At 38.2% G+C, this 144,179-nt stretch overlaps 9 protein-coding genes across 15 annotated transcripts; 5 read left to right on the top strand and 4 right to left on the bottom strand.

The window, feature by feature from the left end:
• Positions 1–4,411: 4,411 nt before the first annotated feature.
• LOC122640482 (histidine kinase 2) lies at positions 4,412–26,763 on the top strand. Its single transcript, XM_043833697.1, has 15 exons — positions 4,412–4,560; positions 4,666–4,803; positions 8,688–8,981; positions 13,039–13,518; positions 14,133–14,408; positions 18,067–18,236; positions 18,370–18,582; positions 18,667–18,853; positions 19,174–19,225; positions 19,315–19,544; positions 19,642–19,740; positions 21,592–22,256; positions 23,518–24,021; positions 24,314–24,817; positions 26,378–26,763. Exons 1-14 carry the CDS (start codon positions 4,495–4,497, stop codon positions 24,561–24,563), a joined length of 3,624 nt encoding a protein of 1,207 aa, XP_043689632.1. The 5' UTR covers positions 4,412–4,494; the 3' UTR covers positions 24,564–24,817; positions 26,378–26,763.
• Positions 26,764–29,559: 2,796 nt separating this feature from the next.
• LOC122640488 (glucan endo-1,3-beta-glucosidase 4-like) lies at positions 29,560–31,747 on the top strand. The gene is made up of 3 exons (XM_043833703.1): positions 29,560–29,723; positions 30,016–30,267; positions 31,630–31,747. Exons 1-3 carry the CDS (start codon positions 29,657–29,659, stop codon positions 31,662–31,664), a joined length of 354 nt encoding a protein of 117 aa, XP_043689638.1. The 5' UTR covers positions 29,560–29,656; the 3' UTR covers positions 31,665–31,747.
• A 666-nt stretch (positions 31,748–32,413) lies between these two features.
• Positions 32,414–34,891, bottom strand: LOC122640489 (transmembrane protein 256 homolog). Its single transcript, XM_043833704.1, has 5 exons — positions 34,772–34,891; positions 34,617–34,687; positions 34,347–34,427; positions 34,142–34,185; positions 32,414–32,701 (listed from the first exon to the last, which is right to left on the bottom strand). Exons 1-5 carry the CDS (start codon positions 34,809–34,811, stop codon positions 32,602–32,604), a joined length of 336 nt encoding a protein of 111 aa, XP_043689639.1. The 5' UTR covers positions 34,812–34,891; the 3' UTR covers positions 32,414–32,601.
• Positions 34,892–38,659: 3,768 nt separating this feature from the next.
• Positions 38,660–41,498, top strand: LOC122640486 (CASP-like protein 2B1). Its single transcript, XM_043833702.1, has 3 exons — positions 38,660–39,045; positions 40,355–40,487; positions 41,063–41,498. The coding sequence occupies exons 1-3, from the start codon at positions 38,801–38,803 to the stop codon at positions 41,300–41,302; spliced, it is 618 nt and encodes a 205-aa protein (XP_043689637.1). The 5' UTR covers positions 38,660–38,800; the 3' UTR covers positions 41,303–41,498.
• Positions 41,499–44,323: 2,825 nt separating this feature from the next.
• On the top strand, positions 44,324–53,464 carry LOC122640485 (protein NAR1-like). Its single transcript, XM_043833701.1, has 11 exons — positions 44,324–44,513; positions 45,093–45,172; positions 46,569–46,722; positions 46,861–47,047; positions 48,265–48,391; positions 50,537–50,720; positions 50,810–50,859; positions 50,952–51,123; positions 51,586–51,712; positions 51,820–51,911; positions 52,912–53,464. The coding sequence occupies exons 1-11, from the start codon at positions 44,385–44,387 to the stop codon at positions 53,062–53,064; spliced, it is 1,455 nt and encodes a 484-aa protein (XP_043689636.1). The 5' UTR covers positions 44,324–44,384; the 3' UTR covers positions 53,065–53,464.
• A 1,013-nt stretch (positions 53,465–54,477) lies between these two features.
• On the bottom strand, positions 54,478–57,078 carry LOC122640713. The gene has a single exon (XM_043833955.1). The coding sequence runs from the start codon at positions 56,821–56,823 to the stop codon at positions 54,625–54,627; it is 2,199 nt and encodes a 732-aa protein (XP_043689890.1). The 5' UTR covers positions 56,824–57,078; the 3' UTR covers positions 54,478–54,624.
• Positions 57,079–60,100: 3,022 nt separating this feature from the next.
• LOC122639558 (stress-associated endoplasmic reticulum protein 2-like) lies at positions 60,101–63,447 on the top strand. Its single transcript, XM_043832426.1, has 3 exons — positions 60,101–60,188; positions 62,451–62,607; positions 63,344–63,447. The coding sequence occupies exons 1-3, from the start codon at positions 60,186–60,188 to the stop codon at positions 63,388–63,390; spliced, it is 207 nt and encodes a 68-aa protein (XP_043688361.1). The 5' UTR covers positions 60,101–60,185; the 3' UTR covers positions 63,391–63,447.
• A 10,093-nt stretch (positions 63,448–73,540) lies between these two features.
• Positions 73,541–120,829, bottom strand: LOC122640531 (ABC transporter C family member 3-like). 7 transcript variants are annotated; one of them, XM_043833749.1, is made up of 11 exons: positions 119,850–120,829; positions 104,748–106,258; positions 104,340–104,426; positions 103,605–104,258; positions 103,360–103,524; positions 92,025–92,319; positions 75,409–75,623; positions 74,908–75,213; positions 74,529–74,592; positions 74,118–74,357; positions 73,543–74,032 (listed from the first exon to the last, which is right to left on the bottom strand). In XM_043833749.1, the coding sequence occupies exons 1-11, from the start codon at positions 120,757–120,759 to the stop codon at positions 73,941–73,943; spliced, it is 4,539 nt and encodes a 1,512-aa protein (XP_043689684.1). In that variant the 5' UTR covers positions 120,760–120,829; the 3' UTR covers positions 73,543–73,940. The 7 variants fall into 7 exon arrangements, with proteins under 7 accessions (XP_043689688.1, XP_043689684.1, XP_043689689.1 ...); XM_043833748.1 differs by lacking the exons at positions 73,543–74,032; positions 74,118–74,357; positions 74,529–74,592; positions 74,908–75,213; positions 75,409–75,623 and adding exons at positions 90,214–90,341; positions 90,427–90,666; positions 90,839–90,902; positions 91,218–91,523; positions 91,713–91,927; XM_043833753.1 differs by lacking the exons at positions 92,025–92,319; positions 103,360–103,524; positions 103,605–104,258; ... (1 more) ...; positions 104,748–106,258; positions 119,850–120,829 and adding exons at positions 75,729–76,023; positions 79,068–79,232; positions 79,312–79,965; positions 80,053–80,139; positions 80,456–82,880 and having other exon boundaries at positions 73,541–74,032.
• Positions 120,830–131,314: 10,485 nt separating this feature from the next.
• On the bottom strand, positions 131,315–141,007 carry LOC122640224 (the record flags this gene model as incomplete). The annotated part of the gene is made up of 5 exons (XM_043833375.1): positions 131,315–131,723; positions 131,850–131,954; positions 136,555–136,650; positions 137,450–137,668; positions 140,459–141,007. Coding segments are annotated over 5 exons (1,086 nt in total), but the record flags the coding sequence as incomplete, so codon positions are not given.
• Between the last annotated feature and the right edge of the window lie 3,172 nt (positions 141,008–144,179).

Below are 144,179 nucleotides of genomic sequence, written 5' to 3'. Positions count from 1 at the left end.
CGAATCATCACAAAATCGATGACTCTAGTAATTTGTAAGAAATCCATTACATTGTTTTACTTGAGTTGAGTAAAATGTTAAATATCATGGAGTCCTCTTATTCAATAGTTTGTTGAGAGGAAAAGAAATCGTAGGTCCCTCTACAACTTCTTGACGACTCATAAAGGTTTGGCTATCTCTCTCTTATGGTAATTCACTCTCTCTCTCTCTCTCTCTCCCCCCCTGAATAACTTTCATATCACTCTTCTTCTTTCCCTTCCACACTAGATTATTCGAGTTTCAAGAAAAAGAAGAAAAGTAATTTTGAATGATTTACGCTTTAAGGTTGAGGTAGTTAATGTAATAATCAATTGTTAAGTATTGTCATACATGGGTTCAATGATACTCATGCAAATAGCTCTTTGGTTATTTGGCAAACTAGTTTTATTCAGTTCTGATAGTATAATGCTTTTTAAGTGGAGCCCACCCATTCATTTTTTAAATATAATTTTTTATTATTTTGAATATTTTAGATAATTAAAAATAGATTACAACACTTTTGTAACTTACATAAGTGTCATACAACTTTTCTATTTTGTTAGCCTTAAATTTTTTTTTTTTCAATCACTACCAATCCCTATACATGTTTAGGTTGAATTGAAGTTGAACTTTAATGAGTTAAGTGAGTTTGAGGTATAAATTTTAAGCAATCCTTGGTCAACTCTCCATTTCCACATCATCGTAAAAAGAGGATTCTTATCTCCTTGTTATAATTTATTTTATAGGATTTTCACTAACCATCTTTGCAATGCTACTCTATGAGGATCTTTATCCCCTCAATTTGTCTGTCCTTCAATTTTTTCAATTCCATCTAATATGAGGGGCAGAAATGATCACCCTACCCTCCTTGCCTGAACAGATTGCCCAGGTGAGATCCATCTCCCTCTATTAGAGGAAATTGAAGAAATTGACGGACAAGCAAATTGAGGTGATAATTTTTCAGATATGTTGAATATTGGATTTGGGTTTGGGTGGGGAATGAGAATTTAGAGAACCAACATAGTTTCACTTTGAGGACCAAATTAAAGAGAAAGAAAAGATAGTTCTTTTTCTTTCTTCTCTTTTGATATCTAGGTGATGAGGTCACATGGCCAACGATATATGGTGGGTCAAACACAGTACCACTTATGCAACTATGTATGGTATCCATGTAAGAATATAAATATATGCCTTCATTTTCATTACTTTAATGTTGACTGTTCCTTCATTATCCATTCTTTTGTTTTTCTCCTCTAATATTTTTCTAAGGCAAGTTGAGAAGGAATAATAACAATGTTATAGAAGTATCATATGGAGCTTCTTTTCTCTCAAGCTAATTACTTTTTTGCTTTTCTCCTCTTGTAGGAAGGAGGGTAGGAGTATTACCCATTAACTAATGGAAGGTAAAGATGGATGGGTGGCCTAGGCCTTTTTAATGTATGGTCTTGGTTGCAGGACATGGTGGTTGGTGTTGGGCTCTTGGCAGTTGGTACATATCCAATTTGGGGATGAGATTGGCTCAGTTTTTCATACGAGAATCATTATCGTACGTTATTAAGTACATAGATGAAATCCATTCACTCTCTTGGATTCCATTTCTACACTTGATGTCGTACGAAAACCTAATCTGCACTCCAATTTGGGTTGGTGAGTGGCTCAACCAACATGACCATCGACCCCTATCATAAAAAAATGACATGATTCTTCAAATTAAATTTTTGTTAATATTTTTTGGGTAGGTTTGTTATTTTGTTTACTAAAATATTTTATGATATGGGTAAAGGTTTTTCATGATGCCAACCAACGGGAGGGGCTGACGAATTTGTTCACTAGAAGTCTATATTTTGTTTGAGGAGAGAGAATATCAGTGTGAACCCGCAATAGAGGGTGTGGAAAGTAATCCCTACTTTGATGTCATGGGGATTTTTTTTCCCTTATAATATAATCAAACATGAAAGATTCTCATTTACTGAAGCTTTAAAACTTCCAAAAAAAGATGATGTAAATTAGATATATGTAACCTATATTAGTTGCTATATAGAATCTTCCTTACAAAATGTGCTATACTTTTTTTTGTTTTTGGTAAAGAAAATGTGTCATACAAAGGACCACCAATTAATACATCTTTAGGAGTAGGATTAAAATTTAATGAGATCAATTTTAAATTAAAATCTTCCATATCAAGAGTATATACACAAACCTAACCCTAATGATAATTGCAATTTGGCATTAATTGATCACTAGATTCTACTAGTGACAATTTCCAATATGATTTGTTCAGCTAATATTGAAAAAAAATTATTATCATTATTAAGAATCATTGTCATTATTATGATGGTGACGATGACATCAACAACGACAATGACGATGGTGATAATGAATGACAGTGCAAACGTACATTACAAAAAACATTCAATTATTAGTAATGTTTAGGCAAAAGGTTTTGTACACGGCTACCAACAATTGGATGCGGATGAGAAGCTGTGTATTTTACACGATCAAGCTCATCTAATGGTTGAAAGGATGATCGTATACCATACACGGTCGTGTACAAAAACCTGTCCCGTATGTTTATATAACTTTTTTAATGTAAAATATGATGCATTAATATTTGGAAGCTAATACAAAATCCATGCAAAGTTATGTAAATCAGCATTCAAGTTCCTCACATAGTCTACACTATATGCATCATTAACAATAAAAATGAAAATTTACAAAGTGAATTATAGGATTAAGGATCAAATATTTAATTTTGAGGTATTCTTATCCCAATCAAGGTTATGGGTCAATGATGCAATTAAGGAGATTCGTGGTTTAGAGTAATAAATCATGTAAATGGAATAAAATTAACTCTCGCCCCCTTCTATATAAATCATTCGAACTACCATTCAACTCATCATTTCTATTATAGAAAACCCCCCTCATCGTGGTCGTGTAGATCAGCGATCAACATGGCTGAGAATTTTGATTTCATAGGTAAGGTGTGGGGGTGATATTTTCACTTGCTCACATGTTTTGGCACACGAGCCACGCGACCAGGTAGCTTAGTTTTTTCCTTAATAAAAATTTAAGGTAGTTAGATAATCGTAATTAGAGTTAGTAAAGAGTAGGATCAAAAGTGGGAAAAGGATGATGGGGTCAAACCGCCAACCTGGCTATCACTAAAAGGCAGAGAAAGCCCTTCCTTCAACAAGACCCAGCGGTCCACCACTTCTTCAAATATATGTTGTATGGTTGAAAGCAGCTGTTAGTGTTAGAAGTGTGACGTGACAATGGAGTGGAGAAGGGATTCTCTATCACCAAATAATACCCCACCACCCTAATTACTAATTTTCTCTCTCTAATCTTTTCATTAATGACGTTATTGGCAACTCATAAAGAGAGAATTCTGTTGGCTAACTAACGAGAAGGAATGGAAGGAGATCGATCGGGTCATCGGATGCAGCGATTAAAACGGCGATTTTTTGATGGATTGAGATACCGAGAGACCCGACCTTTTATCTCTCTTTAATGGCTTCTGGATTTCTTCTGAATACTGAACTAGAAGAAGTGAAGAGAAGAGTCAAGACTCAAGAGTGAAAACCGTGCCCGCTCCCACGACACTGGACAACCCTTTAATTACTTTACCTTTCTCTTTCTCTGTTTCTTTTCTTCTTCTCCGTATAAGCTATGAGCTCTGCCATCTTTAAACGGGGTTGAACAGAGAAGTCTCTTTCAAAGTACCGGAAAGCAAAAGAAAGTAGTAGAAGAAGACGAAAGAGGAGAAGAAACACTCAATTTTTTTTTTTAAAGAATCGAGATATTTTTTTCTTTTCCCTTGCTTTTAATTCCCATTTTTGTTTGCTTTTCCTTAACCTTCCCCCACCACATGATGAGGTAATAATGTAGCCAACCTCCGTGACAAACACTCCTCCCCAAACCCATAACTGTGAGTGAAAGAGAGAGAGGGAGGGTCGGTAAAACCTCTCCTTTATATTAACCTGATCATTGATTCCAGTTGGGTTTGAGGGAAAACCAATTGGGTTTCAACAAATTTCCGCTTTTCTATAAAAAAGAACCAAGAAGGCAAGAACGGACAAATGCAGTAGGGAATCCATTTTTCTCTTCCTCTATTGGTTTACTGACTCTACACCAAGCTGCTCAAACTACCAACTGTGATCCATCCATCGCCATTTTTTCTTTTTGTCAGGATTCCTCTAGAGTGTGCTTTATCAATGCTAGAAGCAGGTGTCGTTTTTTGTGAATTTTCTTTTTAATGCGAGATAGAGAGTGAGGAGTTCACAAGAAACCTCAAGGAAAGCCTGAAACTTTGTACTCTCAAATCTGATGAAATATTTTCTTCTGGGCTGCTGAATGATTCAGTTGTTTTATGCAATCTTTTACTTCTTGGGTTTCGATGAGCTTTTTGGCAATTACTGGGGTTTCACTCAAACTTCCGAAGATTTTCGTGAAAATATGTCGGTGGGTTTTCACTAGATGGCTTTGAATTGCAAGCTCTCTGGATTTAACGGCAGATTGCCACCCAATGCAAAACCGAAGAAGGTGAGAGGCTCTACTGGTGGTTGGAAGTGGTGGATGAAGCCACTGCTTCTGTTTTTCTGGGTTTTTGGTATTATTATTGTGTCTATATGGGTTTTGTCTGAAAAGAGAGATGATGCCGGCTCAAGTAGGAAAGAGAAAATTTCAGGCTTGTGGGAAGAACAAGCTCGAATATTGAGAGAGCAATTCAATGTCAGCAAGAATCAGCTTCAAGCTTCGGCCTCTCTATTCTCCAAGTCTGATCAGGTACTGACTTTTTATGTTCTTTTCCTTGTTTTTGTTCTTTCTTGCTCTGTAATGGTCTGGGTTTGCTTCGTAGCTCGAGGACCTGCAGCTGTCGATTAATGACTATTTTATGCTTCTTCTTATTATTTATAAGAGTAAAAGAATACAACAAATGATAGATAATGGCGGTTTTCCCGCATTCATTTTCTTTGTATATTCCCTTTTACTGAACTTCGTCTAAATCTGAAAATCCGTACATATGAACTGAATTAAGCTGCAAAATGCTCCAAAACTCTGTGTTTCGAGACTATTGCAAGATGGGTGGTGGGAGAGAATTTGAAGGAATGGATTAACTGATGATAATCATGACAAAACTAACTCATTATTTCTGTATTTATGTTGAGTCGTTTTCCCTTTTTGGAAGGGAAAACCTTACAAGTTACATTTTGCGTTGCCATATTGTTGGGTTTTCACTTCTGGTTTTGCCTTTCCCATTGTAATTCTTCCTGGGCGATACGAAACTCTGGATCGAGTCTCTTCACTACTAGTTTGTTCACAAGATTTATTTTCTTTTTTCTTTTTATTTTTTTGACAATCCCATTTCATGAAATTGCAGTGGAAATCCAGTGTCTTACTCCCCCATGCTCCGATCCCATTTTGTTTTGTTTTTTTTTCTTTAGAAAGTGCTCTGATGCCGGGGTTCTGGAAGAGAAAAATTATTATATTTTGTCAAACTATATAATATGACATGAGGGCATTAAATTGAGAAAAAAAATATCGGTTATTATAACATTTTAACATAAATGCCATTAAAAAATTATGGTTATGAATGAATAGTAAGTCAGGGAAGATCACATAAGAAACATACTCTAGGCTAAGAGATATAAGCAACTTTAAGTTCTTCAATCCTCTATTTATTCTTGTTTTTTCTAGGTGCGGGGGTGGGTACATTGGGGAGGGGGTGAGTACATTGGAGGACCCAAGGGCAAAATATGTCTTAAATATATGATATAATTAAGATCTTCCATCCTCTTTTTATTATTTTTTCTAGGCACGGGTGGGGAGTGGGTACATTGGAGGACCCAAGGGAAATGTGAGTGGTTTGTGGTTGACAAACCACAAGCAAAATTGCTCGGTGTGGGCCTAGTTCTGCCATGTGGCTGCTCAGATGGAGCTGAAATCTTATGGACAATTAAACTCTAAGTTCCCTGCTCACATGTCAAGTTTCAGCCTGATATGAGTTGGCTAAGCTGCAAAATAAAGCATTGAAAAATCTAGGACCATCAAGAGGGTGCATGAACATACATGGTAGGGTAAGTGATTGAATTTGAGACTGAAGTTTGACATGCGGCTAATCTAGACCATTTCCTAGATATACAACAGTCATAATTGCCACATCACTCATAAATATATAATATGTGATATATGTATATAGGGGCTGTCACTTGGTGTGATGGTAAAATCTGGGGTTTCTTGTGTGAAATGTTGGTTTGAATCTGAGGGCGGCTGCCTCGTGTAAAGATGTTGATTGTTAGGACCAACACAATCCACCCCTCTCAGGACCCAACAAAAGTGGGACGTGCCGCGAGTAATTGTCCCTTAACCCAGGTTTCCAATGGAGACCGTAAGGCCTGACCGAAAGCCATTACTTTGGAACCATAGTTGCAGAAGATTATGGGATAGATTATACCCCTTCAAGGATAGCATACCTTTATTGAAGATTATTGGATCAAAATTTTTACTTCAATTTCACACCATCTATGATCATAGTGTGAGTTCTCACTCTATTTATCGACTTCCCTTTAAAAAAATATTCGCACAAATGATTTTTGCTTGAGGGCTATGGCCGTGATATGTGCCTTGGGTCTATTAATCATGATCCTAAACATGGGGCTTTGACTTCTTATATTCGTGTCAAAGTTTTGGCCTAAATAGAGTTCGCCACATGGCAAATCAAGAAGATCATGGAAAAAAGTTGATGTTTTTGAAAAAAATTTAGAAGACTGAAAATGCAACAGAAAAGTCAAACATATGGTGGCCATTTACCCAGTGGCAAATCCAAAAGGTAAGCTATCCATTGAATTATTGAATTGGCCTTTTGAATCCTCCATATGGTTAAAATCAGGCTAGCTGCCTCATTAAAAGTCCAAACATCTCTTGTTTTATGCATGATTGTTACTCAAGAAATTCTTTGATTTAGCATTAGTAATGGGAAAAGAAAGCTATGATGAAGTATGAAGTATGGTGGAGAGTAGGAAAAGCTCCTCCTCCCCCCCCCCCCCCCCAAATGAAAACCATTTGCTCCACTTCTGATTGGGGAGATGGTTGACTAGCTAGCTGTCAGGTTAGTGGGTGAAAGATGGGTTTCAAACCCAGGAGCGTATTGTCCTTGCTCACTGATGCCATGAACTAAGCAAGCAGGCCAAGTTCCTTCTTTTATATGACTCCTGGATGGAGAGCCTGGAAATTTGAACAGCATTTTCATTTTCCTAGTATTGCAATAGTCATGTACTAGGATTCTACTACAACCAAGAAGGATTTGTATTTGGTAAAAGAGAGCTTTTTCCTCATGGTATTATTTCCCCTGAGTTTTTCCTCGTGGTTATTTCCCATGTGGATAGGAAGGGAATTTGGTCGGGATTTGTGTGAATTGGGATCACTGTGGAGTGTGGAGATGATCCAATTGAGTCTCAACCTGACCATCCTGGTTCACGGGGTGTTAATAAAGAAGATAAAAGGAATAGAAGTTGTTACACAACTTAACCTCGAAATTAATTTTGATTCCTTCCCATGGAAGCAGTTGTATGTAGCTAGCCTGGGGCTTTTTGTCTCTGAGAATAGGAGAACATAGCAGAGCAGACCCCGGTTAACTTGTACTTAACTCTTTACTCAAATCAACAGGGGGTAAAAAAGTGGAGGTTGACCCCATTTCACATGTCCATTGCAAAGCCTAATCATAGCTGATTTGTGAGAATTGTAGATCATTAAGTCTGAGTTATTTTAAATTTCTGACATGAAAGTTATGTAGGTCTTGAAGCTGTCATCAATTGGCTAGGTACTTCTCCCTCCCCGTCTGTGTTTGTGTACGGAAAAAGGAGAGTAAATGAAATACTGATACACTAAAACCATCTAAATCATCTAAAGGTCTCCACCAAATGTGGATCCTTTGTACTATAGAATTATTGACTCTCTTGTCATCTACTCATCTTAGTTTGTGTCCACAAAAGGAATCTTCATGATTCGTGGGAATAACAAACCAATCCACTCGTATTATGATTGTTACTCTTCTTCTTGAAACTGATATGAAGGATGCTGAGTATATGGCATTTCTTTGCATGTTCCATACTTGCATAGTCATTTGTCTAGGGCCTCTAGGCCAAGTCTGGTTTGGGAGTTATTTATTTATTTATTATGTTTATAAAACTGTTTTCCCTTTCAGAATAGGGCAGTGGACTTTAGATAAGCCAAATTTAAAAAAATGAGGAAATATCTAGTACATAAAATGACCCCCTACTGTGCCATTAACAGAAAGAGAAAGTATGTGAGGGGTGTTTTGCTAAATACACCTACAGATGCTTTTTCCCTCATATGATTGACTGCTTAAGGTTAATCGTATGCCAATGCACTGATCTGGATGCATATGTAACTGTAAGGTTAATCCTATACGGCTATACCTGCAGCCAGTAGTATGAAGCGTTTTGTGACAACCTCTTGAAGTCAAGTGTTAACAGTTAAACTCAACCTGAAAAGAACTTAACCTAAAAAAGGAAAAATGATAGGGAAGTATTTAAGGTTTCCATTTCTGAATCTGTGTATAGTAATAAGTATGAGTAAGGTCAAAATGAATGCTTTGGGTAGGTTAAACCTCACATGTTTGTCCCTTTGTCACCTATGTTGACTCCCAGCAGTGCTCTTCCTCACTGAAACCACCCTTCAAATGTATGGGAGAACAGAGTTATGATTTGCCACTAAGCAATAGTATTGCGTATACTCTGAAAGTATGTTCAGAGAATGAGAGGGTTGAACAGCTGTGTGGATGCGTGATCGATAATGTAGAAGCAAAGGACCTATGTGCAGTTAGAGATGAGTGCATTCCCAAGAAGCTTGAACCACCATCTTTGGGGAATGAACCTGGACTGGTTATTTCATATGAGCAAGCCAAATCTTCTATTTCGCCTATTGGTTGGGCTTGTGGAAAGGTAACCTAAACTCTTGTAGATGCATCTTATTTATTTTAGTTGGGTTTTCCCATTTCTATGTTGGAATTTTTCCTTCTCATTGTGCATTAAGTTTTCTAATGATTCTGTGCACCAACACAGTACATATTGGGTGGATTCTTCTTTTCTGGATGAGAGGTTCAAAAAGGAGACCATCTGTGCTCATATTTTGTCTGTAGTCATTAGCATAATTATGTGCTATAATGCTTCTTTATGCGAACTTCTTCAAGTTTTCTTTCCTTGGTGGTGTTTTTGGAAAATCTAATTGAATCTCAACATTAAACCAAAGTCTTACAGTAATGCTGTCCATGATTGCTTCATATTTGCTTTCCTATAGCCAAACCCTCTGTTGCATGTGTTCTTCTGCTGATGTTATTTTTTTAAAGGCTCAGTGGATGGACTCTACCACTTCTGCATACAGACAAAAAATTCTTGATGTTACAGGTGTATGTGGTCAGATTATACATCTAACTATCTAAGATCAAAATGACTTATGTAGGTTATGGTCTATTATATGTATTTTTAGCCATGGAGGGATCAAATAACAGTCTCTTTTTGTCAATGAGAAAAATTAAGTCCCTGTGTGCTTGTGCAAGAGACAGAGAAGGTGGTGGTGATGGAGAGGGGGGGGGGAGTATGTGAAGAATGGCTCGTGTAGCAGCTGACTTCAATTATTAAATCCACAAGTGAAAGTGCAACATTTTGACTAACAACATACTGCTTATTCCTTTCAAATCTGTAAATAATCTCTTCGAGATAAAAGAAAAATGTAGAAAACCTAGGACCTGTAACCAGTAACTCTAGGGAGAAGAAAAGAGAGAAGAGAAGATGGAAGTTGTAAAATACTTGAATAATTGCTTATTTTAATTGATAGGTAAGCCCCTCTATTTATAATAGAGGGGAAAGTTACAAGAGACTAAAATAGGCGATGTGGGACTAAAACCCACATAGCCGACTTACATTTAATAATATAAAAACTACTCCAAAATGACCAGAATACCCCCACGGTATTATGGAGTACATATTCCAACACTCCCCCTCAAGCTGGATTAACAAATAATTAAAGAAAGAAAATCCAGCTTGAATTAAAGAAAAAAGAACTCCATAATAATGCTAACACTCCCCCTCAAGTTGGCGCATACAAAGTACTAATGCCCAACTTGAACAAAATGGGAAAAAAAACTAAGTTGCAGCAGAATCTAGTGTGACATATGAATACAACTCCCAAATAAACCTTCAAGAATTTAAAAAATAGATCTTCAAAACTTGGACAGACATGATCAACAAACCGGGACTGGAATGTCTTCCAAAAAAGGCAACTTTCAACGATCTTCAATAGCTATCCAGTGATGAATCTCAGATTGTCACAATGACATAGAATCTTGAAATGAAATAACTAGAGCAGCAAATAGCGAAAACAAACTGAATCAGGCAGCAGAAAAAAAACTGTATCAACCCAATCGAAAGTCCTCAAATAGGCAACAACCAAATATCTTTAATATTTCAATACTTCAATCTCCCCCTTACGGCAAAATCAACCCAATAACAAAGGATACCCAATAGCAATGGTGGAGAAAACTGATTTTCTATGTTTTGCACCAATATTCTTGCAAGTTCTGCGTTCTGCAATGTCTGCAGGTGTATTGTACATAATCCCCCCTTCACGTGTAGTACACTTGGACATAATAGAGATGATGTAAGAAATAGGGCAAAAACATAATATTCCAGAATTTTCCAAAGGTGCTATGGGTAAGTAAAAAAGAAGGAATGGCAAAATTATAAGTTACCAGAAGTTTCCAAAGGTGTTATGGGTAAATACCAAAGGTATGGGATATGAAGGGAATTAGAATTATTGAAAGAGAAAGGTGTTGGAAAAAAAGATGGCATGGCTGTAATTTGGTGGAAGTCCACTTTTAAATACAATCCAAACCAAAGGGCAAACTGGTAATAAACCAGAATTTTCAAGGGTCAATTGGGTAGTCAAATAGGGGAATGTATGAAAAAGAAATGGCAGTTCCATAAATAACCAAAATTTTCAATTGGGTAGTCAAATAAGGGAATGGTAGAATTGCAAATAACATAAAGTTGAATAAGGGATGCAATAAGTAAAATAATGGCTATGGAGAGTGGCAATCTTGTAAATAATGTAGATTTAAAAACCCATTAAGAAAATTGTAACAAAACAAGGATATAATGGGCATTAAATTCAAGAGGGAAGAACAGAGTAGGAATTTCAGAGAATATAGGGGCAAATCAGAAATAACTTCAGGAAAGAACAACTTTTGTACATTTTTAAAGGGTTGGCCTTGAGTGTAAATACCAAAAAAATTGTGTCTTTCTTCCTTACGGTTTCTGAAACCAAGAGTAAAACTTGTTGACAGAGGAGCAACACTAGGCAATAAAGTAGGACTTACCAAAGATTCCAAGATTCTTCTTTTTCTGGTTTTGGTTTTCCTTTTGATATTCGAACTTTACCTCGTAAACTCTTTTAGTTGACTTCGAAAAGCTGCTCTTGATCCCGAGAACCCTAGAGAAGCGTGGTCGGTAGTCGTCTAGGTTCCATGGACGTCGCTGTCAAAGCTAACAACAAGAAGTTCCTCTGTAGTTACGGCGGCAAGATTCTCCCCCGTTATCCCGACGGCAAGCTTCTTTACGTCGGAGGAGAGATCAAAGTCCTTGCTGTTGATCGTTCCATCTCATTTGCAGAACTATTGGTGAAGCTTGGAGAGTTGTGTGGATACTCTGTAAGTCTAAGATGTCAGTTGCCGACGGAAGATCTAGACGCCTTGGTGTCAATTACCTTAGATGAGGATCTTGCTAGTATCATAGAGGAATATGATTGAGCGAGTATGTGCCGAGACAAGGCGGCACTAGTAGCGGCTTCTTTTCCGTTGAAGATTAGAGCTTTTTCTCTTTCCCAAATCTGTGAAAAAAGTCTCTCCTCCCCTGTCGGCTACGTCCAGTGTCATCGACGCTACTCCGGCATGGAAATCGCCCTACGCAGCCGCTAGATCCCGTTCGTCTCTTCCTGACTTGGTTGCTCACCGATGTGTCCATCACGCTTTCACGCAGATCGGATTTCCCTACCGCTTTGAGAAATCTATCGGGAAACTCCGTTACAATGCCTATCATGCTGATGGGATTCCTAGGCATTCCTCCTACCTTGTGCACAACGGAAATCACTGGCAATGACCCAAAACAGAGGGGAGAAAAGGAAGAGAACACATATTTTCATATTCAGCGATTTCAGAACCCCAAAATCGATAGCAGAAACCAGATAATCCATGCGGCAGAATAAACACCACGACTAGCAAACCGTTGAATCAAATATGCATGATTCATCATACGAAACCCTAGTTCTTCTTTTATGAACTAGGGTTTCCTTCTTCAAACCAAACGCTTAAAACGATTCTCAAAACGGCTATTATGGAGAGAATTAGTATTGGTTACAATAGCTCTGATACCATGTAGAAAACCAAGGACCTGTAACCAGTAACACTCTAGAGAGAAGAAAAGAGAGAAGAGAAGATGGAAGTTGTAAAATACTTGAATAATTGCTTATTTTAATTGATAGGTAAGCCCCTATTTATCATAGAGGGGAAAGTTACAAGAGACTAAAATAGGCGATGTGGGACTAAAACCCACATAGCTGACTTACGCTTAATAACATAAAAACTACCCCAAAATGGCCAGAATACCCCCACGATATTCTGGAGTACATATTCCAACAAAAAATCATTCATCAAAGGTCAAACATACTTTGCATGTGAATAGACACATGTAACTGTGAAGTTGGATCTGAAGATTTCTTAATGTCCTGGGGTTTTAGTGAATCGCATATTCTCCTGTATGTCTAGTAATCAGCACTTTTATTTATTTATTTTTTTCGGGGGGGGGGGGGGGCGATTCCCTTTCTCCTTATCTTAATGGAGAATATGAAGAAGAGCAAGTTTTAACTTTTTTTGGTAACAATCTATGGTCTCCAGTTGATTATAAAGATTGAAAGGAGAGTTAAATTGACTGTTTTGATTTTAATCAGGACATCTTGCAAATGAAAGTGCATTGGAAGTGTGAAGAAAATTGCAGTAAACTGATTATCTGTTTGATGAAGATATGTTGGTGGGTTATGGTTGGAATAATTGCGGGTTGTAGGATCTCTGGTTTTTGTGGAAGATTCTGGAGTCCAATGCTGAAAGAGGTTCAGCTGCAGCCACAGGTTCAACTGTGTCAGTGGCAGAAGCAGCAACCACACCCCCAGGGTTCTTCTAAAGTTAGTGCAATGTGGATGAGAAAGCTCCTATATATGTTGTTCTTGGGTGGGATTGCCTTATCGATCTGGTTATATTGGTCCATGAGCAAGAATGTTGTTTTAAGGAGGAAAGAGACGCTTGCCAACATGTGTGATGAGCGAGCTCGTATGTTGCAAGATCAGTTCAATGTGAGCATGAACCATGTTCATGCCTTGGCCATTCTTGTTTCGACTTTTCATCATGGGAAGCAACCTTCTGCTATTGCCCAGGTAAGTTGTCTATTTTGTCCTTGATTCAGCTTTGTAACAGGCACTCAGAAGTCGCTTTTTTTATGATGAAATGGCTGGATCTTGTTTTCTCTCTCTCTCTCTCTCTCTCTCTTGCAAGCATTCATGCATCCACATGTCTACATGACACAGTCCTACAGTTTTGATACCCCCCCCTCCAAAAAAAAAGTTTCCGCTGCCTAGATGTATCTATCTCTATATATTAGTTGAGCTGGAACAGTGATTTGTTATCATACTGCCTAATTGGTCGCTCAGAGGTCGAAACATCTAGTTGGCATGACCATCCTATGAGGTCCCATTTAGGAAATTCTTGAGGTCAAAATCAACCTGATCTGAATTTTATTGATTACATTCTTTTCTGGTATCACCAAAAAGCAAAATGTTTAAACTCTTTACTGAAGCAGAGGACAGAAATTTAGGTTCAATCATTTGATTCAAAGTGCTGGAAATCTTGTTTGTCCGACATGGAAGAATTGTCTGACCTATGATGCAACTGTGTATGTAACGTTCAATAGGTTGGATAATTGGAGGTCAGTCAAAATCGGATATCCCAGCAATGCCAATAATGAGTTGATGACAATTTCTTGTTTCCACAGAAAACATTTGCCGAATATGCAGAGAGAACAGCTTTTGAAAGGCCACTCACTAGTGGTGTTGCCTATGCTTCGAAAGTACTGCATTCAGAAAGGGAGCAGTTTGAGAAGCAACATGGATGGACGATAAAGAAAATGGAGATAGTGGATCAATCTCCAGTCGAAGATTACATTCCTGAGAAGCTGGACCCATCTCCCATTCAAGATGAATATGCACCAGTTATTTTCTCCCAAGAAACAGTCTCCCATATCATTTCTATAGATATGATGTCTGGGAAGGTTTGTTTGCTTTTCTGTATGGTGATTCTTCTATTTGTATAGTGTTTTTTTTAAATTTTTTTTATATTGAGTTACATTGATTTTTCTTGTAAATTTAATGTAATTTCAAAGCTAGAGCATGTAGATGTGGGTAGGTGTGGCAATTGGCTGGTTTGGGCGACTCTGGCCCATTAAAAGAATGCACCCAACCCATCCATCTGACCCATTTACAGAACAGTATACACATTTTAATAAAATTATAATATTTCCACATACCACAGTCTAGTCTAATCTCATGTTATCACTTTTTACCACTCAACCCATAGTTGGATCATGTTGGGAGGTCAAACTGACCCAACCCTATTGGACCATGTCTGACCTGATCAAATTAACCCAAAGTGAATCAGAGTGGATTGGTTTGGACCCACTTCAACTTCATCCAATTCAAAAATATTTCATTACCTGAAAAGGTCTACACATGCAGGTTGCCTTTTCATCATGGAGAATCTAAAGAAGAGATTTATATTTATTTGGGATATTTCAAGATGAAACTGCTGATCACAGGATATCTCTTAGCAGATGACTGCAGTCAACATCTGATTCTCCAGTCCAAATGTCCAACACTGCTCTGCAATCTCTTGCATATAACAAATGCACTCTCACCCCAAAAAAGGATAAAGAACAAAGGAGAGAATCACAACCAGAAGAAGTAATTAGAGAGAGAAAAATCAGAACCATAGAATGGTGATGAAATTGCGTATAGTATACTACAAGTTACAAAACACAATGATTTGTTGACGTGGTTTGTTCAATTGCATCATCTTTTATCTAGATTCAACAGTAGCTTATATATTTATTTTTTCAGTGCGCAAAAGGGGGGAGGGAGTGAAAATGAACCAGAAAGGAGAAATGATCTCATCTAGCAATGAAAAGTGTTCCATCTAATATGGTTCTTCTGCAAGTAGACATAGATATAAACCCAAGCGAAAAAACAAAGGAATTGACAGAAGTGTAATAAAAAATCGAGCCAAAGTATTAGACCCTAACCTTTTCTCTTAAACTCACTGTTCTGATCTCTATTAACTTCTCTGACATGGATAAGTGATTCTCCTCCAAAACAGGGATTTGGATTTGCCCTTTGAAATGGATTTCTTCTGCTCTTCAGGATCAGTTTCAGCTTTCTCCTTCTCAAAGTCAAGGTTTCGGTTTCGAGCCTGGTTTTGAACAGGCTAGAAACCAAAATATTTCACGAAACCGCAAAATTTTGGTCAAAACCTTCCTTCGGTTGCTAGTTTTGATTGATGGTTTCGAGGCCCATATGGTCAAATTAGTTCCTGAAACTTAAAGGAAACCCTATTTTAGGCCCTTTAGACATATTGGGACCCTTAGATTGTAAAAAAACCCATCCAAAATGGTAGTTGTCTTTGGACCCTAGGTTGGTAGTGTATGCTGTATGATGTTGTATACACAAAATGTAGTACTAGAACACACATATTTCATTTAAAACAACTAAAGTATGCCTTAGGAATGAATAAACATAAAACTAGAAATCATTTCATAATTATCAAATGTTGTATAGTGTTCATTATACAGAATATGGGAGTGATTTGACACAAAATAAGAAAAACTGAGGTTTTCTAGGAAGTTTCCCTTGGAGTTGAAACAAGTGAATGATATTGAAACTTGAAAAATGGTCAAAATTTCATTGAATCTGCGAAATTTCTATCAATACTATGCATTTTAGACCAAAGGTATGACCGAAACGACACCGAAATTCGAAACATTGTCAAATTTTCACTAGAACTGTGAAATTTCGTCCGAAACATGGTAAGACCCAGGTATCACACCTCGTTTCGTTTCAACCTTTGTCGAAACCGTAGTATTTTGCAAAATTTCGAACACTGCTCAAGCTCTTTGGCATTTTGCCTCTTATTCTGTTTGTTATGTTCATGCTCTTTGAATGTGTCTTACAACTTCCACAGCTCCTCTGCTGCTTCACTGTTCACCATTATCGATGACATGAATTGTGCTGGAGGCAAGAGAATTTATCTCCAGCTTAAGCATCCAAGCTGAGATAACTTCCACAGTTCCTCTTCTTTATTTCTAATCTAGTTTTCTAATTTGAGAATGAAGAAAAAGCAGAGAAGACAAACTTTTAGGGTTTGCAGGTCGTGAGAAGAGAGATCAAACAACGTTCCATTGGGAACTCTAATGGGTCCTGAAACCTATCCATGACTCACCCATTAATTTGGTGGGTTGGTTGAGTTGATTTTTGCCATCCCTAGATGTAGAAAAAGGATCTTGAAAGCATATTTAGTTATTATTTATGTGCAGGAGATTGCAATCATCGTTTTCCGGGTCAGACTTGACACATTTTCCAGACAAAAAATGTCAAAACTGTCTTTCTCAGCAGTCTTTCTATCAATCTATATGGTTGTTTGAAAGACCTGTGTCTACATCATTAAAAGAAATGGAGGAAATCTCATAATTGGTTGGAAGGTCTAGTATCTTCTGTTTGAGTCATTCTTGGCTTCAGACATCTAATGGTGATCGACCTTAATTATGCTAGCATCCTGGGATGTGGAGTATTCTCTGCATTTGCAGGTAGTAAAGGTCATAATCAGATGGTACATCATATGAAATCCATATCCAGTACCTGCAAGCACCCAGGGTTGGGGGCACAAGTATATGATGGCTCACGCCTAGGAATATCTACTACTGCATAAACTGGCCGAATCATACTGATAGCCACTTACCTTATGTCATTGTTTTGTGTTGGTTCTAACCTATTGCCAACAGCCCATAAAAGAAGTTGGATTAGACAGTGACATTAATATGATTGAAGGGAGGTAGGATTTTGGTTGGGAGGAAACAAATCTATCCTGTATGTGAGTATGACTTTTCCTTTCCTTCGTGTGATAAGTGTCCGTGTACCATGCCATAGTTAATTATATTACCCCGAGATGTAAAACCATAATTTAATACCCTTTTGACCTGCCACTGGTGATGTGGTATCCAATCTTTGACAAAAAATTACCTTCAAAATATGAAGTTTTCATTGACCCTTCTTGGTTGGAAGGATGAACCATAAGATCTCTTTCTTTTATTATTTATGTGAAAATCTGTGTAGAAAAGAATGTCACGGTTCAACAGTTCAACATTACAGGGGGTTTCAATACATTCCTAAAACATGGTATGCAACTATGATTCATTTATGCTACATGCGCTTACACCCTTTAGGAAATATAGCAAGGCAATCCTACTGGGATGTGATGATATAATGACATCCAGTATGATTGCCTTGCTATACTTTCTTTCTAGCATTAAGAAGGAAATATTAGAAGTTTCTTTTCAAAGGCATAGTTTCATATATTAGAATTGGCACATAAACAACTGATAGTGCTATCCCTTTCATATTCACATGGGCATTCATATGATTCTTATTTTTTGGTATAGTCAAATTATGTGGTCAATTTTACACACCATCTTCTGAACGACATGTGAACACTAATTGTCTATGCTTCAATCATATGCAAATTCTTTTATATTAGAACTATTTCTCAAGATGCTGAGACTTGAGGAGCGAGAAACTAAAGCATGGTTCTGCAAGAAACTTTAACCATTTATCACTAGCCATTTATGATCTAGGTCTCTGATAGCAGCCCTGACTGATGTGTAGGAAGACCGTGATAACATCCTGCGAGCAAGGGCCTCTGGAAAAGGAGTTTTGACTTCTCCCTTCAAACTATTGAAATCCAATCACCTTGGTGTTGTTCTCACATTTGCTGTGTATAACACTGACCTCCCCCCAACTGCTACACCTGAGCAACACATTGAAGCAACTGAGGGGTAAGTTGTTTCAGCATTATACATTGTCATCAATAGCTTAAGAGTGAAGTCTTCATGCTTGTAGAGGAACTTCAAATTTTGGTAAAGGTGATGAAATATAGGAGTTTTATACTGGGATTTACTTCTCAAACAGGTATTTGGGTGCGTCTTATGATGTTCCATCATTAGTGGAAAAGCTGCTCCACCAGCTTGCCAGCAAACAAACAATTGTTGTCAATGTATATGATACAACTAATGTTACTGCTCCCATAAAAATGTATGGTCCTAATGTGATCAATGTAGGGATGATGCATGTTAGCAATGTTGATTTCGGAGATCCATTACGGAGACATGAGATGCATTGCAGGTGAGCTTTAAGGAACATATGAGTCCTATGTTGGGAGGACAGGTGCATTGCCTAAATTGATCTTGTTTATTTTTTTTATTACAGATTCAAGGAGAAACCTCCACTGCCCTGGATGGCAATAACATCATCGGTAGGAGCGCTAGTTATAACATTGCTAGTGGGCTATATCTTTTATGCAGCAATAAACCGAATTGAAAAAGTGGAGGATGATTATAATGAGATGATGAAGCTCAAAGTTCAAGCTGAAGCTGCTGATGTTGCAAAATCCCAGGTTCCTTATTCTTCTTCTCAATAGGATGAGTTTCCTCTTCTGTCTTGTTGTTTTAAGTTGACTTTGCTGTCACTTAAGTCTCTGTTATAGTCTGCACTTCCTAATTAGGGAGGAAAATGATGTTTTTGCTTCAACATCTTTCTCTTTTCTTTTTGGTAAACTAGCTTTCAGAGATTCAGATTTACTCAACCACAGACTAATACTTTCTCCAAATCTTTATGTTCAATGCTACTTGTTTTCACTTTAATTTCTTTCTTGCTATACATTATGTTTGCTTTTGTCATGATCCTCAGAGACTGAGGCCGTCTTCTCTTTTGTAGTTCCTAGCAACTGTTTCCCATGAGATCAGGACTCCAATGAATGGTGTATTGGGTGCGTTAGAATTTTGAGTTATTTTATTTATTTTTGTATTTTGTACAAGCCATGATTTCTTATTAACAGAAAATGAATACATATCTCAGGTATGCTGCAGATGTTGATGGACACAGAACTTGATGAAACTCAACAGGATTATGCACTGACTGCTCATTCCAGTGGGAAAGATCTAATATCCCTAATTAACGAGGTCCTTGACCAGGCTAAGATAGAATCAGGCAGGCTTGAGCTTGAGGCTGTCTCATTTGATCTACATGCTATACTTGATAATGTGTTGTCACTTTTCTGTGGCAAAGCACATAAAAAAGGCATTGAGGTAGAAACTAATTTATCTTCTCCCCTTCTTTTTTCTCAGATACTTCTAATTGTCTCTCACAGAAACTTGGTTGTTTGTATTTTTTTGATGAGTGAAGTTTGCTGTTTATATCTCTGGTCGGGTGCCTGAAATAGTCATGGGGGATCCTGGACGGTTCCGACAGATAATTACAAATCTAGTTGGAAACTCAATTAAGGTTGGTTGCATTTAATTTGCAGTTAGAACACCCCCTTCCCCAATAAAAAAAACTCCGACAATTAGATGTGTATGCCTTATATTTTGGTAGGTAAACTGCAGTTTTTCTTGTTTTCTTTAATAATACACATGTACTCCTTGTTGTCAGTTAACCATCAGGTAAAGGTAGTTATGTACAGTTTACCCTCGACTGGTTTCAGACTTTCAATATTAAGAGTTCATTATGTGAAGTAAACACATAAGTTTGTGTGGCATGGCAGTGTTATTGTAACTTTCAGGCTTTCTAAATTACAGTGCTCTGTGTTCAAACAATGTTTGTCTCCTTTTTTGATGCATTTGAGTCATTTTAGACATCAGATATTAAGTTATGTCAAAGTTCAAAACAGGAAAGTAACTGGCACAGTGGTAAACAACTCATTTGAGTTGTAGAATGTCAGGGTTCGACTCTCATGCACTTCAACCCTTTATTGAAGTGTTGAAATAAATGAATAATTGTTGGCTGTCCAACTTTCAAATGCGGGTGGTCCATAGGAATGAACCATATGATTGTCAAGAGTGGATGCTATGTTGACCATTCTATCATTCTTGAGGACCCTCAAGTTAGATGGTTGACACGGATTGTCCTCCAAATAGGTCAATAATCCCAACGCACTCGTGTGGTCCTTAAAACATTGTCTATATGAATTTTTTTTTTTTTTCTGGTTTAGCTAATAGTTAAACCGATATGTGCCGACACTGTTCTGGGGTAAAATTGCTGTTTAAGAAGGTTTTGTAAGTCAATTATCTTTAAAGTGGTGATCAACTGACTGAGGTCCTCATTTTTTGTGGGGCAGGGGAAAGCCGACCGAGCTGGGTTATATGTGTATATTTTGCTGAAAACTATAAGAGTCAGGTGTAATTAGAAAAATGCGGGGTCACATGTCTAATTATCAGAAAGAATAGCACTATGAAATGTAATCATCTTTTAATTATTGTAAAAGCTGATCTCAAGATGGTACTGGTTGTGGTTTACCTTGTAACAGTTACAAAATTTATTATTAGGGAAAAAGAATGCTGCCCGATAGCGCTCCCTGTGCCCCCTCACATGGGGCAGTGAAATGACCACCCTGGCCCTCCCCTTGGATGCCCGTGCATGCAGTCCCAGCATGGGGGCCACACAGGATGGCAGCAAACCCCTTCCTTTATTATTATTATTATTATTAATATATATTTTCTGGTTGAATGTAGTTTCTGGAAGATTCTCTATATCTTATGCTTCATGTTGTTTCTTAACCTAGTAAGGATCACATCATGGTGCATGTCTTTACTGTCTACTGTAGTATTATGTATTATTCTATTATATAATTATACATCTATGAGGAGTTTGAAAACACCAATCTGAATCCCAGTGCACTCAAAGACCCATAAATGAGGCTGGTCCAGGTTACTGGTTCTACTGGCTATGTCAGGTGGTTGATGGTGCAAATAAGTTTGGATCTAAAGTGAGGTTATGGTTTATCCAGTGCTCAGATATTTGTTTTATATATACATGATATAAACGTACCTGAGTGCAATGGTTCAACTGTATGTGATTGATGGTCTGTTCCCACTTGACCAAAATCAGGGTTTATCCGCCCATTTTGAAGGCCAGGTAGTAGGTCTACTAGTATGAAAGGGTCTCAGGACATTGGAAGACACTATATGATTAGTCCCCACATGTTTGACCACTACACGAGAGGTCAATCCAGTTAGATGGCTATCATTATTTAAAGTTTGATAACCATGTATCTTTTCCTATTTCACGATTTGCGTTAGTCGCTTGCTTGTTTTTTTACCCTTGTCACTTAAATTCTTAAAAATGTTTAAAATGCAGTTCACAGAGCAAGGGCATATACTTGTCTCAGTCCATCTAGCTGATGAAGTGAGGGACCGGCCAGAAGACATGGATGAAGTGCTGAAACAACACATGGAGTTGGTTCAGAATGGAAAAGACACATCTTATAATACATTGAGTGGGTATCCAGTGGTGGACAGGTGGAAAAGCTGGGAGAATTTCAGGTCACTAAGCTGTGTAAACTGGACAGAAGCTAGTGATATCATGAGGTTACTAGTCACAGTTGAGGATACAGGTGTGGGAATACCTTATGATGCACAGAGTCGCATCTTCCAGCCTTTTATGCAGGCTGATAGTTCCACTTCTCGTACATATGGTGGGACTGGTATTGGCTTGAGCATTAGCAAGTGTTTGGTAGAGCTGATGCATGGTGAGATTGGAGTAGTGAGTAAGCCTGGGATTGGCAGTACCTTCACATTTACGGCGGCTTTAGCAAAAAGACAATTGAGTACTCTTGATATGAAGTGGTATCAGAGCAAATCTATAATCACAGAGTTCCAGGGATTGCAAGCTTTGGTGGTTGATGGGAGGAATATCAGTGCCAAAGTCACAAGTTACCATCTCCGGAGACTTGGAATATTGGTGGAGATTACCACCAGTCTGAAAACGGCGTGTACTTACATATCAAACAATTGCAACGCAGGGTAAACATTTTCTCTTTCTAATAACTGATTAATTGATAATTAAGATGATTTACTGATAAAATATAAAGAATTATACATGGCTAGCAAGTACTCAACACAGGAGCTACAAAGTACAAAACAAACATAAGTTAGGTGTAGTCACTCCTTCATGCAACTGATTTTCTTGAATAGCCTGCTTTTACCAGATGTTCTGGTATCCCATCGGTTGACCTCAAATCTTTTGGAATGAGATAGTCTCCCAGGATCACAAGGGAGGACCCAAATGGCCAAACTCCCAACTAGTAATGACAAGGAACCTGTCATGCCCATGCAACCTTGAAAATCTAAGGCTTGGCACATTTCATTTTTATTAGAAAAAAGAAGGTCAGAGTTATTCTAAATGTGCACGTCTAGAGAGGTATCTCTTAACAAGTGCTCTCGCCCTATGTGGCAGCTTAGTTGTGCTGAAATTTTGTGGACAAGATGTCACGTCATCCTTTATATGGTAATAAGTTTCAGCCCACAAAGTACTACACCATGTGGCAGTCAATAGGTCAATTTTCATTAAGATTTGGATGACTTATGATACAGTAAGGTTCAATCCAAGTGGATCATATCATTGAGTTTGGCTTTTAGATTTCACAGATGGACAATTCACATGGTCCTGTATCTATTCTACACCCTCAACTGATTTGACAGCTGAGAATACATGGGGACACAAATCCACTAAATGGTGGGTCATATATTTGGAACTGGCTACGAAATTTAAAATGTAAACCTTCCAAGGGATGCTCTATCTATCCATTGATTGAACTGGCCACATCTGCTCTCCTCATGGTGGAGCCACTGTACTCACCAAGAGATAGCCCTTTAGACATGCTCATTTAGAGAAACTTTTGCCATACGAAAAAGGTGAAGTGGTATGAATTTTTTACGAAGCTATTTGAGATCGAGACTTGGTCCAACTGATGACCTGAAACTGACTTTAAAAAAATGTAGTAGGTTATCAAGTCTTTTAGTTTTGCACAATAGAATGAAATTCTTGGAAAAGTTTAAGCAGCTTGCTACTTTACCAGGGGAGGGGAGGGGAGGGGAGGGGGGTGGGGAGAGGAAGCCAAGATATGGAATTGCTTGTCAAAGTCTAGTTCTGTTACTAGTGTTGATGGAAACATTGAGTATCCAGTCTCAGAATAAAAATAATAAAAAATAACTTTTGCTTTGGATTTATTAAAAGCTTTGGAACCTAATTGGGTGATTATTTCCTTAATTTTCTTCTTCTCAGTTTGATGACACATTTCGACATGGTTCTTGTTGACGAAGATGCTTGGAGTAAGCAAACAAGTCTTACGCTTCCTTGTCTGATTAATGAACTCAGACAAAATGGGAGAGAGAGGTACCCTGGAGATTGTGTAAAGATTTTCCTCCTTGCTTCTTCAGGCTCCACTGAGATTGACCAGTTCAAATCAACTATTGATGGTGTAATTAAGAAACCCCTTTGCTTAACTATGATGACCACATATTTTCAGCAAGCCCTTGGCATAGGGGACCGGAGGCAACGGGATAGAGGGAGAGGGAATATATCAAGCCTTCGAAGTTTACTGAGTGGAAAGCAAATTTTGGTTGTGGATGACAATGTTGTTAACCGCAGGGTGGCCACAGGTGCACTAAAGAAGTACGGAGCCACTGTCACATGTGTTGAGAGCGGGAAGGATGCCGTAGGGATGCTCCAGCCACCTCACAAGTTTGATGCTTGCTTTATGGATCTCCAGATGCCAGAGATGGATGGGTAATTAACTGCCTTTTTGTTTTTGATTTCTTTGAATTTCAAATATTGAGGAAACCCAGGATAGCTATGTTGCGATCCTAATGATGCGCCTGTTGGCCTGATTGGATGACCCTAACCATCCAACCTAGTTCGCTTTCCAAGACGATCAGAAAATAAGGATAGTCCATGGAAATGCAGTTAGATTGGATGACATCGGTTGCTGAACATAGGTTATCATTAGGGTCGTTGCAATTAAACCCCTCCTTTTATACTTAAGTTTCTTTCTTACTATTCCTCCCCATAATTTGTGCAGGTTTGAGGCCACAAGACAAGTTCGCTCTATAGAGAACAAGGTCAATGAACAGATTAGATCACAGGTTGCATCAATTGAGATGTTAGAGAATGTGGTGCACTGGCACACTCCAATACTTGCTATGACAGCTGATGTGATTCAAGCAACACAGGAAGAATATGTGAAATGTGGGATGGATGGTTATGTGTCGAAGCCATTTGAAGAAGAACAGCTATACTCTGCAGTGGCAAGCTTCTTTGGTTCTGGTTAGAGTGCATGAAATGTGGGATGGATGGTGATGCGTCAAAGCCATTTGAAAAAGAACAGCTCTACTCTGCAACAGCAACCTTCTTTGGTAATGGTTGATTTAGTGGGATTAACGTGGTAGCAGCTGTTCTATTGATGGTCAGCCCTGAGATGTCACTATGTCAGAAGAACCTTGAAAGCGATCTGGGTATTTGGTGAGGAGTCTTCTTGCAACCAGTGGCATCTGGCCTCACCAATCTTCTGGGCTTCTCTGCATTGGTAATTTCTTAATATGTAACTCTATTTAATAATAGTGCAGGCATGCACATGTTTTGAGGGATCCCTCTTTGGCTACTTTTGAGTCTTTGAAGTATGGTTGAAGAGAGAGAAACTTGAAACCCTAAGTGGTGGGTGTTTGAATCTGATTGAGACTCATGAGTCAAGAGCAGCCTCCAACCTTCCTTCTTCGTGGTTCCTCAATCAGGTAAGCCTCTAGTGCTTGCTTTTGTTTTATCTTGTCTCTTCCTCCTTTTGTGTTCATTCACCTTACTTTGCTATTGCATACAAATGGGTTGTGATCCTACCTCTTTAGGTAGTGGTCATACACCCATGTTTTGCTATTTCAAAGACTAGTTTTGCATGTTGTGTTAGTGTTCCTTAATTGTGCATGTCATTCTTCTCACCTCTTCTTTGCATTCCTAGGATATTACTTTGCACGGTATTTAGTCTTCTCTTGCATGTTAGGCTGTTTTGAAGAAGGCAAAGTAACAATTTGTGCTTGACCTGTGCATGCCTACATTATTATTAAATAGAGTTTCGTATTAAGGAATTACCAAAGCAGAGAAGCCCAGTAGATTTGTGAGGTCAGATGCCAATGGTTGCAAGAAGACTTATCACTAAATACCTAGATCGCTTTCAAGGTTCTTTTGATATCTCGGGGCTTACCATCAATAGAACAGCTGATACCGCTTTACTCCCACTAAATCAACCATTACCAAAGAAGGTTGCTGCGTACATATGACCCTCCCCAGACCCCTGTTGGGAGCCTGTGCACTGGGTACACCCCTTTTGTTTTCGCAGATGACTGTCTTCTCTTTAATTATTTTGAGTGTGTAACCACAGTAGTGGGTGAGCCTTGGTGCAACGGTTAAGTTGTGCGCTGGAGCCTCATGCACTGGGACTCTTTTTTATTTTTTGGTGTGTGTGTGTGTGTAACCAGTGTATTAGGCTCAGCACTAATGTTTGATGTAAATGAGTAATGCACTTCATTCTTCTCATTATTGTGGTGTTTGTTATTCAAAAGTATTATGTATTGTTGTTATACTAGTGTCATAGCATATTTTATTTTATTAATATTTTTGTTTACCCCTTGTTCCTTGTTTTTTTTTTTATAGGGAAATCAGATCCCCACGCCATCAGTGCGGGGATGCTTTCCCACACCCTCTTGCATCCCTGACTATGTGGACCACCCTATTGACGAAAACGATTACGCCCCCCCTTTGGCGGCTTCGGAAACCCTCTCCCTTTTTTATTTTTTTATATTTTGAATATTTCATGTAGTCTTTTTTATTGGTAAATTATATAATAGTTCCACCAAAGAAAGGAAAAAAGGAACACACATGCACTAAAATTTTACCTATATTTCCTCAAAAAATTCTTCATTGTGTGGTAGGAAGTTGGTACAAAAGTTGGTCTTTGGATAAGTTGGATTTCCTTACTTATCAATGATATGTTTCTGTAAATGCGTTTGATTAACCCATGATAAGTGACAAGTAAGTTTGCATCAGTAGGAACGTTGAAATAATACATGCTGACTTTATTGAACAATTATTTCTCTAGGGATGCTGGGAGAGCAGCGGCTGCCAGGTTTGATTATTTTGAAGAGGCACCTGGCTGCTCGGAACAATGTTCAATGGGTAGCTGGCAGTTTTTATGATGCCTTCCTAATTATTTTATGATCACTTCAGAGAAGAATTATAGAGAAAAAGTGAGTTTGTCAGGTATCGCTTGAAGATTTCTTGTTGCAAGTTGATCCTGATTGTTATCTGCTCTAATGCGGCATTTGGATGTTAAGGGGAAGCTAAAAGCTATGCTGCTAATCTCTTTGTAATATATTCTGAATAAGGGGTTGAGTTGTTGTAGTTTTTGTAAAAGGTTTACAGGAACTGTATTGTACATATAATTCTTTTTAGAATGAATAAGAAGAGCCTTCTCTATTCAAATAAGAACAAGTCTCTGGTTCTTCTGTATGATTTTATGCCGTTGCTATTAGACTTAATTTTGATTTGATTCTATGTCCACAAAAAATTGTATGGATAGAATGAATTATTTGAAGCCATTCCCCTTTATTCATTGTTAAAGTGCTTTCATATATCTATTACTTCTCCTTCCCCCCCCCCCCTTCTTGCAATCAGTAATCCCCCCAACTATGTGGTCTCGTATGCAGTTTTCATGATTGGATTGTCTCAATCATCAGATTTCATATTTGGATGATTGTTCATAGAGGAAAATAAGAAATATTCTAGCAACTAATCTCCTTGGTGTATTTTATTGTCCAATTGTGCATTTGAACAGTAGAATCTCCAATATGGGATCCAATTGGTAGGTTTAGATTTCATTATCATGTTTGCATGGTTAAACTCTGAGATGTGAGCCTTATGAATGAGCCTTACAGTATTTTCCTTCCCTTTATTTTGCTGGGCTCCTGATGCCACGGATCATTTGAGTTGTGTTTGTTAATATAGGGCAGTGAGCAACCCTCAGTTATTTCTATGAGGAAACCCAACAATCCCATGGATCCAAAGTGATAAGTCTATACTTTTCACGAACTACTTCTTCTTCTTCCCCTGCAGACCTTTCCCCAAAAACCCGAGGGAATTTCCACTTGAGCGGTTGCTGCACCAGGGCAGCAACTTCTGAGTCTCCTCGATTCTCTACTGATCATTCCCCGATTCACCCTTCTTGTGATGAAAGTTGTAAAATGTATTGAGGTACCCTGATAGAACCATTGAGTGGTGGAGTTGGTTTTTTCTCATATGATGATAATACCGTTTATGTGATGAAAGATAATCGTTATCGTTGCTCTGATAATTTTTTTTATCTGCATCCCCATTTGGATCTTGTAAAACGACGATTTGCAGAGGTAAGTGTTAGGTTGTGATTTTGTCATTTTTTTCTACTAGCATTTCCATTTTGTTCTTCAAATAATGAACTGCATGCTAACTTCTAAGTGGTAAAAATGGCTAGCATATATGGTTGGAGGAGTTGGACTTGAAAGCTTTGTGTTGCTAAATGGCCATTGGGTTTTCTTCATTTTGGGTTGTGGGAGTCACTCCTTTCTCTGGGTTTGCAACAAAAAGGAAGAAAAATGTAAGGATTTTAGAAATTTTAAGTGTATATGAAATAAGGTTCCGTCTGGTAACACTCTAAAAACTTTATTTAGTGACAAAATTAAGAGAGAGGGATTGGTATGCCATCATTGTGGGAGGAATCTCCCAAGCCACACCAATCATGGCATGGGAACAATTTCGTGATGAGGTCTATATAGGGATTCAAGAATCAGTATTGGATCAGCTGAATCAGCCGAGGTCAAACCTGTCTCTGGCTGTTCTTGATCAGCCGATCCATTCCAAGATTCTAGTGTTAGGGCAAAATCTGGCCGATTTTGGTCGATCCAGATTTGATTGGCTGGAATCAATCCAGATCCTTATTTCATGTTTTGAATCTCTAGGCCCACATAGTTTAAGTCTCAAATGGTTAGGATGAGAAAGAGTGGCAAAAAATTCCCACATTGTGAGTGTGAGAATCTTTTTCTCTAAAATTATATTTTGGGACAAAGGAGTCTGTCTGGCAGCGTATGTCCTGTGCCCAGACACATGGAGGCAAAATGACTGCCCCGTGCCCTCCCATAAAATGTGCAAATAAAACCCCACTTGATGTCGGGCATGCATAAGAGCCACACACCTAGACAAAAAATACTTCCCCTTATATTTTATAAAAGGAGTATTGGAAGCACTTTCTCTGCAAAAGCAGGGGTAAAGTTACGTACATTATGACTCTCCTTAGACCCCACAGTGGTGGAAGCCTTGTGCACCATGGTTCTAAGTATCGGTATCGTATATCGGGCGATACGTACTGGTTTTGCTAATCATCGATACTAATATCGTGCCGATTCAATATTGGTAGTACGGTACGGACAAGGGGTAAAATGGTTAGAAAATTTATTTTTTAAAAGAAATTCAGGGATAATTTTGTCCGATACAATCGATCCAAGTCACTACCGTATCGATATCGTATCAATTTTACTTGTTACCGATACCGTACACTAAAACCATGTTGTGCACTGGATACGTCCTTTTTTTTAATTCTCTTTGTCTTATTGGGTCACAATGACAGATCTGTTAAGAGAAGGAGAATATTTACCTTTTTCCTTTTGTGACCATTATAGTGCTTGAGGTTTCTTCGTCTAGGGGATTATATTGATGCTCTCAAGATTGATGATAAGAAAAAGATCAAATTGGCTTCGACACATAACCATCCATCCCACTTTTCAAATGCTCGAGATTGGTGATCAAAGAGTACATGAAATGGATTTAAATCACGATATCAGGGTCAGAATTGGTCCGAGTTGATACCGATACTGATCTGCTGATACAAGCTGCAATGGACGGTTTTGCCTTTATTTTTTTAAACATTTTGCCCTTGGATTGATACACAACTACCGTATCAGTCAAGTATCAAATTGGATATGAGTGATATAAAATTTATCGGCCGATATGATACCAATACCTTGAACCTTGCTTAGATCTCCCCGTATAATAGAGAGTGGGATTTTTCGATCTAGTTTAGGAAAATTATATATTTAACTATTTATTATAAAATAAATATGAAAAGAAAGGGTAGTTTTGGAAATTCAGTGTAAATCTCTCCAAAGAATGAATGTCGACCGTTACGTAAAACCAAAGAAACGTATTATTGCCTTTTTTTTGGTTAGTTACTGGATAGCAGCAGGAGTAACGCTGCGAATTTATTCAATATTCTCTCATTGCTTCTCTTTATAAGGATGAACTATTTGGACTATTTGGATAGTTCTTCCTCAGATAGAGCTCAGTAAGAACAATGTCGTCTGTGATGCCAAGTATTCTTCTTGCTCTGCTCTTCCTTGTGGTAATTCTGCATCAATCAGGTACCATAGCCAATACCCATTTGATTTTATCTCTCAGTCTGATCTGTGTTCTTCGTGTTTAAGCTTAGAAGTTCTGTATTTAAGAGGAAAGTAGATAACCCCATTCATGAAAAACTGAATCTTAATAGTAGAAGAGCAGAAAACTTTGGATCTTAAGTGATGAATGATTGATGAATTTTTTTTTTTTAATTTGCTTTTCTAATTTTGGGTTTTGGCTCACTCTCTCTCAATGCCACATTGATCTGTGTTATCTTTCTCTTGTTCTGATTTCTGTCATTTTGGCAAACATTAGATGCGCAACTTGAGGAGTGGTGCATAGCTGATGAACAGACACCAGATAATGAGCTGCAGAAGGCAATTGATTGGGCTTGTGGGAAAGGTGGTGCTGATTGCAGTAAGATACAACCGAAGCAGCCATGTTACCTCCCAAATAATTTGAAGGACCATGCCTCTTATGCCTTCAACAGCTACTATCAGAAATTCAAGAATAAAGGGGGAAGTTGTTACTTCAATGGTGCTGCCATGATCACACAGCTTGACCCCAGTAAGTCCTAAAGAAATCCTTCTATTCCTCTTTTCAATCACATTGATTGCATTGGTTTTATTCTTTTAACCCTTATTTCAAAGAAGAGATCTGTTCTACTTGGGTTCAGATGCAAGCATCAGTGACCCATTGTTATACAGCTCCCACCACTGTTCAAGGAATCCGGATGGGTTGGCAGAATCAGTCCAGTGATAATAGAGTTTCTTTGCCGATTAATTCCTCAATTCTGATTACTTAAACTGTTGGTCTCACTAAGCAATTCTCTACCTGCCGAAATCGACCATACCAGATGATCATGAGCATCATTTCCAGATCGGAACGATTCTGGCCGATCTAGCTCGGTCAATCCCAATTCTTGTCAATCCGGCTCGGCCGATCCTCATACAAAAACTAGGGATATGGCATGTTTTGATCGATTCCGGCCAAGAATTCTAACCGATCTCAGGGCTGATCCAGATCCCGATTCCAAGTTTTTAAATCCTAATCACGAGTCATGATTTATGACTTAAAATTTTTTTTTTTGATTTGGTACAAGAGAGCTAAACTTCCATTACCCATAGCGAACATAGTTCAAAGACTTGAACAGTTAAGTAAATATTTTGTACACCCAGGATTTAGTCCGTAGAAAAGGGTACTTAGTCAATAAGGTAGTTTGCATGTCTACCAAGTAACGACAACATGAATCACATGGTGGTATGAATTAGCAATAGCAAGTGCATGTGCCTGGAATGTGTAGCCCCATTTGGTTATAGGCGTAGGGCTCCTTTATAGCGCACATTCAACGGCCTATGTGTTCGGACATACAGCCCAACATCCTGCCTGTGTGTTGGGTTGCTTGTTCGAACACACATTGCCGTTGAATGGTGTGCTACATACTGTGTCGTGCTACAGAGGACCCGAATCCTGTGTGATAGACCATGTTTCATGTTTTTCTTTACAACAAATAAAAGCCTGCGTTAAAGTGGATCCAGCACTGTTAAGTAATGGGAGTGTTATCTCTGATGGGATTTAAATTACAAAAATATAACAATAAAGTATACCAACAATATAAAAGTTTAGAGACTTACCATTGGTAACCCATGTGAGGGCTACTAAGACTAAAAGCATGTGAAATCCTGAATTTCCATGTAGGGGATCCTCTGCAGTGACTTAGAAGTAGATAGATGGCCCTAACATGACATTTGAAACATGAAACATCATAAAGAGGGGGCTGTTCTTCATCTGTTCCGTGAAGTCACCTGATAGATTATAGCCAACCCAGTCTTGTTTGTTAATCATGCTTAAGTGGTTAATATGCATCATTTACAGATTGTGAAGTAGAGATCATAACCTTCCTTTTTTTTATTTTTTTTTTGGTTGCAGGTCATAATTCATGTCATTATGAGTTTCTTCCATGACATAGAAGTGGGAGGATTTTCAGCAGTGTTTTCTGCATGTAGAATTTGAGATTGGAAGCAGTTTCTTCCTTGTTGAGGGATTCGATCATATATATCAATTGTGTCATGGATATTCTTCATTCTTGTATGACAAGTGTATTGAATGAATGTTGGTGAAGAATGAACAAGGATCCCCTTTCTTTCAAAGGCTAAATTTCCATCAATTATGTAACTGAAATATCTTCAATATATGCATCAATGCAGTCAGAAATCCGAAGGTTAAGAGGTACTTAATGATCAAGTCAACTTGAATCATCATGCAACTAGACGCGTAATTAAGGCTGTGTTTGGTATGCATTCTTGGAATAGATTCTGAGTCTAGAGCACATTCTGAAGTGAGAAAATAGAGAAAAACCGGGTTTCAGAGTACATTCTAGACCCAGAATCTATCAAAAGATGCATAACAAACACAGCCTAAATCTTCTCCCCCACCCCTAAAAGAAATCCAGAAATGGTGAAAATACGTTCCGACACATATACCAACTACCAGCAGTTCATCCTTCAAATTGCTCAAGAGCTGGGCAAAATATTGGAAAAACCCAAGACCCACTCTTATTAACTTAGTCAGAACTGCTGTCATAATAGTATTTATAACAGTAAAATACCAGTCAACATCCATCACTGATATCACAATTATTTTCATTTACTTTAAATTTATGGTTAAGGACAACCTGTCCAGTTGTGGATTAAAGTAACATTCACAAGCCTTCTATCCACGAGATAACAACCGTATATGCATCTACCAGATTAAGCATCCATTGGCAACTGTCCAACCCCAAACCAAATACAAAAAGCTTACATTAATTGTTTCTCTTCAATCTCTTAACCAAAGCATTTTGCTGATTCTAGGTATTCAGCTAAGGTGAGCCTTGATGCTGTTTCGAGGAAGCTCAATGATCTAGAAAAGCAGGCTTGCCCAGGCACCAATAAATGCGAAGCCTCCAAAGGGAGCCAAAGTAGAATATTTTCGGTCTTCAAGATATGCAACAGCATAACACCTGCAAAACCTCAATAGGAATTTCCTTTTATCTAATTGAAAAATTAAGCTGGAAACATTATAAATTCAATATAAACAAATTATTAGAAGGTTCTTTGCTCTAATATTGCAAATCTTCAATCTTCAGGATAGCCAAATCAAATTTCAGCCAAGGGATGGATGGTAGCAATGGTTCTTATACAGTCTGACTTGTTCCCCCTGCCAAGACTAGTGCCTTCACCAAACAAATATTACATTCACATGCCAATGAGTAGCAAAACAATAAATCCTATTCCTAATTGGGCATTTCAATAACTTTCTAGGACTACGGAATTTTGTTTTGAATTACAACATGGGTTCCATCCATTTGGCAGAAAAGTGAAAGCAAAAACAGAAATCACTAACAATCACTATGACCATCCACCAGGTTCCTTACTATGCTGGAAGATACCTATGTTAGGTTACAAACTAGTTGCCCCACATCCAGCTGCAAGGACAGTCATGTATGCGTAAACACCATAGCCAGTAAAAGTTATCATAGTATCCTATCATTTAACCCATAATTCACAGAATCATCTTAGATTGTCAAATTATGATTGAAGAACAATGATGACTTTGATTCCACTCATCACATATAAAAAGAAAAGTTACCTACATTTTAGGAAACGACATAGTCAGAAGCACTTGACCGAAGTTGTCCAAGGCCACACAATACAGTTTAATATGAAGAGGCTTAATTAGTGCATGGTCTGGTGAAGTTTTAGAGCAATAAGTTAATGTTTGAGACAATGGGAGCAGTCCAAGGACAAAACAGCATTATTAAACCCACCATACCCATTCAATTTGCCCCCAGATTTTTGTAACTACCAGCAATAGTTGTAAAAATCTGAGTATGTTCTGAATTGGGCCTCAGGTAAGTCATGGCCCTAGCAAATCCTGAAAGGAAGAATCATTCAGGATCAGAAGAAGGGCAACAAGACTTTTGAGACATAGGTGCATGCTAAGTAAAATAGAGATCTATCATATGCCGCTGTAACCTATTGTTAAACCTAAAAGGAGGAGCTAGAAGAGAGTAGATTCAATTCTACTGTTCAGGATTCGAACGAAGCGTGTATTTCTCCTGATCCATCTCATCCCATGCTTAAGAAATAGACAGATATTTCTTATCGTTGTTGTCAAGGCGTCGACTAGGTGTTCAGGCACCCTTCGCTGGAAATCTAGGCAACCCCCCTTGACGCCTCGTCGGTGTCACCTTGATTTTCTTCCCTCCAACAAATAGGATCGCATAGACGCTGTGAAAGCTATGCTTTTCACACATCGGCATAATTCAAAGTAATACCATCAATCCCCACAAATCTGAATGAATCACTTCAGAATCTAGCATGGTTGCAAAGAACCCACTAAAGATTATGACTTGCGTATCAAGTAACAAAAAAAAAAAAAAATGGGACTTCGCACTTACGTTCCCGAGAAAGCCAGAATTCCAGCGGTCAGAAGGCCTCCAAACTACACCAAACAACAAGAAGATAACAAAATTTGTTTCAAAATGATACAAAATTTAAGAAGGAACAAATTTCCTGTTTCTGTGCATCGACAATCAACGCTCATGACCTAATTCTGGCAAAGAACATATGAAATCAGACAGTTAATGGAAGCGGGTATTTTACAATGTTGGGGTGTTTGGTGACGGGAGCTGCAACCAAAGCTGCCGTGTGAACCAAGTGGTAGAGGGATGCAGTGTGCCAAACCTAAATTTTCACAGAATGAAAACAAATTTGTAATCAAAGATGTGCTCCAAATGAAATACAAGCAATCAAGAAAATTTCTCGAATGGATTACTTCCCGTTTTCTCTTTCTTTATTTTCGTTTATTATTCTCTGTATTAAAAAGGACGAAATAACCAATATCGGAAAATTAAGATCAAAGTATAAGTATACCTCTTTGTAAACTGGGTTTTCAGGTTTGAAAACATGGGATCCATAGGTGCCAAGACCAAGAGCTGCAACTCCTGTTTCGAAATTGGAGCTCTGTAAGAGAGTAATTCAGGGAGTCACAAAAAGAATAAAAGCAGTGAGAGGGAAATGGAGAGTACCAGAGATGGCAGCAACTTTGTGCCATAGACGAGGATCCATTGTCGCTCGAGCAGATGTGCGAACAGAAGATTAGCGCACGACTTCCTCTCTTGGACTTCGAAGTTTGAACGTCGAAGACTCGATGTTGGAAACTCGGATTTCTGCTTACTACGAGTCGACGAATCACGATACTCGTTCGTTCCACAAAAGAAGACGGCAGAGGGTTTCCCACGCCGTCAGTGTGGGAGGAATCTCCCACGCCACATCCCAATAATAGTACCCTTGAGAACCACATGGCCACATTGTCAGAGAGGACTGAGTTTCATTCACGGCAGGGTGGGAGAGGGCAGGAAAGGGTATCAGGAGTTTATTTTGAAACAAACAAAAACCCTAGGAGAGTTTGTGAACCCTAGGATGGTGGGTGAATCATCCTCTATGGGTGGAGGAAAACTCAATCCAATTTTATTTGAGATGAAACTTTATTAGAGAACATAATAACACTTTGGGATCTGCCTCTTTTACCACATTCCAGCCTTTGAAAAATTGTCACCAATATTTTCTAAGGGAAAAGATTCACATGCCGCTGTCATTGTGAAGATGTTTATCCATGCCCTCTCTTTGTCGCCCCTCATACTCTTCTTCTTAGGAGTGTCAATTTAGAATCGTTATTGAAACCAGCCATTTAAAATTGAGTCGAATCGAACAGAAAAAAAAAAAATCGGTTTGATTTTGGTTTTGAAAAGTGAAATTGCATTTGGTTTGATTTTGGTTTTAGATTAAAAAAATTAGTTTGAATCGAATCAAATAATATCTAAATTATATAAATCAAACCTGAACCAAACTTAAACCATACTAAACTCTACGATCATGTGTTTTTTTGTTGAATTATGTGAAATTACCTTTGTATGGATTTATTTCTTGAGTTGTATTCAAAGGGTTGAAAAGTTTTCATACATTGTGGGACTTATTTTCACGAGGTTGTAATTGATCAAGAAGTCTTATGTCCTCCAAGGTGCATGCCATCTTAACCGAAAGAACTTGCGCAATTCATGCCTTTATGGTTTACCTAAGAACAAAAAATCATGCCTTTCTTTTTTTGGGTAAAAAAATGCATACATATTGTATGAAGTGAATGAGATCAAATATATTAACCAAATAAAAATCGAATAAATTAGATTCCATTTCATTTTTAGCTAATGAAAAATTTTGGTTTTGATTTGTACATATTGACACCCTTAATTGGGAAGTAGTTCTTTGTTCGGGAGTGTGGCCTACGACAGCACTCTCATGTGTCTATCTCTCTCTTCCTCAAAACAAAGAGGTAGAGGTGTCTTTTCATATGAGAAGGAGAGAGATAGACTCATGGGAATGCTGAGATAGATCACACTTTTGGACGGAAAACTTTCTCCTATTAGTCAAATAGGAGATTTGGAGAACTTATCCACAGTATAGATGAACACATCCCTAACGGGGAATTTTTATCACCTCATGTACAGTACACCTCAAGTGCAGTATACCTAACGAGGCTTGTCAACATCCATAGAAATGCTTGTATAGAGAAATAAAGCCTTTATTAAAGTTTCAAGCCAAGGTTGTGGCTTTTGATGATAAATGTCTGATTTCATTGAACTCATGACATTATGACTGGTATTGAGAAGCTCTCGGGGGACTTCAGTGGCTTCAATAATTTCTCTAGTTCCGGACTCCCTATATCTCAAAAGTACAAAGAATTAATTACCCAAAAAAAAAGTACAAAGAATTGCTAATTGTATGGTATTATCAAGAGAACAAATGAAATTGTTGAGGAACTAATTAGGCAGATTGACATGGCATCTAAGTCAAAAAACGAAGCTCGTGAACAGATGAAACAAAGAAATTATGCATTGGCCATTGAAGTTTCCTAGCTTGATGCTTTTATTTCTGTTTTATTTATTATTATTATTTTTGGATTGGGTGGGGTAGGGTGGGGTGGGGGGGTGGGGGGAGGGGGGAAGGGGGAGGGGATCTAGTTTTTTTTTTGGAAATGAGGAGGGGATCTAGTTGTCTATTTCATAGTTGGAAAACTGGGTTTTGATTGGGACGAGTCGCTCGAGTCGAGTAAAAAATTTGAAAACCTGATTAAGAGTCGTGTAGACTAGAACAGGGTACAAAATTGATGAGACTGGATCATAACTGGTCTGAGTCAAATAAGACTCAGTATTTTTTACCCGAGTCATGACAAAATCGACGAGTGTAGTCGTTTTTAAAAGAATTGTAAACTAGTTCACTTAAAAACAGAGTTAACAAAATAGTAAATCCATAATTTAAAACAATAAGAAAGTCTCAACTCCTCGACTCCCTTCTCTTGTTCAATGGTATAAATTCAAAATGCATTGATATGTGATTATTTTTTTTTGTTTTTTCCATATTTTTCTGTCTTTTGATGATTTTTTACTAATTTATACATATTTATTGTATTATAAAATTAAAAAACATGATTTGTCTTGATCATGTTTGACAAGACCGAATCACTAGGTTTTTCTAGAAGACGAGTCGAGTCAAAAAACCTGATTTTTCAACGATGGTCTATTTAAATGTATTTCCTTCAATCTATTTTATATTCTATTGTATTGAGTTTGGTTTGCTTGAGTTTTGATATCTTTAGAATTCGACAAAATACTGAAAAAGAATACGAGGAATCTAAAATTGTTTTTCTTTTGGGAACCAGGAATGTAAAATCAAGAATGCATTTAGTGGAACATGCATCCAAACAATGTTTTCATGCTCAAATAAAAATGCATTCTAAATTCCAAGGATGAGAATGCATTAGTACATAAATTTCTATTCTTCATGCGCATGTTGTGTTGTTCCATTTTCAGATAGAGTTATCCTGAAGCCAAGAAAACCATTTAAAATTGAATACAACCTGGACAATATTTCTGCAAGGAAGATGGCAGTGCAGGGTGAGAAGAGGAGGGTGAGAACCGAGAAGAAGAAGACAATAATGTCATTCTACCCTATCAAAGGTATATTGATCATTAAATGTCTAAACCACTCTTACCCTAATAGGAAAAAAAAAAAAAAATCAACCAAAACTGAACCAATTGATATCTACTTGAGCATAAAATGAAACCATAGATTTAAAAATGGGAATGAGATCCAACCATACAAATCGAGGAACCTATTAAAGGTGGAGCATTGAAGCTTTGTCATCGTCTTTATAATCATTGTCATCATCATCGTCACTTCCAAACAAAAAAAAATTTTGCAGAATTAAGAAACTGCAAATTAAACCACTTGAATCCCAATACAATGTGAACACTGAGAACCCAAAAATTAAACCACTACCACCAACAGCCCCTCACCAACTCACTAGCCATAGTTTTAGAAAACAAAATAGTCCCACTTTAATCATTTCTTCATCCCTTGTTGTCTCCCCCACCAATCAACAAAATTTTTCTTTATCTCAGGAAAAAAAAAAGGGGAAAAGGACAACCTTCGCCATTGCTATTTGCTTGGGTCTTCTTCTTGAGTTATTACTTCTTACAAAGGACCATATCTCGGCGATACCTATCAAAGCATATCATCCCATAAAGCTCTACAGAGAAGAAATGGATCATCATAAATTCCACCACGCCTTCCTTTAATGAGAATTTAAGGCGCATCTCTCTCTTGGGTTTCCATCTTCCAGAAGTCAGATCAGTCTGAAGTCTTGACTATCCCCAAGAAACTCTCTTTTCCCCAGAGAGATAAATCGAAATCTCTAGCTAGTTTGGGACTCTGGCTGCTGTGCCCGTATCCAGTGTTCTGTCTCCTGTCCTTAAATGCAGACCCAGATGCCTAGATTGTGAAGTTTCCTCATGAATGACCTTAAATTTGTAGGGTAGGGTATGGTAGGGTAAGGTAAGGCTGCCCTAGTCAAGTGGGTTACTGTGTTTTTTGGTAGTTGTTGCATGCAAGAAACGCTATCAGAGTTTTGGTTTCTACAAATAGTTCGTGTTTGTGGTATAAGGTTTTTGTCATTTGTGGGCTTTTGCTTGGATCTTCTCAAGTGATTGTTGGGGAGGAAGATGAGTAGCAGTGGACGTAGGACTATGGGTATGAGTGTTGGAGTAAGCCCAGGAAATGTGATAGTCTATCATGGGAGCAATTTGAAGGTGATTGATCGGAGATTGAGGGTTGCAGAGTTGGTCCTGAGGTGTGTCATTTGTGGACTAGGAGTTCTCGCTGCCGCTCTTCTGGCGTCAGATTCACAGGTCAGGGTGATCTTCTCAATCCAAAAGAAGGCCAAATACACCGACATGAAAGCTCTTGTGTAAGTCCATCTCTCTCTCTCTCTCGATTGATCGAAAGTGAAAGGTTTTCTTGCTTTCTATTGGAGTTTTTAATCTGCTACTTGCTCTTCACCCCTGGGTTTTGTTTGATATCTTCTCTCCTTAAGCTATCTTTAGGTGTCAAGAAATGTGGAGTTTTCCCCAATTCTAGGTCACCTCAGAATCATTTTTCCAATAGCATACTCACTGATTCCCGTGTTTTTCATCGTAACTAAAACCTTCTGGATAACCAGATGTAACTTTAACAAGGAACTTGAGTTGTTTTACTTTCTTATGTTTGAATTAAAACATTCAATTCAAGCCTTTGCTGACAGAACCTTCCATAGTTCAATAATGCTTTATTTTGTTTCTTCCCTTCCTTAGTTCAGTAATGGCGATTTTATCTCTTCCCTTCCCTAATTCAGTAATGGCTGTTTCGTGTCTCCTAATTTTGGCTAATTCTCAGAATTGCAGTTTTGGTCGGATGACATAAATCTGCAAATATAAGTAATTCTTATAATATTAAGCCTTCCCAATTAATATCTGCTTACAGATTCACCAGAAATGGGACATGCTGACATGCATATGAGATTTACATGATTAATATCCAAATTTGTCTTTGGAAGAACATAAATAGCACATCAGCATGTGAAAAAAGAAATACCCAGTGCACAAGCCTCCCGCCACTTTACCCCTGCTTTGGACCACTAGGTCGCAATGGAGCAACCTTACCGTTGTGCTGAAGTTCGCTCTCAGCACATCAGCATGTATGGTTCCTGTAAATAACATGGACTAACATGGCAAATACTCATAGAAGGCACATCTTAATAAAATGGCCTGTCTTGGGGAGGGATGTGTGGAAGAGTCAAGTTGAACAGAGTAAAGAAAGAGAAGCCCACACCATCACAGAATAATGGAAACAATCAATGAGCTCAGACCATTCACAGGATAATACAAAACAATGCAGGGAGAGAGACCCATACCTTGCAAGGATCAACCCATACCAACTAGGTTGTTGCTTTTTTTAAACCCTGAAATCGAAATGGTTGGTATGATTGAGAGAGGGAGAGAGAGGAAGAAGAAGAAGTGAGAGAATGAGAATTAGATGGCATGATTCTGAAAATTGACTCCTCGAATTGGAGCCAAACAAGTACACCCCAACCAGTGAATTCTAATTTTGACCCAGAACTCAGAATTGGATTCAAACATGCACCAAGTCTTGTCTCTGCTCATCCATTATTAAGAAAGATTTGATTTTTGGTGTATGTTTTTGAACCATGGACATGGACTGACGCATATACACTCATGCAGGTTTTTGGTGATAGCTAATGCGATGGCAGCTGCATATTCCTTCATCCAAGGGTTGCGTTGTGCTGTGAGTATGATTAGGGGAAATATTCTCTTCAACAGAACATTAGCTTGGATTATTTTCTCTGGCGATCAGGTGAAGCACTTTCTTGAACAAATTTAGTGTTACCTTAAGGAAGATAGGAAGGAACAGAGGAGAGCAGGGTTTAAAAACCTGGAATCAGGATCTGGATCGGTCCCAGTCAAGATAGGTGAGGAACTGGTAAAAATTGGCCCATATGTGCCCTAACCTTAGTTTTTGAAAGAGGATTGGCCGAGCCGGATCGGCTAGAATCAGGATCGGCCTCGGACCATGGTTTCAAGAATCGAGATCGGCCTCGTCAAATCCTTGTACAGAAACTAGGGTTAGGTTATTAAAACACCGATTCCAGGGCTGATCTAGGCTGATTATGATTGGGGACCCATCCGGATCCCGATTCTTTGTTATAAAACCTTGGTCTCGGCTGATCCAATTGATCCAATCCAGATTTTTGAAACCTTGGAGGAGAGTAGAGACCTCCCAAATCCCGAACTATAGAATCTTTGAAAGAAACCATTCTGAAAGTCAGAACATATGATAGGGGTTAGAATGCTGATACTTAAATTTATTTGTTATGTATCTGTCTTGAATTATCATAATTGTGAGCAAGGGCTGTGACCTGTGTGACACAGGTGATGGCTTATGTGACAGTGGCTGCCATAGCAGCGGTGGCACAATCAGCGGTGATAGGGGAGTTTGGGCAGCCAGAGCTGCAATGGATGAAGACATGCAATATCTACCAGAAGTTCTGTAACCAAGTAGGGGAGGGGATTGTGAGTGCAGCTGTGGTCTGCCTTAGTATGGTCACTCTCTCCTGTATTTCAGCCTTCAACCTCTTTCGCTTGTTTGGAAGTTCTTCTAGTAGAAAGTAAAGAATAACACTTATAGTGGAAGTTGGTAGTTTTGTAGGGATGTAGCCCTTTGCCTCTGCGTCTTGCCTTCACTGTCGCTGGTTGTCTCGGCTCCGACAGATCACACCACTTGTATACACCGCAACTTCTGGTGCGCTTCTTATATGTGCATCAAAGTCTTCCTGATTGTATAATAACATATATTTTGATCCTCTCCCACATCAATCAGTGTATCAAAGATGGTCATATAATCTTCTCTTAATACTTATGTATCACAGCTTAAGTAAGACTTGTTGGATAACATTGGCTGGAAGTGGGATCATATACTTGTGAGTCCCTAAGACTAGTTTTCTGGGTTGGAATTTGACATGGTATCAGAGCAGATCTCAAATCTTGCTACGGGTGTGATTCTACCCCATTTGTCCCCTCTGTCTCGATTTCTGTCTAAACCAAAATATTTTGGCAAAATTTTGATTGAACCATGGTTAAAACTATGCTTACTGTGTAGATAATTGGGCTTAAATTTGAAGCATGCATCTCAAAAGAACACTTTTGGAGAACTGATTTGTTTCAGCCATAATATTTGATTGCTGAAGGCAAAGTGTTCCATCTAATTATATCCTTTTTAGTGCTTCATCAAAATGCATTAGTCTAGCTACTAGATTATTGCATCTGCACTATATTTCTGCTAATAGGCTACCCATAGAAAGCTCAGATCTTAGGCCTCTAAGAATTGCATGAGCTTATCTCCTTTACCTATGCAGGGAAGTGGGAAGACAAATCAGCTTAAACAAGTAAATACCCCTCAAGGTGAAAAAAAATCCTATTAAATCCCTTCTTCCATGTTCCATCTACATATATCTAAACAATACTGGTGAAAGAGATTAGGTTCCTCTTCAGAAAACTTCAAAACATGGTAAGAGCACTACAGATGTCACACAGCTCCAATATACATCAATCAAAACATTGAAAACAAAAGGGTTGGAAAGAAATTTGCGGTAACTGGTGTTCATTATTGTTAATTTAAAGTAGAATAGATGAAGTGGACATGTGCGCGTAGAGTGTTATAATCGAAGTATCCTTCAAAACTTAAAAGGAAAATTTTATAGGACAGTTATACAGCTGACTATGATATGTGACCCAAAATGTTTAATAGTTAAGAAACATCATACAGATAAATTCAGTGTAACTGAGATTATGATGTTAAGATGGATGTGTAGTAAAACTAAGAAGGATAAAGTAAGGAATAATCAAATTAGAACTAATTTGAGAAAAGCTTCGATAAATGATAAGTTGGGAGAAAACTGTTTGAGGTGGTATGATCATATACAATGGAGGCTTTTAGATGCTCCAATATTAATGAATGATTTAATTCATATTAAAAGAGATAAAAGAGCCAAGGGCAAATCTAAGATGACTCCAAGAGATGTGGTGAGGCCGGCCTTGTATCATGTATGACTTTAAATAGAGCTGAGTAAGAATTCATATAGCTGACCCCATTTAATTGGGATAAGACTAAATTTTATTGTTATTGTAAAGTTATAATAACATAAAGATGTTTCATTTGCTTATTTTCTGCATTACATGGAGGCATACATTGAACTTATGTTCCACAGTTCCACGTACTATTCCATTAAAAGGAAGAGGAAATAGCACGAGAGAGTAGAGACTAATATTTGAATAGTATCTGTGCGGTAGAGTTTGAGTGTGGATCATGTCCTTTCCATATGACTGGCTTGAGGGCTTTGGACGATACTTGTACATGGACATGATCTGGTCTCGTCGAGTTTCTCTTTACTTATTTTAAAGTAATTTTTTGTACAAAAAGAGAAATTATGACCATTGATGTTCTTTTTCACCTTCTTTGGTAAAAGAAAAACTTTCTCCCTACTAGGAAGGAATTTGGGATTGAGTTGAAATCAAGGGTATTAATTTAAGACCAAAATCAAGAACTAGATCGAAAATGAACCACCAGTTCGATTTTGAATAGGACTGGTCAGTTCTAAGACGAATCTCCCAATGATTCCACAATCAAAAGACCAGTTTAGAATCGGCTGGAACTGTAACCATTGGGACCCATATAAAATTTGCATAATCATATGGGCAAGAAATCGTTGTTTGGCCATGTAACGCCTCCACGAGCGTGGGGACCAATGAGAACATACATAGAGGTATCAACATATATGGGGTATTTAATTTCACGGAAGACACAATAGTAATTTCACGTACTCCTATGTCAAGGCTCAAAGACCATGTGACTAGACAACGTTTTTTTTCCCTAATCATATATATGGTGTTAATAGTTTAGATTTATTAATGTGCTTAGTAATCGCAATTTCCTTTTCGAATGAATTAAAACCATCTCATCCATTAATAAACAGTTCTAATTCTCAGGTTTGGAACCGATTAGATAGACGGGCCGGTTTATAATAACTCCTTAGGATCTGAAGGTCCGAATCAATTTAGAACCACACCGATTTACACCCTCACCTAGAGTCGGAAAATGTCATCAAATTTCATCCTCCCGGCGGTGATGGTATTGCCCCAATATTTTTTCCATTAATTCCATTGACACGTGTGTTGTATCCTGACGGCGTTTATTTGTGGCTGTGGATGCACCGTACTAACTCAGTTTTTCATTTGAGTCGTGTGGTCGACACGTGCCTGCGGTGCTGACGGTGCAAGTAAAAACGAGGAAAATTTCACCTTCCTAGAATCCCGGAAGAAACCCCATCAGTAGCCTTCCAGCCAGCCGTCCATCTCGTGGAGTCTCCGAAGTTTTCGCTTACATCGATTCCCATTTAATAAAACGAAAACCTCTCTTTCTCTCTCTCTCTCCTTCGGTCCTTCCACTGGTCGGAATTCAGGAAATACTACTGTATAACAGAATGCTAGTATCTAAATCTTCCATTCTTTCTCTTCTTCTGTTCTTGAGCGTTTGAAACCCTAATTCTCCAATCAACTGTCCTACCTATTGTAGTTCTCGTTTACGGAACATTCGAGTTTCATTTGGTGATTCTAAGTTTTTGATTTATCGTTTTTCTTCGTTTCTATCTCTAGAATATTTTTTTAGATTTTTTTCCCATTTATTTGGAAAGAGAGAATGTCGGAGAAATTCTCGCCCACTCTAAGGATTGGCGATCTCAATGACTACATCGCACCATCACAAGCTTGCATTGTTTCTCTAAAGGGTCTTAAGGCAACCACGACGACGAAGCAGGATAAAACAGAGGTAGCGGTTCTAATTAGGTTATCATTTTCATGTTCTGGAAATTTTCAGGGAGGAATTAGACTGACAGCACTCTGAGTTATTCATTGTTGTTGTTTCTGTTTTTTCTAATAAAAAATTTGGAGGTTTTAAATTGGGTTAATCCTGAGGACTGACGTTGTATTTATGTACACAGTTCAGGAAAATTTTGAGGTTCTGCTATCTGTTATTATTATTCGCTAGAAATTTTAGGTATTGCTTCGTTAACAGGGGGTTGTCTTCGGAGGTTTACTATGTATGCAACTTCTTTCCCAATTTGTGTATTTGTTGTCTTTTCATCTTCTATTTTTTCCTATTCCGTATGTAAAATTATCATGAACACTATCAATTTGCTATGTGGGAAGGTTCCATGGCTGATACATACTCACAAGGATATGCTTTTATTTAAATACAATAGCGGCATTCACATATTTTCTGTTTATTCAAAGTTTTTGGTTCAATGCTGAAACGATTCGGAAGGAGAGAACTCCTGCAAAACCATCAATTACCTCTGTAATCATTCTTAAGTGTCTTTGATTGTTTGGCTCTAATCTTGTTTTACAGAACCAAGAAAAGGCTACTCTCCCAATCAAATCATCAGTAGAACCAGTTAAAATTTCATTGAAGGATTGCTTAGCATGCAGGTAAATGATTTCATATGTATTTCTTTTTCCTCCCTTTCAGCGCATATGACTGTTGCCTTCTGTAGCATAATTGTGAAGATTGGAATCAGACACAATATACAAATTTGTTGTTCTTAGTGCATGATATTGAACTACTCATGTATCCTAAGAATTAAAACTTATACTGACGTAGCTAGTTTTGTCAATCACAAGTTTTTGAAAATATAGAGCCGGGAAAAAGTTTTGCTTTTGTTTATAGTTTTTTATCTGGTCAGCAAACTTTAATCTATTTTATGGGGATCATAATCATGTTAGAGATAATAACAAGATGTATCAGTGATACATGCAATATGGGAATATTGAAGTACAGGATAAAGGTCAATCAAAAGCATTATGATGATATTAGTGCTGGGAAACCATCTTCCCAACCAGCAGAAGATGCTGTGGATTCCTTTCCAGACGTGGCTCCCATCTCTTATTAGGAACTCCACTAACCTGTACATCCTTCTCGAATCTATCTTCTTTCTCCCTTAGGTTCTTTCTTTCATTTGAAATACTCCAGAAAATTGCAAAAGGAACCATTGTCCACAAGATTATTGCTCTCACTGCAAACTCCCCTTGGCTGATGGATCGATACTTCCTACTGCACTCCAAATAGCCTGATAGAGTATAGTCATATATCTACTGTGGGCTTATAACAGAAAAACCAATGAAGAGTAATTTCCATATTAGATTCATAAAGAGGGCAACTGGTTTGGCTTGCTGGACTAATTAAAGGTTATGCCACGTGAGTAACTTGTCTAGGAGCAAACCCATGAAGCCTTCTACCCTTGTAGGGATAGGGTTGTCCAGCTGTTGGTAACGCACGACAGAAGGACATACATTCATTAACTTAAAAAAAAAAATGAAAGTTGGTGTAAGCAAGGTTTAAAGATTTTTTTGTTAACATTACATTCCCTTTGGCAGTCATTGTTAAAACTATTGAGTGGTACAGCTCTTAGTGAGATTGACTCTCTTTTTTTTGGGGGAGGGGAGGGAGTCTGGACTCTGGACTCTGGAGGACAGTGTAATAGAACCTGCAGAACAGAATGTTTACTGTCTTTCTGATCTCTTCTCCATTCATTTTACTTTCTTAATTAATTACTTTCAGAGAAATTGCTAATATCTTTGAAGATTAATTAAGTAGGGTCTTACAAAAATGCATAAACATGGGAACGGGTTCGAAGTGTTCGGTAAATTGTTCTGCAGCAGATGATGTTTAATGATCCAATGTGTGGCATGTTTCGTTACAATGCGTAGGAATATTTTCTTAACTGATAGGTTCATGTGCATTTTGTTTTTCCATCCCTTCTCAAAACAGCTTGTAACCATATTCCTGTAATTCAAGACTGATAACTAATTTTTTTCTGTAACACAGTGGCTGCATAACATCTGCGGAGACAGTTATGCTTGAGAAGCAAAGTTTGGAGGAGTTCCTTTCTAATCTAGAATCTGGGAAGGCTGTTATTGTCTCTCTTTCTTCACAATCAAGGGCTTCTTTAGCTGTTCACTTTGGTCTTTCTCCGCTTCAGGTAAGATAGAGTGTGACAGCTACATCATATTGGTTTCTTTGTTTTCATGGAAAAGAATACATGACCTTTTACCTTGAATTTTGCATATTTCTTCAGGGGAAAATATCTGCAAATAATCTGTTGTTTTCCAATATTCAGGTTTTCAGGAAACTCACAACCTTCTTCAAGTCATTGGGTGCAAAGGCTATATTTGATGTAAGCTTCAGTAGAGATTTATCACTCATTGAAGCTTGTAATGAATTTGTTACAAGATTCAAACAACATCATTCAACTGATGTTGAAGGACGGAATCTATCTCTCCCAATGCTTTCTTCAGCATGTCCAGGTATCTACTACCTGCTGCCATTTTGATCAGTTCTATGCTGACACTAAGTAGTTGGGATAAAACTTAAATGAGTTTATTAGATTATTATGTCCTTAAAGTGGAGGCTATGTTTGATATGAGCTGCACTGCTGCAGTGCAGATTTATTGAATCTCGTAATTTATGCGTCAGCTTATCCAATCAGCATCATTCAACTAATGGTCAAGAATGATAGTGAGAAGTGTTACTCATGTTATATCATGGGAACAACATTTACAACTTCTTTGTTATGCACACTTAAATATCATTCGAAATACTTTCACCAAATTTAATCTTATCCGAACAGCATGGGTTAGCTACATATCTCCTCTTCTGTCATTCCTTTCCACTTATAGACATCACAGTGAATTCTCAGGATTAGCTGAAAAAGTTTGACTAATTTTTGTAGGCAGCCACCAACTTGATACATCCACCATCCTCCTTTATCTGGGTTGGGTTTGTCAGTGCAACTGAGTTTCAATACATAACTTAAAATATAAATACTTCAGAAATGAATGGTCTACGAAAATGAACCATCAAGCAAATTTTAAATAGTTAATATGCTATTGACAAGAATTACTTTCAGAGGGAAGAACTTTAAAATCATTGAGAACGTGATAGTACTCTAGAAGGATATACATGAGTGAGGAAGGGGTTAAAAATGGGAGTGAAATGTTTTTCCCCGCAAGGTAGTTGCTACGCTGTTGGGAAGAATACTTATTGGTCATATACGATGTATACAAATTGGTAGATTTTTGTAGCTGATTGTAAAACTAATTAATTAATTATAGGAGCATCTGAGCAATGCCTTTCTGCAAACACCTCACTTTGATGTTAATGGAAATCAAAGTTGGAAGTAAGTTTAATGTTTTATCAAGACTCTCTTCATTCATGTGTGCACTTAACCAGCGTTGAGCATGTGACATGGTCTTCTGCTCAAGCGTGTCAACCAATTGAGATATGAGCTAGAGTCTTCAATTATTTCTTAGTTCTATGTGATTGAAATCTCAAAATAATATTCCTTATGCTTTGCCTATCCGTGAAAGTACTATGAACAAAAGATGTGTTTCAAGATTTTGTACAGTTTTAGATATCATAATAATATGTTAAACTTATGCTAGTTGTTTCCAAGTGATTTAATTTATTCTATCTAATTTTTTTTTCATGAGATGCTAATGTACTGATAATTTTTGGCTTTCAGGTTGGATCTGCTACGCTGAAAAAACACTTGGATCTTATATTCTGCCTTATATTTCCTCTGTGAAGAGTCCCCAGCAGGCAATTGGGGCAGCTATTAAGCATCACATTTGTCAGACAATGGGCTTCAAGTTAGTTCTTTTTCAAGCTATTAAACTGCTTCGTATTTCCTATGATAATTTCGTATTAAAAGATTTATGATTTGAAATGGTTTCCAGTTGGAGTTGAAAGTGGATTGGAGGCTTTGTATTCTCACTATTCTGTGTTCTCCTAAACATATTTTTAATATTACCAATTTACCATTGTGGATATGGGGAAACATGTTTTCTAATATTACCATTTTAGCTACGAGATTCCCTATAACTATCTATTCTATTCAGGGAATTCCCCTCCCCCTCTTTTGTTTGAAATAGATTGAGGTCTTTGTATATACTTAGGTTAAGTTCGAAAAGAAGAAAAGAGAAATAAAATCCTCTCTAAGCTTTGCAGTTTTGCTTGATTAAAGAAGATATACTTTGAAAGTCCTTCATAATGATATCAACATCATCTTGAAGCTTAAAATAACTTATCTTGGATTCTTATATCTTTTGTACTAATCTAAGTAAAGTAAAAAAAAATTGACTACAAAATATACAGGTATAGAGAATAGCTTGAAGAGCAAAAGAGAGGTATCAAAAATTGACATGTGATTCAAAAACACAATTTCTAGAGGGTGATTTGTATGCTTTCCTTCTTCAGACCCATTTTCTGTAATAATATATCAGATGACGGCCAAAAAAAAGGACAATTATGCAAGACAGAAGAATATTAGTTTTATAGAGGAGTAAAACTGCAGGAAGTAGCCCAATAAAAGACACAGTGATAGGGCTATGGATTCCTTAAGTGTCTAATTGTTGGGACATCTAACTAGAGATTCTTCAGTCTCTTTTTTTTAAACTTAAAAAAAGGCCACATGCATATTGGTTTTTTTAATCATATTTTACTTACTTGAATAGCAAAGATCTTTTTTAATGGAAAATGCAGAGGCAATTGGGAATTGTTTTTTATATGTAGAAGTAATTGGGAAGTTGCTGAATTTTTTGATACATGAAGTATGAGGTTCAAGCCCTTTGGCAGCAGTTTTTGAAGAGGGTGACCTCTGCTCTTGTGATCCCTTCTGGGTGTGTTCTACAATCTTTAAATAGCAAAAATTAAGCTGTACATGCTGCTTTTTCATCTTCCAACTAGTTTGTTAAACTTTCTTTGAATTTCCAGGGATCAGCTTATGCTAACCTGAATGCGTTACTGCCTGATATTTGGGTTAATACCGTGAGATGGGAGATTCTTCCACCATTAATTTTCATTAAGTTAAAATTACTCTGATGGTTCCCTAGTGCAACCATCTCTATGAGATAGATACCAACTTGTGGAAATGTTGAACCATCTGGAATCAGAAGAATTTTTGGATTTTGGGTATGATCTTTGGTTATTGTGCGACTGTCACTGTAGTAAAGGACATGGTATTTCCATGAGCAATCATCAACTGAAGTTTCTTTTCAGGAAACCTTTTTGCATTAGAAAAGTATAGGGATGTGAAATCTCTCTCTGGGGTTTTAATCTAAAAGAAAATCTGGTGTTTATGCTGAAACAGATCATCCACTCCCTTCACATTCAGTTTGAAAATTTGGCTGTAATATATTTCAGACTCCAAGATTTTATGTCCTTGGGCCAGTTGTAGTTTCATTTACAGCTTATTTAATAAAAGAAAAGAAAAGAAGAAGGTTCCAATTTCACATTATTTAGCATCTAGAAAGTTGGATTTCTGTTCTTCTTTAGTCATTTTTTGTTAGCTGTATGTTGATCCTCCATTAGTTTTAAGATTTATTGCATGTAGTATCACTTAAATTTGGTAATTCAACTGATTTAAAATATATTAGTTTATTCTTTTTAACAATTAATTTTCAACTATGGCATGAATGGCTGGCTCAATTCATTAATTGGAATCAAAGTTCATTATGTGCAGTATATCTCCAGTAGACATGATATGGCTGGAAATGTTTCTGTGGTCCTTAGTAAATCCAGTTACCCATTTTTTCCCGTTTATCTGTATTAATGTCTTTCCTTTTGGAATTCCACACTTCCCCACCTCCCTGTGGTACTTGTGGTGCTTCATTTTCTGTCATCAGATATTATGTGTGACCCAGACCAGAACTCTGATACATACAACTTAGCATCGGATTGCTTTTATTTGCTCTCTTCATATCCTTCAATGACTCAAATCTGTTTATATCTGATAGGCCGGACAATGTCTACCATGTGACTGTGATGCCATGTTATGATAAAAAACTTGAAGCTTCTAGAGATGATTTTGTGTTTTCAGTGGAGGCTCAAGGAAAAGATGACCCTGAATATGACGCAAACCTGAGGATTGCAGAGGTAGATTCAGTCTTGACAACTGGAGAGGTTTTGGAATTGATACAGGTAATTCTAATCTTCTTTATCATATTGCCACTGTCATGGTATGTTTTGTTAGCAGGGTATTAAATGCTTCGGTTTACTGACTGCTGCAGTTAAAATCTGTGAATTTCAAGGACTTGGAAGAGTCTCCTCTAGACAGACTGTAAGGAATTCATTCACCCTTCTATTTTTCTTTGCTTATGTCATCAATTTAATCCTAGCTAAAATGATGATACTGTGTAATGATACCTCCAGGCTAACAAATGTTGATGAAGAAGGACGTCTTTATGGAGTCAATGGAAGCTCTGGTGGTTATGCAGAAATAATATTTCGCTATGCTTCTAAAGTGCTCTTTGGAAAGGAAATTGAAGGCCCTATTGACTTCAAAATAATACGGAATTCAGATTTCCGAGAATTTAATCTAGAAGTAAGTCGTTTAATTTTGTTTTTCTATATAAGGAAATTGTGTTGAACTGTCTGTCAAACCTGAAGAACTCAAATCTACAAATAATAAGTACTCACGGACGGTTAGGGGGTGAGCACATCATTCGACATTTTTCTAGCCCCAGAATTAACCAACGGGGGAAATTTTTTTCCTAAGCTACAACCCAAAATTCTCATAATTAATTTCCCGAGGCCAATTTCATGATACTGGACATGCCTCAGATGGATTCCAATTTTGCTGTTCTGGAATGCTTGACAGAATTCCTATTGTATAATGATCCAATCATTCAAAATTTTCCTTCCACTTGCAGGTCCTAATGGACCTGTTGTTTATCAACTTGTCTAGCTAACAATGAAGTAACCCACCAAGTTAAGCTGGGTTTCAAGTATTAGTGTGTGATGCTTAAGTTTATCTAATTAATGAAATTATTTGATCTAATGCCAGGTGGAAGGAAAAACAGTGCTAAAATTTGCACTTTGTTATGGCTTCCGGAACCTGCAGAATATTGTGAGAAAAATTAAAATGGGGAAGTGCGATTATCACTTTTTGGAGGTCATGGCATGTCCTTCTGGTACTCCTTTTGTTTCTTTTTTGTATCTTTACCGAATTGGAGTCTGTCCTCCTACTTGAAGCAGTTGGTTAGGCAGTGGAATAACTGCCATTTACTTTGACTAACAGGTTGTTTGAATGGTGGAGGTCAAATCAAACCGGAGGCCGGCCAATCTACCAAGGATTTAATTCAGTCATTAGAGACAGTATATATGGAGGACGTAAGTCTTCTTTGGAGATTTTGATTTCTCAATCATCTTCATTTTGTGCAAGTTTTCAAGGCATTATCTAAATCATTTTAAGTTTCTTCAGTTGTCTCATGGACTGAATTCGTTGTTTGAAGGTGAGGAAAAGCTGGTTTTATTTGTTGTTTTCCCCAGTTTTCTTTTCTGTTTTTTGTCGGGGGGGGAGGGGGGGGGTTGCTGTTCTCATTTTTTTAATGGAAAATTAGCTTTTATAACACATGCTTGATTTTAGTTTTTTTCCCTGCAAGTGTGGTTTTGTAAAAGTTATAAAAGTGGAAATCAAAAAGCATCACAACAGAGCTTGGGACCTGCTGACACAGGTGTTCTTACATGTAGAAGAGTCCATCTACATCATATTAAGGAAGTCAAGAAAGACGGCATTTCTAATAGCCCTAAGTTTTGATCATTTTTCTCCATCATGCTTTGCCTTTTCTTTTTTCAAGTTTCTACTCAATTGGACATTAAAAGTCATGTAAAACAACTTCATTGTTCTTTTTCTTCTCTACTCTTTGTTTTTTTGGGGAGGTGGGGTGGGTGGGGGAATATAATGTGCTTGGCCATACAATAATAAGTGTTTCAACCACTGAATTTGGGGGATGGTTGTCAAGTCTTATGCAATATCTAGGGATCAGTTGAGGGTTTGTGTCTAACGTGTCCTTGTCTTTTGATTAAAAAAGAAGGGATTTCTCCTTTGCACTATAAAATGAATTTGTTATCGATACTTGTCCGTAAGTTTGTATGGTCAGAGAGAGAGAGAGAGAGAGGATAATTGTACCTCTCATTATGCTCTGTGCACTTACTCACTTGCATACATGGTTTTCTTATTCACTAAGCATTGCATCTGTGGTTGTGGACACTTGCATGTGCACATGCATACATCTATTCTAAAATCTTTACATACTCATAAATTGTTAGTCATGTAGAATGTCAGTTCCACTAACAAAATTTATTTGTATGGAATTTGTTAAATTCACAGATTTTCGTTGCCAATCCTTTTGAAAATCCTCTGATAAAGAGCTTATATGAGGAGTGGCTAGGAGAACCTGGTTCAGATAAAGCTAGAAGGCATATGCACACAGTATACCACCCGATGGTTAAAAGCATTACTGCTGAACTGCACAACTGGTGAGAGATTCTTTGGTGCCACCTATACCTAAGTTGTTGTTCACCACTTAGTCCAGATGTTCCCTAGAAAGCCCATTCTTGCATTGTACGATGTGATACCTCACTATAATATCCATGCCTCCCAGTGTATGGAAAGCCAGCCGTGGAGCATCCGATTTTGAGAGAGGAGAAAGTAATCATGTATGTACGAACGTAGACATATTTTTTTTGCTGCTCATGTATATACCCTGTATCTTAAACATTATCTTTTTTGTCTTATTTTTTTTCTTTCTAAAACATTGTTTAGATATCCTACAGGGGAACTCCACATATACATAATGATGGAACTATGCACATTAACTGGGTACGTAAGATGTAATTATTTGCTTTAAAGGTGTCATCTATTCTTTTGCTATTCAGCTTTAGCTTTGTATAGATTGTTCAGATACTGTTTTGTTATTAGATTGCTCCTACGCACCAAGTCCTGGAAGAGTGAAACAGAATCAGATTATGTAGGCCATTTTTGTTTTGAAAGGTTGATTACAAATTTACAATAAAAGTAAGTGCAACAAGTAGATGGACAGGCCAGGTATTTTTGAAGCTTTACTTTGATTGGATTTTGGCATGAGCTTCCTAATTTATCAGTGGAATTGGTGGTTTCTAGGTCTGTAAGTGTGGGAATGGAATTACGCAAATAGGAAAACGTCTCGCATAATTTGGGAATCGATTATTAAAATTTTTTGTCAAATGGTAACGTACCCAATCTTAAGAGTTTGGTATTTTTCTCATTTTTTTATGTGAAGAGATTTGTTTTCCGATTGTGTAGCCCCAGCACCAAAGTCGGGGCCACTGAGAGCATGTGTAGGAGCATCAAAATGAATGGGATTTTTTATTTCAGGAGGGATTGGGTGGTAATTTCACGTGCTCCTATGTTTGGGCGCAGGAGCCATGTGACCAAAACAACGCTCTTTTTTTCATAATTAATTTACAAACAAACAAGAGAGGGTTCCTTGAAAGGCAGTGTGGGAGCTTGCATGGAAGCATCAAAAGGGGTGGATTTCTTCTGCCTTTCATGAGAGCGGGGCAGTCATTTTGTGTCTGAGCCGGGGCTATGCTGCCTATTAGGATTATTTTTGCCCAAACAAACATATAAAGATGAGTTAAAGAACTCTACCCAACAGTGTGGAGCTTGCACCCCGACACAATTCCCCCTAAATCATCGACTATATTGGACAGCTTTGCCCCTAGTTTTCCTAAAAAAACTGTGTTTTTAAACAATTTTACCCCTGGTCCGTACCACTCCGGTATCCGGTATCGGTGGTTAACAATATCGATACAGATTACCTGATATGGGTAAATCCAATACCTCAAACGCCCTGAATTGACCGTCCCGCCTCCCTAAGTGCAAGCCGTCCAATAACGTTTTGAAATTAGGAGAAACTCAGAATGAACCCAATCCAATTCATTAGTAAATCATGCCTGAGTTTCGAGTTACATGAATGATAAATTTCTCACTCTCTTTTGGCTGTCAAATTTTTTTAACATCAGCCAACTAAAAAGTGTATATCAACTACTACTACTACTACTACATTTCACAAATCCAATTCGTCTGAACAGGTTCAGGTTTATCATCAATAGTCCTTGTTTCCATTAGACCTGCACCATGAAGCAGCTCTTCCGGGGTCGCAGCTGGGTCCAGATCCCAGCATCCAACAGGAAGATTAGTACTGACTTCTCCTTGAAGCAGCCATGACGGTACCTGGTGTGAAAACCGCAACATCTCTCTGCGAGGAATCCACTGGACTGCTTTCTGATCACTATTCTTCTGATATACTGTCTTGAATCCATCCAATTTGATGAGTGGAGTAACACAGATGCCCAGCTCTTCGTTGTAGTCATCGAGAACCTCCACCATCTCATACTGGTGCCTCACTTCGTCTGGGGTTGTGCGATTCCAATCCGGAGACCAATTCCGGTAAACAGCCCAGATGTCACCTCTCTTGGGGAAAATCCGAATGCAACCTCCCCTGCCAGCTTTGGCTCCATGGGGGAGGATATGGGAGAAGATGTTAACCAACTCAACATCTTCCGTATCCCATGCCCTGAAATGTCCACAAGATTTGACGAACCCAGAATCCACCCAATTCACCAACCCAAATTCACTGTCGGATTTAGAGTTCAAGCGAGTGATGCGAATCTTGAATGGTTTCACTGAGATAACCTGGCGGACCAGACAGTACAAGCGAGGCATGCCATCTTCTTCATCATACATGGCCCATACCTGTTTCGGCTTGAAGCATTCCTCCAATCTGTCCTTGTCGAAGTCATGAAAGTCTGGGTCAGGAACACTTATAGAGATGGACCCAGGTCCAGGTTGGTTTGTCTGTGATTCATCAGCACAATCACCCTGATCAGCATTACCCCTCGCAGGTAACTGGGCTTTGGAGTTCTCACTTGGCTTAGCTGCTGCTGCTGCTGCAGCGGATTTCATCTCTTCCAATTTCTTTCGGATTTCTGTCCTAGCCTTGTCAATGAGCAGCTGCCGAGCATCAAATGCCGGCGCAGCCGAGCAACGTCTATTTGGAGCCTCACCTGTGCTAGGGAACTTCTTCGCATCCTGTGTGAGGTTTCCTACCCCATTGGCCGTTTTTGTTTCTGAAATCACAGTTCTGGTCCTCTTTTCTTCTTGGTACCCGTTCATGGAAGTTCCTTCATTGGTCTTCCTTTTCTTCTCATGCCTATCACTTTTAGCAGAGGTTGTAAGTTCAATGGAAGCCTTAGCGCCCATTGCACTGCCATTCTCTGTAAGATCTTTGTCCTTGGCTGCTGCTGCTGCTGCTGCTGCTGCCTTGATCTTCTCTCCGTGTCTTTTGACATTGTTGCTGCTGGACTGATGAACACTACCAGCGGATGGAGCTGGAGATGGAGAAGGAACACCTGTTGTTGGTCCATGAACGCCTGCAAACCCAGCAGCAGGGGTTCCAGGGAAAGGACTCCACTGGAAAGCCATATTAGGATACTCGTAGCCCACACCAGAATGGAATCCCCCGAACCCAGTTCCCGTGAAAACAATGGTGCTAGCCGGAATATATGTCAACCCATTGAACCCGTGACTTCCATGGACATTCTCAGGCAAAACTGACCAAGAACAGAAAGGGATCGGACTGGTTTCCGGAGGTTTCACTGTCTCTACAGCCACAAAGGTTCTCCGGCAGTTCTTACAAGAGAGTCTCTTGTTCACATACTTACGGAGATACTCGTACTGCACTCGACATGAAGTGCACACAGTCCAGAAAGTTCGAAGCTTCGACTTGTTGGACTTCAAACACCCCTTAACCTTGGTGTTCTGAACTGCAGAGTTGGTGGGATTAACCACAGTTGTGGATTGCCTGTTTCTCCTGAGATCATATGAAGTCCTTTTAACATTGTCTGATAACAGTGTCCACGCATCTGACACAAGCTTGAATGCTCCTTCAGCTCCCACAGTTCTGTTCTTGTCGGGGTGAAGCATCACTGCCAATTTCCTATACTGTTTCTTAACAGTATCATCATCTGCTACTGGGTTCAATCCAAGGATCGAATAAAAATCAGTTTCACCATTAATCTGAACCTGAGAAGCAACATAAACATCAAAGGTGGCTAGCATTTGAGAGATGCCCTCCAATCCAGGATTCAATTTTTGGGCCTTAATTGCGTATTTCTTCGCACCTGCAAAATCATTCTCGGCGAATTTCTTCTCAGCAGTCTCCTTAGCTCTAACAGCTTCCTCTATATTGCACTCCATCAGTAAACCAGAAAGCAACAAACCCAATTCCCAATAAAGCGCTACACGTAATATATAGCCTTCAGACCTCAATCCAGGACACCCACTTGTCAGAACAAAGATATGGATAAAGATAGATCAGGAAGAACAACAATTTCCCAAAACCTAGTCGACATCATCCATCGGACTTGGGATTCGAAACAAGCAAAAGGGTATTGACTTTGGAATCCCAAAAGATTAAGTTGACTTTCAAATTTCAATTTTGATCAAACAAAAGTAAAACTGATCGACGAAGAAAATGAAGGGCATCATTTCTAGGGTTTCAATCCCAAACTCTCAGAAACTTAAAAATTATCTTACAACGCTAGAAAAACCTTGCCCATCATCAACCCACCAAGAGAAAAAAACAGTTCAACTACAATCACTAAATTAAAATCCCTAATTTAGCTGAAACAAACCCAGATGAATCAAAACCCAATAAAAACCAAAACGCTATAAGAAGAGGGGAGAAAGAAAAAGAATCAAATCATAAGGAAGAAATGTTGCTTCCAGATCTCTGTTCAAATGGGCTTAAATTTAACAACCTTCCACGAAAAACACAAGAGAACCATAAAAATGGTGAAATGGGCAGGAGATCTTTACCACATACTCCTCGATCATCACCATCATCATCTCTTCAGAGCTTCAGTAAATTCAGAGACTGTCACATAACCTCTGTTCTACGACGGCAAAGAAGAGGTTAAACGCAATCTACCCCTTTATAATGTCTGTAAATAAAATTATATGAAACAAAACAAGCTACAGAGGCAAGGCAAGGAAGAGGATTGAAATGGAGAAGTCAATTGTGTGAGAAATCCAGGTGACCGGCCAGTCCTGACGAATCGGATTTCGATTGCGTCCATGATAGAGTCAGGCCAGCCAACCCAGAAATGGTTACTACTGTAGCGAACCTAACCACAGTAAAGAAATAGTTATAAAGAGAAAATTAGTATTTGTTGGTATTTTTAATAAGTGAGGGGAGTCACTGGTGCGCCCCAAAAAAAATAGATTAACGCGTACCTACACGTACGACGCCAACTTACACTTACCCCACTTGTGTCGTGAGCATATTCAGGTTTCAACTGTGTTTGCAGTGCCCGGCGGGAGGATGGTAATTTCATATTTCCTGTGCTTATGCCAGAACATGTCCAGGTTTTTTGCCATGGTTTCAGTACACGGTATTGGATCGGGTATGGTTCACCTTCAAAAATCAAAACCAATGATGGTATCGGGACGGATCGATCGTATCAAACAAGTTTACTCTTGATTTTTCTTTAAAAAAAAAAACATTTTTTAAAAAACTATTTTACACCTTATTCTTATTGTTTCACTTATCGATGACTTACAAAATCGTGCAGTATTGATCGTATTGGGCGATCCGATACGGATCCCTCAAACCATGGCTTACACCTCAAAGTATCAATTTGGGATTGGAACAGGGAATTGCCCCAGAACTGGCCTATTAAGGCTCAAAATTGATCCATTTTATTACTAAATGGGATGGTTATGAGAGTTGATTTTTGGACCAATTATTAAAAAGTACAAGATAAATTTTCTAACGAATTCAGAACCGGAAGACCAATAAAGAATTGAAAGCGCTAAAACCTATTATAACTAGCAAGTATTAATTAAGAGATTTTCTTATTGATACTCTGAGAATAAAATAAGAGACAATCAAAAGAAAGTATCAAATTCTAAATGCACACCTATAGAGATGTCGCATTAATAAACTGTAAATGAAAAGGTGGGAAAGAACGCTGTCAAGATGCATAGCGTATGTGAGCACCTGCTTGTGTCTATCTATCTCATACTTTTTATAAAATGACATATCTGCCCTCTACTATAAAGGAGAGAGATAGACATAGGGAAATGCTAGCGTATGTTGCACAGCTCAGCCTCATAATAGTCTTTTTCCCTTATTTATTTATTCCATATTTCTTCACACAAATGGGGTTTAAATACAAATTGTATTGCAAAATGATGAAAAGAAGCTACACAGGCATTTACATGTCAGACGTGTTTAGTTGCATGTTGCATGTTGCATGTTGCATGTTGCAAGCCTAAACTCCCAGTGTCCCACCTTCTGAGCTGTATCAGTATCACGTACCTATACGTGTATTTTCTTCATGTACAGTTAGCTTGCTGATGATGTGTCATTTTGCTTTCATAAATGCTCCTCCATGCAATCTACACGTGTTGAAACTCTATGGACGTAGGACATATGTTAACATGGGAAGGAAAATGGGCTGATGGGCCTAATAACATAAGCATAGAATTTCTACAGTGGGCCGCCCTTAATAAGCTTATCATGGTAGCCCAAATAGCTACCATATGGAAGATTAGACGAGGTTTAAATTTTGTGAATTGGAAGAATCCAAGATACGTTATTCACATGTAAGATTTTGTTGAAATAAAGTTTTGCAAGTGGCAATTTTGAGGTTTGAAAATTCAAGACCATGGTTTAATTATGACACTGGTGAGAGTATTTGAACAAAAATGAGAGGATTACCTCGTAGAAATCTCTCACACCACACCAATCACAATAAGGGAAATGGTTTCCTCAACAATAGGCTCCACATGATGAAAGAGGATAGAGAGTATCAATGTAGTAGGTCTTACTACGTTGATCTTTTTCTGATTGGGCTCCTCTACGGCACAGGGTATGTTGGACATCTTCTGATGTGGCACTTGAGATCGCCACATGGATGAGCTCTCATTTGGACGATACAGATCTAGTTGGCATAGCTGAGCATGGTGCACATGTGCTAGACAAGAGCGTGACCCACAAGTCTTGGGAGTTGTGCCAGTTCAATCTGTATTGTTCAAATGGGAGTTCGTCCACGTGGAGAGCTCGGGTGCCACGCCAAAAGATGTCCGGCCCACCCTGCGTTGTAGAGGAGCTCGATCCATCTTTTTCCTATGAAATAAGTTTTAAGATTTTAATACATGATTAATCAATCCAACTCATATATTATTGGACCAAGATCCTCTGCAATACCGGTAGGGCGGCGGTGCACATATGGCACACATGGCCTCTGCTGTGCCACCAGATGTGCACCGTTGCCCCGCCGATACTGCAGAGGATTTTGATTCTATATTATTTATTTATCCAATGGTTAACAAAAAACAGTTTATCCAATGATTAGAATTGCTATATCATCATTACACGTGGCTACGAAGATGGCAAAAAAACAAAACCATGCCGTTCAAATGTGTTTTTCCCATAAGAGAGTCTTTTGTAATCCAAAAACTTGTGTTTTCCTTTCTCGCTTCAGAAAATTGTGTCGAATTGCAGTTGCAGGACAGTTCAAAATTTCCGATTCCCCAACTCCGTGAAGAAGAAAATGGTAAAAATTCTCATTATCTAAATTATCTCCCATCCCGTTTCCTTGATTTCAATCCCGCGATTCCGCAACCTCTTTTTCGGTGGATGGTTTGGACGCCTGGGCTAGTTACCTTGTTTTCATATATCCCTTTTCTCGAAAGAACTCATAGATTAGGGTCTCTGTTTTTTTTTTTGGGTTTCTGTTATAATGTCTTATTCTTTGAAATCTTTACCCTTCTCTCTTAAATTGCTATTGATTCTCATTGTTTTAAATGTCTCTGTATCGATAAGTCGGATTCTGTGTTGGTTATTGCAATTATTTAATTTTTCTTTATTTTTTGTGGAATTGTTCTTCTCATCACCTTTTTCCATATGCATAAATCACTGGGTTTCCTGATCAATATGGTTTTCTATTTTCTATGGCTCTTTCGTCTCCGCTCTCCTGTGGGAACTAGGTAGATTGTATCTCTTTGCGGGGTGGAGATATTATCATGGATAAGGGGAATGTGCATGCTCATATGATTTCTTATACTCTTTTCTTGGAAAAAAAAAAATGTTTGAATCTTCTTTTCAATATCTGTGCTTAACTATATCGGTATGGATCATGGATGTTGCTCAATTATACGGAATGAGCTTTGCATGAGTTCTAAACTGAGTTTATTCTATTGGGTACTCTTATATTTCTGGTCTTATATGCATCTCGAGCTAGTAATGACTTTCAATTTCCTTTTTGTTCCACCCTTATGGGGATGAGAAGGAGGTGATTAGGATAAATGGGTGTGTTAGGTGATGTGGATTTTTACTACAATTTCTTCTTTGTATATTTTTTCGTGAAATTTTTGGCTCTATATATTCCAAATCTTTGTGTTGGTTCAGTCACTACCGACTTGTCCCCATTGAAACTCATTCTAGACCATGTTTACACAAGACAAAGCGTCAGGACTTTTGGTCATGATTTTTATGAAAAACTTTGTGCTATATGCGGACTGACAAAAGATAGTTCAACACCTTCCTACATAAAACAAATTAAGTTATCCCTTTGAAGCTCATTTAGATTTTCTGTCTATTCAACACCTTCCAACACAAAATATTAAGTTTTCCCTTTGAAGCTCATATAGAGTTTTTGTCGATTCAACACCTTCCAACACAAAACAACTGAAGTTTTCCCTTTGAAGCTTATCTAAGATGAGTGTATCAAGAGGTGAGGCATGGGGCATAAGCCTCAATGCATCAGGCTCCATGTGAAAAATGAAAATCAAGGACCTCTCAGTTACCTCGTCTTTGAGGTGGTTATGCCAATGTGTTTGAGCTTTTTTAGCTGCCCTGAGGCTTTTACTTGGCCTTCACCTCAAGCTGAATATGTATGTGCAGCCTCTTTTCTGGGCTTAAGTTTCAAGTTTTTAGTTGTAACCACTGTTATTTAATTAGCCTCATAGTTATTCATAAAAGACTCTACTCTTGGAAAACTTTGCCAAATAAGTCAGGTTTTGCACTCAATTTGTTTTTGGGACTGAGTTTTCCATCACCCACAGTCAAGGGAGAATCCCTTGACCGAGGGTCTCGGATGGTGTGGAGAAGGTATTGGAAAACAGTGGAGGGGTATTATTGACTTCGTGCAATAGGGGCTGGAGTTTTAGTAACCCTAGATGGGTGGATGTTTCCTCCACCCATGGTGGAAAAAATCTTTCGCCTTTTTTATATGGTGGGGGGGGTGGGGGAAGAGAGCGGGGATATCTAGAGAATAACAGAAAACTAAAATGGAAGCATGCTCTGCACTGCTACAACTGTAACTTTTGAAGATCTCATGAAAACCTTGTGGTATTTTGGGAGATTTTTCTGAGGGTTCAGTTTAAGGGAACTGGCATATTTCTTTTTCTTTTTCTTTTTCTTTTTTTTTTTTTTTTCTCTTTTGACTAATGTGAATGCTTTATTCTCAGTTTAAAGAAGTTTGTTAAGTTGCACACCCAAAGAGATATTCAGACATATATGTGATAGGCATTGCTAGTTGCACAATGACCAGAACAAATCCAATAAATTTACCTCCTTCGGATAAATATTGTGTAAATGGCTTAGCAGCTGGGTTTGCGCCTCTCAACAGCATCAGCAAGGACTTTTTTACCAATTCTGTCTTTTTACTACTAATCTGACGAGCAGTAGTCCAATGATTCCACATTGAAAGCAGTAATTTTTTAAGCTAGCCATTTCAGTGCATTTGTTCAACTATTCCATCCTTGCTGATTGGTGTCTTGGTATTTTTTGCTCATGATGCATTGCTGTTTGACAGACTACCTCTAGGCGCCTTGCAGACAGAAAAGTGGTGAAATTTCAGAAAAATATCACAAAGAGGGGATCAGTTCCTGAAACCTCAGTGAAGAAAGGATATGATTACCCAGTTGGGCCAATTGTGCTTGGGTTTTTTGTTTTCGTGGTCATTGGATCATGTATGCTCTTTCCTCCCACTCATAACATCCTTATATCAGTTTTAAATTCTGATCTGTAGCTCTTGTTACATGCCTTTCCTTCATTCGTGTCTATTGCAAAATAACAAAGTAGTGACCTAGTGGTGGGAGGTAGGGGATTTCATATTGACACCATATACCTGTTCCCTTGATCTCTTTCTTATAAATGTCAATATTTATATTGAGTAAACGTTACCGTGAGGGAAATTAATGCTATTTTCTTATCTATTATCAGTAGTATTATGTGTAGCAGCGCCTCCCTTGTATTGATTGTTCTTGTGATATCTCCATTAATCCATTGTGTTTATTTTAAAACACTATTACCTGCTATTTCCAGACTCCATCTCTGGCCATTCTGAACCTCCCCCTTGTGTGTGTTGACATGTATAATACATTTACATGGGGTAATTCTCAGCTTCCCCCTTCTATTTAATGTTGAATGATGAGTGTAATTCTTGATAAAGCATGGCTGCCCAAGGACCTAAGCTGTTGTAGTTGGAATTGATACTTGTTAGTGTATCATGAGATTCTTGGATGAAGAGATTATGCTATTACACCTAAACTGTGCTGTAAACTTATGGGTGACGGTTTAAGGGAAATGTTTTAAGAACCTTTAGTCTCACATTAGAAAGTATAGTTGTCTGTTAAATTTTGATTCTGAAGCGTCTGGTTCTTTTTCCAAGTCGTGATTCACATTTTGCGGTTTCTTGGTTGGCAGCCCTGTTTCAGATTATAAGGATGGCTACAAGTGGTGGGATGGCCTGAGACTATGGAGGAGGAAGTTCCAGTGAACATGGAAATGTATTATGTGGGTTGTATCTGTTAGGAAGAGAGAGTTGAGACAGAAGCAGCTTGGTTTTGTGGTTTAATAAAATAAAATGGTGTTCACTGAAGCTAAATGTGTTTATCAGCTTTGGTAGTAGACAAGCTCATTGTAAATTTTGCAGGTTTAGAAGGGCTGCAACTCAAGGTTCAAGTAAGTGGAATTGGCAATGGAATCCGCGTCAGCCGATTCCAATTCTGATTTTGATTCAGCTAGAATCATCTTGAACCCTAGAAACACTTAATTTCTTAAATCCTGCTGCGACTTCTAGCCCTTTTGTATTGTGTTTGAGATTTTGAGTGCTTCAGCCATGGTTTTAGTTCATGGTATGTCTGATAATTAGGGCTGTAAGTTTGGCCTTGTCAGCCCGAGCCCGCTCTGAGCCCGAACAGGGCCTAGGCTGGATTTTTCAACCTAAAGGGCGGGTTAGGGTTGAAATTTTCAGTCCCTGAGTCAGGGTGGGGCTGGGCCAAGGTCGAGGCCTTGGGCTAAGCCCATCTCGGCCTTGTGTTAGGTTATGCTTTATTATTTATTGTCTATATTTTGTAATTTTTATTAAATATCTAATTATCTATTGAACAAAATATTTACAATTTTAAGATTGGGTTAAGGCTTTTAATCCAAAGAAAAATCTAATAGTCAATTGAGTATTAAACAAACCAATACCCAATCACATGTCTCATTTTTTTAATGCATAAAACGTTGTAAATGGCAAAAAAAAACAAAGCCAGTCAAGGTGAACCAGGTCCTAGCAAAAATCAGGGTCAATAAGGGTCAGCCCGGCCCGATCAGGGTGAATCAGGGCTGGGCTGGGCTTGGGTTGAGTTAAGTGGATTTAGGGTTGGACTAGGGTTTTAAAAAACCCAACCCAACCCGGTCTTGTTTCACCCTAATCTGATATGTATCTGTCCATATTGGACAGTTTTGCCGTCAAAGACATCCATATCGTATCATTTTTTTACCATTTTACTTTCTGTCGGTATTGTATCATAGATTTGGTATCAGTCAGGTATCGATGTTGGTATCGATGTCGATACTGCTACGGATTGGGGCCTGTATATACCGATACCCTAAAACCATGGCTTCAGGCCACTTACACACGAAAGCAGGAAAATCAGAAAACACGTGTGATGCACATACATACAAGGGGATGCATTGTTCCATACAGCTTTGCTTTGAGAGGTCAACATCAATGCATGGGGTGGTAGATCTCTCTTTTCCGCTCCTATTTTGTCTTTGATGAATAGACCGTAAATCTTAGATCCACCACTGAAAAATTAGAAAAGGAAAGGAGTATAGGTAGCAGATCTGTAGACCAACCAACCAAGGATCAATGTATCTATTACGGATCTGGATCTCTACTTTCGAGTTGCCCCTACTTCTGTGTGCTCCACACACAGCACAGCAAGACGAAAAAGACCGCCTTACTTCCACTTTGGCAAGGCGCTCGGCCAAGGGTAAGATGGTTTTTTCACCACCTTGCTGTGTCTAGGGTGCATACGGCAGTAGGCGCATCTCGGTAGTAGAGGATCCCAATGCATCTACTAATACATGGGGTTTTTTTATTTTTAAAGAGAGCGATGGGCATGTTGCCGGTTTTAGTATACTACCATACACCAATCATAGGGCTGGAAACAGAAGAGTAAAGAGGCTTTTTTCCATGGTGGTGTGCCCAACTTTTTCTTTTTTATTACTTTTGTGGGATCTTGAATCAATACGTTCCTATACCAGAGTGATACATATCAATATCGTCAAAGATTGATACTGATATCTATAACCTTGCAACCAAGCGAATCAGGGTTATTTCAGATTTCTGGAATAAGAAGCAAGCGGGGATGTCTGGTTAGATGATGAATGAGGTCTTGATTTGTGATCCCTCTGAGTTTCTTGTTAAGTTAGCTTATATCTTGCCTATTTTATTTATTCTAATATATTTTTGGATAAGAAAACTAATCAGTCTTGTAGCCTCTGCACCAGCGCGGTGACCAATGAGAATGCATATATAGAAGCATTGATTTGGATGAAATTTTCGATTTTATTGCAAGAACCACTGACGCCACCGGTGCCATTTTTTTTTACTACATTGTTTTTATTGGCGATTCAATTCTGATTCCTCAAACCCTGATAATGGTATTGATTGATTAATCACTGACATGGAAATTCTCCTAACCCTTTTTTCCTTTTTGTTGTTAGAATTACTCAAATAGTACCCTCTTCTTTCACCAAACGTGGGTTCCACAACTCCTGGTTGACAGACATCATATTGAAACAGAAACAGTAGTAATTTTGCAGTAGAACACTGCTGCAGCAAAAAAACGAAATTCAGAGTTTCCCCCAAACTGTTACTCTCTGTACCTTCTCATGTCTCAAACGAGTTGTTCTTACTGTTTATTCTGTTACACTAAAATGCTTGAAACTGGAAGTGACAAACCAAATTTAAATCTCAACTCTTGAACTTTAATGGAAAATTTCCATCTCATCAGTGCTTACATATTAACAATAATGGTGATTTTTCTAGCTCTGGCACCGGCATTATTTGACGAAGAAATGAATAAACCTCAGAATCTCAAATACATAAAAATCAAATATTTATTCCAGTTCAGCTTTCAATGGATAACTAACATATAATAATAATAATAATAATAATAATAACAAAAATATCAAAAAAAACTTATCTTTCTCCAGTTGCCATGAACTAACAAACAGGGGAAGCATCAAACGTTCACCGCCTTGCAGAGGAACATAAGGGAGGAAGTGGACGTGGAAGAAGAAGAAGAAGAAGAAGACGACGATGTGGAGGAGGAAGTGGTTTCACTGTTTAAGCCCAACCTCTCGTAGTAATCGATGGAGAAGAGGGAGAGTGAGAGCTGCACTTCATCCCGAGTCCAAACCCTGTTGTTATTATTACTCCTCATTCGCTCTGAGTCACGACCACGGCGAGTCAGGAGTGGGCGGAGACAAACCATGTAGAGGCGGCGATACCCACCCAAAGCCATCACCACTGGTCTCACATCGTAAGGTGGTGGTGAAACGTGGCGGAAGCAAATGTTCTCCCAAAGCCAATCGTTACGGGTAAGGGATCTCCATTGGCGGCACACGCAGGCTGCCACCCCGAGGGACCTGCCGTCCAGTCGCTTTAGTATCTCTACCAGTAAGTCTCTGTGGTCGTTTATGGAAAACAAGAACTTTACTACCTCTACCTTCACCCTCTTTTCTCTCTCTTCCGCCATTACCATTGTATAATATGTATATTCCTCAGTACCTCTTTCCTCCCACCACCATTTTTGTTTAGTTTTGCTTTTCAGCTTTTGATCGGTGTAGATCCAGTATAAGTGACTGAATCAATGTGTGAGAGAAAGTGAGAGAGAGAGAAAAGGGGGGGAGGAGAGAGCTAGTATTTGTAGGGGGTAATGGGTAAGACTGTAAGAGGGATTTGACTTGTGAATGGAGAGAGAGAGAGAGAGGGTTGGACTGTTGGGGGAGTGTCCACACGCCAAAGGGATTTATGGGTATCGAGAGAAGGGAAGAAGGAGCCAAAGAAAAGAGTCCAAGGGTGAGACCTCGAACCAATCTTTACTTTTATTGCTTCACACTCTCTTTTCTCTTTTCTCTTCTCGGGTTAAGCAGATGTTTGTTGTTTTTGTTGTTGTTTTTCTTTCTCAGTTTCTACTTCTTCATTATGAAGACGAAGAAAGATTTGAAGAGAGAGAGCAGTAGATGCCTAAAGGTTGCCACCTAATTTCCGTCCGTTACAAATTGAAACAGCTCACTCCTATGGGAAATCCTGAAATGTTTGCCAACAAAATTATGTTTTCCTTTTGTTTTTTGGTAGGGTTGGGGTAAAAAAATAAAGTTGCTTTTGATCAAGGGAGATTTCAGATGCAAGATCACATCAGTAAATTTAGGTGTGAGAAGTGTTAGATAGTTGGACAAATCAAATAAATTTTACCTTGTTTTTTCAAGGTAAGAAGGGGTAGAGAAAATGCCTCAAGCTAATGTTCGAGTACCGGGCCCTACAACGCTAAAGTAACCCATGCAATACTCCTAGGAAAAGTTTGAACGACCTTCAACAAAAGGATACTTGTTTTCTTTTTCGATTGATAATCACATAAATCTTGCTTAGCATGAAAAAAAATTATTACAACTCAAGACCAATGAGAATCAACCAAGTGGTATCTATGAAACGGAGGAAAGAAAAAAAAAAACTCCAAGTAAGGTTGTCAAAAATGAGACTAGACCTATTGAACTCATTGAAAGGAATTGAAACAAACCAAAATCAACCAACCAAACTCCTTATTGGTTTGATTTTGTTTTAGTTTTAAAAAGCCGCTTAGAGGCCAAAACTGACCGATAAAATTGATTAATAAAATTTTATTCTTTTTTTACATGTGAAAAATCAAGAGCAGACAGATAATAGACCAAAAAGGGGGTCGTAAAATAAACCGAAACTAAGCTTCAATCTAACCCAATATATACAAAAAATAAGAGAAAAAATAAAAAAAAACCAACGAAATCAGACCAAACCATCCATTTGACACCCCTACATACGACATACTATGAGACATTGACATTGTTTATTCTTGCAATTATTTTTACATACTCACCATGTATTCATGTTAATGAATACAAAAATGAAAATACACTAGAAAGAGAATTGAAGGTATTTGGTTTGTATTTTATGTAACCCAAATCTCTTTAAGAAGCAAATCCAACCAATTACCAATCTGTTCACGTGTAGTGAAGCTAGCTAGTGCCTACTCTAATCCTATTATTATAATCCCTTATATAATTAGATTAAGTGTAACTCTAATTCTATAGTTGGTTAAGACATCCAGACACACCGCACGGTGGGACATGTAAAGTTTTTGTTTTATTTATCTTTTTTTTTTTTTAATTCTTCGTTTGACTATTCATCATTTTGACCTCAGAAGTCACAACAAATGAAACATTTATAAATAGATTCCATTAATTAATTATACATAAATTCCAACGGTCCTATTTTAATTATAAAAACGTAATAAGAGGTGCAAGCCATCGTTGACAAAAATAACCACAGAGAGAGAGAGAGAGAGAAGAGAAGAGAACTTATAAGATCATGGTTCAGGCAAAGATCTTACACAGAGAGAGAGAGAGAGAGAGAGAGAGTGGAAGTGGAAAGGACGTGATGAGAAGGTTGTGTTTTGTCTTTGTGTTGCATGGATTTGTTTGTTGGACGCATTAGAGATGCACTGACCCATTCCGATGCATAGGAATTTGATGATAGCAAGATTACAAAGAGGATATTTTTATGAACCGTAAACTACGTAAAACTATTTTTCCAAATTCTTCTAATTCTTCTTCTTCAATTCACTTCACAAACTCTCACCATCAACAAGACCCTTTTCTTTTCCACTGATTCATTTACTTATGCCTCTCTTCTATTTGTTCCTCTCAATTAACACAAAAAGAAAAGGAAGAATGTTCTGTCACTAGGGGGCAGGGTGGTCATTGTGCCTACCCTCATGTGTCTGGGCGTAGCCTGCGCTGCGGCACAGAGAACAGTGCCTCTAAAGAAAATGGCAAGGAAAATTAGACCATAATGCTTTCAGCCAGCCAATTCATACTGATATTATCTTTTTGCGGAAAAGGGAGGGGAAAAAAAAAACAAAAAAAAAACCCCCAGAAAGTTAGGCTCTTATTCATATGCAAGTTAGCTTACAAGCTTACAATGGAGTGCTTTCCAGCTTCATAAATCTTACATTTTTTACCACCCAAATAAAAAAGTCACACAGATTTGATCTGGTAAAGTTAGGCTTTTATGCTCTATTGTCCAATGGGGTTTCTGAAAGTAATCACTACTTTTTGTTTAATCTAATAGCAAAATTAACTTCTAGAATCTGACCTTTTCAATATATTCTCTCATGTTCATACATTTTTAATGGTACAAAGTTTCTTCTTTTGGTGATCTTGAAATCCTAGAATGTGATTTTTTATTGGAAAGAAATGATACGCCCGTATAAGATTTCAGGATCATCTCAACATGCATTTCAAGAATCCATACCAAACGCAGCCTAATCAGTAATTGTCTTGGTTAATTGTAATAACGTTTCCACTCTAAATTGATATATTTAGAAACTAGGGCTAGGCATTGGGTTGTCTCCAGTCTCCACCTCTGGTCTAAGATATCAATTAAGCCTAAACCCACCCAAACCTCACCTTGTGCTTCATCACTTTGATCATGCCCATCCCCTGCCCAATGTGAGTATTAACAGCGTTCTGCTTTCATGCCTCCATCGTTTCTCAGTTTTCTTGGGTTAAGCTCTGGTGTATCCACAATTATATGTGTTAGAAATTAACAACGCAGCAGCAGAACAACGATTACCAACCCCCTCCCAAAAAAGAAATCAAACCGAAAGAGAATCACATACACAAAACACTAAGATTTATGTGGTTCATTTATGATGGACTACGTCCACAGCTGAGCAATAAACCAGAACTAGCTTCCAGTATTCATTCAGATGAAGAAATTACAAAACTCTAACCCTCACATCCCTTTACGAAAGCATAATTTATAAGACCAAAAAAACAAGGTCTACACAGATTTTTTAGACCAAGACCAACACCAAATCAACAGCTAGTGACAGAGTTTCTTCTCCTGTGAACTCAAGCTGATTGGGAAAATTAACAACATTAATCAAGAAGAGTACTGTGTCTGGGTTTCTGTTTGTGTAATAAGAATAGTAACAATAGAGAAAAATGTTCAAGAGAAAAGTCGGAAGATGTTTGGTTGAAGAAAAGACAGGAGGACATTGAAGGTCTCTTGCTCTACTTAACCTCCTTTATTTTATAAAAGAGCTTGTGACAACAAGATAAAACACACAAACAAGTATGAGAAAATGCCAACAGAGATAAAAAACTAGAGAACTAATTAATTTTTAGAATTGTTTCCCCTCCATTTTGTGCCTTCCGCTTCTCATCTCTTCTCATGTATTAGTAGTAGATATTCCGGATCCAGATCTTTTACGGCGTGAACTGCCCATCCTGTCATGCTGTGTAGACACAAGGCAGTGTGCATTGACCATCTTACCCTTGGACTCTTTTCTTTGTATGGGAACTTTCAAAATGGGATCTTCCAGAGGAGAGAGAGGTACAGAAGGTAAATCCGAATTCCACATAGAGCCAAACGCCACTGTTTGAATAAGTTTCTTATAACGTTCGTTCACTGAAACTAAAAAATCAATTTTAAAGAAAATTTCAACTAATTGACAAACAGGGCAAAATGGATCACCACATAAAGTTCTAATACGCCAAACTAACACAGTCAATCATTGTGTTGATCAGGAAGGATCTTCAAATTCTGGGTTGTGTTGCCATCACTGATAATAGTGTGAAAATCTGAAAACCAGTGTGAGGCTCTCAAGAGTGACTGTTGTGAAAGGAAAAAAATTATAGAAAAATGATTTGCCACTGCCTGTAGAAAAAATGGGTTTTTTTAGTCAAAAAATGTATTTTTTTTTTACTACAATCGGTTCAATACAGCCAATCCTTTTTTTATATGCATCCAGGGCTGCAAGTTTGGCCTGTCTATTTGAAACCGCCCTGGTCCACTTTGAGTCCAAAAAGGATCTGGGCTGAGATTCTTGGCCCTGAGGGCTTGGTCAAGACTGAAAATTTTTTACCTTGAGTCAAGGTCGGGTTGAGCCCTTGGGCTAAACTTGGCCCAGCACAGCCCAACTTAACCCTATTTTAAGATTAAGTATAAAATATATATTAATATAATATATATATTACAAATTTAAAACGTCACATACATTTTGTTATATAATATATATTATAAATGAAAATAATAAGTGATAATATATTTTAGTATAATATTTTTTTTTAATGTAAAATTGATAATTTTCTCCCAGACCCAACCCAGCCCGTGCATCTCCCTTCCCCCTCTCCATGATCTGTGCCAATCAGGGTCACCCTAGCCCGACCCTGAGGGCGGGTTAGGGTTGGATTTTTTAGGCCTTGAGTCAAGATCAAGTTGGGTGTGGATCTAACTAAGGGGACTCAGAGTTGGACTGGGATTTTAAAAAACCCGACCCAAGCCAACCTCATTGCAGCCCTAATTCATGAGGCACTTATTCCGATGTGCTCATTGGCTTAGCATGGGAGATGTCAATATATGGGTAGTGTGTCGATCTCTCCCCAAAAGATTAAAAAAAAAAATTGCATTATTTGGTTGTCGAACTTGTCAATTCATTGAAAATTGCAATTGTTGTAACACGCGTACGATAAGAGGCAATGCTTGGGGACATCGGAGGTTCTTTATGTCATTTCACAAACTGATAAGGATTTTTATTGGTGCAATCTGATTCAGTATCGGGGATCAATCCTAAACCCCCCCAGGTCATTCCTTTTTCCGGTATATGAAATGGGGGAGTTCACTAAGTCCATTCTTATGAAATCTTAAATAAGATCATTTGCCCTTACTTCAACAAAGGAAGTATGCAAATGAAAATGCTGATTAAACTCACAAATTATGTGACATTACTATGTAATCCTCCAAAATTGCTAATTAGGGTTTGTTATGCGACTTAGAACTTATAACTAATTTGATCCAATTAATTGGCATTTGTTGTCAGGAAAATCAAGATGGAAAATAAGTTTTGCAATGAACTTTGAAATTAAATTCTTTATATTTATAAGGAAAAAAAAAAAAACTAGAGAGTACCTCAAAGACAAAAGGAAGCATATAAAGGATAAACCAAAATTTTTGAAAAACTAATAGTTATGAAAATTTGGATGGACACAAAAATGAACCAAACTCAAAGGAGAGAGAGTAGGGAGTATGGTGCCAAACTTTGTCATTCACATAGATTTTATATATCTAACTTTTGAATGATGATTTAATTTCTCATTTAATTATTATTATTACTTAATAAATCACATTTTTACAACTTATATAAAGTAATTGTATTTGCTAATTTTTCATTTTTTTCTATCAGAATTGTCCATGTTTCAAGTTTTAACTGATAACACAGAAAGCTATATAAAAAATAAGAATAAGAATGCAAGTAGGAAGCCATTTTTTATGAGAGAATGTTCTCTGTGCCGCAACGCAGGCTGCACCTAGGCACATGGGCCTACCACTCAGGGGGACAGGGTAGTCATTGCGCCCATCCCCATGTGCCTGGGCGCAGCCTGTGCTGCAGCACAGAATACAGCGCCCCATTTTTTATATAGCTTCTTGTGGGTTGAAACTTGAAACATGGACAATATTGATAAAAAAAAATGAAAATTGTACTTCTGCTACTGCAGCGTCTGAGAGGGGCAAAAGCACATAGCCTTACCCTTGCTTCACAAGAGAGGCTTTTTTTCCAAGTTTTGAATCCGTAACCAACAAGTTGCAATAGCTCAACTTAACCATTATGCCAAGGCTCACCCACTGAATTTTCAAAATATATTCTAAAACCGTAGGCCTAACTTTAAGAATATTTCCACTGGAATTTTGTTCTCAAATAAAATATTCGATAAAATTAATAAGCAAAATTTTAGCCAAAGTATTGACTTTTTGGAAATTTTCATTTCAGGTCCCCAAACCAAAATTCTAACGTTTTAGTTTATACAAAACCCAAAATTTTTAGATAAATAAATTTGAAGTCTGGACTCTGGATGGGTAACAATCCTCTTTCTTGGTTATTTTGGATTATAAGGTTCTGATTTTTGATAAATAAATTCAAATCTCGCACCAAAAAGGGGGAAAATTCACCAAAAACCCAAAATGGTTCTGTTTAACCATTTCTGGGCTTCTTCTAAGTTTTTTACATGAGTGACGGATTCATCATGCAAAGCTGTTGGGAGCGAATAACACTGTCATTGTCCTGGATTAATGGTGAACAACTGCAAGAATAAAGTTTATTAAGATTTTGATTGGATAACTTTTTTTTGGATTAAAGCTAGGGACTTCGCTTCTTATTTTTCAGTGTTTTTTTGTGTGTGTGTGTGCTCAAAGGCTTGATGTCATGGTCACTCATTATTTAGCTGAGTTTGCTTTTAGATTTGATGGTGATCTTGTCTGGTCTGATTTATGTATGTAAATCTCCAGATATATCATCATCTCCTTCAGACACCTAACAAAATCTCATCTGCATTACAATCCACTACTTTCTGCCTCATCCTTGAGAGTGTCTTTGAGGTTGAGGGAATAGTCCCTCCAAATCCGGATTAACTAACAGCTGAAAGCCTCAAACTGCCCTTTTCAAATTTTTATGTAGTAACCAGCTTACAAAAAGGCAAACATCTATTGTACTTGTACCTAAATTTACCTCATAACCAGTGAATTCAACAGAGTTTCAAGATGATATACCCATGCATCTTAAATGAAGGCAACCTCAACACCTATTTAACCATCTTATCCAGAATACTTTTCATCATTATCAAACAATGCACATCAGCTGAACACAGCAGCATAAATATATTTTTCCAGTCAAATATCAGTTTAACCTTTCGAAGCAGAATTATTTCACCTCTGAGCATACTCGGCCACAAGCTTTGTAAATGATGATGACCTGTTCTCTAGTAATTTGGACGGAGAGTCATATTCTACGATAAGGCCTGCTCAAAACAAAACACATGTTAAACCAGAGCACCTCAAAAGATTGGACAGGGGGTAAAATTGAACCCATTTGATAATACTAACCATTGTCAAGAAGTAGGACCATATCACTATCTAGAATAGATGTTATCCTATGTGCAATCGTGATAACCGTAGACTCCGAGAACTGTTGCCTAAGTGTATTCTGAATGAGGTTATCAGTCGCAGTATCCACCGAAGCAGTAGCTTCGTCAAGCACCAAGACTTTGCTTCTCTTGAGTAGCGCCCGGCCTAAACACACTAACTGCCTCTCGCCCATGCTCCAATTCTCTCCATTCTCAGTCACTGTAACATTAGATGTATATTTTGGAAACACAACAAGAATTAGATATATCATGAGTTCATGACATAAATCTGGCTGAAAATCAAAGAATCTGAAAGACTGTGTACTGTTGGACACGTTAATATAAGTTACAGTGAAACTTTGATAACAAGCAAATATGAGCAGAAGCAAACCTGCAAAATCAAGCTTCCCTTCCTTTTTCCTAACTTCGTCTCCAAGCTGGCACCTATCTAGAGCCTGAAACAATAAATATTGTGTATTAGCTTCCTACCAAACACAATTATTGAAGATGACAAAGCGAATGCAAATGACCATCAAAGTAGGTCTTAATCATCCAATGACTTGGATGGCTAGAAAGAAAGGAAGAGAGGGGCTGACATTCCAGGAAATGCCTACAAGTTTGACATTACAGGATCAACCAAATCAGGATGTTTTATTTGGTACAAGAAGGGCATCAATTAAATTCTAGTCCCAACCACATTACAAGTGACAGCAGATGGTATTTTTCCAATGTTACAGATTTGAGTGTTCATTTAATGGAAGTAAACCGACCTCCCAAATCTGTTCATCTGTGTGCTCTTCAAGCGGATCTAGATTGTTCCTCACAGTCCCTTCAAACATGGTTGGGTCTTGTGGAATAATACTTAACCTTGACCGCAAGTCATAGAGTCCAATCTTGGAGATGTCAACGCCATCTATCACAATGTGACCAGCTGCAGGTTCTACAATGCGAAAGATTGCTTGAATGAGAGTTGATTTACCACTACCTGTTCGTCCAACAATGCCAGTCTTCATCCCTCCAGGAAAAGTGCAAGTGAGACCCCGCAATACAAGAGGAAGGTGTGGGGCATAACGGACCTACACCAAATGAGCGATCATTAAGCACAAAACCAAGACTTTTTCTGGTTGGCATTAAATAAAAATGTTTGCTAACTAGCCATCGGTCGATGACAGAAAAGTCCTACTAGCTGCTTAAACCTGTTTCTAAGAGAAAATTTTCAGGAAAAAGAGTAAAACAAAGAAGACATTGAGCATTCGATAGAGACAGGATACCTGCAAATTAACAATATCAACTTTCCCATGAGATGGCCAATCATGATCAGGCCTATTCACCTCTATCACAAGAGGAGGTTCACTAGGGATGCATGTGTATTGAAGTATTCTCTCAACAGAAATAATATTGTTCTCAATCTTGCAGAGATTCCATATGAACGAGACTTGTAGCATATTCAAAGTTAGTGCATATGTCACTGCTAAACCCACAATGCCTTTGCAAGCAAAGAGAAAAGAAAAGATTTAAGTTCATGTAACATGTAATTAATCATGGGGACCTAAAAGATGATTTTATAAGATTTCAAGTTGAACTTGGTTACCAGGATCAGCTACTCCCTCCGGCATTGCAATCAAGAAAACCAAAAATAAGGCAAATGTGAGGGATGATAATAGATCCAAGCGGAAGCTTAACCACTCCATTGCACCAGCATTATAAAATTTGGGCCGAGAATAACAATCTATCAGCTTGAGATTCATCTCCATGAATCTAGGTTCCTGATCAAAGCTCCTGATTGTTGTCGATCCTGAAATAGATTCAGCAAAGTGTTGTATAACTGGAGCTTTGCATACTCCAACAAGCCGTGCAAGTTCTCGTGCCGTAGTTATGTAGTATTGCTGCAAAATAATTAAGTCATAAAAAAAAAAAGACACGCAATGAAATAAATATATCACATACGTATAGTTATTAAGAAAAATACAAGAAGCTTCTCTCTTTTTTTCTTTTTTTTTTTTAATATAAATGGCATAATCTCAATGATATGGAATTTGTCAAAACTATACATGCCTAAATTGTTACATCAACAATCTATGAGAAAAACTGGTAGAAAAGCCATATCAGGTCCCATTTCCTTGAACGAAAACAATCGGGGAAGACCTAGCTTTGCAATAAAGAGACTTTTGGCTTTATAGACATTTTATACGTTAAGAACTAAGGAGATTGACTCTCCCTTTGGCAAAAGACAGATGCAGTTTTGGAGACTGGTTCTATTAGCAGGCTTGAACTATTTGGGAAGAGAGCAATAATTCCAAGATAGGTGGTGTTTAATCCAAGACATGACAGACCTCCTTATGATTAGAGTCAGCACATTAGGCTGCCACATGACCCAATTTCAAGAGTATACCTTTTGATTAGATGTTTAAATGGATAGTTGAAAATGTTGATTCCAGATTCAAATTCATATCCATTTACTTGGATATTTATCTGAAAAGTGGGATATTGGATACGGATCCCGATATTATTTGATATCCGGATGATATTGGACAGGGATCCAGATATCGATGTATTCACTTCAATAGCATCAGGTCCAATTATAATTTTATATAATTTCTATGTGTTATATATTATATATTTGTTTATCTTCTCATCAAGTAGAAACAATTATGTATTACTTTTATACTATTTTATTCATATTAACATATTTAAAAATTAATCAAATGTTATCTGATTCAAATTCAGATATCTGACTCAGTGGATTCGAATACGGAACTCAGACAATAGATATGCTAATCAAATATGAATCAAGATATTGGTGTATCTGCTTTGAATTCACTCGGTATACATCTCTATCTTTGACTTAATATCTTAATTGGAAAGAAATTATTCACATTCCTCCCAGGTCAATACAAGGGCAAAGAATTTGTTCTATAATTTATTTGTAAAAGCTAGGTGTCCAGGCACGGGTGGAGTGATCAGAGACAATTCTCGTGCAGTGATACTAGTGTAGCCTGGTCATAAAGAGAAAGGAGATTCCATTTTGGTAGGCATGAGGTCTGTAAGACAGACGGAATTGGATAGATACATTATGGAGTGGGACTTGCTATTAATATTTGGCTGCCACTCTTTGGGGTCTTCAGCACCTTTTTCAACGAGATCCACTTTCGTGCATCCATTGTGAATGAATTTGCACCTCTTTCTATTGGACAATGAGATTGACCAATTTATAAGCAAATGAATTTGCGTGCTATTGTTGTGCTTGCACTTAAACACACTCTTCCTGTAGAGCCTATGATATATTCCATCAATGTCATAATTACTGACCTTCTGGAAAGTTGGCAATAGGAGTGATGTGTCTGATCATCTGCATCAAAAGGAGGATGGACATTTGGGATCATCTGAGTCTTCCCTAGGGGTCCTTAACTTCTGTGTTTTGGGATGCCCACATGGCAATCTAAATCCACCATTATCTTTTCCCACTACTTCTCTGAAATTTTGGGGCTACTGAGGAGGCAACAGTCTAAATGCTGGTACAGAATGGGAAACACAAAGTGAAAGGGGGGCTTCTAGAGAGTCTAGGGAAAGAATTTGTTATAACTGGTAGCTTCTGTATCAGTCATGGAGAACTCTGTTTGTTTTTTAACCTGAAAGAGAAAGAAGATACCTAGAGAGCTGTAGCAAACAGAGAGAACCATTCAGTTTGTGGCCTGCCATAGGATCCATTTCCAATCAAAAAAGATATACAGAAATGATCCACTTTGTGCATACAGGGTTAAAAAAGTTCCAAAGAGAGAACATTTTGTGCCCATGTTTATTGAAGCATCCTGGATGATGGTTTGCTTTTGTTAGGAGGAGATTTGATAGGGAAAAAAAGGAGTCCAAGGAATTGGAAATCCTGCTTTTGTTTAAGGGGATATGATAGGTAGAAATATGGAGTCCAATTGAGAGCTGATTGTCTGCATGGAGAATATGAATAAGAAATGCACAACATGGTGCATAAACCTGGTGAGAAAAGTTGTGGATAACTGGACGTTTTAAATGGTCCTACAAAGTAGCAAATTGGAATAAAAGTAATGTAGCAAATATGCATGGAGTATTCTTCTAAACATCTAACAAGGAAAAATTTGTGCTTTCAAAAAACTGAACACAAATACAAGATACAATTTTGTACTTACAAAATCGATCATTCTTTCTCCACTAGAAGTACTCTCTGTCTCACAAAGGGTACCCCCATATAATAGTAAAATTAGAGTACTTGTCCGATTATTCCCATCCAACTGCAAGTGTTGGAGCTTACCTGTGAGAATCTCCCAAAAACCTACTTAGATGCATTCCTTGGTCATTAGAGGTTTCCTTCTCACAGGACTGAATCCAAACTTGGTAATTTGGATGTGGCATCTTGTCAACCACAGTGCATCATTTTGGCAGAGTCATCAACCTGATTAGTTGTCATGTTTTCACCCATACCCATAGTTTAGTGTGAAAGGCAAAAAGGTCCCAAAGACTTATCATGTGCAATATCATATGGTTAACTAGTTAACTCCTGTGAGTGCAAGTGAGGAAACCAGGTAAAATAAGATCGTATGCATCACTATTGCAGTTTACAAAGAATGAAGTGGGTTCATGGGAAGTGAATATGTGAGATTAGAAACTGAAGACTTTCACTCATGTCAAAAAATTTAATGAAGAAGAGCTTATATATGCAATTTTATTTATTTATTTTTGTTGGGTACAAGGTTTAAAGCAACAATATCATATCCAAGCTTGTCTGGATCAGCCATCAAATAAAATATGATATGAATCAGAAAACTTGTTCCACTTCAAAATTCAGGGGACAAAATAAGTTTGAACCAAATCAAAAAATTGGCCTTGTAAGCATGAGGAAGATATCACAAATTGATTTTAGATTTTGGTCATGACAAAGCAGGGAGCCAAAAGGCAATACCTGGTACCACATGCAAATCGCAATTATAGGAATAAAAACAATGCAAACTTGCCAAGCAATCTGCGACATTATTGCAATTATTCCCAAGAGTCGTATCATTGCGAAGGCAATTCCCCCCATTTGAAAAGGAATAGACATATCAACTGCACTTTGATCTGTAGAAGCCTGTACATGAAAATGGAAATTACTTCAAATTAAAAATTAAAAACATACATCCAATAAAAATGTATGTGTGCACAATTACCCGGTTGAGAATCCGTCCACTTGGAGTAGAATCGAAAAATGACATGGGGGCACGGAATATGCACAAATGTATTTTGTTGAAGAGCAGTGTGGCTGTCTTGTATCCAGCAGTTGCAGTTAGCGTGGATCTTGCAAGTACAAAAAGAGAGCTTCCAAGGGCCAAAATAACATAGACAAAAATGAGTGTAGAGCCGGTAACATGAGGTTTCACATCCTTTGAAATGGGAGTTGCCCACGCCATCCAATAATTGCTTGCAATTTGGAGGAGCTGAAAGAAAATTTGTGCCACCAATATCAGTGGAACAAGTGCTCCTTTGTGTGCTGTCGTTAGATATTTCCAATAAACCGATAGATCAACCCTGCCTTTCTCTCTCTCTTCTTCTTGGACAAGCTGCCTTTCTGGTTGACTTACTTGTTCAACTTTAGCATTTATCAGTTCCTGCTTCTCCTCTTCTTCTTGAAAGGTATTCTCAGAATACCCTGTATTACCCTCTTCCTCACTAGTAACTAAATTTTCTGAAGAAGCCCCACAATCCATAGAATCAAGGGTTGTCAAAGCTTTCTTATGTGCACCAACTAGTTCCATAAAGTCAGTTCCTGAACTGAGAATCTCTTCATACTTTCCTGCTTGAGTAATCCTTCCATCTCTCATAACCTACCCAATAAGAAGAGGTCAAAAACCATCCTTAAAACAAGTTGATTGAGTCGAAGTGAGAGGGAGAAAGAGACCAAAAATGCTCACCAGGATCAGATCCGCAGAAGGTAAAAATTCTACTTGATGGGTCACGTAAATCACAGTTTTTGAACCCAGATGCCCAAGTAAACACTCCTGTAATACAGAGTTTTGTATTCATAAGGAAATCAGAAATGTCTAAAAGAGCCAAGTGAGCATAATGATAAAATCCAGTGCCACTAGTTTATCAGCCCTGAGACCATAAATTATAGTAAGAATGGAGCTGAATGTCATGTTTTTGTGTGTTTGTGTGCTTGTATGGCCAAAATTTTGCTTTTCGATATCCAAAGTATGGAACAAAATCCTGAATTTCTAAGGAAAGAATATACTGCATATATGTAAACTTAATGCTTCAAACCAAATTACAGTCATTAAAAAATAATATCTGGGTTTAAGGTCAAATGAGAATTACCTTGAAGAGATGACTTCCTGTATGAGCATCCACAGCACTAAAAGGATCATCAAACAAATAAATTTCAGCACCCTGATATAAAGCACGTGCAATCTGAATTCTTTGCTTCTGCCCACCACTTAAGTTGATGCCCCTCTCCCCTATAAGAGTTTGATCTCCAAAGGGCAAAAGTTCTAGGTCAATCTTCAATGAACATGCTTCTAGAACTTTATCATACCTCTCAATGTCCATCTCCTTACCAAACAATATATTCTCTACTATTTTGCCACTCTGTATCCAAGATGATTGTGCAACATAAGCCTTTGTCCCACTTAACTTAAGAGTCCCAAACTCTTTATGCATTTCCCCCAATATGCACAAAAGCAAGCTTGACTTGCCTGAGCCAACAGGACCACAGATAGCCACCCTTGTACCATGGTACACTTGGAAATTCAACTCTTTCAATGTGAAAATAGAGGAATGGGGGTCCCAAGAAAAATTCCCATTGATTACCTCAATTGCAATCTCAGAACTACCAACAGGAAGCTTTTGTACTACATCAGCCTGCAGGTCATCAAGACGGAGGAATGAGGCAATCCTATCAAGGGAAACTTTTGTTTGAACTACCATTGAGATTGTGCCTGGGAGACTATAAATTGGCATTTTCAAAATGTTGAACGTTGCTAGTGCAGTCAGAATCTTCCCTGACTCTAGAGGGATTCCCAGTAACATACAAGCCCCAAAAGTGACCACAGATATAAATGTGGGGGCACCCCAATATAATGAAGTTATCATAGCTGCTGTATAAACATATTTCTTCAACCATCCTGTCTCTGCCCTCCGGAGCTCAACTATCTTAGCCAAGAATTTCATCTCCCAGCCCTGAAGCTTCAGGATCCTCATATTCTTCAAGATCTCAGATGTTGCCTTCATCCTTTGATCTTTTGAACCCATTAATTTCTTTTGGAACTTCTCTTGCAATGTTCCCAGTGGAAGATTTGCCAGCATCACTATTATTGTGGCAACTAAAGCCACAATCGAAGCGAGCCCAAGGCTCTTGTACAAGATCAGTAGTCCCAATGCAACTTGAACAGGAACCATCCATAGGTCGTGCATATACCAGGCAAAGTCATCAATCCTCCCTGCATCAACACTCATGAAATTAATGATCTCCCCACTACTGTGTCCCTGCCTTGATATGTTTGAAAGTTCGATACCCTTCTTGTAGATCATTGCAACCAAGCCAGCATGAGCTTTAATCCCCACTTGTTGCAACCTAAAAATCCAGTGCCTTTGCGAGAAGCACTCTACAAGCTTTGAAAGGAAAAACATGGAAACCAACATGTAGCCTTTGCTTTTATCTTGGTGACGGCTATTGAGATATTGAACAAAGCTGTCAATGAGATATGGTCCAGCATAAGAAGCAAATGTATATATAAGGGCCAATACACCACTCAATAAAATTTCTACCCATGCTGAAAGTATCAATGCCTTCACCAGCTTGAGTGTGGTTATTTGATCACGACCAGTACTATCACCACCACTGCCACCATTTGATTCGAGCTTATTTCTGAAAACTGCGAAGACTCCTTTAACAGAGTCACTGGTGGCAAGCTGAGGAACATCTTCAAGGTCTAGTGTTTTGTTTTTCCCAACCGCAAGCAAAGGCCCCAACCAAGAGAAGGTTAGAATGCTAAGAAAATTGGCAGTTGAGTAAGTACCGGTAATACTCTTGCCCGTCCTCTCACCATTCGCTCTATCGATACTACCTTTCAACAGAGGCTCCCGTAGACGGGCATCTCCTCTTTCCTTGCTACGGAATCCAGCATAACAGAAGAACAAGCCAGCAAAAACAGAGACCATATCGGAAATCCAAGACTGCTTTGGTAAGAATTGATGTTTCTTATACGAGACAGCGTCAATGACTAGACAGGAACAAGACAGTAGGAAGAAGAAGCCCCCCCAAATTCTTAGAAGGATGGGAAACCTCAGCTCATTTGGACGAAATTGGGAATACAAGTAAGAAAAGATTGCAAACCAAGCAAATGTTCTGAGTACAAAATCTAATTGGGTCACAAGATTTTCATTAGACCAACCATTTTTATACCAGAAGAAGTAGTTTAAAGCGCAAAACAGAAGATTAAAGATAAACAGACCCAAACAGGCCAAAAGGGTCGATTGATAGTACAAAGGCGTGTGCTTCAACCCCTGTACTGAAGCTTCGTGTTTGGGCGTCGTATGTCTCTTCCACACCCAGTGAATGGACAATGCTAGTAACAAAACAAGGTGAGAAGAAGCGGAAAACCCATGAAGAAAGATGGGCTTAAGGAATAGAACGGTATCGGAGGACATTAACGAGGAAGATGGCGGAATGAACATTGAAATACCATGGAGTACTGAATCATAATAAGACATGATCGTGCTTGTACTCGTACTCGTACTCGTGGTCGTGTCTGCAACTTTTCTTCTTTCTCTCGTTGGATTGGACACCTCCGAACGCTGTTTTGGTTCTCTGGTATAAGTAGATTGAAGGAGAGATAAGAAGACATCGAAGCCACAGACACTTGACTTACTAGAGAAGATTCAGGTTGGAAAGAGAGAGATGGAAGTATAAAGTCAAGCCGGCTCTGGCTCGTGGGACGAAATTTTGCTGGTACACTAGTGGCAAGAATGTTCCGCAGGCGGGAGTTAGACGGTGCAACACCCCCTGAGATTGCTCCACCTGGCATTCAACGAATCCAACGGCTGTATACCTTAAACTCTATTTTTAATCCCATTTGGTTCCATGTCACTCTCTCTCACCCGTTTGTGTGAACCCGATCCGATGCACTTTTCAAAATTTGAAACCAAATCCGAGAACCCTAGTTCCTCTTTCATCTCCCCGTCCCCCGAAATTGGTTTTCTCTATTTTCTGTGGTCGAATTTGCTCAAACCCTAGGGATCTCATCTCCATCTTCCCATTTTGAATGCAATCCCACGGCGAATGGTGAACTAGGTAATATGACTTTCCCCTGTTCTTCTCTCTCCTTTTCTATTTATCTCTCTCATTTGCCATTCTTGAACGGATTTGGCTCTAGGGATATCAGCTCCATCTTGCCATTTTGAACGGCGAACGACGTCGAAGATAATTTGACTCTCCCCTCTTCTTCGTTCTCCTTTTCTATTTCTCTCTCATTTGTGTTCTGATACCCTAAAACCTGGGTTTTCCTTCTTGGTACAGGGTATTTTGGTTGGACATGAGCCAGATCCTGGGAACTTCTTCTCTCACCGCCATTAATCATCTACTTCTAGGCATTCGGCGAAACTAACCAAACTTTGATTTTCCTTCTCTCTGTTTTTTTTTCCTGGAAAACCTGCACTGCATTTTTCCTTCTTCTCTCACCACCGTTTCTTTTTTGTGTGGATTCTGAAATCGTAAGTTAGGGCTTTGTTGTGTATGATTAGTCCCAAAAATGCAGTGCAGGTTTTCCAGAAAAATAAAAAAAAAATAGAGAGAAGAAGGAAAATCAAAGTTACTTGGATAGCCTTGCCGGATGCCTAGAAGTAGATGATTAATGGCGATGAGAGAAGAAGTTCCCAGGATCTGGCTCCTGTCCAACCAAAATACCCTGTACCAAGAAGGAAAACCCAGGTTTTAGGGTTTCAAAACGCAAATGAGAGAGAGAAAGAGAAAAGGAGGGGAGAGTCAAATTACCTTCGTCGCCGTTTGCCGTTCGCCGTTCAAAATGGCAAGATGGAGCTGATATCCTTGGAGCCAAATCCATTCAAGAACAACAAATGAGAGAGATAAATAGAAAAGGAGAAAGAAGACCAGGGGAGAGTTACATTATCTGGTTCACCGTTCAAAATGGGAAGATGGAGATGGGATCCCTAGGGTTTGAGCAAATTCGACCACAGAAAATGGAGAACACCAATTCTTCTTTGGATTTCCAAGATCAATTATGTGTTCTGTTTTATTAAACCTCATTCTCTACTTGTGTTAAAGAGGATTGAACTTTGGATGAAAGACCTTCATATTGCCACCCCACTTTGTTAAGCCCTATATTGTATCTTATAGTAATCAGGATATGCATGTTACTCCTAGGCTTCTTTGACCTACTTTGTACTTTCCTGTTTTGCTATACACAGGGCTTGATTCCACGGACATAGGCTGTTCCGGATGGACTTTTGGCATTTTATTATAATGCAAATTCATTTTGTTAAATACAGGAAAGGTTAAAAGCAATCCTGAATTGGAACCAGAATTGTTAGTCATTCTCAACGGTTTTGATTCGACTAAATCGACAGGCTTGAAGCTGAAAGAAGTTTGGTGCTCTAACAAGGCACTACCTGGACTTCTTCCAACTCCATCCCAATCTCCTTGGCCTTTTGAAGTGTTGGAATATTTTCTACAAATCTTGGATCGTTCAGAAGACATTTTGTTCAAACATCTGACGGATACTTCACTTTTAAGTTGGTTTAAATCCCTAGCTCAACAAACTTTGATTACTAATATACCTTGGGTAGATGACAGCTGTACTTGTTTGGCATCTTAATGCAATATTTGTTTCTTTCATCAAACAAAATTTTTTTTTTTGGGGGGGGAGGGGGAGGTTAGATGAAAGAGGATTAAAGGAACAAGGGTTTTCAGATTTGGTTTGAAATTTTGAAAAGTGCGTCGGGTCGGGTTTACACAAAGGTGAGAGAGAGAGTGAAATGGAGCCAAATGGGATCAAACATTGAGTTTAAGATATATAGCCGTTGGATTCATTGAATGCAAGGTGGAACGATCTCAGGGGGTGGTACACCGTCCAGCTACGGCGGGACAGGAGCCAGATCCAGTCAAGGCGGGTACCACAAGGCGTCAATGTCATCACCAGAACAGGGAACAGGGAGAAGAAGCTTGGAAAGAAAGAAAGAGCGAAATAAAGAAAAGAAAGAGCAAACTTCTAGAATGTGACCTTTATTTCAATTCTCTCATGTTCATACATTTCTAATGGGACAAACTGTTTCCTCTTTCGGTGATCTTGAAATCTTAGAATGTCCGTACCCAAAAAAAAAAAAATCTTAGAATGTGATTTTTTCTTAGAAAGAAATGACACTGCCGTATAAGATTTCAGGATCATCACAGAATGCACTCTCAACCTACAATGCATTCCAAGAATGCAACCAAACGCAGCCCAAGTAATTGTCATGGTTAATTATAATAATGTTTCCAGTCCAAAACTCCAAATTGGTATATTAGAGGGTAGGGCAGGGCTGGGCATTGGTTTGTCTCTGCCTCTGGTCCAAAAGATCAAGCTTAAGCCCAACCAAAACCTCAGCTTGTGCTTGATCAGTTGTTCATGCCCATCCCTTGTCCAATGTGAGTATAAACCTTTCTGTTTTCATGCTTGTATCGTTTCTCAGTTTTCCTGAGTTAAGCTCCGGTGTATTTGCAGTTGTATGCGTTAGGAATTAACAATGCAAGAGAATCACACACACACACAACACAAAGATTTGCATGGTTCACCTAAGATGGTCTATGTCCACAGCTGAGCAATAAATCAAAACTTCCACTATTCTGATGAAGAAATTACAAAACCTTAACTCTCATATCCCCTTACGAGATGAACTCTATATAGGGTTTTGGCGTGTTACAATATAGAAAACCATAATCTTCAAAAATACAAAATTACCTTTAGTATAAACAACTCCCAAAAATTTGGTTTGGAGGCGGGAGAGCAGAACCGCCAATATTAGAGAAGAATCAAGTGAGATCAAGCTTCACCAATAACAATACGTACCAACGCAAAGTCTAGGAAAGACGGTCGTCTAACATTCATGATCAAGGTTAATGAAGGCTTAAATTTCATGAATGGCATATGTGTTAAGACTATGGTCTCTTATCACATGGACTCACCCATGTACTGTTACATAGTAACATTCACTAGCCTTCATGAATCTTAGGTTTCCTTTGTGGGACTAAATCAAATCATAATTTATAAGACCAAACAAGGTCTATACAGATTTCTGAGCCCTAGACCAACACCAAAAATCAACAGCTAGTGACTGGGTTTCTTCTCCTGTGGGCTCAAGTGGGTTGGGAAAAATAACAACATTAATCAAGAGAAGTCTTGGTTGTCACACTCCCCGTAGAAAAATGAACTTTTTTTAGTCAAAAAGTATAGAAAAATGATTTGACACACTCCCTGTAGAAAAATGGACTTTTTTTATTCAAAAAATGATTTGCCACACAGCCTGTAGAAAAATGAACTTTTTTTTAGTTAAAAATTGATTTTTTTTTGAAAAAAAAATCTCTGTTCGGGAGAGTGGTCTATACCAACACTCTTATGAGTCTATCTCTCTCTTCTCTATGTGAAAAGACATCTCTGCCCCCTTGTTTTAAGGAGGAGAGAGATAGACTCATGAGAGTGCTAGCGAAGGCCACACTCCTGTACAAAAAACTGCTTTCCTTTTTTTTTTTAACTACAATTGGTTTGATATGAATCAACACAGCCAATCCATATATTGATACAAAACTAAAAACCTTATCCATGATCATGTGGTCTCTTTTGTATATGCATCATAAGGCACTTCTTCTGGTGTGTCCATTTGCTTAGCATGGGCGATGTCAATATATATGGGTAGTATGTCGATATCTCCCCCAATAAAATTGTAATATTTTGTTGTCTGACTTGTCAATTCATTGAAAATTGCAATTGTTGTAACATGTGAAAGACAAGAGACAATGTTTGGGGACATCGGAGGTTTTTTTATGTCATTTCACACAATGGTAAGGATTTCTATTGGTGTGATTTGATTCATTATCTGAAATTATTCCTGAACCCTCCTGGGTCATTCCTTTTTCTGGTATACAAAATGGGGGACTTCACTAAGTCCTTTCTTATGAAATCTTGAATAAAATCATTTGCACTTGCTTCAACAAGGGAAGCATGTGAATGAAAATCCTGATTAACCTCACAAATTATGTGACATTACTATGTAATCCTCCAAAAGTACTAACTAGGTTTTTTTTTTTTTTTTTTTTTTTTTGGGTGAGTAAGTACTAACTAGGGTTTGTTGTGTGACTTAAGACTTATTACTAATTTGATCCAATTAATTGGCATTTGCTGTTGGGAAAGTCCAGGGAAATTAAGATTTGCAAGCAACTTTGAAATTAAATTCTTTAAGGCTGTGTTTGGTTGCAAGGGGAGTAAAGGGAAGGGAAGTGAAAATCTCATACTTAAAAAGAAACTTTTGTAATCATTACCCACTAGCTCCAAATCATTTCATATTTGGTATTTTAGTTATTAAATTCCCCTTTACTTTGGTTTAAAATGTAAAATGTATCATTACTAAATATGGTAAGAAATTTAAATAGTATATACTCTATACAATCACATGGGATAAGGATTACAAAAGTTTTTTTTTTTTTTTGTAGGTTTGAAAATTTCTCTTTCCTTCCCTTCAATTTTCCTTGCAACTAGGGGTGTAAGTTTGGCCTTTTCGGCCTGAGCCCGCCTTGGCCCACCCTGAGCCCAAATAGGGTTTTGGCTGAATTTTTCAACCCTGAGGGCAGTTTAGGGTTAAAATTTTCAAGCCTTGCGTCAAGGTCGGGCTGGGCTAGGGTTGAGGGCTCGGGCAAAGCTCAGCCCGACCCGGCCCCGTGTTAGATTATGCTTTACAATTTTTGTTTATTATCTAATTATCTATTGGTTTACCAAAAAAGACTAATTATCTATTGAACGAAAATATTTACAATTTTAAGATTGGGCTAAGTTTTTTAACCCAAAGAAAAGTCTAATAGTCAATTGAGTATGAAAAAATCCAATACCCAATCACATGTGTCTCATTTTTTTACTGCATAGGACGATATAAATGGAAAAGCAGGGTAAGTCCGGGCAAACTAGGCCCTAGGAAAAAGTAGGGTCAATCATGCCCAACCCAACCCTTGGCAAAAATCAAGGTCAATCAGGGCCAACCCAATCTAGCCCAGCCTGATTAGGGTCAATCAGGGCCGGGTTGGGTTGGGTTGAGCCCAACAGGATTGGGCCTGGGCTGAGATATCTCAGCCTAACTTATGACTGGGTTTTTTAAAACCCTAACCCAACCCTGAGTCCTCTTAGCTTAACCCAAGCCCAACCCAGCCCTGTTTCACCCCTACTTGCAACCAAACGGAGCCTATATTTATAGGAAAAACAACTAGAGAATACAGCAAAGACAGAAGGAAGCACATAAAGTATAAACCCAAAATTTTGAAATTATAAAAACTGGAGAGGACTCTTTCGTCTCCGTACAAACTAATAGTTATGAAAATTTCGATGGACACAATAATGAGCCAAACTCAAAGGAGAGAGTAGTGAGTATGGTGCCAAACTTCTACCAAAAAAAGAGTATGGTGTCAAACTTTGCCTTTCACAAAAATGAACCAAACTCAAAGGAGAGAGTAGGGATTATGGTGCCAAACTTTGTCTTTCATAGATTTTATATATCTAACCTTTGAATGCTGATTTAGGCTGTGTTTGGTATGCATTCTAGGTCGATTTCGCATTGTTCAAGCGGTAAAAACATGCATTCCAAGCATGTATACCAAACACTACCTTAGTTAGTTTCTCATTAAATTCTTATTATTACTGAATAAATCACATTTTTACAACTTATATAATGTAATTGCATTTGTTAAAATTTTCAGTTTTCTATCAATATTGTTTATGTTTCAAGGTTCCACCAATAACACAGAAAGCTATATAAAAAATAAGAATAAGAATGCAAGTAGGAATATAAAACATTAAAAAAAGAGTTCCACTGCACAAGGCTTCCACTACTGTGTGATCTGAGAGGAGCAAATGTACACAGCCTTACCCCTTACTTCACATGAGAGGCTTTTTCCAAGTTTTGAACCCACAACCAATAGGTTGCAATAACGCAACATAACCGTTGTGCCAAGGCTCGCCACTGAATTTTCAAAATATATTCTGAAATTGTAGTCCTAACTTTCAGAATATTTCCACTGAAATTTTGTTCTCAAACAAAATATTCAATAAAATTAATAAGAAATTTTAGCCAAAATATTGACTTTTTGGAATATTTCATTTCAGGTCCCCAAACAAAATTTCCAACATTTTAGTTCATACAAAATCCAAACTTTGCTTTTCATCATGCAAAGCTGTTGGGAGTGAATAACACTGTCATTGTCCTGGATTAATGGTGAACAACTGCAAGTATAAAGTTTATTAAGATTTTGATTGGATAACTTATAGTTTTTTGGATTAAAGCTAGGGACTTTGCTTCTTATTTTTCAGGGTTTTTTTGTTTTTGTTTTTGTGTGTGTGTGTGTGTGTGTGCTCAAAGGCTTGATGTCATGGTCACTCATTATTTAGCTGAGTTTGCTTTTAGATTTGATGGTAATCTTGTTTGGTCTGATTTATGTATGTAAATCTCCAGAGATATCATCATCTCCTTCAGACACCTACCAAAAATCTCATCTGCATTACAATCCACAACTTTCTGCTTGAGAGTGTCAAGGAGGTTGAGGGAATAGTCCCTCCAAATCCGGATTAACTAACAGCTGAAAGCTTCAACTGCCCTTTCCCTTTTTTTATATAGTGACCAGCTTACAAAAAGGCAAACATCTATTGTACTTGTACCTAAATTTACCTCATAACCAGTGAATTCAACAGGGTTTCAAGATGATATATCCATGCATCTCAAATGAACACAACCTCAAGACCTATTCAACCATCTTATCCAGAATACTTTCCATCATTATCAAACTATGCACATCAGCTGAACGCAGCAGCATAAATATATTTTTCCAGTCAAATATCAGTTTAACCTTTCAAAACAGAATTATTTCACCTCTGAGTATACTCGGCCACAAGCTTCGTAAATGATGATGACCTGTTTTCTAGTAATTTGACCGGAGAGTCATATTCTACGATAAGGCCTGCTCGACACAAAACACATGTTAAACCAGAACACCTCAAAAGATTTGACAGGGGGTAAAATTGAACCCATTTGATAGTACTAACCATTGTCAAGAAGTAGGACCATATCACTAGCTAGAACAGATGTTATCCTATGTGCAATCGTGATAACCGTAGACTCCGAGAACTGTTGCCTAAGTGTATGCTGAATGAGGTTATCAGTCGCAGTATCCACCGAAGCAGTAGCTTCATCAAGCACCAAGACTTTGCTACTCTTGAGTAGCGCCCGGCCTAAGCACACTAACTGCCTCTGGCCCATGCTCCAGTTCTCTCCATTCTCAGTCACTGTAACATTAGATGTATAGTTTTGGAAGCACAATACGAATTAGATATACCATGAGTTTGTGACATAAAACTGGGTGAAAATAAAGAATCTGAAAGGATTGCGTACTGTTGGACACGTTAATATGAGTTACAGTGCACCTTTGATAACAAGCAAATGTGAGAAGAAGCAAACCTGCAGAATCAAGCTTCCTTTCATTTTTCCTAACTTCATCTCCAAGCTGGCACCTATCTAGAGCCTAAAACAACAAATATTGTGTATCAACTTCATACCAAACACAATTATTGAAGATGACAAAATGAATGCAAATGACCATCAAAGTAGGTCTTAATCATCCAATGACTTGGATGGCTGGAAAGAAAGGACGAGAGGGGCTGACAGTCCAGGAAATGAGTACAAGTTTGACATTACAGGATCAACCAAATCAGGATGTTTTATTTGGTAAAAGATGGGCATCAATTAAATTCTAGTCCCAACCACAGTACAAGTGACAGCAGATGGTATTTTTCCAATGTTACTGATTTGAGTGTTCATTTAATGGAAGTAAACCGACCTCCCAAATCTGTTCATCTGTATGCTCTTCAAGCGGATCCAGATTGTTCCTCACAGTCCCCTCAAACATGGTTGGGTCTTGTGGAATGATACTTAACCTTGACCGCAAGTCATGGAGTCCAATCTTGGAGATGTCAACGCCATCTATCACAATATGACCAGCTGCAGGTTCTACAATGCGAAAGAGTGCTTGAATGAGAGTTGATTTACCACTACCCGTTCGTCCAACAATGCCAGTCTTCATCCCTCCAGGAAAAGTGCAAGTGAGACCCCGCAATACAAGAGGAAGGTGTGGGGCATAACGGACCTACACCAAATGAGAAATCATTAAGCACAAAACCAAGACTTTTTCTGTTTGGCATTAAATAAAAATATTTGCTAGCCATCGGTCGATGACAGAAAAATCCTACTAGCTGCCTCAACGTGTTTCTAAGAAAAAATATTCAGGAAAAAGAGTAAAACAAAAGGCATTGAACATTCGATAGAGAAAGGATACCTGCAAATTAACAATATCAACTTTCCCAAGTGATGGCCAATCATGAGCAGGCCTATTCACCTCTATCACAAGAGGAGGTTCACTAGGGATGCATGTGTACTGAAGTATTCTCTCGACGGAAATAATATTGTTCTCAAGATTGCAGAGATTTCTTATGAACGAGGATTGTAGCATATTCAAACTTAGTGCATATGTCACTGCTAAACCCATAATGCCTTTGCAAGTAAAGAGAAAAGAAAAGATTTAAGTTCATGTAATCAATCATGGGAGCCAAAAAATGATTTTATAAAATATCAAGTTGAACTTGGTTACCAGGATCGGTTACACCCTCTGGCATTGCAATCAAGAAAACCAAAAATAAGGCAAATGTGAGGGATGATAATATATTCAAGCGGAAGCTTAACCACTCCATTGCACCAGCATTATGAAATTTGGGCCGAGAATAACAATCTATCAGCTTGAGATTCATCTCCATGAATCTTGGCTCCTGATCAAAGCTCCTGATTATTGTTGATCCTGAAATAGATTCAGCGAAGTGTTGTATAACTGGAGCTTTGCATACTCCAACAAGCCGTGCAAGTTCTCGTGCCGTAGGTATGTAGTATTGCTGCAAAATAATGTTAAGTCATAAAAAAATGACATGCAATGAAATAAAAGTATAGCATACGTATGGTTATTAAGAAAAATAGCAAAAAAGCTTCTCTTTTTTTTTTTAAATTATTATAAAGGGCATAATCTTTTTTTTTTTTTTTTTTTTTTTTTTTTTTTTTTTTTTTCTTTTAAGGGCATAATCTTATTGATGAGGAATTTGTCAAAACTATACAAATGCTTACATTGTTACATCAACAATCTGGATAGGAAAACCGTATCAGGTCCCATTTCCTTGAACGACAACAATCGGGTAAGACCTTGCTTTGCAATAATGAGATTTTTGGCTTTGTAGACATTTTATACATTAAGAACTGAGGGGATTTACTCTACTTTTGGAGAAAGACAGATGCAGTTTTGGAGAATGGTTCTATTAGCAGGCTTGAACTATTTGGGAAGAGAGCAATTATTCCAAGATAGGTGGTGCTTAATCCAAGACAATACAGACCTCCTTATGATTAGAGTCAGCACATTAGGCTGCCACATGACCCAATTTCAAGAGTATACCCTTTGACTAGATGTTAAACTGGATAGTGGAAAATGTTGATTCCAAATTCAAATTTGTATTCATTTACTTGGATATTTATCTCAAAAGTGGGATATTGTATACATAGCCAGATATTATTTGATATCCAGAAGATATTGGATATGGATCTAGATAACGATGTATTCACTTCAATAGCATCAGGTCCAATTATAATTTTATATAATTTATGTGTTATATATTATATATTTGTTTATCTTCTCATCAAGTGGAAACAATTATGTATTACTTTTATACTATTTTTATTCATATTAAAATATTTAAAAATTAATCAAATATTATGTTAACAAAAACAGAAAATAATGGAATGCTTGAATGATCGATTTGATCAAGCACGCCTTATATTTATAATATCAAGGATTACATCCAAATGACAAAAATACCCCTAGCTTAGCCGACTTAATTAGGTAGTACATAAAACACAAAATAAAACCCCAAAAGTACCAGAATACCCCCTCGGTATTCTGGTGTACATTATTCAACACTCCCCCTCAAGTTGGAGCAAAAATGCCAATCATGCCCAACTTGACTAAATTAGGATGAAACATCTTTCCAGGCAGTCCCTTGGTGAATATATCAACAAGTTAATCAGTAGACTTCACAAAAGGAACACAAATCAGCCCTTCTTCCAATTTTTCCTTGATGAAATGCCTATCTACTTCAACATGCTTGGTACGATCATGCTGTATTGGATTATGTGCAATGCTGATTGCAGCCTTGTTATCACAATACAACATCATAGGGAGACAAATAGGAACACCAAGGTCTTGTAGCAAACCCTTCAGCCATAGCAATTCACAAATGCCTTGTGCCATAGCATGAAATTCTGCTTCAGCACTAAAACGAGCCACCACATTCTACTTCTTGTTACTCCAAGTAACAAGATTGCCACCTACAAAAGAACAATTCCCAGAGATAGCCTTGCGATCCAGAGAACCAGCCCAAGCAACATCAGTGTATGCTTCTATCCGTAGGTGATCATGAGGAGATAGGAGAATGCCTTTCCCTGGAGCTGACTTCAAGTAGTGAAGAATACAAAGAACAGCCTCCATATGGGAAGAGTAGGGTTCATGCATAAACTGACTCACAGTACTCACAACAACAACAATGTCAGGACGAGTGTGTGAGAGATAAATCAACTTCCCCACTAGTCTTTGGTATCGGCCTTTATCAACAGGTTCACCCTCCTTTTCCTTGAGACGAACATTAGCATCCATAGGAGTATCTGAAGGGTGACATCCTAACAAACCAGTTTTAGCCAATAAATCTAGGACATACTTCCTTTAGGAGAGAAAAATGCCCTTAAAAGATCTGGCAACTTCAATCCCAAGAAAGTACCTTAGCTTTCCTAGATCCTTAATCTCAAACTCCTGTCCAAGAAAGGTCTTCAAATGGCTGATCTCATCACCATTGTTGTCAGTGACTACAATATTATCAACGTAGATTATAAGAACAGTAAGTTTTTCACCAATCCTCTTTATAAAAAGAGTGTGATCAGCATTACTTTGTTTGTAGCCCACAGAAATCATGGCCTTGTGAAACCGGCCAGACCATGCTCGAGGTGACTGCTTCAGCCCATAAAGTACACGCTTCAATTTATACACTTTGCCTTGGTTTTTGTCACAAGAGAACCCTGGTGGAATATCCATATACACCTCCTCATCAAGTTCTCCATTGAGAAAAGCATTCTTCACATCCAGCTATTGTAAATCCCATCCAAGATTGACTGCACAAGATAGCAAAACTCGGACAATATTCAGCTTTACAACAGGGGCAAAGGTCTCCGGCCAAACCATGCTCGAGGTAACTGCTTCAGCCCATAAAGTGCACGCTTCAATCCCGTATGTCTGAGTGAACCCTTTTGCCACGAGTCGTGCCTTATATCTATCCACAGTGCCATTCACCTTCTGTTTCACTACAAACACCCACTTGCATCCAATAGTCTTTTCCCCTGGTGGAAGAACCATAAGTACCCATGTGTCATTTTTCTTCAAGGCTTCCATTTCTTCCATCATTATTGCTTTCTACTTTTCATCTGATAAAGCTTCCTGCCAATTTTGAGGAATACGAACAGAAGAAAGAGAAGAAACAAAAGCATGAAAAGATGGAGAAAGAGAATCATAAGAAACAACAGGAGATATAGGGTGTTGAGTGCAAGCTCTAACGCCTTTGCGAGTAGCAATAGGTAGGTCAAAAAAAGTATTACCAGGTGGAGAAATAGGTTCTGGATCCGGAGTTGGCAAATGGATGGATACCTGTGTTGTAGTGGATTGAAGCTGTTTATGTTTGGTTCTAGTATAAGTCTTCAAGTTCGATGCATCAATCCTCCGCTGAAATTCACCAATGGCTTTCTAGATAGGCTTTTCGGTAATCTCCCCCTGAGTAGGAACATCCCCCCTGAAGAAGAGGGAGGAATAGGAGCAGGAACTTCCCCCTGTATAGGAACATCTCCCCCTGAAGAAGAGGGAGGAACAAGAGCAAGAACAGGATCAGACTCATCATGCACATACCTAAAGGGGGGTCTATGGTCAATACATCTTTACTAGCATTCTCCTCCTGAAGAAGTGAGGACAAATAATATGAGAGATTCTCATGAAAGACAACATCCATACTGACCATGTTATGTCGTGCAGGAGGATTGTTGTCACACCCCAACCCCCATCCTAGGGTTTTGATGTAATTAGGATGTTTACCAATATCCTAAACCACCACCAGGATCTCGATGCAGTGGCTCGAATCATAATTAACTCAATACAAAATCACATGTATATTAGAGTGCGAAAAGAAACACATTTACATTATGAGCAAATGTAAACAATCAACCTTCCATGTCGATAGGGTCAATCTTCCAAAAAATAGGAGCCGCAAAAATAACAGAGAGAAAACACAGCAGCAATCAATCTTGTATGTACGGCATCAAATTTGAGGTGTGATGGAGGGCAGCACTTAACCATAATTGGATTACCTCATTAGTGCTGCCCTTGCAGAATGGAGAGAACCAAGGAGATGGAAAGAAGAAGAAGAGAAGAAATCGATAGAGAGAAGATGGAAGAGAAGAACAATGGGGGGAAGGTTTTGAAAAACCCTAGATCAGAGAAGACTGCTCTGATACCATGTTATCAAAACCAGAATTTGGTGAATGCTTGAATGATCGATTGTGATCAGCCAAGCCCTTTATTTATAACCTTTAATAACACAATCACATGACAAAAATAACCCTGCCATAGCCGACATAGCTTGGCAGTACATAAAAGAAGTTAAAACATAAAATAAAACACCAGAAAGACCAGAATACCCCCCACGGTATTCTGGTTTACATTATTCAACACCTTCCTTTTGTTAAAACCTTCCCCTTGACTACCACGGCCTAATGTCACACGTGTCGACAATTGGCAGCGTCGCAACACATACCACTGAGAATTCAAATTAGCCCAAAAAATTAGGTGTATTTTGGGCGCGGGTATAACAATAATAGCACTTGTACCCCTTTTGGGTGGCAGAGTAACCTAAGAAAATGCAGCGAAGACCACGGGGCTCAAGTTTACTAGGGGATCTAGTCTCCCTAGCATAACAAACACAACCACAGACCCTAGGGGGAACAGTAAAAGAAGTAGAGCCATGTAATAGCTCAACAGGGGACTTGGAGCCAAGAACCCAAGAAGGCAGTCTATTAATTAAATAGGCCGTAGTGAGGATAACATCTCCCAATAAAAAGGGGAATATTTCGAGCAAACATAAGTTCTCTAGCCACCTCCAAGAGATTGCGATTTTTCCTCTCAGCCACACCATTCTGGGTTGGAGTATCAACACAACTAGTTTGATGTAAAATCGCATGGGCAGCAAGGTATTTTTGGAACTAACCTTCCATATACTCTGTCCCATTGTCACTTCTTAAGACTTTGAGAGTAGCATTAAATTGGATCTGAATCATTTTGTGAAAATGCTGAAACAGGAAAAAACTTAATTTTTTTGTGTGCATTAGGTAGACCTAAGTGGATCTAGAATAACAGTCTATGAATGTAACAAACCACCGATGACCAGAAATAGACACTTTGCGACTAGGACCCCACACATCAGTACGAACCAAGTGAAATAGGGAAGAACATCTTTTATTAGAAATAGGATAGTTTGAACATGTCTGTTTGGCCAAGACACAAGTCTCACAAAAAAATTCTTCCTTATTACAACTTTTAATCAAAGCTGGAAATAAATGGGATAAAGTGCCTAAAGGGGGGTGTCCTAATCTAGAATGCCATTTGTGTAGTTCAAAGGAGAAAGAAGAAGGCTGACATAACTTGGAAGGTAATGCTCTTGGAGGAAGAAGCAAGTATAATCCACCATGCACTTTATCCGATCCAATCATCTTCCCCGAGTCTAGTACCTGAAAAACACAATGAGTTGGAAAAAAAGTCAGTTTGCAATTCAGTTCTTTTGTAAGACTACTAATAGAGAGAAGATTAGTAGTGCAATTAGGAATATGCAAAACAAAAGACAAGGTAAGAGAAGGTGAGCAGCTAATGGATCCTTTTCCAGAAACAGATGAGAGGGAGCTATCAGCCACTTTCACTTTATCCTTGCAAGAAGTAGGGGAATAAGTATGAAAAAGGCTAGAGGAACCTATCATGTGGTCAGTGGCACCGGAGTCTATGATCCATGAAGTGGAGACAACCGATGCACAATGACCAGCAAAGAAAATACCTGAACGGGCAAAGTGGGAACTTGATGGAGTGGAGTAACTGGCAGGAAGAGATGTAGTAGAGGTAGTGGAAGTCTGTAACATACGCCTGAAAGCCTGTAATTCATCCTCGGAGAGACCATTTTCAGCAGTGGGGGCTGTAGCTACACTTTCAGTGTGATTAGCCTTGTTTTTAGTTTTACCACGACCATGTTTGGCTTTAAAATCAGCAGGCTTCCCATGTAATTTCCAGCAATTGGCCTTAGTGCGATAAGGTTTATTGCAGTGTTCACACTTAACAAGTTCCTTGGTGGAAGCAGTAACAGTAGGAGAAGCATCAGTAGGAGGAGCAGGGCTGGAACCAGCCTGTAGGGCAGACCTATCAACAGGAGACTGGTGAAGCATAGCAGTTCTACGAGTTTCCTCTATATGAACCAAGGCAAAGGATTGCTCCAGGGTAGGGAAGGGAACCCTACTAAGAACTTGCACACAAATAGGATCATACTCAATGTTCAGACCTGCCAAAAAGTCATAGACCTGAATTTTGTCCACATGTTTTTTATAGGCTGCAATATCTGTAGGAGTGGTAGGCTGAAAAGCATAGTAGTAATCCAATTGCGGCCATAGACCTTTGAGGGCAGCAGAGTATTTAGAAACAGGTAACTCCTTCTGTGTGGTGTCATGAATTTTCTTACGAATTTCATGCACTTGAGCATCGTTCCCGACATGCCTATAGGTCTCCTTGGCAGCACTCCATATGTGATGGGCAGTGTCCAATAAAAGATAATTGCTGGAGAGGTCAGGCTACATAGAGTGTATCAAATATGCCATGACCATAGCATCATTAGACAGCCATCGGTCCTGAAGAGGACCAGGTTCAGAGGATGCAACAGAAGTGCCAAGGATATGCCCAGTAAGGCCACAGCCAGCAATAGTTCAGTAAGTAGAACGGGACCACATCAGAAAATTTGTCCCATCAAGCTTAATAGCTGAAGCATAAGGAAGATATTCGGGCTTATTTTGTCCTTCAAGACCAGAAGTAGCAGATGTAATTTCAGACCCATCCACATACTGATTTGAGAGCAGCCAAATATCAAGTTGTTGATGCAGCAACCAAGAACCAAAACATAAAAAACCCTGATCGATATAGGCAGAAATCGATCCAAGGATGTGAGATTCTAGAAATCTGAAAAAACTTCAATATAAAAGGACACCAGCAGTGTCGAGTGTTCCTTGAAGCAGTGTAAATGAGATCTTCAAATATCAGCCAAGGCTGAAAATAGAAAACCAAATATCGATAAGAGAGATTTTTCAAAACCCTGAAGAGAGATCGATAATGGGTATTGTCTTCAATTGATGTGAAACACCTGTGATAGTTGCTGTCAAATACTGCTAAGATGGATCTCCAATAGAGAAAATCAGCCTCCAAAACAAAAAGAGGCTCGATCTTCAAGAAGGGGAGAACTCAAAAAAAAACACAGAGAAACAAGGTAGCAGCTATCGATCTGGGTATGTGATTAAACCATCTATTGAAGAGGTTGGACTGAGGGCAGCATCTAGATTGTATGATCACCTCATTAGTGCTGCCCTAGTGAATGAAGAGAACCAAGAAAAAAAAAGGAAGAGAGAGAGAAGATCGAGTGGAGGAGGGTGGAAGAGAAAAACGATGGAGGGGATGGGGTTTTGAAAACCTAGATCAGAGAAATTGGCTCTGATGCTATGTTAACAAAACAGAAAGTAAAGGAATGCTTGAATGATCGATTTGATCAAGCAAGCCTTATATTTATAATATCAAGGATTACATCCTAATGACAAAAAGACCCTAGCTTAGCCAACTGAACAATGCAGTACATAAAACACAAAATAAATCCCCAAAAGGACCAGAATACTCCCACGGTATTCTGGTGTACATTATTCAACATATTATCTTATTCAAATTCAGATATCCAACTCCTTAGTGGATTTGAATAAGGAACTCAGAAAATGGATTTGCTAATCAGATACGAATCAAGATATTGGTGTATCTGCTTTGAATTCACTCTGTATACATCTCTATCTATGACTTAATATCTCAATTGGAATGTAAAAGCTAGGCGTCCAGACATGGGTGAAGTGATCAGAGACAATTCTCATGTAGTGTACGAGTGAAGCTTGGTCATAATGAGAAAGGAGATTCCATTTTGGTAGGCATGAGGTTTGCAAGACAGATGGAATTGGATGGATACATTACGGAGTGGGACTTGCCATGCTATTGTTATGCTTCCACTTAAACACACTCTTCCTTTGGAGTCCATGATATGATCCACCAATGTCATAATTACTGATCTTCTGGAAACTTGGCCATAGGAGTTATGTTTGATCATCTGCGTCAAAAGGAGGATGGGCATCTGGGATCATCTGAGTCTTCCCTAGGGGTCCTTAACTTCTGTGTTTTGGGATGGCCACATGGCAATCTAAATCCACCATCATCTTTTCCCGCTACTTCTCTGAAATTATTGGGGCTAGTGAGGAGGCAACAGACTAAATGCTGGTAAAGAATGGGAAATACAAAGTCCAAGGGGGCTTCTACAAAGTCTAGGGAAAGAATTTTGTTATAACTGGTAGCCTGTGTATAGGTCGTGGAGAACTCAGTTTTTTAACCTGAAAGAGAATGAAGATACCTAGCGAGCTGTAGCATATAGAGAGAATCATTCTGTTTATGGCCTAAGCCATAGGATCCATTCCCAATGAAAAAATATATACAGAAATGATCCACTTTGTGCATACAGGGTTAAAAAAGTTCCAAAAAGTGAACATTTTGTGCCCATGCTAATTCAAGCATCCTGGATGAAGGTTTGCTTTTGTTGGGAGGAGATTTGATAGGGAAAAAATGGAGTCCAAGGAATTGGAAAGGCCTGTGTTTGTTGAAGGGGATGTGATAGGTAGAAATATGGAGTCCAATCGAGAGTTGATTGTCTGCATGGAGAAAATGAATAAGAAATGCACAACATGGTGCATAAACCTTGTGAGAAAAGTTGTGGATAACTGGACGTTTTAAATGGTCCTACAAAGTAGCAAATTGGAATAGAAGGAATGTAGCAAATATGCATGGAGTATTCCTCTAAAGTCTAAACATATACAACAACCATAACCTTATCCCAACTAAATGGGGTCGGCTACATGGATCTGATAGAGGCTATGACAGTAAAAGGAAGTAAAAAAGGCAATAAGTAAAGGAAGAAGTCTAAGCAGTAATCAAAGCAGCATCCCAGGAACATTCCCCTACAAGGGGTCAGCTACACGGGTCTTTGTCCTCCAAACAACCCTATCTGCGGTCATACTAGGATCGAGCCCTACCACATGCATATCCTTTCTTACCACTTCTCCAATAGTCAATTTAGGCCTGCCCCTACCTCTTTTAGCTCCGTCAAACTGAATCTGGTCACTCTTCCTTACCCGTGCATCCATAGGTCTCCGTTTTACATGACCATACCACCTCAAGCGGCTCTCACGGAGCTTCTCTTGGATTGGTGCAACTCCCAGTTTGGTTCTAATACAATCATTCCTTATTCTATCTCTCCTGGTCTTGCCACATATCCTTCTCAACATCCTCATCTCTGCTACACTCATCTTATCTATATTACTCTTCTTAACTACCCAACATTCCACTCCATAAGTCATGACCAGTCTTATTACTGTCTTGTAGAATTTCCCTTTAAGCTTAACAGGCATACTTTTGTCATATAACACTCCCGAAGCACCTCTCCACTTCAGCCATCCTACTTTAATTCTGTGGGAGACATCATCCTGTATATCATCCTCTTTATTAATGGTTGATCCCAGGTATCCAAAGCATTAGCTTTGTGGTAACTCTTGCTCCTCAAGTTTCACCACTTCATCACCTCTCCTGGTTTGACTGAAGTTACGCATCATCTATTCTGTCTTTGTTATGCTTAACTTAAAACCTTGTGATTCCAAACTTGATCTCCATAACTCCAACTTTGCATTAATCCCTTCCACTGTCTCATCTATCAAAACAATATCATCAGTGAAAAGCATACACCAAGGGACCTCATCTTGGATGTGTCTGGTTAAATCATCCATGATGAGTACAAACAAATAAGGGCTTAGAGCTGATCCTTGGTGTAACCCAATTGTAATAGGGAATTCACTACTTTGGCCTTCTGCAGTTCTGACACTTATCACCATGCCCTCATACATGTCCTTATTATATCCACATAGTTATTGGAGCTCCTTCTCTTCCCTAGGACATGCCAAATGAGCTCTCTAGGGACTCTATCATAGGCCTTTTCTAGGTCGATAAAGATTATAAGGAGGTTTCTTTTGTAAGCCCTAAAAAATTCCATAAGCCTCCTTAGAAGGTAAATAACTTTTGTCGTGGATCTCCCTGGCATAAAAGCAAATTGGTTCTCCGATATATCAGTTTCTCTTCTTAGGTGGGCTTCAATGATTTTTTCCCATAGTTTAATGGTATGACTCACTAGTTTTATGCCTCTATAGTTACTGTAATTCTGGATATCACCTTTATTCTTATAAATCGGAACTATAGTGCTTCTCCTCCACTCATCTGGCATTTTCTTTGTACTCAAAATCTTGTTAAACAACTTGGTTAGCCAAGATACCCCCCAAACTCCTAAGCTCTTCCACACTTCAATTGGGATCTCATCCGGTCCCGGTGTTTTACCTACCTTCATCTTTCGTAGGGCCTCTTTAACTTCTGCCTCGCCAACTCTTTGCAGATGTCCATGATGTGTGTTGGCTTTAAAACTATTCCTCTCCGCTTCCAAAACTATCCTATCAATCACGGTAGCTCCATTTAGTAGGTTGTAAAATATTCACCCCATCTCTTCATAATGTCCTCATCTCGTAATAGTACTCTACCATCATCGTTCTTAATGCATCTAACACGGTCAAAATCTCTGCTCTTCCTTTCCCTTATTTAACTATCTGAGAAACATCTATTAAGGAAAAATATGTTATTTTCAAGAAATGGAACACAAATACAAGATACAATTTTGTACTTACAAAATTGATCATTCGTTCTCCAATAGAAATATTGACAGTCTCATAAAGGGTACCCCTATATAAAAGAAAAATTAGAATACTTGTCGGATTATTCCCATCCAACTGCAAGTGTTGGAGCTTACTTGTGTAAGAATTTCCCAAAAACCTACTTAGATGCATTCCTTGGTCATTGGAGGTTTCCTTCTCACAGGATAGAATCCAAACTTGGTAATTTGGATTTGGCATCTTGTCAACCACAGTGCATCATTTCGGCTAAGTCATCAACCTGATTAGTTGTCACGTTTGCACCCATACCCATAGTCTAGTGTGAGTGTGTGACAAAGCAAAAAGGTCCCAAAGACAGTATCATGCGCAATATAATATGGTTAACTAATTAACTTTTGAGAGTGCAAGTGAGGAAACCAAGTAAAATAAGATAGTATGCATCATCATTGCAGTTTACAAAGAATGAAAGTGGATTCATTCAAAGTGAAGACTTTTACTCATGTCAAAAAATTTAATGAAGATAAACTTTTGCAATTTTTATTTTTTATTTTGGGGAGGGTGGTACAAGGTTTAAAGCAACAATATCATATCCAAGCTTGTCTGGATCAACCATCAAATAAAATATGGTATGAAAACAACTTGTTCCACTTCAAATTTCAATGGACAAAATAAGTTTTAACCAAATCATAAAATTGGCCTTGTAAGCATACGGAAGATATCAAAACTTGATTTGAAATTTGGACATGACAGAGGGAGCCAAAAAGTAATACCTGGTACCACATGCAAATTGCAATCACAGGAATAAAAACAATGCAAACTTGCCAAGCAATCTGTGACATTATTGCAATTATTGCCAAGAGTTGTATCACTGCAAAGGCAACTCCCCCCATTTGAAAAGGAATAGACATATCAATTGCACTTTGATCTGTAGAAGCCTGTATGTGAAAATGAAAATTACTTCAAATTTAAAATTAAAAAACACACGTCCAATTAAAATGTATGTGTGCACAATTACCCGGTTGAGAATCCGTCCACTTGGAGTAGAATCGAAAAATGACATGGGGGCACGGAAAATGCACAAATGTATTTTGTTGAAGAGCAGTGTGGCTGTCTTGTATCCAGCAGTTACAGTTAGCATGGATCTTGCAAGTACACAAAGAGAGCTTCCAAGGGCCAAAATAACGTAGACAAAAATGAGTGTAGAGCCTCTAACATGAGGTTTCACATCCTTTGAAACGGGAGTCACCCACGCCATCCAATAATTGCTTGCAATTTGGAGGAGCTGAAAGAAAATTTGTGCCACCAATATCAGTGGAACAAGTGCTCCTTTGTGTGCTGTCGTTATATATTTCCAATAAACCGATAGATCAACCCTGCCTTTCTCTCTCTCTTCTGCTTGGACAAGCTGCCCTTCTGGTTGACCAATTTGTTCAGCTTTAGCATTTATTAGTTCCCGCTTCTCCACTTCTTCTTGAAAGGCATTCTCAGAATACCCAGTATTACCCTCTTCCTTAGTAGTAACTAAATTTTCTGAAGAAGTCCCACAATCCATAGAATCAATGGCTGTCAAAGCTTTCTTATGTGCACCAACTAGTTCCATAAAGTCAGTTCCTAAACTGAGAATCTCTTCATACTTTCCTGCTTGAGTAACCCTTCCATCTCTCATAACCTACCCAATAAGAAGAGGTCAAAAACCATCCTTAAAACAAGTTGATTGAGTCGAAGTGAGAAAGAGATCATAAATGCTCACCAGGATCAGATCTGCAGAAGGTAAAAATTCTACTTGATGGGTCACGTAAATCACAGTTTTTGAACCCAGATGCCCAAGTAAACACTCCTGCAATATAGAGTTTTGTATTCAAAAGGAAATCAGAAATGTCTAAAAGAGCCAAGTGAGCATAATGATATAATCCAGTGCCACTAGTTTATCAGACCTGAGACCATAAATTATAGTAAGAATGCAGCTGAATGTCATGTTTTTATGTGTTTGTGTGCTTGTATGGCGAAAATTTTGCTTTTCGATATCAAAAGTTTGGAACAAAATCCTGAATGTCTAAGGAAAGAATATATTGCATATATGTAAACTTAATGCTTCAAACCAAATTACACTTATTAAAAAAAAAATCAAAATCTGGGTTTAAGGTCAAATGAGAATCACCTTGAAGAGATGACTTCCTGTATGAGCATCCACAGCACTAAAAGGATCATCAAACAAATAAATTTCAGCATCCTGGTATAAAGCACGTGCAATCTGGATTCTTTGCTTTTGCCCACCACTTAAGTTGATGCCCCTCTCCCCTATAAGAGTTTGATCCCCAAAAGGCAAAATTTCTAGGTCCCTCTTTAATGAACATGCTTCGAGAACTTTCTCATACCTCTCAATGTCCATCTCTTTACCAAACAATATATTCTCTACTATTTTGCCACTCTGTATCCAAGGTGATTGTGCAACATAAGCCTTTGTCCCACTTAACTTAACAGTCCCAGACTCTTTATGCATTTCGCCCAATATGCATGAAAGCAAGCTCGACTTGCCTGAGCCAACAGGACCACAAATAGCTACCCTTGTACCATGGTACACATGGAAATTCATCTCTTTCAATGTGAGAATAGAGGAATGGGGGTCCCAAGAGAAATTCCCATTGATTATCTCAATTGCAATCTCAGAACTACCTACAGGAAGTTTTTGTACTACATCAGCTTGCAAGTCATCAAGACGGAGAAATGAGGCAATCCTATCAAGGGAAACCTTTGTTTGAACTACCATTGAGATTGTGTCTGGGAGACTATAAATTGGCATTTGCAAAACCCTGAATGTTGCAAGTGCAGTCAGAATCTTCCCTGACTCTAGAGGGATTCCCAGTAACATACAAGCCACAAAAGTGACCACAGAAATAAATGTGGGGGCACCCCAATATAAGGAATTTGTCATAGCTGCTGTATAAACAAATTTCTTCAACCATCCTGTCTCTGCCCTCCGAAGCTCAACTATCTTAGCCAAGAATTTCATCTCCCAGCCTTGAAGCTTCAGGATCCTCATATTCTTCAAGATCTCAGATGTTGCCTTCATTCTTTGATCTTTTGAACCCATCAATTTCATTTGGAACTTCTCTTGCAATGTTCCCAGTGGAAGATTTGCCAGCATCACTATTATTGTGGCAACTAAAGCCGCAATCGAAGCGAGCCCAAGGCTCTTGTACAAGATCAGTAGTCCCAGTGCAACTTGAACAGGAACCAACCATAGGTCGTGCATATACCAACCAAAGTCGTCAATCCTCCCTGCATCAACACTCATGAAATTAATGATCTCCCCACTAGTGTGTCCCTGCCTTGATATGTTTGAAAGATCAAGACCCTTCCTGTAGATCATTGCAACCAAGCCAGCATGAGCTTTAATCCCCACTTGTTGCAACCTAAAAAACCAGTGCCTTTGCGAGAGGCACTCTACAAGCTTTGATAAGAAAAACATGGAAACCAACATGTATCCTTTGCTTTTGTGTTGGTGATGGCTATTGAGATATTGAACAAAGCTGTCAATGAGATATGGTCCAGCATAAGAAGCAAATGTATATATAAGGGCCAATACACCACTCAATAAAATTTCTACCCATGCTGAAAGTATCAATGCCTTCACCAGCTTGAGTGTGGTTATTTGATCACGACCAGCACTATCACCACCACTGCCACCATTTGATTCAAGCTTATTTCTGAAAACTGCGAAGACTCCTTTAACAGAGTCACTGGTGGCAAGCAGAGGAACATCTTCAAGCTCTAGTGTTTTGTTTTTCCCAACCGCAAGCAAAGGCCCCAACCAAGAGAAGGTTAGAATGCTAAGAAAATTGGCAGTTGAGTAAGTACCGGTAATACTCTTGCCCGTCCTCCGACCATTCGCTCTATTGATACTATCGTTCAATAGAGGCTCCCGTAGACGGGCATCTCCCCTTTCCTTCCTATGGAATCCAGCATAACAGAAGAACAAGCCAGCAAAAACAGAGACAATATCGGAAATCCAAGACTGCTTTGGTAATAATTGATGTTTCTTATACGAGACAGCGTCAATGACTAGACAGGAACAAGACAGTAGGAAGAAGAAGCCCCCCCAAATTCTTAGAAGGATGGGAAACCTCAGCTCATTTGGACGAAATTGGGAATACAAGTAAGAAAAGATTGCAAACCAAGCAAATGTTCTGAGTACAAAATCTAATTGGGTCACAAGATTTTCATTAGACCAACCATTTTTATACCAGAAAAAGTAGTTTAAAGTGCAAAACAGAAGATTAAAGATAAACAGACCCAAACAGGCTAAAAGGGTTGATTGATAGTAAAAAGGCGTGTGCTTCAACCCCTGTATTGAAGCTTCGTGTTTGGGCGTCGTAATCCTCTTCCACACCCAATAGAAGGACAAAGCTAGCAACAGAACAAGGTGAGAAGAAGCGGAAAACCCATGAAGAAAGATGGGCTTAAGAAATAGAAAGGTATCGGAGGACATTAGGGAGGAAGATGGCGGAATGAACATTTTTACATACCATGGAGTACTGAATCATAATAAGACATGATCGTTCTCGTACTCGTGGTCGTGCCAGCAACTTTTCTTCTTTCTTCCGATGGTTTGGATACCTGGGAAGGATCTTTTGGTTCGCAACCAGCGAAGATTCTCTGGTATAAGTAGAATGAAAGAGACATAAGAAGTTTGAAAAGAGAGACACGGCGTCAGAAAATCAAAGCTACAGACACTTGACTAGGAGATTTTGACTAGAGAAGATTCTCCAGTTAAGCAGGTTGGAAAGAGAGAGATGGAAGCATGAAGTCAAGGCGGCTACCACAACTTGTGGTCTATAACAAGGCACCTTCACCAGGACAGGCAACATGGAGAAGAAGAAAAAAAAGAAGCAACCAATGAAATATCAACGTTTAAGATTCCTAACGTTTTAAAAAATTAAGTTTTGAATATGTCAAATTCAAAATGATTTTTCCCATATTATTATGCTAAAATATTCCTTAATTTCTATATTTATCAAAAGATTTTAATTGGAAGAATGGGATTTAACATAATATATTTTTTAAAATCTTTGATTTTAATCATAATTGTTCATAAAGCATTTTAAATCATGGTAAACATCGTGGTAAAATCTGATTTAAAATCATACAATTAATAGCTTTGAAAGAATTAAATTGAAATGATAGGAGTTTCTAAATTTGTTTTATTTAGAACCTGTTGACTTAGGACATCTTTGGTATTAGTTTTTTTTTTTTTTTTTTATCTTAAAAAACATTTTTGGTTACGTTTGATATCGTTTATGGAGCCTGTTTCTATTTAAAAAAGATTGAAAAAAATCAAAAACCAAAAAGAGATTGAAAGCTATTTATGGTTTTTGATCAAAAATCACTTTTGATCATTTATTCGGAGACTTTAATGAGCACGTGCTCATAGGTCACAAAATTGAAGGGTAAGAACGTTATTTTCTTGTTTAATTAGAAATATCGACCCTCCTCTTCCAACTTCTTCTTCTTCTTCCTCCTCCTCCTCCTGCGACCCCATCCGTCACTTCTCATATTTTTTTTCCCTGCAACTTCATCCGCCTCCTCATCTTCTTGTTCCTGCGACCCTCATCTTCTTATTTTTCCTGCAACTACTCTTTCACCCAAAAAAAAAAATAAAAAAAAAAATGAAACTAGTCTCCCTCTGCAATCTCTGGCAATCTGACGATACCAATGCCAGGATGAAGAATTCGTTCTTCGCCATAGATAAAGGGAAACTCAGTCCTGATTTTATTGTGTTATTTCTTTTTGGTCCTGCCATGGAGCAATTTGTGCCTGTAATGATGAAATCCAAATGGCACCTTATACCAATTTGCAAGATCTGTCTTCCTGGTTTGGGAAAGAAAAAAAAAGTCTCTGGTATGAGATTGTCGCACACACACACACACTTACTACAACCGTGGGTTGTAAAGAAAGGATCTATTTTAGGTTGACTAAATTTAGTGTCGAGATAGAGGGTTTGATCGGTCTTCGTGTTTGACTTTGGTTCTGTTCTCTGGTTTAGATTCAATCATTCTGAGGTTTTGATAGATCTTTTTGAGCAACTCTCTGTCCGATCTGTCTGGCTTAGGATGTAGCTTTGCTTTGTTGTTTCGTTCTTTCGACGATAGGACTCAGATCTGGTTTTCTTTTCGGTCTTGAGAGTTTAGTTTGGTTCTCGTCTTGGATTGGAATACGGAGAGAGGAGGAGACTTGCAGGATCCGTTGCCGCAGAAGGAAGCTCATGACATAGAAGAGATAAGGAATTGCAGTCAAACTCAACCTTCTTGATCTGTTACTTGATCCACCTATACCATCACCTTTCAACACCTGCACTTCAGCTGAACCAGCCCCCCTACCACCTGTCCTTTCAACCTCCATCTCCTTCTCACCGTTTCAGCTAAAGAATTGCCATGGGGGTAGTTTTCCTTTACCGAGGATGAATGAGTGTCAATAAAAATGAGATCTTGGGTAGAAATGAACAGTTCTATTTCAATTTTGATTTGCAGAAACCTTTCGGATTTGGATCTTAGGGGATTAAATTGCAAATGGATGGGTGATCTAAACCCAAAATCCAAAAATGAAATAAGGAAAATCCAAAGAGATTGATACCCAACAACTCGGTTCTAAGTTTATGCTTTGGGAAGGAAGATGAGTAAAGCTGGCATCTCTCCACCCACTCACTTCAAAAAACTATTATGCATATATGTATGCCAAACATATTTCTTTGTCTACAATCTATTCTATATAGTGGTTACCAAACGATTTTTATGTTTTGATCAAAATTGATTTTCACAAATGATTTTTGTTAAATAGGCAAAAATAAAAAATAAAAAGCATACCAAAGAGAGCCTTAATCCACCTCCTTATTTTGTAAATATGATTTTTCTCAGCGATAGATCCTCCTCTATTGATTTTCTTTAATATAAATTTAGTCTCTTGTCAAAAAAATAATGTTAGAGTTCAATCATAATGTTTTAAGATTTTTCGATTTGAATTGTGATTTTTTATTTGGTATTTTAGAACACAATACACCATAAATGCCAAAAAAACGTTTTTAATTAAAACGGATGTTTTTTTTGTTTTTTTGATGAAGAATTAAGAACGGAGGTTGACCTTACCCAACACAGCCTAATTGATCTAAGTTCCATAACAAGAAAGGGAGGAAATAGGAAGGCACCCAAGCACTAATGAGGTCAAAAGTTATTATAATAACCACCACTTATTGATGATAACACCATCACTATTGAACAGTACTATTTGTTGACTTCGTCTTTTTCCTGTGCCTCACCATCCCTACTTCCTACCATTAGCACAGTGGGGTCAAAAGCAAACTTTGTCTTCTTCCCATCAAAGAAATAAAATGAGGAACGTCTCAGCCAAAGTAAATAGGGTTTTTAAAAAGTTTAACTGCTCGGTTTATATTTGATGGTAGGGGTTTATTTGTAAGTCATCCACAAAATCAGGGGGTGCATGTAAATAGTGAAACTAGAGGATGTTTTGATATTATGTCAAACTACAAGGGTGCCTGCAATTTGCTCTTTTATCATTATTAAAAGTTACACATTTTTTGAGTAAGCATGTAAATCACATGACTTACCCTAAGGAGAAAAAAAAATTATGTTATACTAGAAGGGCAAAAAAAGTAGAGTTACGATTATTTTCACCAATCTTAATTACAAAAATATTTTTCTTAAATTATAAATATTATCAGAAAAAATGCTAACCGGTCAAGTGGTTAGCATGGTTCCTACGCCTAGACACAAACCAATGCCTTCGTGCGCAAAAAGACCGTTCAGCCCTCAATGAAATAAAAAATCGTAAATATAAAAACATTGAAATTTTCAAAACATATTCTGCAAATGGTGGGTCTAAATTAAAATCTTTGACTGAAATTTTATTTCAGATACAATAATCAATGAAATAAATGACCAAAATCTCAATCAAAGTATAAATGTTTCAAGATATTTCCTTTCATGTCCCCCAACAAAAATTCCGAGATTTTAGTTCATAGAAAACCGCAAGTTTAGATCATATGAAAGCCTTGCCTATAGTCTGGTACGGTATGAACCTCTTTCTTGGTTGTTTTAATTTTTTTTTTTGGTTTCTATATATTCATTTGTCACACAAAAAATAGAAAAAGGAAAAACAAATTTTCGAAATTTCCCACATGTAGCAAGTAAGGTGACCAGTTCTCATTTTCTTGGACTCTGATAATGAACAACCACAACAATAAAGTTTCTAAAGACTTTGATTGGAGAATTTATAGTTTTTTGGATTAAAGCTAGGGACTTTGCTTCTCATTTTCAGTTTGTTTGTGTTATATTATAGCTTGAAGGGATGATATCATGCTCACTCATTATTTAGCAGAGTTTGCTTTTGGATTTGATGGTGATCTTGTTTGGTCTGATTTTGGTTTAGATATGTAGAGCCACTCATCTGTTGTCTTCTGTTGTTTAGGTTTTATTTCCGAATTTGGACTCTTAGAACAAACACCTCAGATGTTTTGGTTTGGGGTAAGAAGTTAATATCATTCAAGAGGAGGAAGTGGTACAACATGTGCATCAACAGCTAACGAGCTCTGCAAGTATGATAAATGACATTCATCAATCATTGTTGTTACTGTAAGTCTGTAAGTATAAAAATTTAATCATCTTCTTTCTTTATTATTTTCACTGCATTTCACAAGTAAATCTCCAAAGATATATATCATCTTTTCAAGAAACCTAACAAAATCTCATTTGCATTACAATTCACAACTTCTGTTGGTGGTCCTTGCCTCACCCTTGAGAGTTGAGAGTGTCTTGAGGTTGAGGGAATAGACCCTCCAAGTCCAGATTAACCTGTTCTGAAAGCATCAAACCTGATAATATCCTGCACCTTCCATTTATGCATCTAGAGTAACCGACTCACGAAGATAAACAGCTATTGTACTTACATAAAGGTCCCTCATGCCCTGTGAATCCAACAGAGATTCATGATAATTGAGCCACACATCTCAAATGAACACTCAAGGCCTCTTCCACCATCTTATCCAAAATATTTTTCATCATTATCAAGCTATGCACATCAGCTGAATGCAGCCAATTGCATTTTTACAATTCAAATATCGGTTTAACCTTACAAAATTAGAACTTTCACCTCTGAGTATACTCGGCCACAAGCTTCGTAAATGATGATGACTTGTTTTCTAACAATTTGGCTGGAGAGTCATATTCTACGATGAGGCCTGGTCAAAATGAAACACATGTTAAACCAGAGCACCACAAAAGAATGAATAGGGGGTAAAATTGAACCCATTTTATAGTACTAACCATGGTCAAGAAGTAGGACCATATCACTATCTAGAACAGATGTTATCCTATGTGCAATTGTGATAACCGTAGACCCCGAGAAGTGTTGCCTAAGTGTATGCTGAATGAGGCTATCAGTCGCAGTATCCACCGAAGCAGTAGCTTCATCAAGCACCAATACTGTGCTCTTCTTTAGTAGCACCCGGCCTAGACACACTAACTGCCTCTGGCCCATGCTCCAGTTCTCTCCATTCTCAAACACTGTAAAATTACATGTGTAGTTTCGGAAGCACCGCAGAAATTAGACATATCATGAGTTCATGGAATACTATTGGCTGAAAATGAAAGAATCTGAAAGATTGTGTACTGTTGGACAGATTAATAGAAGTAACAGTACAACATCAATAACCATCAAATACGGGAAGAAGCAAACCTGCAGAATCAAGCTTCCCTTCCTTTTTCCTAACTTCATCTCCAAGCTGGCACCTATCTAGAGCCTGAAACAACAATACTGTGTGTCAACTTCTTATTAGCACAACTATTGACGATGATAAACAAATGCAAATGACCATCAAAGTAGGACTTAATCATCCAATGACTTAGATGGCTTGGGAAGAACAGAAAAGAGGGGCTGACAGCCCACAAAATGCTTCAAGTAAGATGCTAGAGGATCAACAAAATCAGGATGTTTTTCTTTGGTACAAGAAGGGCATCAATTTTAATTTTAGTTCTAACCACAGGACAACAGTAGATGGTAGTTTTCCTTTCCCAATGTAACAGACTTGAGTGGTCATTAAATGGAAGTGGACCAACCTCCCAAATCTGTTCATCTGTGTACTCTTCAAGTGGATCCAGATTGTTCCTCATAGTCCCCTCAAACATGGTTGGGTCTTGCGGAATGATGCTTAACCTTGACCGTAAGTCGTGGAGCCCAATCTTGGAGATATCGATGCCGTCTATCACAATGTGACCAGCTGCAGGTTCTACAATGCGAAAGAGTGCTTGAATGAGAGTTGATTTACCACTTCCTGTTCGTCCAACAATGCCAGTCTTCATCCCTCCAGGAAAAGTGCAAGTGAGACCACGCAATACAAGAGGCATGTGTGGGGCATAACGGATCTACACCAGATGACAATCATTAAACACAAAAACCAGGATTTTACCGATTCACTCTATTAAAAGGTTTTCTAACTAGCCATCGAACAGTGATAGAAAGATCCTACTTTGCTGCCTCCACCTGTTTCGGAAAGAATTTTTACAAGAAAAAGGAAAAAAATAAAGAAGGAATTGAGAAAACGATAGAAAAAGGATAAGGATTACCTGCAGATTAACAATATCAACATTCCCATGTGATGGCCAATCACGATCAGGCCTGTTCCCTTCTATCACAAGAGGAGGTTCGCTAGAGATGCACGTGTATTGAAGTATTCGCTCAACGGAAATAATATTATTCTCAAGATTGCAGAGATTCCATATGACCCAGGCTTGTAGCATATTTAAACTAAGTCCATATGTCACTGCTAAACCCGCAAGGCCTTTACAAGCAAAGAGAAAAGAAAAGATTTAAGTACCTATATTCATACATATAATCAATCATAGGGGTCCTAAAGGATAATTTTATAAGATTTCAAGTTAAACTTGATTACCAGGATCAATTAATCCCTTTGGAACTGAAATCAAGAAAACCAAAGAGAAGGCAAATGTGAGGGATGACAACATATCCAAGCGGAAGCATAACCACTCCATTGCACCAGCATTATGAAATTTAGGCCGAGAATAACCATCTATCAGCTTGAGATTCATCTCCATGAATCTCGGTTCCTGATCAAAGCTCCTGATTGTTGTTGATCCTGAAATAGATTCAGCAAAGTGTTGTATAATTGGAGCTTTGCATACTCCAACCAGCCGTGCTAATTCTCGTGCCGTAGATATGTAGTATTGCTGCAAAATAATTAGTCATAAAGAAAATGACATGGATTGAAATAAATCTATAACATATGTATGGTTAATAAGAATAGCACAAGCATTTCATTTTTTCATAATGGCAATAAGCTTATTGATGAGGAATTTATCAAAACTATACATTCCTAAATTGCTACATCAACAAGCTAAGACAAATACTGGAAAATACAGCCATATCCGGTCCCATTTTCATGAACAAGAACAACTAGGGAACACCTTATCTAAGAAATAATGAGTTTTTTGCCACATTCAATACATTAAGAACTTGAGGAGATTCATTCCCTTTTGGTTTTGTCAAAAGATGGAAGCAGCTTTGAAGAAAGGTTTTGTTAGCAGGCTTGAACTATTTGGGAAGAGAGCATTAGGCAGGTATTTCAAGATAGGTGGTGTTTGATCAAAGAAATTACAGATCTAATCATGATTAGAGTCAGCAGATTTGGCTACCACATGGCCCAATTTCACGAGTATACCATTTTACTAAAGATGTAAATGGGTAGTCAAAAATTCGGATTTGATTTGAATTCATATCCATTTATGTAGATATTTATCTGAATAGTCAGATATCAGATATGAATTTAGATACCATTAGATATCCAGATGATAATCGAACAAAGTCAGCTATTGATGTATCTACTACAATTATAATTTAAGATTATACATAAATAATTTAAATTGTAGACTTTATTAATATTCTCATCAAATAGAAATAATTACGTATCACTTTATTATAATACCTTTATTCATGTTTATACATTAAAAAATCAATCAAATGTTATTTGATTCGAATTCAGATATCTAACTCCTTGGCCGATTGGAATTCAGATACTAAGATGAAATATCTGTTGGATATCAGACTGAATTCAGATAGTGGATATGTTAATCGGATAAGAATTCAGATATTGGTGTATCTGCTTTGAATTTGCTCCATTGCATCCCTTCCTTTGATGTATTATCTCAATTGGAAAAATAAATTATTCACATTCCTCCCAGCGCAGCACAAATGCAAACAGTTTGTTCCTCAATCCATTTGTAAAAGTCAGGCCTCCAGATAAAAGTGGAGTGGTCAGAGACAACTCTCATGCAGTGATATTGGAGTAGTCTGGTCACAATGAGAAAAGGGATTTCATTTTGGTAGGCTTGAGGGCTTTTAACTTGAGATTTTTAAGACTGATGGAATTGGATAGATATATTATGGAGTGGGAGTTGCCACTGATATTTGGTTGCCACTCTTTGGGGTCTCCTTCACATTGGGGAATGCCGCAACTTTGTCAACGAGATCCACTTTTGTGCATCCCTTGAAAATATCTCCATCTATTGGACAATGAGATTGGCCAATTAACAAGCAAATGAACTTGCATGCTATTGTTATGCTTGCAGTTAAACAAGCTCTTCTTGTAGAGTCTGTGATATGTTCCACCAATATCATAATTACTGGCCTTCTAGAAACTTGACAATTGGAGGGAAGTTTTTGATCATCTACAAGAAAAGGAGGTTGGACCTCTGGGATCATCTGACTCTTCCCTAGGGATCCTTAACATTTGTGTTTTGGGATAGCCGTGTGGCAATTTAAATACACTATCATCTTTTACCGCTACTTCTCTGAAATTTTTGGGGCTAGTGAGGTGGCAAAAGACCGGATTATGGTAAAGAATGGGAAATACATAGTCCAAGCGGGGTTCTAGACGGTCTTGGTAAGGAATATTATTATAAATGGCAGCTTGTGTACTGGTCATGGAAACTCTTTGTTTGTTAACCTGGAAGAGGATACCTAGGCAGTTGTAGCATATAGAGAGAACCATGCAATTTGTAGCCTGGTCTATTGGATCCATTTCTAATAGAAAAGGATGTACAAAAATGATCCACTTTGTGCATACAGGGTGAAAAAAAGTTATGTAAAGGATCCATGCCCATGCTTATTGAATCATCTTGAAAGAAGGTTTGATTTTATCAGAAGAAGAGGATTTGATAGGGCAATAAATGGAGTCCAGTGATTGAAAAGGTTTTGCTTTTGTTGAAGGGGATATGATAGGTAGAAATATGGATTCCAATTGGGAGCTGATTCTCTTCGCATGGAGAAAGTGATTAAGCAATGCAGAACATGGTGCATAAACCTTATGAGAAAAGCTATGGATATTCCCTACTTGGTCGAATCCAGCTTATTTATGGTGAAGGCTGGACTTTGAATGGACAATTGGACGTTTTAAATGATCCTGCACAGTAGTTATTGGAAGATAAGGTAATATAGCAAATATGCACGGAAGGGTGTTTTTCTAAACATCTATCAAGGGAAAGAAGTGTTTTTCTAAAAATGGGATGCAAATACAAGATACCATTTTGTACTCATGAAATCGATTTGTTCTCCAATGGAAATCCTCTCAACTCATAGTGGGAAGCCTCTATAATCAGATTAGAGTACTTGGTCGGATTGTTCCCATCCAACAGCAAGCGTTGGACCTTGTGTGAAAATTTGAAGAATACCTACTCAGATGAGTTCCTTGGTCATTGGAGATTTTCTTCTCACTTCACTGGATACAGACAGAGAAATTTGAATTTGGAATCTTATCAACCACAGCGCATCATTTTGGCTGAGTCATCAACCTGATTTTTTGTCCAACTTTCACCCACACCCATAGTCTAGTGTAACAAAGCAAAACGATCCCAAATGCACTGTCAGGGGCAAGATTATTTGATTAACTAGTTAACTACTGAGAGTGACAGTGAGGGAACCAAGTAAATTAGGATAGTAGGCATCACTATTGCAGTTTACAAAGAATGGAAATGGGTTCATTTGAAGTGAATATGGGCGATTTGAAAATAAATTTAATGAAGAGAAGCTTTTAGATTATTTTTATTGTTGGAGGGGGGGGGGGTTATGAACAGCAGTAAAATAAGGTTTAAAGCAAGAATATCACATCCAAGCTTGTCTGGATCTGCCACCAAATCAAATCAGGTATGAATCAAACAACTTGTTGCCAATTCAAAAATCAGGGGATAGATTTGTTTGAACCAACCCATAAAATTGGCTTTGAAAGCATGAGGAAGATATCAGAGCTTGATTTAATATTTTGGTCATAAGAAAGTAAGGAGCATAAAAGCATTACCTGGTACAAGAGGCAGATTGCAATCACAGGAATAAAAATAATGAAAACTTGCCAAGCAACCTGTGACATTACTGCAATGATTCCCAGGAGTTGTATAATTGTGAAGGCAAATGTCCCAATTTGAAACGGAATATTCGTATCAACAGTACTTTGATCTGTAGAAGCCTGTATGCAAAAAAATGGAATATACATCAAATGTATAATATAAAAAAAATGAACACCTTATGAAACTAATGAAAATGTATGTTTGCACGCGCACTTACCCGATTGAGAATCCGTCCACTTGGAGTAGAATCAAAAAATGACATAGGGGCACGGAAAATGCATAAATGCATTTTGTTGAAGAGTAATGTGGCTGTCTTGTATCCAACAGTTGCAGTTAGCGTGGATCTAACAAGTACACAAAGAGAGCTTACAAGAGCCAAAATGACATAGACAAAAATGAGTGTAGAACCTCCAACATGAGGTTTTACATCCTTTGAAACAGGAGTTGCCCACGCCATCCAATAATTGCTTGCAATCTGAAGAAGCTGAAAGAAAGTGTGTGCCAACAATATCAATGGCACAAGTGCTCCTTTGTATGCCATTGTAATATAGTTCCAGTAGATAGAAAGACCAACCCTACCTCTTTCTCTCTCTTCTTCTTGGACAAGCTGCCCTTCTGGCCCAACTACTTTTTCAGTTTTAGCATTTATCAATTCCCTCTTCTCCTCTTCTTCTTGGAAGGCATTCTCAGAATATCCTGTATTACCAACTTCCTCCCTAGTAACTAAATTTTCAGAAGAAATCACACAATCTGTAGAATTCAGGGCTGACAAAGCTTTCTTGTGTGCACCAACCAGTTCCATAAAGTCAGTTCCTAAATTGAGAATCTCTTCATACTTTCCCAGTTGAGTAATCTTTCCTCCTCTCATAACCTATCCAACAAGAAGAGATTAAAAACCATCCTTAAAACAGGTTGATTGAATCAAATCCAAAGAAAAAAGAGATTATAAATGCTCACCAAGATGAGATCAGCAGATGGTAAAAATTCTACTTGATGCGTAACGTAAATCACAGTTTTCGATCCCAAATGCTCAAGTAAACACTCCTGTCTTATAGAGGTCAGTATATTCATAAGGCAATGTAGAAATGTCTTAAGAGAGCCAAGTGAGCATAAATGTATAATCAAGTACCACAGATTAATCAGCCCTAAGACCATTAATTATAGTAAGAACAGGCATGGCTGAATTTCATGTTTTAAGTGTGTGTGTTTGCTTTGTATGGCCAAAATTCTATTTTTTCTATATCAAAATAGTGGGACGAACTCCTGAATTTTCAAGAAATGAATAATTGAAATGTATGCCAAAAAAAAAATATTCTAGGTTTAAAGTCAAACGAAAATTACCTTGAAGAGATGAGTTCCTGTATGAGCATCCACAGCACTAAAAGGATCATCAAATAGATAAATATCAGCATCCTGGTATAAAGCTCGTGCAATCTGGATTCTTTGCTTCTGCCCACCACTTAAGTTGATGCCCCTCTCCCCTATAATAGTCTGGTCCCCAAAGGGCAAAATTTCAAGGTCCCTCTTCAATGCACATGCTTCTAGGACTTTCTCATACCTCTCTATGTCCATCTCCTTACCAAACAATATATTCTCGACTATCTTGCCACTCTGTATCCAAGGTGATTGTGCAACATAAGCCTTTGTCCCACTTAAATTAACAGTTCCAGACACCTTATGCATTTCCCCTAACATGCATGAAAGCAAGCTTGACTTGCCAGAGCCAACAGGACCACAGATGGCCACTCTCATGCCATGATACACTTGGAAGTTCAGATCTTTCAATGTGAGAATAGAGGACTGGGGGTCCCAAGAGAAATTCCCATTGATTATCTCAATTGAAATCTCAGAACTACCAACAGGGAACTTTTGTACTACATCAAGTTGCAAGTCATCAAGACGGAGAAATGAGGCAATCCTATCAAGGGAAACCTTTGTTTGAACTACCATTGAGATTGTGTCTGGGAGATTATAAATTGGCTCTTGCAATATCCTAAATGTTGCAAGTGCAGCAAGAATCTTCCCCGACTCTAGAGGGATTCCTAGAAACATACATGCCCCAAAAGTGACCACAGATACAAATGTGGGGGCACCCCAGAATACGAAAGTGGTCATGGCTGATGAATAAACATATTTTTTCAACCATCCTGTTTCTAACTTTCGAAACTCAACTATCTTAGCCAAGAACTTCATCTCCCACCCCTGAAGCTTAAGGATCCTCATATTCCTTAGAATCTCAGATGTCGCCTTCATCCTTTGATCTTTTGAATCCATCAATTTCCCTTGGAACTTCTCTTGCAATGTCCCCAATGGTAAATTTGTCAACATCACGATTACTGTAGCAACCATAGCAGCAACCGAAGCGAGCCCTAGGCTCTTGTACAAGATCACCAGTGCCAGTGCAACTTGAACAAGCACCATCCATAGATCGTGCAGGTACCAACTAAAGTCGGCAACCCTCTGTGCATCAACATTCATGAAATTAATGATCTCCCCACTACTGTGGCCCTGCCTCGATTCATTTGAAAGTTTGAGACCCTTCCTGTAGATCATTGCAACTAGGCCAGCACGAGCTCTAATCCCCACCTGTTGCACCCTAAAAAACCAGTGCCTCTGTGAGAGGCACTCTATAAGCTTTGCAAGAAAAAACGTGGAAACCAACATGTAGCCTTTGCTTTTGTCTTGGTGAGAGCTATTGAGATATTGAACAAAGCTTTCAATGAAATATGGTCCAACATAAGAAGCGAATGTATATATAAGGGCCAATACACCAGTCAATATAATTTCTCGCCATGTTGCAAAGATCAAAGCCTTCACCAGCTTGAGTGTGGTTATTTGATCACTACCACCACCATTGCCACCATTTGATTCGAGCTTACTTCTGAAAACCGGAAAGACCCTATTAACAGTGTCACAGGTGGCAAGCTGTGGAACATCTTCAAGGTCTATAGTTTTCTTATTCCCAACCGCAAGCAAAGGCCCCATCCAAGAGAAAGTAAGAATACCAAGAAAATTGGCTGTTGAGTAAGGATTTATACTGTCACGGCCAATAGTATTGCCTGGCCCCTCGATGCCATTTGCTCTATTGTTACTACCGTTCAAAAGAGGCTCCCGAAGACGGGCATCTACTCTTTGCTTCCCAAAGAATCCAGCATAACAGAAGAACAAGCCAGAAAGAACAGACACAACATCGGAAATCCAAGACTGAGTTGGTAAGAACTGATGTTTCTCAAAAGAAACAACATCAATGACAAGACAGGAACAAGACAATAGGAAATAGAAGCCCCACCAAATTCTTAATAGGATGGGAAACCTCAGCCCAATTGAATGAAATTGGAAATGCAAGAAAGAAGAGATTGCAAACCAAGCAAGTGTTCTGAGTACAAAATCCAATTGGGTCACAATATTTTCATTAGACCAACCATTTCTACACCAGAATAAGTAATTTAAAGCGCAAAAAATAAGATTAAAGGAAAACAGAGACAAGCAGGCGAAAAGTGCTGGACGATAGTACAAAAAAGGGATGTTCTTCAACCCCGGTGTTGAACCTTCGTGTTTGGGTATTGTAAGTCTCTTGCACGCCCAATAAAAGGACAAAACTAGTAACAAAACAAGGTGTGAAGAAGCGGAAAACCCATGCAGAAAAATGGGTTTAAGGAATAGAACAGCAGGTGATGAGGAGGAGGAGGACATTACTGTGAAAAAGGTTGGGAAGAACATTGTCGTACCGTGGACTGAATCATAAGACATGATCGTACTCGTGAGCGCACTTATTCTTCTTCTTTCGTTGGATCACCTGGGAAGTGGGAAGGGTCTTCACAGTTCTCACTTCTGGTTCGGGGATAGCGAAGATTCTTTGGTATAAGAAGATTAAAAATAGAGAAATGGAGTGAGAAAGTCAAGCTTTTCAAGACGGCTGTTACTTGGGCAAGGGTTAACTTGCTCCACAAGACTGGTGTCCACTATTTGACCAGAACAGGGGACCAGACAGAATAGAACAGAACCGAACAAAGCTTCAAAAGAAAGAACGAAAAAGTTGAATCCAACAAAGTATTCTCCTTTTGATCTTAGGGAAAAGGATGGGGCGGGTTGTGGTGGAGGAGATCTTTTCCCAATTATTTTTATTGGATTAATACGATCAACAAGAAAATCTTGTCGCCTTTACAGTTAAGGAGGAGACCGTGGAAGCGTGGAGAGCGGAAGAAAGCAGAGAAAGTGGAAAAAATAGCTCACTTCATGTTGGACTCGGGAATTTACCCCAAAAAATATATATATGTTGGACGCACGGTTTACTTCGTGGCTTACGGGCCTGCGGTTAGGGATGTAAACGGATTGAATTTGGTCGAATAGTGGCATTATCATATTCGTATTTGATTATATTAGGATGGATTTGGATAATTTTTTGATAATGATTTTTTTAATATAAATTTTCTTAAATGAATATGAATACGGATTGAATGTGATTTTTCGACTATCCGTTGATATATTTGTTGTTTTTATAATGAGGGTTAGGGTTAAGACTTAAGAGTTCAGTAATTAACCTTTCTTCTATTTTTTTTAGTCTTTTATTATCTTACGTTTTTAACTTTTGATTTTTTAATAAATATGTAATTCCATGTATCACATTGCATAAAACAATATATATAAACCAATAGCAAATCTAAAAAAAGAATCACATTACCTTAACTTATAAATTTATAAAAATAAGATAACAAAATCCAATGAGGTAACTTAAAAGGATAGACAAACACAGAGTTATATTTCAGATATTTTATTACCGTCGGACTGCTAAACGAATCGGATAATAATCGATCGGATAGACGGATTATCATATTCGTGTTCGATTAGTTTCGGACGGATTCGAATTCTCCTAAACGGATATGAACACGGATCGAATACGGATTTACGAATATCCATTTACATCCCTACCTACGGTATTGTTTTAAGATAATGGTAGGCAATACACAATGCAGCATAACATAAATTGGTGCACTTAGCAGTGATGAGTAAGGGTGTCAATTGGTCCGGTTTTGGGTTATCGGTCTGATTTTTTAACGATTCTTGCCCTAATAGATCAGGACCAAAATTGGACCAATAAACTAATCAATTCCAAACCTAAGATCTATGATCGCCAATTGGTCTAGTTTTGGATTATCGGTCTGGTTTTTTAACCGTTCTTGTCCTAAGAGATCAGGACCAAAACTGGACCAATAAGCTAATCAGTTCCAAACCTACGATCCATGATCGTTAATTAATGGGTGGGCCAGTTCAGGTTCCAAATCAGTCCCAAGCAATCCAAAATAAAAAATAAAAAAAAATCCCTAACACCTGTTACATATATTCAATAATATTTAATTTCAATTACATGAGATATGCAACCCACGATCAATTTTTTTCTCAAATTATGAAACTAGTCAATATTACTTCTTGTTTTATATTCAATTATTAAGTAGTAGGGGTGTAAGTTTGGCTCTGTCAGCCCGAACCCGCCTTGAGCCCGAACATGGTTTAGATTGGATTTTTCAACCTTAAGGGCAAGATAGGGTTGAAATTTTCAGGCCCTGGATTAGGGTCGGATTGGGCCAGGGTTGAGGCCTCGAGCTAAGCCCAACTCCAGACCGGCCCTGTGTTAGGTTATGCTTTACAATATATTATTTACATTTTGCAATATTTGTTTAGTATCTAATTATCTATTGATTTACGAAAAAAAAAAAAACTAATTATCTATTGCACAAAAATGTTTACAATTTTAAGATTGGACTAATTTTTTTAACCTAAAAAAAAGTCTAATAGTCAATTCAGTATGAAACAAATCAATAACCAATCACATGTGCCTCATTTTCTTAATGCATAGGATGACGTAAATGGCTAAAAAACAAGGTAAGTTAAGGCCAACTAGGTCATAGTAAATTAGAGTCAATCAGGGCCAACCTGGCCCAGCCCAGCCCAATCAAGGTTAATCATGGCCGGGTTGGGCTGGGCTGAGCCCGACAGGGTTGGGTTTGGGTTGAGATATCTTAGCCCAACCTAAAGTCGGGTTGGGTTTGGGTTAAGCTAAGAGGACTTAGGGTTGGGCTAGGGTTTTAAAAAATCCGATCCAACCTGACTCTGTTTCACCCTTAATAAGTAGGAACACCACCACCCTCTTAAACTAAGATTATTTTAAGGTATTTTCTTAAGTTAGTATTCCCAAATTTACCTTTAAATTAATAGTCGAATCTTTAGTAACATAATATATGAGACAAGAGGTACCGATCAAAATTGAAAGACCGAAAAAAGTAAAGAACTTGATCTTAGCTATCATAACCTTATGCCTTAAAAATTACATATAATATGGGGAAATGACAAGTGATACACCCATGATCGGTTCCGGTCCAAAATTGACACCCTTAATTGACGACATATGACATTGCCTAATGACAAATGATACACTCACGGTGCGATGCAATTTTTTCTACACGTTCAAACACTCCAATATAAGTGATTATGGTTTCTTCATGGTTTTGAGGTCTCAAAGTCTCAAGCATTGGAGTATAAAGTGTTCCTTTTTTGGTAAACAATATTAAGTGTTTCTTTGATACATCATTACATAACCTTTAATTTTTTTATTATTAATTATGACATAATTATTTATACTAATTAAACTTAAATATATTTAAATATGCATCATAAACGGGTCCTAACGGTTTTGTTTCCAGCCAGTACCTTATTAGGTTTTTCGTTTTGGACCCATTGAATCAATCCTATAACCGTCACCTACAGCCCATTTAATAATCAGGGCAAAGCCATCTCTTATTATTCCGAATTTTCGATCCCAAATTTTGACGGATTGAGCTCGTCTCCAGAGAGTCCAGCATGTGCAGGGAGCATTCAGCTGTTGGGTTGTGCCACACATATCTCGATGCACAGCACACATTCCTAGGCATGTGCCAAGATGTGTACAGCACAGCCCCGCCCTTGGATATCCCCTAGACGTGCCCTAGACGCTGAGCTCCCTGGAGAGAAGCTGGATTCCAAATTGACCCCTTACATGTGAGTGAAGAACTTCAATGATTTTCTTATTACTATTAAGGAGAAAAAAGAGGTTCCATCTTCTTGTAATTACAGTGGTAAACAAACCGAGAAGCTTTGATTGCCCTCTTTTCTATTCTCAAAAAATTAAATAAAAAGATGTTTTCAAAATAATTTAGAACTGATTTATCATTTTGTCATTCCCAATGGATATTATTGTCTTTTTTTTTTTTTGGTTGAAGATATTATTGTCTTCACACTATAAAAAAGATGTTATTGTCTAAGGTTTGCTTGTCATGTTTGTTGTTTACTAAAAAGAAAAATTGTCATGTTTGTTTGATAAAAAAAAATTGGGATGAGAATAAAGAAGTGAAATACTTTTGAAGATTTTTCATAAAATTCTAAAAACTAAAGTTGTTTGTTTGTATGAGATGGTAAAGTAAGGAATAATATTTTACCAAAAAAAAAAAGCATGTGACAACATACATTAAATGCCAAAGTACATTAAATAATTTGTCTATTTATGTGGCAAGAGAATTATCTCACTCCACCCTTCTTCAAAGTCCTACCATATTCGGTAGGATTTTGTAGGAAGTCTGAGGATATGAATTATATTATTATGGAAAAAAGAATGTTGCTTGATTATGTAGGTCTTGTGCCCAACGGGACCGCGTGAAAGTATCGCTCAACCCCTCCTAAAAGAAAAAATTCTATCCATGTTGATACTCTTGGACACACTCTCATTGACCCCACGTTGGTGTATGGACTACACGACCAAGCAACGATCTCTTACCCCGTATTATTATTTTACTGTTGGGTAAGAGAACGTTGTCTGATCATGTAGTCCCTACACCACACTAGGGTCAATGAGAGTTAGGGTTGTCAATGGGTCGGGTTGGGCCGGGCCTACCCTAAACCCTGACCCAACCCTATCAGGGTCGGGCCAGGTTGGGTTGGTCCTGATTTGTGGCACCGTCCACGTGTCTCATTAGACCATGTTTTTGTAACATAGGATCTCAACATATGGGACAGCTAATAAATATGTTGAAAAAAACGGCGTGTGTATAGACTCTCTCTCTACAATTGTAACGGTGTCCCCTCAATAGGCTTGGAAGCTTATAGGGACTACAACTAAATAACAATCATGTTAGTGACTCTTTTTATGGCCCTGATCAAAATAGTAGATGATCTACTATTTTTATGGGTTCCCACTTCATGATGATGACAAAGCTAGTAGTTATCTCTCGACAATTCTCTTTTGTTTTTTTTTTGGTCAAGAAAATACTTATATTAAGTATATAATATATATATATATATTTATATTTATATGTAATATTATATACTTATAATTAATACAGGGTCGGGGCGGGCCGGGCTGGGTTAGGCCCAAGATCTAAACCCTGACCCGACCTGACTTTGCCAAGGTCAGACTATAACTAAATCCAAACTCGCCCTCAGGGTTGAAAAATCAGGGTCGGGCCCGGGCTGGGCTCAAGGTGGGTTCGGGCCAGCCGGGCTTTATTGACACCCCTAATGAGAGTGCGCATAACAACATCAATATTGGTGGGATATTTGATTTCATGAAGGGTGGGGCGGTAATTTTGCCCACTCTTGTGTTAAGGCATAGGAGCCACGCAACCAAGTTTCGTTCTTTTTCCGGTTATTATTTCATTCCAATCCTTTTCTATCATTCTTGGTTTTTTTTTTTTTTTTGTCCCTTTGTTGTCTCTTAACCCTATTACATGCGGGACCTACGGTTTTTTCCTTTCCCACCTCTCCAAACAAACAAGGCCATAAGGTATGAACTGATATTAATTTATCCTCTTTGAAAGAGGTGTGATATACTAAAGGGACATACCACTATACCAGTAAGGTTTCAAAATATATATATATATATATATATTTTTATCAACTTTGATTTTGATAAGATTTTTCTTAAAAAAAAAGGGGGGGGGGGGAGAGGTTTTGTACACAGTCATGCATGGTACACAGTCATATTTTCAACCATTGGATGAACATGATCATATATGGTATATGAGTCCTCATCCCATATTCCCATCCAATGGTTGTAGGCACAATCGTGCACCATGCACGATCATACACAATTTTTTACCAAAAAAATAATAAAATTTGTCAAGCAAACATTGAAGTGTTAGTGGAGATTCCTAAAAAAAATAAGGAAGTAGATTTCTATCCAGGTGTGTGATTACGTCAATACTCCCATGTGTCTATCTCTCTCCTCAAAACAAGGGGACAAATGTGTCTTTTCCGCACTCCTAAGATAGAGTTATTTTTTCCAAAAAAAATTACAATAACATCAACTAACTACACTTCATTCCAATTGGACCACCATGCATATGGGTTAATTGATTCTTTTTATGATAAGTCAAAGAAGGAAGCTTTTGATGCAGCTTTCAAAGATGGAATCTTCTTTAGAAAAAACAAAAGAATTTCTTCACATTGGAGGGGTGCTTTGTATTGGCCACATGTTTGGACTTTGGACAAATCTTTGTCATTCGCCAGAGGAATTCTATTGTTCGTTCTGATTCCTTCTCTGTTATCAAGGCCATTAAGTACAATCACATGCCACTCTCAATTAAGTATTAATTTTTTTTTAATCTTTCCTAATCTCCATTTTCAGAGTCGCCAAATCCCACACGATGTCTTCCAAGTGGGCTGGTAAACCACCTTTTTTTGGTAAGATGGTAAACCTTTTATGTTAAGAAAACTCAAACGTGCAAAAATATCCATTTCCCTCCAAAAGTGGTAAGTGGTAACGATGGTCAAAATCAAGGTTTCTTGTTGTGATCAAAGTTGTTAAAAAATAAATTGTACTTAATCTGATCTAATTAATTGGGATTTATTGTTGGGAAAGTCAAGATGAAAATTAAGTTTTGCAAAAAGTTTTAATATAAAAATGGGAGAAGGAACGCTAACCATTGCAGTGCCTGGGTGTGTACCTGCTAGGGCTGCAATAGGGTCGGGTTGGGCCAGGCTTTATAGAACCCTAGCCCAATCCTAAGTCCCCTTAGCTGGGCCTAGGCCCGACCTGACCCTAACTCAGGGCCAGAAAAATCCAACCCTGATCCGGCCTCAGAGTCGGGCCGGGTTGACCCTAATTGGCCCTAGTCATGGGGAGGGGGAAAGAAATGCATGGGCTGGAATGGGCGGAGGAGAACATTATCAATTTTACATAAAATAACACTATAATAAAAATGTATTATATCACTTATTGTCTTCATATATAATATATTATATAAAAAAAATGTGGGTGACATTTAAAGTTTCTAATGTTAATATTATATCAATAAATATTTTATTGTATAACTTAAATAGGGGTCGGGCCGGCCCGAGCCAAGCTTAGCCCAAGGTCTCAACCCTAACCCGACCTGACCCTGACTCAGGGTCAGAAATTTCCAGCCCTGACCCACTCTCAGGGCCAAATATCTCAGCCCAAGCCCTGTTCGGGCTCAGGGCGGGTTCGGGCCGACAGGGCCAAACTTGCACCCCTAGTACCTGCGCCTAGACACAGCCCAGTGCGAAAAAATCAACGCTGCCCCTGAAAAAGCAAAAAGGACCAAGGGCAACACCAATTTTTTTGCGCTGGGCTATGTCTGGGCACAAGTACATACCCAAGCACAACACTGGATAGCGGTCCTTTTCCCTATAAATATTATGTTGGATAGAGTTATTTGTGAGGAAGTGTGGTCCCCACACGTATGTGGGGCCCAATGGGAGCACTCACAGAAGCATCAACAAAGCGGGCATTTTCGCCATGTGGGATGGGGCAAGGCGGTCGTTTTGCCCCCCTCCCTTTATGTCTGGCCGCACATGCCATGCTCCCCCCCAACTCCCCACAATTCATTTACCCAAATTATTTATATTAAAAACAACAAGAGAGGTCCACAAAGAAAAAAAAAAAGTATCTAAAGTTATTGTAAATAAATCATCACCCACAGAAGAGGATCTCGTACAGGTTTGGTTACTAACTTCACGAACTCGAACAATCTGTTTTACGATCTTCGAAAATCTTGTTAGGTTTTTCCATAGAGAACTCCACATTATAAATCCCTGAGAAGAGATGGAATCCCACAGAGAACACAAACACTTGGAGAGCAAGAAGAATGGAAATTTGATTTTCAGTTGTTTGACCTTAGGGTTAGAGACTCTCTACTAACCCCCCCCCCCTCTCTTTTAGACTCACACTATGAATCAATAAAAAGAGGGGGGAGGGGAGAGAGTCAACCACTTAAGTGGCCGGCCCTCTCTCCCTATGCTCATGGGTTGGGTCGGGCAGCCCATGTGGGCTGCAAGGATTAGGCCCAAAGCCCAGTCGGTTTTACAGTTATAAACCTAAATTTTTTAAAATATAAAAGATGACGAGGACTCTTTCAACTCCTTGCAATTATACAACTCAGCAGGACAGACAAATGCGTAAAACTCAAAAGGAGAGAGTAGGGAGTATACCCCAAACATTGTCTTTCATTAATTTACTATATCTAACATTTAAATTGATGATTTAATTATCATTATTTCATAAATCACAATTTTTACAGCTTCTATAATGTAATTTTTATTTATTAAAATTTATTTTTTCTATTAATACAGGTCACGTGTCAATAAGTAATATGTAAAACTATACATATAAAAAAGAGTAAGAACGCAAATAGGTATATAATACATTGAAATTTCAAAATATATCCGGAAATTGTGGACCTAAATTTCATAATATTTCCACTGAAATTGTGTTTCAAACAAAATAATTAATGAAATAAATGAACAAAATTTAAGCCATGTATTGGCATTTATTTGGTTACACATGTACCCGAACTAAAATTGTGATATTTTTCTTAGATCATATGAAACCTTTGCCTAGAGTCTGGTAGGGTATATATCTTCTTTCTTGGTTATTTTAGGTTGTGTTTGATATGCATTCTTGTATCGAGAATAGATTCTGGGTCTAAAACGCATTCTGAAGGGAGAAAATAGAGAAGAATCAGGTTTCAAAATGCATTATAGAGAAACTGAGCGAAATCTCATTCGCATTACAATCCACAAATTCTGTTGCTGGTCCTTGGCTCATCCTTGAGAGTCTCTTGAGGTTGAGGGAATAGCTCCTCAAAGTCCAGATTAACCAACAGCTGAAAGCCTCAAACCTGATAATATCCTGCACCTTCCATATATGCATGTACAGTAACCAACTTACAAAGTTAAAAAGCTTATGTACTTGTACCTAAAGTTACCTTATGGCCAATGAATCTAACAGAGATTCATGATGATAAAGCTATTCATCTCAAACGAATGCAACTTCAAGACCTCTTCCATCATCTTGGTTTTAAAGTAGTTATCTACTTTCATTTCAATCAATACCACATCAAACCATGGAAAGATATTCAAGTTTCCAAAACAAATTCATCACTGTAGTATTGTGTGTACTATACTGAAACTAGCAAATTGAAGCAAACATTAGACATGGATAAACTTTTTTGAATTTTTTCTTTCTTTTCTTGGCATCCAAACATAGCCTTAGTAACTTTCCAAAGCAGATGAACCCACTGTATCAAAGTAGTACTATAGCATCCAAAATATCCCCAAAACAGGATACATCAAACAACCATGGTATTGATGGTAATACTACCTCAATAGACTTGCAGCAGGAAATGCTGATCAAATCCCTTTATTGTAGACTCTAAAATCTGAATACTGGCGTTGTTGAATGCTCCAAGAGAGTAGCGCAATGCTGCATTACTTAAACAGCATATCTTGTACCTCAAGGACAAGGATATATTTACCTTCCTCCTCATTGGGCATGCAAGAAGTATTGATTGTCAACCTTATAAAATTAATATATCATATACATTGGCTGCACATCAAATTGAAGCTGGAAGGAGTGGCCAACTTTTTTAAAGTTCGTTTTAAAAAAGATCTAATGACCCAAGCTGCTTCAAGTTCTTCAATAAAAAAGAGGTACCAAGCTATGGAGAATGTCCACAAGAAAGCTTGACACAAATGAATTTTTTTCTTTTTAAGGACAATTTTGGACTCCACTACATTTCCTTCAAATGCATTGAAAATCCTAATATGACTAATGAAAACCTATGAAATAAGAATAAGGATTTAATGCTTCATAAGAAGATCATTTTACCTAAGATTCAGAAATGTTGCTAAACCTCTTCACAAACAAGCACTGCTAGTCTCCATTTAATTCACTGAGGAACACACAGCCCCTTCCTTTAAAGAAAAGAAGATGGACAAACTAGTGATTGATCATAATTTCAAACCAAAGTCGATGAATCCCCACTCTAATAGCATTGCCTCCACTACGATTTTTCACCCATCCAACTCATGTCCAACAGAAAGCACCCAAACAACTCTACAGTCAGAGTGCCTTCAACAGAAGCTAATTAACCACATGACATCCCCATGTATCTGAGCAAGCACCACATTTTTCTTTCCATACAAAGCTTATTATTCCAGAATTTTCTTCATTTACAGTATTCTGTGCAAATAAACTATACATACACAATTAATGTTTGAGAGGTTTATTGCATGTAAGGTAACAGCATAGTCTCGCCTTAGATTGTAACCATCAGTGAGTCAATTGACATGTTTCATATCAGTGTTTTCTGGGTTTGGTTTTTGTCTTTCGACTAATTATCAACAGCTAGATCAACGGGTACCAACCTCATCAACTACGATAGTTGCAGTTGGATTCGACACCAAAAAAAAAAAATTCAAGGGGAGAGGTCTCTTTGCTAGCCAGTTAAGAGCCAAGTGGGATGAAAGATTTATAACACCAGTCAGCAGGAAGGGATAGAAAAAAAAAAAAAAAAAATGTACCATGTGAAACTTCACAAAAGTAGCAATCTATATCTAGCTTCCAAGACAGTAGTTTCCAACACCCCATAGACAAAGATCCCACAGGAAAACCCTGCTATAACTGAAGGACCAACTCTGGTCAATTACATATTGCTGACCACAAGTCACGGGATGGTCAAAATATAAAGAGAATGATACGTGACAATTGCATTTTCAAAACTCCATGTTTGCAGACACGTAGAAAATGGTATTTTCCAGAATGTTCTGTAAATTTGTTAACCTTGTCTTCACCCATTGAGGTCTGCAGTGTAATTTTTTTGAAGTCCCAAGTAAGGCGGCTCAAAGGGAAAAGAAATAAGAAGGAAATAGACAATACACCATCAGGTTGCTTTTGATCAAATATAGTTAAAACCCATTTATTCGAAGACCTTCATCCCATGTGTATATACCTGATATGCCATGAATCAACATTGATGTTGTACAACATTATATTTCTTATTTCATTGATACAGACATAAGGGATCTCTGAATCATTTTTCCCATTATATTTTCCAACTATGACATTACAGATTACTGCAACAAACCAAAGAAACAAACTAATTGGAGAAAAGGGAAAAAGAAATGGTAATGGGAGTGCAACTTGAGCCAATGACAACTCACATTCAGAAATGCTTTTGATACATTAACTTTTCATTAATACATTTATTCTCATCTGACCTGCAAGCCACACGTCTAGCTGCACTCCTCAAACTTGGCCTTTGGCAATACTAAGAGCTCTTGGGCAGTTTCTCCCGATGAGACACCAAGCAGTTATCATTCCACGCTCCTGTATTGTTTCTTAACTGCTCCTCATTTGGAGATTCATAACCCATCATCTCAAGCTCCTAAATGAAACCATTTCAGTTCCCTATTTATAAGGGGGAGTAGAGGACTACAAAAGAAATTTTAACCGATACTTGAATGAAACTTTGAATACTGAAAAGAAATCTGAACAAGACAATGTATGTTACCTTAGACTTTGTCATGGCAAAATGAGGTGTCAAACAAGGATTCAAATCTTTGAGAAGCATGTCATCCGGACTACCAGGAGTCACTGAATCCCCTGAACTGTATTCCTGAATAATTATCCCAAAAAATCATCAAAAATATAAGGAAAGACCTCATCACCTAAGTTAGGATATAAAGCAGTTGGATCAATTTTTATGTTTTTTTAATATACACATGGTCATGTCACCCTTGGTAGACAACAAAGGAGCCCAAATCAAGAAGCTATCCTCCCTACCAATGCAGTAAACCAGCAATTGATGAAAATTCAGGGTGTTATACATTAATACACCTACCATTTGAGTCATTTTGACAACCAGAAAGATTTGGTAGAAGATCCTACCCATCCGATCTATGACACTCTTTGAATGGTTAGAACAAAAATTGCCAGTTTATATAAGTAATAAAATAAAAAACCCTTCATGGGTTTCCACTTCATGACAAAAGTAGGGTTGGAGGCCTCACATAATATAGTACAAGCATATATCTTAGGGAATATTTGGCTAAGCTTATAAGGCTTCTGCTTTAGGGCTTCCAGAAACCAGCTTCTAGGAGGCAAGAAGATGGGTCCAATGAAAAGTGTCAATTTGGAATCTTTTCTGCCTCCAGCCTGAGAAGCCAAGAGGTTTGGATTGGGAGCTTATGGGCTTCTCAGGCTGGAGGTGGTACATTGAAAGCATGAATGATCCTATGCAATTCAAGATGGTGTGAAGCCATGATGATCTTCTTTCTTCTCTACCTTCTTCTTCTTCTTCTTCTACATCTTCTACTTCTATCCACTCCTCTCTTTCAAACTCTATACCTACAGCAAACTATCCCTATTTAATTACCATATTTCTCCCAACCCCATTTTCATTTCATAAGTCCCTTCCATTATTTCTTTCAACTACAGCAGCTTGTAAACCCCAATAAATCATACTTGTTTGGCTGGACTAGGACTGATTGTGATGAAAGATGTGGTTTCCCAAACTTGTCCTACATCATACAGATTCCAAACCAACACATTTGGTTGGTCCCGCCTCGGCTCCTAGAAGCTGGCTTCTAAAAGCCCATAAGCAGGAGCCCAATAAGTTTTCCTAAATATGCATTTGGCAAATTGATCTACTAGTTTTGCACCTTAAAGGATTTGAATTTTATTACTTCGTTTGTGTGCTCAATTTATTTCACCATTGCGCAATTAATCTTTTTACCATTTTCAGCTCTAATGTTTAATTTAAAAGTTTCTAAACATTATATATTAAATCCCCTGAGCTTTTACTGGCCCCTATGTACTTAATTCTTAAATTTTTCTTACTATTTTCTAGATTTTTATGTTACATTACATGCTTCGTACATGAGATGGTTCGTATGTTATGGTTCTTATGGTTTTTAGTTTGTGGGACCTGGGGATTTCCTTCTATATCAGAGGCGTCCATCTCTTCAATGATATCTAGGGTCTTTGTCTTCCATACTATACTTTTTTTCCCCTTTTCCTTCTTGTGAGTTGGGTCAACCTACCAGGCAAGCTCTTGAATTTGATTTTGCGAGTGCAAGCTAATCAGATTATGTTTGGTTGTTGAATCTTGGATGGCAATTTCTAGTAACCTCATACACCAAGAAAGACACATTAAGAGGGAGGCACAATTGACTTTCAGAGGTGTGTGACCGACTGATGGTGGAAATATACTTGGCACACCTCAGATTCTTTATCTGATAACTGCATAATTGCAGATCCAGTTTTGACTATTCTCATCTATTAGTGTTTACACCCCATTTTTGGTCAATGAGCAGGGCCAATAAGATGCCAGAAAAGAAGCTAAGAGGATTATGGGGATGGCTAGGGCGAAGAAATATGAGGATCTCTATATCAATCTAAACACAAAAGAAGGGGGAAAAGCTATTTATAAGATAGCTAAGATGAGAGAAAAGAAGATTAGAGATTTCGATCAAGTGAGGTGTATCAAGGGTGATGATGAAAGGGTTTGGTAAGGGATGAGGCCATTGTGAAGAGATGGGATGAGTATATTTGTAACCTACTAAATGGAGATAGGTCGAGTAGAAATGACCCGGACGAGTACTCCACTCATCATGATACCACTCATCATTGATTGTAGGAAAGGTTAGTGTGGCAGAAATTAAAGACACCCTAAGAAAGATGAAAGAAAGCAAGACACTAGGCCCAACTGAAATTCCAATAGAAGTGTGGAAAACCCTAGGAGGTTGTGGAGTTTATTGGCTAACCAAGCTGTTTAACAAGATTTTGAACATAAGGAAGATGTCAGATGAATGGAGGAGAAGCATTGTAGTCCTGATTTACAAAAATAAAGGTGATATCTAAAGCTGCAATAGCCATAGAAGCATAAAGCTAATGAAACACACTATGAAACTTTAGGAGAAGGTTACTGAAGCTTGTCTGAGAAGAGAGACTAATATCTCAGTGAACCAATTTGGCTTCATGCCAGGTAGACCCACTACAGAAGCTATCTACTTATTGAGGAGGCTCGTGGAAAGAAATAGAGATAGTAAGAAGGATCTCCATATGGTCTTCATTGACCTGGAAAAAACCTATGACCGAGTCTCTAGAGATTTAATCTGGCATACTCTAGTGAAGAGAGAAGTGTTGAGTAAATATGTGGACATAATTACAGATATGTATGAGGGCGTGGATGATATAACCAAAAAGCCTTCAAGATGAGGTCTCGTGGTGTATGCTCTTTGTTGACGATATCGTTTTGGTGGATGAGACAAAAGAAGGGATTAACGCTAAGTTAAAGCTTTGGAGATCTACCTTGGAAACAAGAGGCTTTAAGATTAGTAGAATAAAGACAAAGTCTATGATGTGTAATTTTAGACACACTATGATGGATACTGACATGATATGAATTGAGGAAAGAGCGATACCACAAAGTAACTAGAGGTCAATCATAAATAAAGAAGGTGACATAGAGGATGATGTTTCACAGAGAATAAAAGTGGGATGGATGAAGTGGAGAGGTGTGTCTAGAGTATTGTGTGACCGACATATTCCTTTAAAGCTTAAAGGAAAGTTATATAGGACTGTTGTTCAACAGACAATGATGTATGGAGCAGAATGTTGGGCAAATAAGAAGTGTCATATTGCAAACCTATGTGTAGCAGAGATGACAATGTTAAGATGGATGTGTGGAAAAACAAGGATAAAGTTTGGAACGAGCGTATTAGAGCTGACTTGGAGTTACCCCGATCAATGACAAGCTCTGAGAGAGTCGTTTGAGATGGTACGGTCTTGTTCAATGTAGGCATAGGGATGCCCTAGCAAGGAGTGATATGATTCTGGTCGAAGGAGCTAAAAGAGCTAGGGGTAGGCCTAAAATGATCAAGGAGAAGTGGTGAGGAAGGACATGTATTGTCTAGGTCTACCAAGTATAACCTCATAGAGCCTGTCGAAGGGTGAGGATCCATATTGCAGACCCCATTTAGCTGAGATTCTCTTGACTTGCTGACCTGTGCCTCCTTTTACTTTACTTTACTTTCATCTTTCATTTTGCTGTTATTTTAGTATTTTACATCTTTCATTTGTGATTCCCTTTGTTTTTCATTTCTCATCTCATCCCCCATCCCTCTTTTTCCATCTCTCCATCCCCCTTTTTCTTGTTGACCTTAGTTTTCCCTACTTTGTTTTGTTGGATCCATGTAGCCGACCCCATTAAGTTGGGATAAGGCTGAGTTTGTTGTTGTTGTTATTGTTGTTGAGTAGGGCCAGTAAGATCCGGGCCCAAAAGACAACTATACTAAAAGAACGGGTCTAAGAAATGACCAATCCACTTTTGACCTGGTCAAGACAGTTATGCGCAGTTGCATGTACCATGTCCAAGACGGTTATGATCGGTCTATCACGCTCCAGTATCAATAGTTAAGATCGGTCACTTGGGCAGTTATAACTACTTTAAAGAGAACATGGGGAATTGGCCAGTTATGCAAACTGCTCGAAATTGGATGTCAGGTATAAATGGAAAGCTGGAGAAGAAGAAAGGACCTTTCGCCAAAATCACATCAAAATCACTTAATTTTATCTTTGTCTTTTCACTCCTGTAATTAGGTTTAGAATTAGAATAAGTTCATCCTGAAGATCACAATGTACTAATGCTCTTCGGTGATCATTGGTATGTTCTTAGTTGTTCAAGTAGATAGTTTATATAACTTTAAATTCAGTTCCTTCCATTTGTGTGCTTCCTTTTTTCGAGCATTACCAACATTACAGTTCGTAGTCATCAAAAGTCCTTGGAGCAATCAGGGCAGGAGAGTAATCTGCATTCTCCTGATAGAAGTTAGATTGGCGATTTTGTTAATCAACATCATTTGAGCTTTAAGGCTCTGGCACACCGCACACCCCGCACTTCACCATACATGTGTGACCGAAATTATCGTCAACAATTAGTCAAGAATCTTTTAGGTAAACTATTTATTACTGTGGAGATCACTGCTATTCCATTTCTAACCATAGTTGTCACAGTGTCTAGGCGACCCTAGGCGTTGGAGGAGAAAAAAAATCAAGGCGACACCTAGGCACCCTTCCAGCAAAGGGCGCCAGGACACCTAGGCGATGCCTTGACAACTATGTTTCTAACACAGCCTGCTTCAGCAGCCATGTGTTAATTAAACAGTATATTTCTATTGAGATTATTGTTTCTACTTTTGTAATGACACACTTACCAAAGAATTAGCAGCCTCTTGATTGTATGCAGGTGTTTTTGGAGAGTGGCCATGATGTTCCACACATGCTCGTACTGCATACTTATCTGCTTTTACCTGTCCATGTAGGCACATTGTTGATAACTGAAGCAGGCATTAAATTTTCCGAATATTGAAAATTGTTCATAATTATAACAAAGGAGAAAAAAAAAAACTGCACACCTAGGGTGACTCATTTAAACATGTATAAGCATTATAATAGTTTTAACCATCAAAAGTTTAGGTACTCTCAGTAAGGTTTGAAGATTACTACATTATACCCAAAAGGAATTTCCCAGTTGTACGAGGTTAAAACACAGATTCATGGAACGAAGGATCTCTTCCTTAATCTGATAAATTGGAACTGCCAAATCTAAGAAAGTCATTATGCTCTGCATATATCTGAAGTCTAAAATCATGTATGATCATGCAAATAAGCATTTATCATATGCACATATGATGTGGATGTCACTCACCTTGCACTCTTGCACAAAATCCCTTCTAAAAGGTTCAAATTAGTACTGCTTGGTGCACTTCCAATAAACTAATGGCTCATCTAAGTGGTAAATCACCATTTGAATGGTGTAATCAATAAGGCCCACTCATGTGGCATCTACTTTAAGCACTAGAAACTTTATGAGCAATTCCTAAAAAGTCTTTGTGTATACAAATAAGCACAATTCCTAATCATTGTAAGTTCTTGCAACTTGTTATGACGTGACAATAATAAGTTACCAACACATTAAATCATAAACATGGGCGAAGTATCAAAATAATTACTGATGTAGGAGCAACATCTAACGACTTTCAGGGAGGGCTCTAGCCTCCCAGTGAGTATGTTAACTTGTGAAGAAAACACAAAAAAGTTAAATGATACCTCAGCAAGATCCTCAGCAAGAAATTGGAGCTGGCCTGTTAGAGATGTCACCTGTCTCTGGAGAGATGGAATGACCTGTCTTGCCTGTTTAAGTTCTGATCCCTGCTTCTCTAAAAGCTCCTGAAGTTGAGAGTTCATAACATCTGGGAACAGAATAGCGCTTTTCAAGGATTTTATTTCTTCCCTTTGTTTCAAACACAAATCTTTCAACTTCTCAACCTGAGGAATCATAGAATGAAAATGAAGCATAAGAGGAACCTCAGGCCTCAAATATGACCAACAATACACAAATAAAGTAATAGCAAATGTTGAACGAATTCAAAAAGATAATAAAAAGGTGAGGTATCTATACTACTTATAAAGCAAATTCAATCAGGTCTTCCAGGCCCTTTTCACTGCCGCAAGGAAGTTAATACCCATTTATGTATCAGAAAAAGTAACTCGGTTCTATCATGGCAGAGGGAATGCAGCACACAGAACAAGGAAGGAATGAAGGTGAAGATGAGAGAGAGACCTCAAACTGTGTAGTAGAACCCTTTTGGATGGTTGTTTGTTTACAAGTGGGATATATATATATATATATATATATATGGAAGGGAGAAAGTTCTCTGTCCGGGAGTGTGGCCTACACCAGCACTCCCATGTGTCTATCTCTCCTCCTCAAAAACAAGGGGGCAGAGGTGTCTTTTCATATGGGGGATAGAGATAGACTCATGGGAATTATGGTGTAGGCCACACTCCCGGACAGAGAACTTTCTCCCATATATATATATATATATATATATATATATATGAGAGAGAGAGAGACCAAATCAGGGAAACATAGCAAAAAATGAAGTGGCAGTAGAATAGAAAGAGACTCGGGCAGAGGTGGGGGATTGGGTCTATTTACATTGTTTTGCTCCTTCACCTAAATTAATCAAACCCCTGAATTCTACTGCCCAAGTCACATATATCTCCTCCCAATGTTCCATTCATGGACTGTTTATTTTAATTACAGCAGTAACATAAATGACACCTAATGTGCTTCTGATCATTGGCATCCTTACCGTACTTTTTAGCTCTTCCACTATCAATTTTACTCCACAGCCTTACAGTTCCATCTAAGCAGCATGTTAGCAGAATATCTTTTTCGAAATGCAATATATCATTAGTTTCAGCTAATGGAGATTAATTTGGATTTAATTAATGGTTTATAGATGTGGTTCCACAGTTAGCCCAGACAGAAAAAGAGCAAGGGCTAATCATGGGTTGCTTCTAGAAGCCCTTCTCTGATTCCATCAGCCAGATTCCAGCAACTGACAGCCCTTCACTTTTTTTATGGGGGTGGGGGTTCTGTTTTGAATACTTACCCTATTTTCCATGGGTTGCTTGGTGTAATCACAATTTGTTACACAAGATCTGTATCCTCGATGGTTTAGAGGTTAATGGTAATTGTCCTGTCAACTTTATAATGATCTTTTGTCTTATATGCAAAACCTTTTTATCTTATACGTGCCAGGTAGATGGTCAAAGGGTTGGTGGTGTAAACACAACAAAGAATAACCCATTTTCTATTTTGTTAACTAGAAGGCTTGGCTAAAGACTAGTTGTAAAAGCTTTAAGTTTCTATTTTCTATTTGTCTTAGAACCGCAAGTAGCTTTTGTTTCTAAATTTATTGGCTGCAATCCAAGTGGTAGGCTGAAACCCCACTCTATAAATACGGGATGCTTGAAGCCGTCGAGGCATATGATTCTTGATGAATCTTTTATTCTGTTTCTTCTACCTTTAAGGTGGTTCTCCCAAAGGGGTTGAGTGGATTCCTGCAACTTTCTTCTTCTGTTTCTTCTACATTTTCTGTTCTTATAATCCATATCAGTGAGCTATAATACAAGTCAGAATCTCTATTCCTAAGCTCCATATTCTGTGCTCTCCTTCACATCTCTTTTTGTCATAAGTCTATTCTGATCTGGTTCTTTTATACCCGAGTCTCTAATAGTAGTTTGAAGGCTCCTAGTATGTCAGTGTTATTCACATGCTCTGTTTTATGAAATGTGAGAAGACCAGCAATCGCACCCCTTATTACAACTGAGAAATCAGACTTTGCTGGTTTGATTGAAGGGACAAAACTCCTTGGAGGACTTGACCTGAATTTAAGGTTTTTGATCTCCCTAGGGTTTCAAGTTACTGTATATCTATTCCATAAACCTAATTTTGATATCGCTTATTTCTGGATTAACTGCCAGACATTCTGGTTGCTTTCTAATTGATTCTAAGTATCCTTGTTAACGTTTCTAAGTTTCCTAATCTGTTTCTGTTATTACAAATTCATTAGTCCTAGTTTTCTAATCGGACCTGTTCTGGATCTGGTGTTGCATGGTTGCATCCTCAGGAATGGATGTCTAGGTTTGTGTCAGGAACTTAGTTTTGTTGTTTCTTGGTTGCATCCCATTTATAAAATTTGGTTGTTACTTGGTTGCATTTATAAAAAAAAACACAATATAAATTTAAAAGACAAGATTAATTACATATATTTGGCTTTGTGTTTGACAGAAATGCAACCGAGAACTGTTACAAGGCTAGAATTAAAAAGAACTGTTATAAGGACCTTCTAACACTACCACATCAGATGAAGTTGAAGACAAGGATACAACCATATGAAAGCAATAAGTTGTATAAAGGAAACCAGTATAACAGTAAAAAATGCTTTGAGAAAAAATCAGCTGTCGAAGTCCCATTGAATGTTCTGGCATTGATATCACCGTTTGCATGTAAGAACTAAGAACAAGAAACTGATCAGTCAAATGAGAAAAGTTGAATTACTGAAATGATATTCAATATTTGAAAACATACTTAGCATAATTGAAGAATGCACTTGCTAGGTCTATGAAATATATCAATTGAAAGAAGCATTGCAGAATCAAAATGCATGAATCGACAACCAAATATATCAAATTCTTACACCTGGAAGAGAATTTAGAACCGACAAATGAAGATAAAAACAGTTTTGAACGGACAAGGAGTATTACTTCTCTATTTTTCTCCTCTAGCATCATCTTGAGCTCCGTTATTTCTGTATCGTACTCTTTATTCTGGCTCAAAAGCTCCCTCTCACTCCTAAGCACCATTGCTAACGTCCTTGTGTTCGCCTTCACCTCCGTTAATGCCTTTATCTCAGTTCGTTCCGTTGCTGGAAAGCCCTTTTGGAACATTTTCCTGGGGAAAGCTGAAAACTTTGAACCTTTGGCTGCCGTCTTCTTCAGATCCTCAGCTATAAAGTCGGCAGGAATAACGAAAGTCGAGTAATCTGCTCTTGCCTTCATTTTGGATCTCCTATCCATGAATTTCTTCACCATGGAACTCAAATTCTGCTCGTTCTTGATCTTAGTGGGAGCCAGATCAGAAGGTTTCGTTTTGGTAAGCACGCGAGATGAATTCCCTGTAGTGGAGATTGGATCAGGCGATCTTCGGCGACTACCTGAGCTTCCGGTCAGGCGCTTGAGAGTAGACTGATTCTTGCTAGGGTTTTTTAGCTCGAAAGATGAGGATGGAACTGAGGTTTGAGCAGAGGATGAATATCAAGAATCCAACGAGGGATTCCGAGAGGAAGGCTTGAGAGAGGCCATGTTCAGTCAGAGTTGAAAAGCTAAAACATGAATCGAAGAGGGGGAATTCAGAAATTAAGAGCTCCCTTGAAGCTCTACTCTATAGTGTTTCTGGCGTTGTCCGAATTCAAAATTTTCGCGTCTGGCGCGCTCGTTTGTCAGCTGCTGACTAACGGAGAGATAACGCAGCAACACTTTTATGCATTTTTTTTTGGGTTAAATGCGCGTACACCCTCAAAATCGTCCCAATATTCCGCATGCCCCTTAAGATTGTAACAATGTCATACGCATTTCTTGAAAACTCCGTAGACACCCCCTAGTTTTTAAATTAATCATATTCAAGTCCACGCTAATAATATCAAGCGTTAAATGCTAACAGATTTGAAATTGTTGAAAAATGTAATGTACAAGAATACCTTTGCTAGAATATAATTATCATAATGCCCTTATGAGTGGATATACCCATTCTGTTCCATTTTTGCGCAAAGGAAGAACGTGGAAGGACCAGAATGCCCTCATTTTCCCCAAATAGACTTCGATAATGAAGCTGGATCTCCCTGAGCCGGAAAAAAACAACTGCGGCACCCATAGCCCATTTCATTCATTCTTCTTCTTCAACGATCGAAACCGCCATCACCAGCTCCACCTTCCTTCCACCATAGCCCTAACCGCTACCCAAACCAGGAAAATAGCTTAGAGTCACCGACATCCATCTGCAATCCCCCAGATTCCATACATCTTCCTCTCTATTTCTTCTTCCCATCTCCATCTCCATTAACCAAAAATTCCATCATCACTTTGACTTTCCCACTTTCCAAAACCCACTGACCAACCCTCTAATCTTCCCCTCCAATCCCTTGGTGGAACCCATCTCTCACCCCACACCCCCGCTAGAATACGCAACCCCTTTTCTGCATCAACACCAGGCCCCAAACCTGCATCGTGCCTCACCTCCCGCTGGAAGACGCAACCCCTTTTCTCCATGTTACCCTATGCGATTGCCTTCTTGACCTTGAGTTTCCCGGCCTTCTCGTGAGAAGAAAGCACAGAGAAAGGTTGACCAACATTGAATTACGACAACATTTCCCAGAGCTTTAGTTGCCCAAAATATCCTACCTGGAAAACCCAAGATCCAAATTTCAAAATTTTCGTCTATTTCATCTATCATTTCTGGTTTCAGGTAGTTATCTCACAATCCATGCAGGAGATGGGCACCAAATTTCACATGGTGGGTCGCCCTTGTATTTGGATCGTCTACGGCGTAGCTGCCCCGTCTGGCTTGTGCTGTGTAGACACAGGGTCGGGCATAAAGACCACTTTACCCCTGCCCGAGTGGGGGTAAGATGGTCTTTACGCGTGACCCTATATCTGCACAGCACAGGCAGAACCAGCAGCTGTGCCGTAGATGATCTGCATCCGTCACCCTTAGGGTAGGTAATAGCATACCAAATCTGAAAGAGATAGGGATGAGAGAGATGGATCAAATCTCTCTTAGATCTGTTGGTTTGTTACTAGAAGGGTAGGGATAGAAAAAAAAAAAAACAAAATAGCTACAAGGAACATGGAAGCATGGAAGAAGAACTCGATCGAAACCTGTCAAAACTATCGAGGTAACTCGGTTTCGTAGGTTTTCGAGACAAGTTGATAGGTGATTTTAAAAAATCCAGAGTTCCGACCAAAACTCGATGGTGTCGACATGTTTCGACCATATTTCGGTAGTTTCGACATGAATACTTATGTAAGTGTCACTTATCCCCAACGAAACTTGAGGAAACTAGGCTAGAAACTAGGATAGACACTTATATATGCCAGAAACCAGACCAGACACTTATTTATGCCTAATATGATTCAAGTAAATGTTTTTAGATTGGTATTCATTTACTTAAGATATTATTCATAAATAAGTAAATGCCCCCTATTTGAAACCAATAAAAATAGTTAAAAAATCAAATTTCAAAAGGATAAAAAGTCAACCCCTAAGTTCAAGAACAAAAATTGGATTTTGACGTTAGATGAAATTTCAATTTTCTAATACTGGGGTTTTTCTCAAATCTAAAACTTTCATAAATCTTAATATGATAAAACATTGTGAAAAATCAAAAGTGCGATAAAATATTCATTTGTTTTGATGTCTAAAAAATATTTTCATTCAGAGCGATTTTAAACAGCATTCGCGCACACCAAATTAAGTTTGACCAAAGCATAACACCATTATAAATTAGATTTAAGCAATCTTGGATTTGTTTGAAAGCCTTGTTGGAAAGCTTTCAAACAAATCCAAGATTGCTTAAAACTGATTTATATTGAAGGAGTCATGTCCCGGTCAAATCTTATTTGATACCATGTCCAAGAACAATATACACTATCAAATTTGGGATCAAAACCACAAGTATTACTTTGAGTGTTCTCTATGTAAAACTAATGCATGGATTGGATTTAAAATGTCAAAAATAGACAACACAATAAGAATTAGGACCAAAAAAAAAAAAAAAAACAACTTTTGAGTTTCGAAACCAAGGTTTGAGCCAACTTGGAGAAAGTCCCATCTCGGTCGAAACCTAGTTGAAACCCGAGTTTTAGAACCTTGCATGGAAGAAGAATAAGAGAATGGTGAAGGGAAGATTGCACCTGAGATGGGGAAGAAATTAGAGGAGGAAGGGTAGCATCTGTCAACCAACTCTGGCAAGCAGAACACCCAAGTAACTCAAACCGTGAGCAATCTCAACACCCAGAAACGAAAAATAATTTTAGTGCATATTAATATCAACTAAACCCTAGATTTAGTGTTGGAATTTTTCTAAATAATGGTGTGGGACTTTAGTCCCACATCGGTTATGAAGGAGGAAATCTTTTGGTTTATATATGTTTGTGATCTATTATCACATGTTATGTTTAGAAAGGAATGTACGGTGCACTTGCGAGCGAGGACGGTGACTGTCCGAGCGCGTCTGTGTCCGTGTGCGCAAGACGCAATATGGCACACTTTGCACTTACGCATCATCGCAATTCAACGCCTTATTCTTTTCGGAATCAACGGTCTGTGAACCACTAGTGTGATGGTTCGGATCCGACTGTTGGATCAGTGTCTGATCAATGGGGGTGCAACCATTGGCACTGTTGAGCTAACTGGCTGTAGCCCATCCGT

The sequence above is a fragment of the Telopea speciosissima genome, chromosome 9 (genome assembly GCF_018873765.1).
Source record: "Telopea speciosissima isolate NSW1024214 ecotype Mountain lineage chromosome 9, Tspe_v1, whole genome shotgun sequence".
Taxonomy (NCBI): Eukaryota; Viridiplantae; Streptophyta; class Magnoliopsida; order Proteales; family Proteaceae; genus Telopea; species Telopea speciosissima.
The sequence above is the reverse complement of the archived record's forward strand: the minus strand, read 5'-3'. Positions and strand labels throughout refer to the sequence as shown.

Bases quoted from the DNA above. Each gene is read 5' to 3' on its own strand.
- LOC122639558 (XM_043832426.1), top strand. The intron at 62,608-63,343 runs GTATGCTCTTTC...CTTGGTTGGCAG, and splicing joins TTTCGTGGTCATTGGATCAT to CCCTGTTTCAGATTATAAGG.
- LOC122640531 (XM_043833749.1), bottom strand. From the start codon at position 120,759: ATGTCTTATGATTCAGTCCACGGTACGACAATGTTCTTCCCAACCTTT. The intron at 103,525-103,604 runs GTAATTGTGCAC...TTTCACATACAG, and splicing joins GTGGACGGATTCTCAACCGG to GCTTCTACAGATCAAAGTGC. The intron at 74,033-74,117 runs GTTAGTATTATC...TGTTTTGAGCAG, and splicing joins GGTCCTACTTCTTGACAATG to GCCTTATCGTAGAATATGAC.
- LOC122640486 (XM_043833702.1), top strand. From the start codon at position 38,801: ATGAGTAGCAGTGGACGTAGGACTATGGGTATGAGTGTTGGAGTAAGC. The intron at 39,046-40,354 runs GTAAGTCCATCT...ACACTCATGCAG, and splicing joins ACCGACATGAAAGCTCTTGT to GTTTTTGGTGATAGCTAATG. The intron at 40,488-41,062 runs GTGAAGCACTTT...TGTGTGACACAG, and splicing joins TTATTTTCTCTGGCGATCAG to GTGATGGCTTATGTGACAGT.
- LOC122640482 (XM_043833697.1), top strand. From the start codon at position 4,495: ATGGCTTTGAATTGCAAGCTCTCTGGATTTAACGGCAGATTGCCACCC. The intron at 4,561-4,665 runs GTGAGAGGCTCT...TTGTCTGAAAAG, and splicing joins CCAATGCAAAACCGAAGAAG to AGAGATGATGCCGGCTCAAG. The intron at 24,022-24,313 runs GTAATTAACTGC...TAATTTGTGCAG, and splicing joins CAGATGCCAGAGATGGATGG to GTTTGAGGCCACAAGACAAG.
- LOC122640713 (XM_043833955.1), bottom strand. From the start codon at position 56,823: ATGGAGTGCAATATAGAGGAAGCTGTTAGAGCTAAGGAGACTGCTGAG.
- LOC122640485 (XM_043833701.1), top strand. From the start codon at position 44,385: ATGTCGGAGAAATTCTCGCCCACTCTAAGGATTGGCGATCTCAATGAC. The intron at 44,514-45,092 runs GTAGCGGTTCTA...CTTGTTTTACAG, and splicing joins CGAAGCAGGATAAAACAGAG to AACCAAGAAAAGGCTACTCT. The intron at 50,860-50,951 runs GTAAGGAATTCA...TGATACCTCCAG, and splicing joins GAGTCTCCTCTAGACAGACT to GCTAACAAATGTTGATGAAG.
- LOC122640488 (XM_043833703.1), top strand. From the start codon at position 29,657: ATGTCGTCTGTGATGCCAAGTATTCTTCTTGCTCTGCTCTTCCTTGTG. The intron at 29,724-30,015 runs GTACCATAGCCA...GGCAAACATTAG, and splicing joins GGTAATTCTGCATCAATCAG to ATGCGCAACTTGAGGAGTGG. The intron at 30,268-31,629 runs GTAAGTCCTAAA...TTTTGGTTGCAG, and splicing joins GATCACACAGCTTGACCCCA to GTCATAATTCATGTCATTAT.
- LOC122640489 (XM_043833704.1), bottom strand. From the start codon at position 34,811: ATGGATCCTCGTCTATGGCACAAAGTTGCTGCCATCTCTG. The intron at 34,688-34,771 runs GTACTCTCCATT...ATTTCGAAACAG, and splicing joins CAAAGTTGCTGCCATCTCTG to GAGTTGCAGCTCTTGGTCTT. The intron at 34,186-34,346 runs GTAAAATACCCG...TGTTTGGTGTAG, and splicing joins TCACCAAACACCCCAACATT to TTTGGAGGCCTTCTGACCGC.